Source organism: Oncorhynchus mykiss, chromosome 17 (genome assembly GCF_013265735.2).
Source record: "Oncorhynchus mykiss isolate Arlee chromosome 17, USDA_OmykA_1.1, whole genome shotgun sequence".
NCBI classification, from domain to species: domain Eukaryota; kingdom Metazoa; phylum Chordata; class Actinopteri; order Salmoniformes; family Salmonidae; genus Oncorhynchus; species Oncorhynchus mykiss.
Window position 1 is genome coordinate 6,349,157 of NC_048581.1, and position 128,740 is coordinate 6,477,896.

General features: G+C 42.5%; 5 protein-coding genes and 2 pseudogenes across 5 annotated transcripts in view; 5 read left to right on the top strand and 2 right to left on the bottom strand.

Moving 5' to 3' along the window:
- The window catches only part of LOC118940065 (zinc finger protein 239-like), a 10,309-nt gene extending 4,167 nt beyond the window's left edge, over positions 1-6,142 (top strand). Inside the window, exon 3 of the mRNA XM_036948291.1 lies at positions 4,749-6,142. Within this exon, the coding sequence (XP_036804186.1) occupies positions 4,749-5,488 (740 nt within the window). The 3' untranslated portion in view covers positions 5,489-6,142. The remainder of the gene's footprint in view (positions 1-4,748) is intronic.
- Positions 6,143-23,196: 17,054 nt separating this feature from the next.
- On the bottom strand, positions 23,197-27,746 carry LOC110515089 (zinc finger protein 436-like). Its single transcript, XM_036947960.1, has 4 exons — positions 27,239-27,746; positions 26,729-26,826; positions 26,416-26,593; positions 23,197-24,309 (listed from the first exon to the last, which is right to left on the bottom strand). Exons 1-4 carry the CDS (start codon positions 27,480-27,482, stop codon positions 23,843-23,845), a joined length of 987 nt encoding a protein of 328 aa, XP_036803855.1. The 5' UTR covers positions 27,483-27,746; the 3' UTR covers positions 23,197-23,842.
- A 6,500-nt stretch (positions 27,747-34,246) lies between these two features.
- On the bottom strand, positions 34,247-38,303 carry LOC118940007 (piggyBac transposable element-derived protein 4-like). Its single transcript, XM_036947928.1, has 2 exons — positions 38,060-38,303; positions 34,247-36,438 (listed from the first exon to the last, which is right to left on the bottom strand). Exons 1-2 carry the CDS (start codon positions 38,092-38,094, stop codon positions 34,683-34,685), a joined length of 1,791 nt encoding a protein of 596 aa, XP_036803823.1. The 5' UTR covers positions 38,095-38,303; the 3' UTR covers positions 34,247-34,682.
- A 7,710-nt stretch (positions 38,304-46,013) lies between these two features.
- Positions 46,014-50,914, top strand: LOC110515087 (zinc finger protein 883). The gene is made up of 4 exons (XM_036947926.1): positions 46,014-46,529; positions 47,455-47,552; positions 47,686-47,860; positions 48,735-50,914. The coding sequence occupies exons 1-4, from the start codon at positions 46,271-46,273 to the stop codon at positions 50,234-50,236; spliced, it is 2,034 nt and encodes a 677-aa protein (XP_036803821.1). The 5' UTR covers positions 46,014-46,270; the 3' UTR covers positions 50,237-50,914.
- A 3,388-nt stretch (positions 50,915-54,302) lies between these two features.
- Positions 54,303-70,101, top strand: LOC118940008 (zinc finger protein 501-like). Its single transcript, XM_036947936.1, has 2 exons — positions 54,303-54,860; positions 68,206-70,101. Exons 1-2 carry the CDS (start codon positions 54,575-54,577, stop codon positions 69,441-69,443), a joined length of 1,524 nt encoding a protein of 507 aa, XP_036803831.1. The 5' UTR covers positions 54,303-54,574; the 3' UTR covers positions 69,444-70,101.
- A 10,860-nt stretch (positions 70,102-80,961) lies between these two features.
- LOC118940066 lies at positions 80,962-90,613 on the top strand (annotated as a pseudogene).
- A 9,232-nt stretch (positions 90,614-99,845) lies between these two features.
- On the top strand, positions 99,846-119,407 carry LOC118940067 (annotated as a pseudogene).
- Positions 119,408-128,740: the final 9,333 nt, after the last annotated feature.

The window sequence follows — 128,740 nt, forward strand, 5'->3', positions numbered from 1 at the left end:
GGTTTAATATATATATTATGGTTTAATATATATATTATATAGACCTTAAAGAACATGGTTTAATATATATATATATATATATATATATATATATATATACTATATAGACCTTAAAGAACGTGGTTTAATATATATATATATATATATATATACTATATAGACCTTAAAGAACATGGTTTAATATATATACTATATAGACCTTAAAGAACATGGTTTAATTTGGAAATTACTAACTATTTGTTCATGTGTAAATGACGTCAGTGTGGTGCTAACAGTTTAGCTTCCTCGAGTGTCCCTGGATCTCTCCATCTGTGACTTTTCAAGCTAACATTCTCAGTTTCACGGAAACATGGCTCACTCGGGATACGTTATCAGAGTCGGTACAACCACCTGGTTTCTTCACGCATCGCGCCGACAGTAACAAACATCTCTCTGGTAAGAAGAAGGGCGGGGGTGTATGCCTTATGATTAACGAGACGTGGTGTCATCATAACGACATACAGGAAGTCAAGTCCTTTTGTTCACCTGATCTACAATTCCGTACAATCAAATGCCGATCGCGTTATCTACCAAGAGAATTCTCTTCAATTATAATCACAGCCATGTATATCCCCCCAAGCAGACACCAAGCAGACACCTCGACGGCCCTGAACGAACTTCATTGGACTCTATGTAAACTGGAAACCACATCCCGAGGCTCCATTTATTGTAGCTGAGGATTTTAACAAGGCTAATCTGAAAACAGCATATCGAATTCGTGACCTGGGCTGGCAAAATCCTGGATCATTGTTACTCTAACTTCCACGACGCATACTAAGCCCCATCCTCCTTTCGGCAAATCTGACCACGACTCCATTTTGTTGCTCCCAGCCTATAGACAGAAACTAAAAACAGGATACGCCCGTGCTCATGTCTGTTCAACGCTGGTCCAACCAATCTGATTCCACGCTTCAAGATTCTTCGATCACGTGTTCCGGATAGCGTCAAACAGTAACATTGATGTATATGCTGATTCGGCAAGTGAGTTTATTAGCAAGTGCATTGGTGATGTTTTACCCACGGCGATTATTAAAACCTTCCCCAACCAGAAACCGTGGATTGATGGCAGAATTCATGCAAAACTGAAAGCGCAAACCACCGGAAACAAACAGTGTAGCTATTCCCTCCGCAACACAATCAAACAAGCTAAGCGTCAGTTTAGAGACAAATTAGAGTCGCAATTCAACGGCTCAGACACAAGACTTATGTGGCAGGGTCTACAGTGAATCACGGACTACAGGAAGAAATCCAGCCCCGTTGCGGACCCCGATGTCTTGATCCCAGACAAACGAAACAACTTCTTTGTTCGCTTTGAGGACAATACAGTGCCACCGACAAGGCCTGCTACCAAAACCTGCGGGCTCTCCTTCACCGCAGGCAACGTGAGTAAAACATTTAAACGTGTTAACCCTCGCAAGGCTGCCGGCCCAGACGGCATCCCTAGCCGCGTCCTCAGAGCATGCGCAGACCAGCTGGTGTGTTTACGGACATATTCAATCAATCCCTATTCCAGTCTGCTGTTCCTACATGCTTCAAGAGGGCCACCATTGCTCCTGTTCCCAAGAAAGCTAAGGTAATTGAGCTAAATGACTACCGCTCTGTAGCACTCACTTCCGTCATCATGAAGTGCTTTGAGAGCCTAGTCAAGGATCGTATCACCTCCACCCTACCTGACACCCTAGACCCACTCCAATTTGCTTAAAGCCCCAATAGATCCACAGACGACGCAATCGCCACCATACTGCACTATGCCATCTGGACAAGAGGAATACCTATGTGAGAATGCTGTTAATCGACTACAGCTCAGCATTTAACACCATAGTACCCTCCAAACTCGTCATTAAGCCTGAGACCCTGCGTCTCGACCCCGCCCTGTGCAACTGGGTCCTGGACTTTCTGACGGGACGCCCCAAGTGGTGAGGGTAGGAACCAACATCTCCACTCCGCTGATCCTCAACACTGGGGCCCCACAAGAGTACCCGAGCCACTGCCTGTTCACCCCGCTATCATCCAGAAGGCGAGGTCAGTACAGGTGCATCAAAGCTGGGACCGAGAGACTGAAAAAGAGAAACTGAAAAACAGCTTCTATCTCAAGGCCATCAGACTGTTAAACAGCCATCACTAGCATTGAGTGGCTGCTGCCAATATACTGACTCAAATCTCTAGTCACTTTAATAATAAAAAAATGTTGATGTAATAAATGTATCACTAGTCACTTCAAACAATGCCACTTTATATAATGTTTACATACCCTACATTACTCATCTCATATGTATATACTGTAGAGGGAATAGCTACTGTAGAGGGAATAGCTACTGCATCTTGCTATCTTGTTGATTCCAGTTCTATGGACATTACATGTTGTACCTGTGGCGTGGTTAGAGCGTTGGACTAGTAACCGGAAGGTTGCGAGTTCAAACCCCCGAGCTGACAAGGTACAAATCTGTCGTTCTGCCCCTGAACAGGCAGTTAACCCACTGTTCCCAGGCCGTCATTGAAAATAAGAATGTGTTCTTAACTGACTTGCCTAGTTAAATAAATAAAAAATGCATCTTGCCTGTGCCGTTCGGCCATCGCTCATCCATATATTTATATGTACATATTCATCCATATATTTATATGTACATATTCATCCATATATTTATTTATATGTACATATTCTTATTCATCCATATATTTATATGTACATATTCTTATTCATCCATATATTTATATGTACATATTCTTATTCATCCATATATTTATATGTACATATTCTTATCCATCCATATATTTATATGTACATATTCTAATTCATTCCTTTACACTGTGTAAACGGTAGTTGTTGTGAAATTGTTAGATGACTTGTTAGATATTACTGCTGTTATTACTGATATTACTGCTGTTATTACTGATATTACTGCTGTTATTACTGTTATTACTGCTGTTATTACTGTTATTACTGCTGATATTACTGCTGTTATTACTGCTATTACTGCTGTTATTACTGATATTACTGCTGTTACTACTGATATTACTGCTGTTATTACTGATATTACTGCTGTTATTACTGATATTACTGCTGTTATTACTGTTATTACTGCTGTTATTACTGTTATTACTACTGATGACTTGTTAGATATTACTGCTGTTATTACTACTGGTCGAAACTAGAAGCACAAGCATTTCGCTACACTCACATTAACATCTGCTAACCATGTGTATGTTAACAATAAAATGTGATTTGATTTAATAGCTGGTACCATGTGGACAGCTCCATCTGTGACGTTTCAAGCTAGCTGTGAAGTGAATTTACGGCACGCTCTAACCTCCGTTACACATGTTCAGGTTGACTTTCCCACGGAATCGGCCATATACACTACCAGTCAAAAGTTAGGACACACAACTACTCATTCCAGGGTTTTTCTTTATTTGTACTATTTTCTACATTGTAGAATAGTAGTGAAGACATCAAAACTATGAAATAACACTTATGGAATCATACAGTAACCAAAAGTGTTAAACAAATTATTCAAAGTAGCCACCCTTTGCCTTGCACACTCTTGGCCTTCTCTCAACCAGCTTCATGAGGAAGTCACCTGGAATGCATTTCAATTAACAGATGTGCCTTGGTAATTTGTGGAATTTCTTTCCTTCTTAATGCGTTTGAGCCAATCAGTTGTGTTGTGACAAGACATCAAAGCTATGAAATATCACATATGAAATCATGTAGTAGCCAAAAAAGGGTTAAGTGAATCTTCAAAGTAGTCACCGTTTGCCGACAGATTCTGGTTTGATACCCAGCTGTGTCGCAGCCGGCCACAACCGGGAGAGCCAATTGGCCCGGCGTCGTCCGGGTTGGGGGAGGGTTTGGCCGGTCAGGATGTCCTTGTCCCATCGTGCTCTCCTGTGGCGGGCCGGGCTAATGCACGCTAAAACGGTCGCCAGGTGTAGGGTATTTCCTCCGACACATAAGTGCGGCTGGCTTCTGGGTTAATTGTGCATCGTGTCAAGATGCATTGCGGTTGTGTTTCGGAGGACGCATGACGTTCGCCTCTCCCGAGTCCGTACGGGAGTTGTAGCGATGAGACAATTGACGAAAATTGGGGCAAAAAAGGGGGTAAAAAATATAAATATAATAATCCTTTTTAAAAAGTCTGCCCCAAATATTTCATTATTTTTATTTTACCCAAAATACCATTCCATTAGTGATTAGTCAAAATGATCTAATATAAATAAAAAAAATTGCCATTTCAACATCATGTGTCAAACCATTGAGACAACGGGGAGATGTTACAGAGGTGCTTTGTCTCCAATGGGAAAAAAAAAATGTTTTTTGACAAAATTACTTATTTTAGGTTTAAGGAAGTGTGTAGGTCGCAATCTGTATCATACAGCTATGAAGGTTATATATTTATAACCACCTGTTCAATTGGAATCCAGAGATGTCTGTGTCGTAGAACTGTTTAGTTGTTTGTGTTCTGACTTGTAAAACAGAAAGAAAAATAAGAATATGAATAAGTAAGTTCCTGGTAAACATATTAACAGGAAGCTCTACAACATTTGTTTTAAAATCACACCAAGATTGTTTTAAATGATGAAATGTTTGAAAACTGACCTCAGGTTATTGAGGGATCTGATTTGGATTAAACTGGATTAAACTGCAAGGCAGTTTTATCATGTGGAGATTTAATTCTGTTCTCTCTTTAAATAAACACTGTCTTTGGCAGGAGGAAAACCAAACTTGGAGGAACCAGAGACGTCCAAACCAGCAAGACGACACCTCTGCTCCCAGATTGGAAAGAGTTTTGCCAAGTTAGGAAGCCTGAAAAGACATGAGAAGAGTCACACAGGGGAAAAGCCTTACCACTGCTCCCAGTGTGGAAAGTGTTTTAGACAGCAAGGAAGCCTGAAAGCTCATGGCCGAATACACACAGGGGAGAAACCTTACCACTGCTCCCATTGTGGAAAGGGTTTTAGACAGCAAGGAAGCCTGAAAGTTCATGGCCGAATACACACAGGGGAGAAGCCTTACCACTGCTCCCATTGTGGAAAGAGTTTTAACAGGTTAGGAGGCCTAATAACTCATGAGCGAATACACACAGGGGAGAAGCCATACCGTTGTGCCCAGTGTGGAAAGAGTTTTGGCTCGTTAGGAAACCTGCAATCTCATGCACGATTACACACAGGGGAGAAGCCATACCATTGCACCCATTGTGGAAAGAGTTTTCGCATGTTAGGAAACCTGCAGTCTCATCTGCGAATACACACTGGGGAGAAGCCATACCATTGCGCCCAGTGTGGAAAGAGTTTTAGCATGTTAGGAAACATGAAAGCTCATGAGCAAATACACACAGGGGATAAGCCTTACCACTGCTCTCAGTGTGGATCTAGGTTTACCAGGTTAGGAAGCCTGAAAAGACATGTGGACACACACCAAAGTCTTTCCATTGCGCCCTGTGTGGAATGAGTTTTAACCATTTAGGGAGCCTGAAAAGACATGAGAGAATACACACAGGGGAGAAGCCTTTCCATTGCGCCCTGTGTGGAATATGTTTTAACCATTTAGGGGGCCTGAAAAGACATGAGAGAATACACACAGGGGAGAAGCCTTTCCTTTGCGCCTGGTGTGGAATGAGTTTTAGCTTGATAGGAAACATGAAATATCATGATCTAAATACACCCATGGGAGAAGCCTTGCAAATGTCACTTATAAGGCAGGTGAGGATCCACACAGAGAAAAATAACTTATCCTACTGTGTAAACTGATATTTCACATCACATTGACTTAAAATTCATCAGAGAACATACACAGTGCTCCCATTGTCTTATTTTATTGACTGTGTTTAATTGTTTATGAAATTGAATTGTACAAAGTATACTTAAACATATAGTTGTTTGTTTCTATTAGAAAACATGAAGTGAATATGGAGTCTGTCAGTTTGAATACAGAGTAGATCAGATTCCATGTGTTTAAATGGTCCTTTTTTAAAGTCTGACATTGTGTGTTTATCTGAGTGTGTCATTCCTCCAGCACCATTGATAATCAGAATAAGACCTTCAAATATGTCACCATAACAACAGGCATTTTACAAGCCTCCCACTGGTTGAATAAACGTTGTTACCCGAATGATGAGATTATTATTTTATTTGTCAAATGTCACCAGAATAAGACCCTCAAAATGTATTGGAAAGGAGCATTTTTATTTAAGGTCAGTTAAGAACAAATTCACATTTTCAATGACGGCCTGGGAACACTGGTCTAGGAACAGTGGGTTAACTGGTCTAGGAACAGTGGGTTAACTGGTCTAGGAACAGTGGGTTAACTGGTCTAGGAACAGTGGGTTAACTGGTCTAGGAACAGTGGGTTAACTGGTCTAGGAACAGTGGGTTAACTGCAGAACGACAGATTTGTACCTTGTCAGCTCGGGGATATGAACTTGCAACCTTTCGGTTACTAGTCCAACGCTCTAACCACTAGGCTACCCTGCCAGCCCAAGCTCATCACGTGCACTTTCACCACCCTGTGAAGTTCATAACTTATTTCATCTGTAGCCTAATAAACTGCATGGGTTCCCAAATCGTAGTGGGAGGAACAATCAACATTTCATCACGTGACTCCAAGTTAACTAAGATGTGATGGTTATTATATAAATATTTGCACATAAAGGAGTTTCCATCGCCATTTCTCCCTTATACATTTTTACTGACACAAAAAGAACCCACCATGTCAAACGAACTAACAAATTGTCTGTTGGCATTGAAAAATAAATAAATTGTAGGGAAAATCAGTAGGTCACACAAATGACTATTTCTAAACAAAGATAATAGACAAGTAGAATGGGGCAGGTTTCTTATACTATCTATACTTACTCGGTTAAGAGACTCCAGGGACGGAGATGAAGGCTGTAGGAATGAAGATCAGTCAGTGAAGAGACTCCAGGGATGGTGATGAAGGCTGTAGGAATGAAGATCAGTCAGTGAAGAGACTCCAGGGACGGAGATGAAGGCTGTAGGAATGAAGATCAGTCAGTGAAGAGACTCCAGGGATGGTGATGAAGGCTGTAGGAATGAAGATCAGTCAGTGAAGAGACTCCAGGGGCGGTGATGAAGGCTGTAGGAATGAAGATCAGTCAGTGAAGAGACTCCAGGGGCGGTGATGAAGGCTGTAGGAATGAAGATCAGTCAGTGAAGAGACTCCAGGGACGGAGATGAAGGCTGTAGGAATGAAGATCAGTCAGTGAAGAGACTCCAGGGATGGTGATGAAGGCTGTAGGAATGAAGATCAGTCGGTGAAGAGACTCCAGGGACGGAGATGAAGGCTGTAGGAATGAAGTCAGGTGGGGGTGTGGTTGAGGCAGCCAATGATTGTGAGGAAGCATGCAGGGAACAGGCTCCTTTCTACTACCATTCTGGAGTCTGGATACATGCCAACAAAGACCACAACTGCTTCAAACAATGGGAGTGGCTACCATTGACCATCACACTTTCTTTCATAACCAGGAAGCCCATGTTGAGCTAGCAGTGTTCCCACTATGGAAGATTGAGCAGGCAGCCGTCATCCAGTCTCTCAGAAAACCATGTTGAGCCATCAGTGTTCTCACTATGGAAGAGGGAGCAGGAAGCCGTCATCCAGGGACAAGGACAAAGGTACAGCACTGGTGTTAGTAGCTGATGACAGAAGTGACAGCCTGGACACAGCAAAGTTTGTTGTGAGCAGAGAATCAACCAGATTGATTCTCAGTCAGTGTTGTTGAGCAGAGAATATGGAATGAATATGTCATCCCTCAGAAAACCATATTGAGCCATCAGTGTTCTCATATTGTCCATGTTGAAGTTATTCAGATTAACTCTGTACTGGTATCTCCTGTATATAGCCTCCACATTGACTCTGTACTGGTACCCCCTGTATATAGCCTCCACATTGACTCTGTACTGGTACCTCCTATATATAGCCTCCACATTGACTCTGTACTGGTACCTCCTGTATATAGCCTCCACATTCACTATGTACAAGTACCTCCTGTATATAGCCTCCACATTGACTCTGTACTGGTACCCCCTGTATATAGCCTCCACATTAACTCTGTACTGGTACCCCCTGTATATAGCCTCCACATTGACTCTGTGCTGGTACCCCCTGTATAAAGCCTCCACATTGACTCTGTACCGGTACCTCCTGTATATAGCCTCCACATTAACTCTGTACCGGTACCTCCTGTATATAGCCTCCACATTGACTCTGTACTGGTACCCCCTGTATATAGCCTCCACATTGACTCTGTACTGGTACCCCCTGTATATAGCCTCCACATTGACTCTGTACTGGTACCCCCTGTATATAGCCTCCACATTGACTCTGTACTGGTACCCCCTGTATATAGCCTCCACACTGACTCTGTACTGGTACCCCCTGTATATAGCCTCCACATTGACTCTGTACTGGTACCCCCTGTATATAGCCTCCACATTGACTCTGTACTGGTACCTCCTGTATATAGCCTCCACATTGACTCTGTACTGGTACCCCCTGTATATAGCCTCCACATTGACTCTATACTGGTACCCCCTGTATATAGCCTCCACATTGACTCTGTACTGGTACCTCCTGTATATAGTCTCCACATTGACTCTGTACTGGTACCCCCTGTATATAGCCTCCACATTGACTCTGTACTGGTACCTCCTGTATATAGCCTCCACATTGACTCTGTACTGGTACCTCCTGTATATAGTCTCCACATTGACTGTGTACTGGTACCCCCTGTATATAGCCTCCACATTGACTAGGTACTGGTACCTCCTGTATATAGCCTCCACATTGACGCAGTACTGGTACCTCCTGTATATAGCCTCCACATTGACTCTGTGCTGGTACCTCCTGTATATAGTCTCCACATTGACTCTGTACTGGTACCCCCTGTATATAGTCTCCACATTGACTCTGTACTGGTACCCCCTGTATATAGCCTCCACATTGACTCTGTACTGGTACCCCCTGTATATAGCCTCCACATTGACTCTGTACTGGTACCTCCTGTATATAGTCTCCACATTGACTCTGTACTGGTACCCCCTGTATATAGCCTCCACATTGACTCTGTACTGGTACCTCCTGTATATAGCCTCCACATTGACTCTGTACTGGTACCTCCTGTATATAGCCTCCACATTGACTCTGTACTGGTACCTCCTGTATATAGTCTCCACATTGACTCTGTACTGGTACCCCCTGTATATAGTCTCCACATTGACTCTGTACTGGTACCCCCTGTATATAGCCTCCACATTGACTCTGTACTGGTACCCCCTGTATATAGCCTCCACATTGACTCTGTACTGGTACCTCCTGTATATAGTCTCCACATTGACTCTGTACTGGTACCCCCTGTATATAGCCTCCACATTGACTCTGTACTGGTACCTCCTGTATATAGCCTCCACATTGTCTCTGTACTGGTACCTCCTGTATATAGCCTCCATATTGACTCTGTACTGGTACCTCCTGTATATAGTCTCCACATTGACTCTGTACTGGTACCCCCTGTATATAGTCTCCACATTGACTCTGTACTGGTACCCCCTGTATATAACCTCCACATTGACTCTGTACCGGTACCCCCTGTATATAGCCTCCACATTGACTCTGTACTGGTACCCCCTGTATATAGCCTCCACATTGACTCTGTACTGGTACCCCCTGTATATAGCCTCCACATTGACTCTGTACTGGTACCCCCTGTATATAGCCTCCACATTGACTCTGTACTGGTACTCCCTGAATATAGCCTCCACATTGACTCTGTACTGGTATCTCCTGTATATAGCCTCCACATTAACTCTGTACTGGTACCCCCTGTATATAGCCTCCACATTGACTCTGTACTGGTACCTCCTGTATATAGCGTCCACATTGACTCTGTACTGGTACCTCCTGTATATAGCCTCCACATTGACTCTGTACTGGTACCTCCTGTATATAACCTCCACATTGACTCTGTACTGGTACCCCCTGTATATAGCCTCCACATTGACTCTGTACTGGTACCCCCTGTATACAGCCTCCACATTGACTCTGTACTGGTACCCCCTGTATATAGCCTCCACATTGACTCTGTACTGGTACCCCCTGTATATAGCCTCCACATTGACTCTGTACTGGTACCCCCTGTATATAGCCTCCACATTGACTCTGTACTGGTACCCCCTGTATATAGCCTCCACATTGACTCTGTACTGGTACCCCCTGTATATAGCCTCCACATTGACTCTGTACTGGTACCCCCTGTATATAGCCTCCACATTGACTCTGTACTGGTACCCCCTGTATATAGCCTCCACATTGACTCTGTACTGGTACCTCCTGTATATAGCCTCCACATTGACTCTGTACTGGTACCCCCTGTATATAGCCTCCACATTGACTCTGTACTGGTACCCCCTGTATATAGCCTCCACATTGACTCTGTACTGGTACCCCCTGTATATAGCCTCCACATTGACTCTGTACTGGTACCTCCTGTATATAGTCTCCACATTGACTCTGTACTGGTACCCCCTGTATATAGCCTCCACATTGACTCTATACTGGTACCCCCTGTATATAGCCTCCACATTGACTCTGTACTGGTACCCCCTGTATATAGCCTCCACATTGACTCTGTACTGGTACCTCCTGTATATAGCCTCCACATTGACTCTGTACTGGTACCTCCTGTAAATAGCCTCCACATTGACTCTGTACTGGTACCTCCTGTATATAGTCTCCACATTGACTCTGTACTGGTACCCCCTGTATATAGTCTCCACATTGACTCTGTACTGGTACCCCCTGTATATAACCTCCACATTGACTCTGTACCGGTACCCCCTGTATATAGCCTCCACATTGACTCTGTACTGGTACCCCCTGTATATAGCCTCCACATTGACTCTGTACCGGTACCCCCTGTATATAGCCTCCACATTGACTCTGTACTGGTACCCCCTGTATATAGCCTCCACATTGACTCTGTACTGGTACCCCCTGTATATAGCCTCCACATTGACTCTGTACTGGTACCCCCTGCATATAGCCTCCACACTGACTCTGTACTGGTACCCCCTGTATATAGCCTCCACATTGACTCTGTACTGGTACCCCCTGTATATAGCCTCCACATTGACTCTGTACTGGTACCTCCTGTATATAGCCTCCACATTGACTCTGTACTGGTACCCCCTGTATATAGCCTCCACATTGACTCTATACTGGTACCCCCTGTATATAGCCTCCACATTGACTCTGTACTGGTACCCCCTGTATATAGCCTCCACATTGACTCTGTACTGGTACCTCCTGTATATAGTCTCCACATTGACTCTGTACTGGTACCCCCTGTATATAGCCTCCACATTGACTCTGTACTGGTACCTCCTGTATATAGCCTCCACATTGACTCTGTACTGGTACCTCCTGTATATAGTCTCCACATTGACTCTGTACTGGTACCCCCTGTATATAGCCTCCACATTGACTCTGTACTGGTACCTCCTGTATATAGCCTCCACATTGACTCTGTACTGGTACCTCCTGTATATAGCCTCCACATTGACTCTGTACTGGTACCTCCTGTATATAGTCTCCACATTGACTCTGTACTGGTACCCCCTGTATATAGTCTCCACATTGACTCTGTACTGGTACCCCCTGTATATAGCCTCCACATTGACTCTGTACTGGTACCCCCTGTATATAGCCTCCACATTGACTCTGTACTGGTACCTCCTGTATATAGTCTCCACATTGACTCTGTACTGGTACCCCCTGTATATAGCCTCCACATTGACTCTGTACTGGTACCCCCTGTATATAACCTCCACATTGACTCTGTACCGGTACCCCCTGTATATAGCCTCCACATTGACTCTGTACTGGTACCCCCTGTATATAGCCTCCACATTGACTCTGTACTGGTACCCCCTGTATATAGCCTCCACATTGACTCTGTACTGGTACCCCCTGTATATAGCCTCCACATTGACTCTGTACTGGTACCCCCTGTATATAGCCTCCACATTGACTCTGTACTGGTACCCCCTGTATATAGCCTCCACATTGACTCTGTACTGGTACCCCCTGTATATAGCCTCCACATTGACTCTGTACTGGTACCCCCTGTATATAGCCTCCACATTGACTCTGTACTGGTACCTCCTGTATATAGCCTCCACATTGACTCTGTACTGGTACTCCCTGAATATAGCCTCCACATTGACTCTGTACTGGTATCTCCTGTATATAGCCTCCACATTAACTCTGTACTGGTACCCCCTGTATATAGCCTCCACATTGACTCTGTACTGGTACCTCCTGTATATAGCCTCCACATTGACTCTGTACTGGTACCTCCTGTATATAGCCTCCACATTGACTCTGTACTGGTACCTCCTGTATATAACCTCCACATTGACTCTGTACTGGTACCCCCTGTATATAGCCTCCACATTGACTCTGTACTGGTACCCCCTGTATACAGCCTCCACATTGACTCTGTACTGGTACCCCCTGTATATAGCCTCCACATTGACTCTGTACTGGTACCCCCTGTATATAGCCTCCACATTGACTCTGTACTGGTACCCCCTGTATATAGCCTCCACATTGACTCTGTACTGGTACCCCCTGTATATAGCCTCCACATTGACTCTGTACTGGTACCTCCTGTATATAGCCTCCACATTGACTCTGTACTGGTACCTCCTGTATATAGCCTCCACATTGACTCTGTACTGGTACCTCCTGTATATAGCCTCCACATTGACTCTGTACTGGTACCCCCTGTATATAGCCTCCACATTGACTCTGTACTGGTACCCCCTGTATATAGCCTCCACATTGACTCTGTACTGGTACCTCCTGTATATAGCCTCCACATTGACTCTGTACTGGTACCTCCTGCATATAGCCTCCACATTGACTCTGTACTGGTACCTCCTGTATATAGCCTCCACATTGACTCTGTACTGGTACCTCCTGTATATAGCCTCCACATTGACTCTGTACTGGTACCTCCTGTATATAGCCTCCACATTGACTCTGTACTGGTACCCCCTGTATATAGCCTCCACATTGACTCTGTACTGGTACCTCCTGTATATAACTTCCACATTGACTCTGTACTGGTACCCCCTGTATATAGCCTCCACATTGACTCTGTACTGGTACCTCCTGTATATAACCTCCACATTGACTCTGTACTGGTACCCCCTGTATACAGCCTCCACATTGACTCTGTACTGGTACCCCCTGTATATAGCCTCCACATTGACTCTGTACTGGTACCTCCTGTATATAGCCTCCACATTGACTCTGTACTGGTACCCCCTGTATATAGCCTCCACATTGACTCTGTACCGGTACCCCCTGTATACAGCCTCCACATTGACTCTGTACTGGTACCTCCTGTATATAGTCTCCACATTGACTCTGTACTGGTACCTCCTGTATATAGCCTCCACATTGACTCTGTACTGGTACCTCCTGTATATAGCCTCCACATTGACTCTGTACTGGTACCTCCTGTATATAGCCTCCACATTGACTCTGTACTGGTACCTCCTGTATATAGCCTCCACATTGACTCTGTACTGGTACCTCCTGTATATAGCCTCCACATTGACTCTGTACTGGTACCCCCTGTATATAGCCTCCACATTGACTCTGTACTGGTACCCCCTGTATATAGCCTCCACATTGACTCTGTACTGGTACCTCCTGTATATAGCCTCCACATTGACTCTGTACTGGTACCTCCTGTATATAGCCTCCACATTGACACTGTACCGGTACCCCTTGTATATAGTCTCCACATTGACACTGTAGCGGTACCCCCTGTATATAGTCTCCACATTGACACTGTACCGGTACCCCCTGTATATAGTCTCCACATTGACTCGGTACTGGTACCCCCTGCATATAGTCTCCACATTGACTCTGTACTGGTATCTCCTGTATATTGCCTCCACATTGACTCTGTACTGGTACCTCCTGTATATTGTCTCCACATTGACTCTGTACTGGTATCTCCTGTATATAGCCTCCACATTGACTCTGTACTGGTACCCCCTGTATATAGCCTCCACATTGACTCTGTACTGGTATCTCCTGTATATAGCCTCCACATTGACTCTGTACTGGTACCCCCTGTATATAGCCTCCACATTGACTCTGTACTGGTACCCCCTGTATATAGCCTCCACATTGACTCTGTACTGGTACCCCCTGTATATAGCCTCCACATTGACTCTGTACTGGTACCCCCTGTATATAGCCTCCACATTGACTCTGTACTGGTACCTCCTGTATATAGCCTCCACATTGACTCTGTACTGGTACCCCCTGTATATAGCCTCCACATTGACTCTGTACTGGTACCCCCTGTATATAGCCTCCACATTGACTCTGTACTGGTACCCCCTGTATATAGCCTCCACATTGACTCTGTACTGGTACCTCCTGTATATAGCCTCCACATTGACTCTGTACTGGTACCCCCTGTATATAGCCTCCACATTGACTCTGTACTGGTACCCCCTGTATATAGCCTCCACATTGACTCTGTACTGGTACCTCCTGTATATAGTCTCCACATTGACTCTGTACTGGTACCTCCTGTATATAGCCTCCACATTGACTCTGTACTGGTACCCCCTGTATATAGCCTCCACATTGACTCTGTACTGGTACCTCCTGTATATAGCCTCCACATTGACTCTGTACCGGTACCCCCTGTATATAGCCTCCACATTGACTCTGTACTGGTACCTCCTGTATATAGCCTCCACATTGACTCTGTATTTTGCCTCTTTATTGTTATTTTATTGTGTTACTTTTTTTTCTTTTGTTTATTTAGTAAATATTTTCTTCTCTTATTTTTCTTAACTACATTGTTGGTTAAGTGCTTGTCAGTAAGAATTTCACAGTGAAGTCCACCTGCTGTATTCAGCATTTCACAGTGAAGTCCACCTGCTGTATTCAGCATTTCACAGTGAAGTCCACCTGCTGTATTCAGCATTTCACAGTGAAGTCCACCTGTTGTATTCAGCATTTCACAGTGAAGTCCACCTGTTGTATTCAGCATTTCACAGTGAGGTCTACTACACCTGTTGTATTCAGCATTTCACAGTGAAGTCCACCTGCTGTATTCAGCATTTCACAGTGAGGTCTACTACACCTGTTGTATTCAGCATTTCACAGTGAGGTCTACTACACCTGTTGTATTCAGCATTTCACAGTGAAGTCCACCTGCTGTATTCAGCATTTCACAGTGAGGTCTACTACACCTGTTGTATTCAGCATTTCACAGTGAGGTCTACTACACCTGTTGTATTCAGCATTTCACAGTGAGGTCTACTACACCTGTTGTATTCAGCATTTCACAGTGAGGTCTACTACACCTGTTGTATTCAGCATTTCACAGTGAGGTCTACTACACCTGCTGTATTCAGCATTTCACAGTGAGGTCTACTACACCTGTTGTATTCAGCATTTCACAGTGAGGTCTACTACACCTGTTGTATTCAGCATTTCACAGTGAGGTCTACTACACCTGCTGTATTCAGCATTTCACAGTGAGGTCTACTACAGCTGTTGTATTCATGTGACAAATAGCATTTATTTGAACTAAATATGGAGTATGTCAGTTTCAATGTTACGTCTTTGATTAAATTAGATTTTTCAAACTCAGGCTGTGTGTGTTTATCTGCGTCATTCCTTGATCATTCCTTGTGGTCCTGTAGCTCAGTTGGTAGAGTATGGTGCTATTCAAACCAGGGTAGTGGGTTTGATTCCTGGGACCACCCATATGTAAAGTGTTTGCACACATGACTGCAAATCACTTTGGATAAAAGTGTCTGCTAAATGGCATATATTCTAGTCTGGAACAGCTGATGCCCTCATGCATGCCTCAGTGTTGCTTGCATAGAAGTGATTTAGCTCGTGTAACTGGGCAGCTCGTGGCTGTGCTTCCCTTTGTAGTCTGTAATAGTTTGCAAACCCTGCCACATCCGAAGGGCTTCGGAGCCGGTGTAGTACGATTCAATCTTAGCCCTGTATTGACTTGTTTGATGGTTCGTCGGAAGGCATAGCAGGATTTCTTAGAAGCTTCCGGTTAAAGAGTCCCGCACCTTGAAAGCGGCAGCTCCTACCCTTTAGCTTAGTGCGAATGTTTTCTGTAGTCCATGGCTTCTGGTTGGGGTATGTACGTACAGTCACTGTGGGGACGACGTCCTCAATGCACTAATTTCTAAAGCCAGTGACTGATGTGGTGTACTCCTCAATGCAAAACAGTCCTGGTATTACACACCTGGCTAAAAGACAATTGTAGCTCTGCTGGAGTCACTTTTATTGATAACTTTGACACTTTCTGGAAACAGACGATACTCTACAGGAATGACGGAGTCCATCCAAATCTTCTTGGCTCCTGGACTGTGTCCACGCTTTTCAAGGCTGTGTTGAAACAATGACTGGTAAATGATCCTAATCATCTTGGCTCTCTTGATCCAAGATCAGCTCAGTTTTTTTTAGTTTTTTTTTATTTTTATTTTTTTATTTCACCTTTATTTAACCAGGTCTAGTTGAGAACAAGTTCTCATTTGCAACTGCGACCTAATCCCTTCTATTGTGACAATGAGTCATCATAATGCTGCATCAAATGTACATGATTTTAGGTGTATTGGAAAACACAATATAAGTCATTTAATTTATGTACCCCTAATTGCACCGAATACATCTGTTTGTCCTACAGCTATTGTAAGCAGTAATCATGAGTAATCATAAACCATTGTTACACTGTTAGCACTGAGGCAGTGTGCAATAGCAGTAAGACCACTTCATGCAGCTCACCCTATACTATCAGCTCCAATGTAAATAACAGGAGTAAGTCTAGCTCTGATAAGCATTAAAAACCTTTGGTGATACAGTGGCAGCAACACATGGTTATAACATCTACCGAAAAGACAGAAATGCCAACGGAGGCGGTTTATATTCAGAACCACATTCCTGTAAAGCTTAGAGACGATCTAATGTGAAATACTGTTGAAGTAATATGGCTACAGGTTCATCTGCCTCACCTAAAGCCCATTCTGGTGGGAAGTTGCTATAGATCACCAAGTGCTAACAGTCAGTATCTGGATAATATGTGTGAAATGCTTGATAATGTATATGATATCAACAAGAGAAGTATATTTTTCTGGGTGATTTAAATATTGACTGGCTCTCATCAAGCTGCCTACTCAGGAATAAACTTCCAACTGTTCCCAGTGCCGGCAACCTGGTTCAGGTTATCAATCAACCTACCAGGGTAGTTACAAACAGTAGAGGAATGAAATCATCAACATGTTTTGATCATATCTTTTACTAATGCTGCAGAAATGGGTTTTAAAAGCAGCATCCAGATCCATCAGATGTAGTGATCACAATATAGTAGCCATGAGTAGCCGCTAACTCGTCCAGTTTGTTATTTAATGACCCGCACTTTTTGACAGGGTGATCACCCGGAGCGGGTGAGTTCTTCCCCGCCTCCGTAATCTGTTCCTGATAACACCTCTTGAGCCTCGCTTCTTCTTAGTTAACCTTTTTTTGTTTGTTGATTTTGAAGAACAACCGTCTGGCCATGCTGCCATGCTGCCATGCTGTTTTGGAGAGTGTGCGCTTTATCTGGGAAAGAGAGCAGAAACCCAGGGGAGTAGGTGATAGTGGTTGATTTACTCACTGAATCGTGGTTGTGACATTTCCGCATATTACAGCGATTAGGTGTCACGCCCTGACCTTAGAGAGCTTTTCTATTTCTCTATTTGGTTAGGGTGTGATTTAGTTTTCCTGTTTCTTTTGTTTGGCCTGTTCCCAATCAGAGGCAGCTGTCTATTGTTGTCTCTGATTGGGGATCATACTTAGGCAGCCCTTTTTTCCCACCTTAGGTTGTGGGATCGTGATTTTGTATAGGTGCTGTGAAGCAGAACTTTAACAGGTTCTATCTCATACAACAGGTTCTATCTCGTAGTATTGTGATCCTAGCGAGGCAACACAAACATTCTAAATTCTAAATGGTCTTTATGAGTAGTAATATGACCCTGGGGTGGCAACACAAACATTCTAAATGTTCTTTATGAGTAGTATTCTGACCCTGGGGTGGCAACACAAACATTCTAAATGTTATTTATGAGTAGTATTGTGATCCTAGCGAGGCAACACAAACATTCTAAATTCTAAATGTTATTTATGAGTAGTATTGTGACCCTGTATTTATGAGTAGTATTGTGACTCTGGGGTGGCAACACAAACATTCTAAATGTTCTTTATGAGTAGTATTGTGACCCTGGGGTGGCAACACAAACATTCTAAATTCTAAATGTTCTTTATGAGTAGTAATGTGACCCTGGGGTGGCAACACAAACATTCTAAATTCTAAATGTTCTTTATGAGTAGTATTGTGACCCTGGGGTGGCCACACAAACATTCTAAATGTTCTTTATGAGTAGTATTCTGACCCTGGGGTGGCAACACAAACATTCTAAATGTTCTTTATGAGTAGTATTCTGACCCTGGGGTGGCAACACAAACATTCTAAATTCTAAATGTTCTTTATGAGTAGTATTCTGACCCTGGGGTGGCAACACAAACATTCTAAATTCTAAATGTTCTTTATGAGCAGTATTCTGACCCTGGGGTGACAACACAAACATTCTAAATGTTCTTTATGAGTAGTAATGTGACCCTGGGGTGACAACACAAACATTCTAAATGTTCTTTATGAGTATTATTGTGACCCTGGGGTGGCAACACAAACATTCTAAATGTTCTTTATGAGTAGTAATGTGACCCTGGGGTGACAACACAAACATTCTAAATGTTCTTTATGAGTAGTATTCTGACCCTGGGGTGACAACACAAACATTCTAAATGTTATTTATGAGTAGTAATGTGACCCTGGGGTGACAACACAAACATTCTAAATGTTATTTATGAGTAGTAATGTGACCCTGGGGTGACAACACAAACATTCTAAATGTTATTTATGAGTAGTAATGTGACCCTGGGGTGACAACACAAACATTCTAAATGTTCTTTATGAGTAGTATTGTGACCCTGGGGTGACAACACAAACATTCTAAATGTTCTTTATGAGTAGTATTGTGACCCTGGGGTGGCAACACAAACATTCTAAATGTTCTTTATGAGTAGTATTCTGACCCTGGGGTGACAACACAAACATTCTAAGGGATTTGAATGGGTCTTTCAATTCAGCCCAAAATAAATGTTCTGCATTTTGATCACTTTATGCATTTCCTGCATTAATTTGAGATAATTTCCATACGGCCACGTAGGGCTGCACGATATGGGCAAACAATATAGGCCTTAATTTTTTACCAAATGTTGCAATTGCGATTTAACTTGTGATTTAGAGCAAAAACACTTGGGTGAACTATTGGAATCATGGAAATAAAATGATTATTCTAATTCACGATCGTTAGAAAAGAAAATGACGGACTACTCTTTGAATCTGCGTATTTCTCCAAAACTCAGTTGTCCTGAGTCTGCACGAAACTGACCTCAGATCAATGGGAACACTAGATTTTTTTAAATCTTGTATCTCTTGACACATTCCATTAAAATAGTAATGGCCTCTAAACCTTCAAGCTGCATACTGGACTCTATTCCAACTAAACTAGTGAAAAGAGCTACTTCCTGTGCTTGGCCCTCCTACATATACCAAACTCACTAAAAGTGAGTAAGTAATAAAGCAGATCTTCAAAACAACAGAAGACATGTCAGATATAGAGTTCAAATGTATTACATTTTGAGTTTGCATCCCAGTATTACAGTTTCTATACAGGACCAGTCAACAGTTTGGACACACCTACTCATTCAAATCTAAATCAAATCACATTTATTTATATACATCAGCTGATATATCAAAGTGCTGTACAGAAACCCAGCCTAAAACCCCAAACAGCAAGCAATGCAGGTGTAGAAGCACGGTGGCTAGGAAAAACTCCCTAGACAGGCCAAAACCTAGGAAGAAACCTAGAGAGGAACCAGGCTATATGGGGTGGCCAGTCCTCTTCTGGCTGTGCCGGGTGGAGATTATAACAGAACATGGCCAAGATGTTCAAATGTTCATAAATGACCAGCATGGTCCAATAATAATAAGGCAGAACAGTTGAAACTGGAGCAGCAGCACGGCCAGGTGGACTGGGGACAGCAAGGAGTCATCATGTCAGGTAGTCCTGAGGCATGGTCCTAGGGCTCAGATCCTCCGAGAGAGAGAAAGAAAGAGAGAAAGAGAGAATTAGAGAGAGCACACTTAAATTCACACAGGACACCGAATAGGACAGGAGAAGTATTCCAGATATAACAAACTGACCCTAGCCCCCTGACACATAAACTACTGCAGCATAAATACTGGAGGCTAAGACAGGAGGGGTCAGGAGACACTGTGGCCCCATCCGAGGACACCCCCGGACAGGGCCAAACAGGAAGGATATAACCCCACCCACTTTGCCTAAGCACAGCCAAGGACGACACCCAGACAGGACGACCACATCAGTGACTCAACCCACTCAGGTGACGCACCCCTCCCAGGGACGGTATGAGAGAGCCCCAGTAAGCCAGTGACTCAGCCCCTGTAATAGGGTTAGAGGCAGAGAATCCCAGTGGGGACAGGGGAACCGGCCAGGCAGAGACAGCAAGGGCGGTGCGTTGCTCCAGAGCCTTTTCGTTCACCTTCACACTCCTGGGCCAGACTACACTTAATCATATGACCCACTGAAGAGATGAGTCTTCAGTAAAGACTTAAAGGTTGAGACCGAGTCTGCGTCTCTCACATGGGTAGGCAGACCATTCCATAGAAATGGAGCTCTATTGTAGAAAGCCCTGCCTCCAGGTGTTTGCTTAGAAATTCTAGGGACAAATAGGAGGCCTGCGTCTTGTGACCGAAGCGTACGTGTAGGTATGTACAGCAGGACCAAATCAGAAAGAAAGATAGGAGCAAGCCCATGTAATGCTTTGTAGGTTAGCAGTAAAACTTTGAAATCAGCCCTTGACAGGAAGCCAGTGTAGAGAGGCTAGCACTGGAGTAATATGATCAAATTCTTTGGTTCTAGTCAGGATTCTAGCAGCCGTATTTAGCACTAACTGAAGTTTATTTAGTGCTTTATCCGGGTAGCCGGAAAGTAGAGCATTGCAGTAGTCTAACCTAGAAGTAACAAAAGCATGGATTAATTTTTCTGCATCAGGTTTGGACAGAAAGTTTCGGATTTTTGCAATGTTACGTAGATGGAAAAAAGCTGTCCTTGAAACAGTCTTGATATGTTCGTCAAAAGAGAGATCAGGGTCCAGAGTAACGCCGAGGTCCTTCACAGTTTTATTTGAGACGACTGTACAACCATCAAGATTAATTGTCAGATTCAACAGAAGATCTCTTTGCTTTTTCGCACCTAGAACAAGCATCTCTGTTTTGTCCGAGTTTAAAAGTAGAAAGTTTGCAGCCATCCACTTCCTTATGTCTGAAACACAGACTTCTTGCGAGGGCAATTTTGGGGCTTCACCATGTTTCATTGAAATGTACAGCTGTGTGTCATCCGCATAGCAGTGAAAGTTAACATTATGTTTTCGAATGACATCTCCAAGAGGTAAAATATATAGTGAAAACAATAGTTGTCCTAAAACGGAACCTTGACGAACACCAACATTTACAGTTGATTTGTCAGAGGACAAACCATTCACAGAGACAAACTGATATCTTTCCGACAGATAAGATCTAAACCAGGCCAGAACTTGTCCGTGCAGACCAATTTGGGTTTCCAATCTCTCCAAAAGAATGTGGTGATCGATGGTATCAAAAGCAGCACTAAGGTCTCGGAGCACGAGGACAGATGCAGAGCCTCGGTCTGACGCCATTAAAAGGTCATTTACCACCTTCACAAGTGCAGTCTCAGTGCTATGATGGGGTCTAAAACCAGACTAAAACCATAATAACCATCTTATCTGAGTTAACTTGGAGTCACATGATGATATGTTGTGTGGTCCTCCCACTATGACTTGGGAACCCATGCAGTTTATTAGGCTACAGATTAAATAAGTTATGAACTTCACAGGGTGGTGAAACTGCATGTGATGAGCTTGATGCTCCTTACCAATACATTTTGATGGTCTTATTCGGATGACATGATGATTGATGCTTGGTTGCCATTTGACAAATAATATCTCTCTCATCAATAATAATCTCATCATGTAGGTAGCCTACCAACACTGTATCTGTGAGCTGCTGACTACAGTGCTGACTACTGTAGACAAGAGCACGTTTTCTATATAACGCAGCAGTTTTATAAAACCATCAGTAGAGTTGAAAATGTGATGGAAACCAATTTAACTTGTATTTTTCATTCAGTACATTCGGGAATTTAACAGCAAACGTTATTTTTTTGTGCACTACGTACCAATAATAATAATAATAATAATCTCATCATGTAATCATGTACCTGCACTGTATCTGTGAGCTGTTGGCTACAGAGCACGTTTTCTATATAATGAGAAGAGTTGAAAATGCGATAGAATTTAACAGCAAAAGTTATTTATTTGTCACGCAAAGCCTTTAATCCACAATAAATCTGTTTGATAGAAACATTTCTGGTGGGAAAATGTATATATTGTTTTATGCAGATTTGAGAATATTCACATGAAAATCTGTCTCAAATGACATGGAAACTTAGCTACTAAGGTGGATATCGATCCAACACCTGCTGCTTATTCAAACCAGCCCACTGGGCACAGACGTCAGTTCAACATCTAGTTTCTATTTACATTTCTTTGAGTCCTCAACTAAAGTGAATTCAACATGAAATCAACACAAAATGTTACCTGTCATTGGATTTAGGTTCCCAGTTGGGTGAAACACAAAATGTCACCAGTCATTGGATATCGGTTGCTGGTTGGGTGACACTGATCTGACACCATCACATGGATTTGTTTTGTTGAAATGACGTGGAAACAATGTTTATTCAACCAGTGGGAGGCTTGTAAATGTAAATGCCCCCAGGAAAGTCGAAAGAGAAACTCTTCATTGAGACAATAATACACAGCAATCTGTGGGAGAGTTGTGGTGGATATTATAAACTAAGGATCTGCTGTAGTCCAAGTCAAACCAAGATTCTTTATTTCTGAGCTCAGAGAGAATAACAGAGTTACACAGCGCAGTGTAGACAGTCTGAATTCCTGAAGCATTGGGTGATGAGCACATATCTTTATAGTTTCCTGTTCCTGGGCGGGACTTTATTCATACAAGGATGCAGGTGCAGCTGGTTTGCAACACAGAATGATACTCCCAAGAACAGGAGATTATAATAGGACAGTTTCACAAGGTTAGTCACATACTCAGTTATGTGGACACACAAACAATTAACATTTTCCATTACAGAGTCTGAACATTTTCATTTCATTAAATCATCAGTGGGCCAACAATGCAAATGTCAACAATGGAACTAATGCATCACATCCAAATATCACTTGATTATCTGTAGTGCTGGAGGAATGACACACCCAGATAAACACACACAAAGAGTTTAAAAAATAATATACAACTCTCTATTCAAACTTACATACTCAATTCATGTTTTCTAATAAAAACACACAAATATATGTTTAAGTATACTTTGTACAATTCAATTTCATCTGGTATAAACAGGTAAACACATTCTCAGTCAACAATATAAGACAACGGGACCACTGTGTATGTTCTCTGATGAATTTTAAGTCAACGTGATGTGAAAAACCTAAGAGAAGTAATTATTCTCCCGTGTGGATTCTCACATGACGTTTAAGTGACCATGATGAGTAATATGTCTTCCCACAGTCTGAGCATTTGTAAGGGTTCTCCTCTTTGTGCAGTCTCATGTGTTCTTTCAGCTTTCCTGAATGGTTAAAACGCTTTCCGCAGTGGGAGCAGTGGTAAGGCTTCTCCCCTGTGTGCATTCGCTCGTGAGCATTCAGGTTTCCTGACTCTCCAAAACTCTTTCCACACTGGGAGCAATGGAAAGGCTTCTCCCCTGTGTGTATTCGTTCGTGAGATTTCATGTTTCCTAACTGGTTAAAACTCTTTCCACACTGTGTGCAATGGTGTGGCTTCTCCCCTGTGTGTATTCTCTCATGTCTTCTCATGCTAACGAACTGGTTAAAACTCTTTCCACAGTGGGAGCAGAGGTGTTGTCTTGCTGGTTTGGACGTTTCTGGTTTCTCCAAGTTTGGTTTTCCTCCTGCAATAAACAGTGTTAATTTAAAGAGAGACCTGAATGAAATCTCTACATGATAAAAACTGCCTTGCTATGAGGTTTAATCCAAATCAGATCCCTCAATGTCCTGAGGTCAGCTTTCAAACATTTCATAATTCAAAAACAATCTTGGTGTTATTTTTAAATCAAATTATGCCCTAACCCTAAAGCGTCCTGGTAATTACTGATATGTTTACATTATCTATTATTATTATTATTATCTCTGTTTTAGAAGTCAGAACACAAACAACTAGACAGTTCTATGACACTCAAGACAGACATCGCTGGATTCCTATCGAGCAGGTGGTTATAAATATATAACCTTCATAGCTGTATGATAATGAATGTGACCTACACACTTCCTTAAACTGAAAATTAGTAAAGTCCAAAACTTGGAGACAGGCACAAAGCGCATCAGTAACATCTCCCGTTGTCAATAGGGTCGACACAATGGCTTTTAATTTTTTTTATTCACACATATTTAATATTTTGACTACCATTAATGTCACGATAATTTGGGTAGATGTTCCAAAAAATATAAATATTTAAGTGAAAAGATTATTTCTCTCAAATTTGGTGCACAAATTTGTTTACATCCCTGTTAGTGAACATTTCTCCTTTGCCAAGAAAATCTATCCACCTGACAGGTGTGGCATATCAAGAAACTGATTAAACAGCATTATCATTACTCAGGTGCACCTTGTGCTGGGGACAATAAAAAGCCACTAAATGTGTTTTGTCACACAACACAATGCCACAGATGTCTCAAGTTTTAAGGGAGTGTGCAATTGGCAATGCTGACTGCAGGAATATCCACTGGAGCTGTTCACTTAGGGGTGTACTCACTTTTGTTGCCAGTGGTTTAGACATTAATGGCTGTGTGTGGAGTTATTTTGAGGGGACAGCAAATTTACACTGTTATACAAGCTGTACACTTTACATTGTAGCAAAGTGTCATTTCTTCAGTGTTGTCACATGAAAAGATATACTCAAATATTTACAAAAATGTGAGGGGTGTACTCACTTTTGTGATATACTGTATATATATAGCACCAGTCACAAGTTTAGACTCACCTACTCATTCAAGGGTTTTTATTTTTTACAATTTTCTACATTGTAGAATAATAGTGAAGACATCAAAACTATGAAATAACACAAATGGAATCATGTAGTAACCAAAAAAAAGTGATAAACAAATCAAAATATATTTTACATTTGAGATTCTTCAAAGTAGCCACCCTTTGCCTTGATGACAGCTTTGCACACTCTTGGCATTCTCTCAACCAGCTTCATTAATTATGTAATGGTGGAGACGCAGGGCAGCGTTCATATATGGTCGATTCCGTGGGAAAGTCAGCCTGAACATGCTCACTCCACAGCTAGCTTGAAACGTCACAGATGGAGCTGTCCAACTGGTACCTTTTCTATAGCTCCATCGGTTCATTGTCAAGGAGAGCGGTCACATGTGATGAGATGAGAAGCAGAGTATCACTAGTTTGAGCACAGTATGGGGACAGTGACAATGGAGGCTAAACTGGCACACTAACGTTAGTTACACATGAACAAATGAATGAATTTTGTCCATTACAGAGACGGAGGCCAAGTCTCACAAAAAATGCTTTTCATTCAATCATATTTCATGGCTTTTAGAAAAGGTTTACAGAGCTTGTTTTAAAAAATATATATATTTGACATTTTTAACAAGTTCTGTATATCAGATGTTAATGAAGCAGACCACATTGAAGTGTCTTGAATTGTTCTTGCCTGTCCTACAGTCTTGTAAAGATAGGGGGGTTGACTGGGACAGGCAATGTAACATCCATAATGTTTTGAGAAAATGTTTTTGTAAAACAAGCACCTTACATTGGATCATCTTGAAACGTTCTCTCTAAAGCTAACTTTCATCAAGGTTTTATATGGTCAATTGGTTTCTCTCTGTTCATTGGCAGAATCCTTTTTCAGTGTTATGATATTCATAACATCCATATCCACCAGTCTATCTTCCAGTCAACTAACAGAACTCTGCTGGTTGTCCTGGTAACAGATACCAGTGGGCAGATCGATTGTATTTGTTCAAACTAAACTACTTACTTTGATGTGTCAAATCTGATCTTTTCTTCTCTTCTCCTCCTCTCACAGTTCCACTCAGCCCCGTTGTTTTCCTGCAGTCCACCAGCAGCACAGACAACCTCTTCATACCCAGCAGTAAGGTGCTAACAGGAGAGGCACGACACGGGGACTCCAGGAGGGAGGAAGGGCTAGCATTGTCCTGGTAACCATAAAGAGGGGACACAGACACATATCATTATGGATGCTGTCGTCACTGTTGTCATAAAGTGTTGTACAGAAACCCAGCCCAGACCCCGATAGAGCAAGCTGTATGCTAGACCAGACCAAGCTGTACCATCTGGTGTTCTGATCTGGAGAGACTCTTCTCTGCCTCGTCAGCATCAGGATGTTGTTGAGGCTCCCCAGGGGATCCATAATAGTAATGTATCTCTCCTGCGTGAATGAGAACAGCAACAGAGTCTTACAAAAAGGCATGAATATGTCTAACATCATGATTTTATAAAATATTGTTTGTGATACAAATGTTAAAGGGTTGTTCCATGAAATGGGTGCCTGTTGCATCCCTTTGATATTTAAGTAGAAAATATGCACCAATATTGAATTTTAAAAGCCTGTTATATTAGATGAGGTGCACTTTAATATAGACCACATTAAATAAATCTAATTTAAAAGTCCCAAAAATATATGTACCAATGGCGGATTGCACCTTTAACAATTCCTACAGTACTGAACAACATATTCAAGTGTAGAACGTCAGTAGAATGCCCCTTAAAAACCCCACGGTGGTTCAACAAATGCCTACTTTGTGCCCGTTATTAATTATTGTTTGTAAGTCAGTACTCACTGGTCTTAATCTGATATTCAGTCTCCTCCTTTTTCACTCCCAAAACGTCTTCCTTCTTCTCTTTTATTGAGATAGCCTCCTCTTCCTCTTTTACTCTAAAATGTTCTTCCAATGTTATGGCATCTTCCTCCTTTTTGACAACCTCTTTCACTGTAATATCATCCTCTTCCTCCTTTTTCATTCTGAAAGCTTCTTCCTCTCCTTTCATCACAGCTTCTTTCTCCGTCGAGGTTAGTGACCTCATGATCCGGACGATTAGCTTAGTGCAGTATCAATTTAACACATTTGCAAATTTAACAAGCAAATTACGTTTAAATTAACTAGTAAAAACGTAAACACATTTTTGTTCTAAACACTAAGAGTAATATACACAAGATTGGTCTAAAAAGCTTCAATGTTTCGGTTTTATGTTAACTAGCAAGCTACCGCGTGGTTAAATCAGCATGTTGTTGCTGGTGAAGAAGCTGCCCATCTCGTCCACTAGATTATACGTCACACAAGAAGCATTATCCTGAAAGACGCACATCGCCATCTGCTGACTGGAGTGGGTAACGCAGACTGGAGAAAAATCTCCCTTACGATGTTTATTCTGGCAAGCAATGTCATAAGAAGTAATTTAAAAAGAACAAGATGTTATGTTTTCTCATACTTCTTACTGCCAATACTTTAATACAGTTCATCCTCCATGGAGTTAGACAGACCCTGGTGGAAAGCGGTGACCAGAGCCTCAGTAGTCCACCCACTCTCTGTGGTGACGCCTGTAGCAATATATACAGTTCATCCTCTATGGAGTTAGACAGACCCTGGTGGAAAGCGGTGACCAGTTCCTCAGTAGTCCACCCACTCTCTGTGGCGACGCCTGTAGCACTGGGTGATGAGACTTTGGCATGGGCTCCTCCTGGGTTGGAGTTGCCAATACAGGGCTAAAATTAAATTGTACTACACCAGCTCTGACACTTGTCTTATGTGGCAGGGCTTGCATACTATTACAGACTACAAAAGGGAAGCACAGCCGCGAGCTGCCCAGTGACACGAGCCTACCAGACGAGCTAAATCACTTCTATGCTCACTTCGAGGCAAGCAACACGTCGGTTCTCCATAGCATGAGTAACACCTTAAACAGGTCAACATTCACAAGGCCGTGGGGCCAGACAGATTACCAGGACCATTGAGTAACACCTTAAACAGGTCAACATTCACAAGGCCGTGGGGCCAGATGGATTACCAGGACCATTGAGTTTGCTGATAAGAATGCGGTGATTGACAGAGTCAAAAGCCTTGGCCAGGTCGATGAAGACTGCTGCACAGTACTGTCTCTTATCGATTGCTGTTATGGCGGTTATGATATCGTTTAGGACCTTGAGTGTACGGCTAAAGGCTATAAGAACTGGTCGTCTAGTGCCTTATGTAACAGTATAATTTAAACCGTCCCCTCGCCCATACCCGGGCGCGAACCAGGGACCTTCTGCACACATCAACAGTCACCCTCGAAGCATCGTTACCCATCGCTCCACAAAAGCCGCGGCCCTTGCAGAGCAAGGGGAACTACTACTTCAAGGTCTCAGAGCAAGTGACGTCACTGATTGAAACGCTATTTAGCGCCCACGCTAACTAAGCTAGCCGTTTCACATCCGTTACACTTAGGAACAGAGAATAAAAGGAGCAGGTTTCTGGGCGTGGTAGAATAGATTCAGGGCATAATGTACAGACAAGGGTATGGTAGGATGTGAGTACAGTGGAGGTAAACCTAGGCATTGAGTGACGATGAGAGAGGTTGTGTCTCTGGAGGCACCAGTTAACCCAGGTGAGGTCTCCCCATGTGTGGGGTGGGACAAAATAGCTATCTAAGGCATGTTGAGCGGGACTGGGGGCTCTACAGTGAAATAAAACAATAAGAACTAACCGAAACAGTAGTAGACAAAGCATATTGATATTAGAGAGAGGCCTAAAGCAATCAAAGGTGTTGATCAGCTAAAACATCAACGGGTAAATGGCGATGAATGGGCAGAGGGGGTCAGTTAGGTACACGCAGGACCTGAGTTCGAGGCTGGGGCCGAGAGGTAAACTAAATGAGGTACAGTGTTAATGAACAGTCCAGCAGGCATCAGCTGTGTAGCCGAGTGATCATAGGGTCCAATGAGCAGCAATAGGTGAGTCAGGGAGCCGTTCAGTAGTCGCTACTACGCTAGGCAAGCGGGAGACACGGCGTTCAGAAAGCTAGCGGGCCGGGGCTAGCAGATGGGTCTTCGGCGATATCACAACGGAAAAGCCTGTTGAAACCACATAGGACGATTGCGTCGGCAGAACAGTCGTGATGGATCGGCGGGGCTCCGTGTTGACAATAAAGGGTCCAGACCAATTGGAAAAAGAGGTAGTCTAGCCCAAGAATTAGCTGTTATTACTTCGTCGGCTAGCCGGGAGATGCGCCTAGCTCAAGGCTAACTGGTGCAGGCTTCGGGACAGAGGCGTTAGCCACAATAGCCACTCGGTTGCAGCAAGCTAGCAGCAATGATCTGGTGTAATGGTCCAGAGCATGCGTCAGGAATCCCGGTGATGTGGTAGAGAAAAGCAGTCCGATATCCTCTGGTTTGATATCGCGCTGTGCAGACTGGCAGGTGTCTGAGCTAAAGGTGAAGACCGCTAGCAGTGGCTAACAATGACTAGTAGCTAGTTTGCTGGCTAGCGTCTGATGGAGGTTCCAGTTATAAGGTATATTTAAAAAATGATGAACCAACTCCTTTTCCATATTTCTATAAGAGCCCCCGTGACCCAATTCACATCGGACTAAGCAAACCCCAGCATGAGCTGTGGTTGCGGATAGTTAATTATCTACATAACGAAAAGTCACTTACGTTCCAAATAACGGGAGGACTTGTTCTCAACCATACAGGCCAGGAAACGTGGGAGCTTTTGCTCTACACGTGAAATGTTTTGAACTCTGAAATATTGATCACTCAAGAAGAAGTGAGTCCTCGGTGACAGCCTAACAGACAGCAGCTGGAAAGGTAGCAAATCTAGTACGACAACACTGACCGACGTGGACCAATCTCCAGAGAGAGAGAGATGGACCTTTCAGACCACGTGACCACACCACAAGAGTTAGATTCAGGAAAATTATAACTTTGTAATCTGAACATTTTCCGTGGTGCCCCGACTTCCTAGTTAGTTAAATGTACATGATTTGTTTAATCACGTAATAATAACTACAGAGAATTGATTTGATAAAATAACAGTCTTCCCCTTTAATGATACTAAAGACAAGACAATATAGTTTATTGTACAGTCGTGGCCAAAAGTTTTGAGAATGACACAAATATTAGTTTTCAAAGTCTGCTGCCTCAGTTTGTATGACGGCAATTTGCATATACTCCAGAATGTTATGAAGAGTGATCAGATGAATTGCAATTAATTGCAAAGTCCCTCTTTGCCATGGAAATGAACAGAATCCCCCAAAAAGATTTCCCCTGCATTTCAGCCCTGCCATAAAAGGACCAGCTTACATCATGTCAGTGATTCTCTCGTTAACTTCTTTGGGACTGGTGGGCAGTATTGAGTAGCTTGGATGAATAAGGTGCCCAGAGTAAACTGCCTGCTACTCTGGCCTAGTTGCTAATATTTGCATATTATTAGTAGATTTGGATAGAAAACACTCTGAAGTTTCTAAAACTGTTTGAATGATGTCTGTGAGCATAACAGTTCTCAGGCAAAAACCTGAGAAAAAATTCAACCAGGAAGTGGGAAATCTGAGGTTTGAAGTTTTTCAACTCATTCCCTGTCGAAGACACAGTGTCTATGGGGTCATCTTGCACTTCCTAAGCTTCCACTAGATGTCAACAGTCTTTAGAACCTTGTTTGATGCTTCTACTGTGAAGTGGGGGCTCTTAAGGGCTGTTTGAGCCAGGTGTCTGGCAGAGTGCCAAGAGCTTGTGACGCGCGTTCACGTGAGTGTTAGCTTGCGTTCCATTGCATTTCTACAGACAAAGGAATTCTCCGGTTGGAACATTATTGAAGATTTATGATAAAAACATCCTAAAGATTCTATACTTCATTTGACATGTTTCTACGAACTGTAATGGAACTTTTCGTCTGAACTTTCACATGGACTTGCTGTCGCGATTTTGGATTGTGTACTAAACGTTCGACCAAATAGGAGGTATTTGGACATAAATGAGGGACTTTATCGAACAAATCAAACATTTATTGTGGAACTGGGATTCCTGGGAGTGCATTCTGATGAAGATCATCAAACGTAAGTGAATATTTCTAATGCTATTTCTGACTTCTGTTGACTGCACAACATGGCGGATATCTGTTTGGCTGTTTTGTTGTCTGAGGGCCGTACTCAGATTATTGCATGGTGTAAAGCTTTTTTGAAATCTGACACAGTGGTTGCAATTGAGAAGTTTATCTAAAGTTCCATGTATAACACTTGTATTTTCATCAACATTTATGATGAGTATTTCTGTAAATTGATGTGGCTCTGCAAAATCACCGGATGTTTTGGAACTACTGAACATAACGCGCCAATGTAAACTCAGATTTTTTTATATAAATATGAACTTTATCAAACAAAACATATATGTATTGTGTAACATGAAGTCCTATGAGTGTCATCTGATGAAGATCATCAAAGGTTAGTGATTCATTTGATCTCTATTTCGGCTTTTTGTGACTACTCTCTTTGGCTGGAAAAATGGCTAAGTTTTTCTGTGACTTGGCTCTGACCTAACATAATCGTTTGTGATGCTTTCGCCATAAAGCCTTTTTGAAATGAGACACTGTGGCTGGATTAGCGAGAAGTTTATCTTTAAAATGGTGTAAAATACTTGTATGCTTGGGGAATCTTAATTATGAGATTTCTGTTGTTTTGAATTTGGTGCCCTGCACTTTCGCTGGCTGTTGATGAGGTGGGACGCTACCGTCCCGAATATCCCAGAGAGGTTAACACAGATGTGAGTGTTGACGAGGACAAGGCTGGCAATCACTCGGTCATACTGATTGAGTTCGAATAACAGACTGGAAGCTTCAAAAGGAGGGTGGTGCTTGGAATCATTGTTCTTCCTCTGTCCAACCATGGTTACCTGCAAGGAAACACGTGCCGTCATCATTGCTTTGCACAACAAAGGCTTCACGGGCAAGGATATTGCTGCCAGTAAGATTGCACCTAAATCAACCTTTTATCAGATCTTCAAGAACTTCAAGGAGAGCGGTTCAATTGTTGTGAAGAAGGCTTCAGGGTGCCCAAGAAAGTCCAGCAAGCACCAGGACCGTCTCCTAAAGTTGATTCAGCTGCGGGATCGGGGCACCACCAGTACAGAGCTTGCTTACGAATGGCAGCAGGCAGGTGTGAGGGCAGCAGGCAGGTGTGAGTGCATCTGCATGCACAGTGAGGCAAAGACTTTTGGTGGATGGCCTGGTGTCAAGAAGGGCAGCAAAGAAGCCACTTCTCTCCAGGAAAAACATCAGGGACAGACTGATATTTTGCAAAAGGTACAGGGATTGGACTGCTGAGGACTGGGGTTAAATCATTTTCTTTGATGTATCCCCTTTCCGGTTGTTTGGGGCATCGGGGAAAAAAGCTTGTCCGGAGAAGACCAGGTGAGCGCTACCATCAGTCCTGTGTCATGCCAACAGTAAAGCATCCTGAGACCATTCATGTGTGGGGTTGCTTCTCAGCCAAGGGAGTGGGCTCACTCACAATTTTGCCTCAGGACACAGCCATGAATAAAGAATGGTACCAACACATCCTCCGCGACCATCTTCTCCCAACCATCCAGGAACAGTTTGGTGACGAACAATGCCTTTTCCAGCATGGTGGAGCACCTTGCCATAAGGCAAAAGTGATAACAAGTGGTTTGGGTAACAAAACATCAATATTTTGGGTCCATGGCCAGGAAACTCCCCAGACCTTAATCCCATTGAGAACTTGTGGTCAATCCTCAAGAGGCTGGTTTTTGTACAAACAAAAACCCAAATTCTGACAAACTCCAAACATTGAGTATGCAAAAATGGGCTGCCATCAGTCAGGATGTGGCCCAGAAGTTAATTGACAGCATGCCAGGGTTAGGGTTAGGGTTAGGGTTAAAAATGGGCTGCCATCAGTCAGGATGTGGCCCAGAAGTTAATTGACAGCATGCCAGGGTTAGGGTTAGGGTTAGGGTTAAAAATGGGCTGCCATCAGTCAGGATGTGGCCCAGAAGTTAATTGACAGCCATCAGTGGATTGCAGAGGTCTTGAAAAAGAAGAGTCAACACTGCAAATATCGACTCTTTGCATCAACTTCATGTAATTGTCACTGAAAGCCTTTGACACTTATGTAATGCTTGTAATTATTCTTCAGAATTCCATAGTAACATCTGACAAAAATATCTAAAGACACTGACGCAGCAAACTTTGCGGAAATTAATATTTGTGTCATTCTCAAAACTTTTGGCCACGACTGTAGGATACATGATAGTGACAACACATGGAGTAGGGTTGGATATAGTCATGGTAGGATACATGATAGTGGCAACACATGGAGTAGGGTTGGATAACATCCTCTTTGAAAGGTTCATTGTACTCTTTAACTATGCTTCCTTTACTGATGACCTGAACAGATCATTTTTACCCTTTTAAAAATAGTTGTCAGCTATCCAGATATAATGGTCAAGAGGTTGTGAAGGGGCCCTTGAACACATGTTGTGTTTAGGTACATATGTTTTCTGTTTATGAAGGAATAAAGGATTGACAGGATATAGACCACAAAAAATAATATATAATTGTATTCTTTAACGATGTGCCCTTTACTAATGACTTAAACAGATCATTTTACCCTTTTACTGCAGGGGGCAAATTCAGGGCCCTTCACTGCTGTAGAAATGTTTTGGTACCCTTCCCCAGATCTGTGCCTCAACACAATCCTGTCTCGGAGCTCTATGGACAATTCTTTCGACCTCACGGCTTGGTTTTTGCTCTGACATGCACTGTCAACTGTGAGACCTAAAATCGACAGGTGTGTTCTTTCCAAATCATGTCCAATCAATTGAATTTACCCCAATCAAGTTGTAGAAACATCTCAAGGATGATCAAAAAAATCATTTTTTTTTGTAACATCATCTTTGAAACGCAAGAGAAAGGCCATACTGTATTATTCCAGCACAGGCGCTATTTCGATTTTGGCCACTAGATGGCATCAGTGTGTGTGTGTGTAAAGTTTTAGACTGGTAACGTCAGGAATGAGCGAGCGACATGACATTTAGAATGAAGTCACCCGGGTGTCCCACACCAGTTGCCCAAATGTACCCAAGTGGCCAAATTGGTAAAGTGATACATTTTCAAGCAAATAACTATATACAACATACAAAAATGCTATGCTAACACCCCCCCCCCCAAAAAAAAATGAAAAAATAATAATCCAAATGACACACTTTAGAATGACAGTATTTGGAAGATCCTCAGTCCTCTACACAATATCCTGCTGCTGATGCCAAGGCCCATAACAGTCTCTTTCTGGTGTAAAGCAGAGGGTAACAGAACAAGCGGTGCAGGCGACAGCGCATTTCCTGTGACACAGAACACAACGACGCCTCCCCACTGTGCCCTTTTTACCCCGAGGCACATTCATGCCTGCAGATAAGAATTTGGGAATGTGAACACCACTGGCGGCATGAGTAGAAGGGACATAATGTGATGCAGTGGACATGTTGTAGCCAGCAAGCTCCTGGATGAGCAGCTCTCTGAAGGCTAGCGGTTTCATGGAGGTCTGTCCACAGCTCTGAGCCATTTCCTTATGAAGGACGAATGCATTCATCACAGCAATGTCAATGAAGTGATAGAACAATGTCCTGTACCATTTCATTGTCTTGTGAAGACCATTGTTGTAGCCTATCAGAGCGTCTGACTTGTCCACACCTCCCATGCTCTTGTTGTAGTCCTTTACAGCAGCAGGAATGGGGACCCTTTTTGTGGCCCATGCACCATTGGCATCCTTCACACGCCTGTTGACGTGATCGCCACTGAAGGATTTGTGGATACTGGAGCACATGACCACCTCTCTGGTGTCCATCCACTTAACAAAGAGCAGGTCGTGTTTACGAATCCATCGCATGGTCCCCCTTTCTGCCCTCTTAGGCATGTCGTTCACCTTGGTTTTCGGAAAGCCCTCTCTGTTGGTACGGATGGTGCCACAAGCCCACACATCCTGCTTCCTCAGGTCTGTGAACAGGGTAGGGCTTGTGTAGAAGTTGTCCATAAACAGTTTGTAGCCCGTCCCCAGCAGCTGAAAATCCAACAACTCCATAACGGAATCATAACTGAGTCCCTTACCGGTCGCAAAACTGCTTTCCCCCTCACAAACAAACACATTCCAAGTGTAGGCACACACAGAATCGGCCAAAACAAAGAGTTTGTACCCACACAGCTTGTTAGGCATATGTTGTTTGAGGCCAATTCTAGCCTTTGAGGCTACCGTCCTCTCATCTATGGACAGGTTCTGGTTGGGCTGAAAATGGGTCTTGCAGGCCTCAACCATGCTGGAGTAGAGAGGTTTGATTTTGCAGAGCCTATCAAAGCTTGCTGTGCCTCTCTTCTTGTCATTGACCTTGTCAACTTGTGGGTCACTGATATGAAGCGCCCGTGAGATAGTCAGAAACCTTTTACAGGATATGACAGTGGTGGGGAAAGGCAGTTGGTAGAGAGGTGACGTTTTCCAGTAGTCCTTCAGGGTTTTCAACTTCACCAACCCCATGTAAATAACCATTGAGATGTAACAGTACAGGTCTTGGATGGAAATGGGCTTCCATGCCTCTGTCTTGCCTGCTTGTTTCTTAGCCCCATACTTGTTGGTGTTAGAAACCAGCGAATCAAGAACGGACAAGGAGAAAAACATCTGGAAAAGATGACGGGGGCTGTACTCTGCAGTCATGTCCAGCTGAGGTCCTGGCTGCCTTTTCGGTCTAAATGTTGGTGGAAGTGGCTCCACATCATCTTCTAGCACAGTGTGCCAACGGTCCTCTGCCTCGGTGGTAGTTGTCGCCGGTTCACTAGCCCTCCTCCGCTTCTGGGCTGGCCTCTTCACACCTCTAGATGGCCGGGCGGGGGAAGGTGTGGAGCCGGAGGCAGCAGGGGTCCGGCTGGATGAACCAGCTTCAGCGTCTGAATTAGTGGTGGATGGACACCTTGACATTGGGGGTTCCCATTGTTCATCCGAGTCCCTGGCACTGTGTAAGAAAAAACAATCAGTAAGAATACTTTTACAGATGAGCCCGGTATCAACACGTCAATTAAACAGATATCTATTATATAGAGTAGAGGGAACACAATCACTATGGTGAAGTGATTATATAGAGTAGAGGGAACACAATCACTATGGTGAAGTGATTATATAGAGTAGAGGGAACACGGTCACTGTGGTGAGGTGATTATATAGAGTAGAGGGAACACAATCACTATGGTGAAGTGATTATATAGAGTAGAGGGAACACAATCACTATGGTGAAGTGATTATATAGAGTAGAGGGAACACAATCACTATGGTGAAGTGATTATATAGAGTAGAGGGAACACAATCACTATGGTGAAGTGATTATATAGAGTAGAGGGAACACAATCACTATGGTGAAGTGATTATATAGAGTAGAGGGAACAATCACTATGGTGAGGTGATTATATAGAGTAGAGGGAACACAATCACTATGGTGAAGTGATTATATAGAGTAGAGGGAACACAATCACTATGGTGAGGTGATTATATAGAGTAGAGGGAACACAATCACTATGGTGAACTGATTATATAGAGTAGAGGGAACACAATCACTATGGTGAAGTGATTATATAGAGTAGAGGGAACACAATCACTATGGTGAAGTGATTATATAGAGTAGAGGGAACACAATCACTATGGTGAAGTGATTATATAGAGTAGAGGGAACACAATCACTATGGTGAAGAGCTGTTCCCTTCCACTCCGGCCATTGTTGTGGGCCGCCCTCCCCTCACCAGCCCCCAATGGATATTTATATAACAATGGAATGGAGTAGAATGGAACAGCAAACTCAGCTCACCACAGTGACCGTATACTGTATGGAGTAGAGGGAACATGGTCACTGTGGTGAGGTGATTGTGTGGAGTAGAGGGAACACGGTCACTGTGGTGAGGTGATTGTGTGGAGTAGAGGGAACACTGTCACTGTGGTGAGGTGATTGTATGGAGTAGAGGGAACACGGTCACTGTGGTGAGGTGACTGTATGGAGTAGAGGGAACACGGTCACTGTGGTGAGGTGATTGTGTGGAGTAGAGGGAACACGGTCACTGTGGTGAGGTGACTGTGTGGAGTAGAGGGAACACGGTCACTGTGGTGAGGTGACTGTGTGCTGTTCCATTCTACTACATTCCATTGATATAAAACCTATTGATATTGATTATATTCTACTACATTCCATTGATATAAAACCTATTGATATTGATTATATTCTACTACATTCCATTGATATAAAACCTATTGATATTGATTATATTCTACTACATTCCATTGATATAAAACCTATTGATATTGATTATATTCTACTACATTCCATTGATATAAAACCTATTGATATTGATTATATTCTACTACATTCCATTGATATAAAACCTATTGATATTGATTATATAAATAATATATTGATTATATAATATAGATATATTCACACACACACAATGTATAGCCAAGCGTACTTTACACATTTCATTACTGATTATATTTTTTTAATATTGCAAATAAAATTGAATGGATCCATCTCTAATGGATAATATTTGATATTATTAATTTCAAATCCCAGCATTATCATGAGAAGAACGTACCAGTCCAAAACCATGTCCTCGCCATGTAGAAACATATCTTCCGTCTGGGAGTCAAAGCTGTGTTCGCTCAGTGACTCGTCTTCGTCCTGTAGTAATTCTGTGTCACTTTCCCCATCTCCAGTGTGGGTCCCCTCATGTCTGTTCAGGCTTCCTAACTTGGTAAAACTCTTTCCAATCTGGGAGCAGAGGTGTCGTCTTGCTGGTTCGGACGTCTCTGGTTCCTCCAAGTTCGGTTTTCCTCCTGCCAAAGACAGTGTTCATTTTAAGAGGGAACAGAATTAAATCTCCACATGATAAAACTGCCTTGCTATGAGGTTTAATCCAAATCAGATCCCCTCAACCTGGGGCCAGTTTTCAAACATTTAATCATTTAAAACAATCTTGGTGTGATTTTACAACAAATGTTGTAGAGCTTCCTGGTAATATGTTCACTTACTAATTAATTCTGTATTAGAAGTCAGAATACAAACAACTAGACAGTTGTGGGACACAGACGTCGATGGATTCCTATCCATCAGGTGGTTCTAAACATATACAACCTTCATAGTTGTAAGATACATAAGTTCACTTTTTCCATAAAAAGCTTATTTCAATCATTTTGTGCTTAAATTTTTTTGTAGCCCTTTGCCAAGATAATCCATCCGCCTGACAGGTGTGGCATGTCAAGAAGCCGATTAAACAGCATGATCATTACACAGGTGCACCTTGTGCTGGGGACAATATAAGGCCACTAAAATGTGCAGTTTTGTTACACAATGCCACAGATGGCTCAAAGGAGTGTGCCATTGCTGTGCATGAATATCCACTGGATCTGTTACCAGAGATTTAAATCGTACTCTACTATAAGCCACCTCCAATGTCGTGTTTGAGAATTCGGCAGTATATCCAACTGACCACGTATAACCACGCCAGTCCAGGTCCTCCACATTGTCTTAGACCAGCCACCCAGACAGCTTCGTTTCCTGGGCCTGGCTCCCCAGTGGGTGGGACTAGCTCCCCAGTGGGTGGATGGCTGCGCCCCTGCCCAGTACTGTGAAGTCCATAGATTAGGGCCTATTTAATTCATTTACATTGACTGATTTCCTTAACTTTCTATGGCTGCAAGGGGCAGTATTGAGTAGCTTGAATGAAATGGTGTCCATTGTCAATGGCCAGCTCCTCCGTCTCAGTTGCTATTATATGCATATTATTATTAGTATTGGATAGAAAATACTCTAACGTTTCCAAAACTGTGAAAATATTGTCTGTGAGTATAACAGAACTGATATTGCAGAAGAAACCCTGGGGAAAATCAAAACAGGAAGTGGCTTCTATTTTGAAAACTCCATGTTCCATAGCCTGCCTTTGCCTGATTTAAAGGGATGTGAACCAGATTCCTTTTCCTATCACGTCCCCCAGGTGTCAACAGTCTTCAGACATAGTTTCAGGCTTTTATTTGGGAAAATGAGCCAGAACGATAACATCGCGTCAAGTGGTCACATGAGTTTTGCTCGCCCAACAGAATCCGACAGCCATTGTTTTCCCCTCCTGTGAAAGACATTTGCGGGGGATATATTATCAATTATATATTTTTTAAAAACCTGAGGATTGATTATAAAAAAAACGTTTGACATGTTTCTGTGGACATTATGGAAACTATTTAGAATTTTTGTCTGCGTTGTCTTGACCGCTCTTTCCTGTGGATTTCTGAACATAACGCGACAAACAAGCGGAGGTATTTTGGATATAAAAATCATCTTTATGGAACAAACAGAACATTTGCTGTCTAACTGGGAGTCTCGTGAGTGAAAACATCCGAAGATCAAAGGTAAACTATTAATTTGATTGCTTTTCTGATTTGTGACCGAGCTTCCTGATGCTAAGTGTACTTAATGTATTATCGTGCGATCGATAAACTTACACAAACGCTTGGATTGCTTTCGCTGTAAAGCATAATTTCAAAATCTGACACAACAGGTGGATTAACAAAAGGCTAAACTGTGTTTTCCTATATTGCACTTGTGATTTCATGAATATAAATATTTATAGTAATATTTATTGTATGTAGCGCTTTGCTATTCAGCGGTTGTTGATGACACTTATCCCGATATCAGGATTGCAGCCAAAACAAGTTAAATTAAATGTAAATAATTGACATTGTTGCAGGATGCTCTCGATGGTGCAGCTGTAGAACATTTTGAGGATCTGAGGACCCATGACATATCTTTTCAGTCTCCTGAGGGGGAATAGGTTTTGTCTGTGCCCTCTTCATGCCTGTCTTGGTGTGCTTGGACCATGTTAGTTTGTTGGTGATGTGTAGTGCAGCTCTCAACCTGCTGCACTACAGCCCCGTGGATGAGGGGGGGGGGGGGTGAGAGAAAGTGAGATAGATGTGGGGTTACATCTGGCCAGAGAGAGTAGGGGTTTGTAGGGGTGTTACTTGGTATATAGGCTGTCTCGCCGTTGTTCACTTTAATATAGACCACATGGAGAATTCAATACGTCTAATTAAAAAGTCCCACAAAGATATGTACCAATGGCAGATTGCCCCTTCAACAATTCCTACAGTACTGAACAACATAGTCAAGTGTAGAACTTCAGTAGAATGCCCCTTTAAAAACACACATTAGTTCAACAACGGCATCGTTTGTGCCCCTGTTTTTAAGACAGTACTCACGGATGGAAATCGGATGTTCAGTCTCCTCCTCCTCCCTTTTCACTCCCAAAACGTCTTTCTTCTCCTCTTTTACTGAGATAGCCTCCTCTTTCACTCCAAAATGATGTTCTTCCTCTTTCACTCCAAAATGTTCTTCCTCCTCTTTCTTCACTACATTCTCTTCTTTCAATGTTATGGCATCTTTCTCCTTTTTCATTCTGAAAGCTTCTTTCTCCGTCTTGCTTAGTGAGTTTATGCTCCGGGAGATTAGCCAAATGCTGTATCAATGTTGCTAATTTCACAAGCAAATTACGTTGAAATTAGCTAGTAGATAAGTAAACACAAGTATGTTCAAAACACTAAGAGTAATATACAACAAATTGGTCTAAAACGCTTCAATGAATCGGTTTTATGTTTGCTAGCACACCACCACGTTGGTCAAATCAGTAGCCTTTTGTCGCTGTTGAAGAAGCCTCCAGTTCCGTCCACTCGATTATACGTCACACAAGAAGCATCACCCGAAAGACGCTCATCGCCATCTCCTGGCTGGAGTGGGTAACGCAAATTGGAATCACCATGACTACGTTTATTCTGGCAAACAATGTCATAAGAAGTCATCTAAAAACAACCAGATGTTATGTTTTCTCATACTTCTTACGGCCAATACTTTAATCCGGGGCTGGCCTGCCCATTAGACAGGATTAGGTGACAGATTGACGAGGGTGGCATATTCCTAGCTAAATTGACCAAGGCTCATCGCTAACAACAAATATTAACACCTCACATAATGATGCCCAAAAACAATGAAAACTTCTCTCACCCAGCGGCATGTGGGCTATTTATGTGAGTGTTGGTGTTTCCACATAAAGCAGTGCCCATTTTGTAAAAGGCAACATGGACAGATATGTCTCTACCTGTGTAGAGAAAGATGCCCCTTTACCCTTCCAGTCTCTAAAGTATCATTTTGGGTGGTGGAATAGTTTGTATTCATTTTTTCTCATCAGTTATTCTGAACCCACTGCCTGCAAGTTGTCGTTAAATTAGCCTCAGTTATTTGTAGTTTCCTTCACGTTCTGAAGAGGAAACTGCCAGGAAATGCCCGCCTGAGTGCATTTGTCTACCACTATGTGTAGCTGTTAGCGATGATGCTAATGATCCACTATGTGTAGCTGTTAGCGATGATGCTAATGATCCACCATGTGTAGCTGTTAGCGATGATGCTAATGATCCACTATGTGTAGCTGTTAGCGATGATGCTAATGACAACCATCTTCTAGTTGATGGAAAAGCTTTCCCAAAAACGTTGTCAATTAAACGTCAACTACAAAGTAGTCTATGCCTCCCTGGCAGAATGATGAGCAAGGCTCTTGCTGGTGCCACTTAAATTAAAGGGTATCTACACCCAAAAATCAAATTTTCAGATTTTCCTCAGACTTCAAAAATGGTCTCCTGATGTGGTTTAAGTATGGTTGTGGACTTACATCCAATTGTGTAGTTTCTCTATTAACAGTGTGATTTAGAGAGAGAAGAACAGGGACCACTCGGAAACCAAGGGGGAAACACTTGTGGAACGTACAATAAATATGTGTATGAGACCAATAACATTTCATTTGATCTGATCTGTGGTCAGAGGTGTGCAGACAACAGATGGTGTTTATGGTGGAGAGGACTGTGGACTCAGTGGAGGACATCTCAGCCACTTGGCAGTGTTGACACTGCTACTTCCTACCTGACTGGTAATAGGACTTCACTGCTACTTCCTATCTGACTGGTAATAGGACTTCACTGCTACTTCCTATCTGACTGGTAATAGGACTTCACTGTCACTATCATGTATCCTGCCCTTGACAATGCCCAACTCCATGTGTTGCCACTATCATGTATCCTACTTGGCTGAAGCTTGATCCAGTGGAAGAAGTATTGAGTAATAGGGAGGTTAAAGGTCAATTCAGGATACAGCTGTTACTCTACACTATCCCTAGATAATCCAGTAATGAGAGAAAATGTTGGGCCCTATCAAATCCATTTTATATTTTTAACCTAATGCCGTTTGTTTTTTTCTCAAATTCCATTTTCTCTGTTTTGTTTTTCCAGATTTCTGATTTGTCCATGTTCTGTTTTTCTTTCAAAATAACACTGTTAATAGAGAAACTACACAATTGGATGTAAGTCCACAACAATACTTAAACCACATCAGCTGACCGTTTTTTTTTTCCTGAGAAAAATCGAAGAAAATGTTACTTTGGGGTGTAGATACCCTTTAATTAAAGTGGCACCAGTAAGAGCCTTACTCGGTTTGTGGTTGGTTCTCTGGAACACAAATCAAATCAAACTTTATTTGCCACATGCGCCGAATACAACAAGGGTAGACTTTACCGTGAAATGCTGAATACAACAAGTGTAGACTTTACCGTGAAATGCTGAATACAACAAGTGTAGACTTTACCGTGAAATGCTGAATACAACAAGGGTAGACTTTACCGTGAAATGCTGAATACAACAAGTGTAGACTTCACCGTGAAATGCTGAATACAACAAGGGTAGACTTTACCGTGAAATGCTGAATACAACAAGTGTAGACTTTACCGTGAAATGCTGAATACAACAAGGGTAGACTTTACCGTGAAATGCTGAATACAACAAGTGTAGACCTTACCGTGAAATGCTGAATACAACAAGTGTAGACTTTACCGTGAAATGCTGAATACAACAAGGGTAGACTTTACCGTGAAATGCTGAATACAACAAGTGTAGACTTTACCGTGAAATGCTGAATACAACAAGGGTAGACTTTACCGTGAAATGCTGAATACAACAAGTGTAGACCTTACCGTGAAATGCTGAATACAACAAGTGTAGACTTTACCGTGAAATGCTGAATACAACAAGGGTAGACTTTACAGTGAAATGCTGAATACAACAAGTGTAGACTTTACCGTGAAATGCTGAATACAACAAGTGTAGACTTTACCGTGAAATGCTGAATACAACAAGGGTAGACTTTACCGTGAAATGCTGAATACAACAAGGGTAGACTTTAACCGTGAAATGCTGAATACAACAAGGGTAGACTTTGCCGTGAAATGTTGAATACAACAAGGGTAGACTTTACAGTGAAATGCTGAATACAACAAGGGTAGACTTTACCGTGAAATGCTGAATACAACAAGTGTTGACTTTACCGTGAAATGCTGAATACAACAAGTGTAGACTTTACCGTGAAATGCTTACTTACAAGCCCTCAACCAACAGTGCAGTTCAAGAAGAAGAAAATATTTACCAAGTAGACTAAAATAAAAAGTAGCACAATAAGAACAACAATAACGAGGCTACATACAGGGGTACCCGAGTCAGTGTGCAGGGGTACAGGCTACTTGAGGTAATCTGTACATGGTGGTGGGGGGGGTGAAGTGACTATGCATAGGTGACTATGATATCATGTAAATTGTCCGGTGGTGATTTTTTATGAAATGATCAGCAGTCTAATGGCTTGGCGGGTAGAAGCTGTTGAGGAGCCTTTTGGTCCTAGACTTGGTGCTCTGGTACCGCCTGCCGTGCTGTCGAGGAGCCTTTTGGTCCTAGACTTGGTGCTCTGGTACCGCCTGCCGTGCTGTCGAGGAGCCTTTTGGTCCTAGACTTGGTGCTCTGGTACCGCCTGCCGTGCGCTACCAGAGAAAACAGTCTATAACTTGGGGGACTGGAGTCTCTGATTATTTTATGGGCCTTCCTCTGACACCGCCTGGTATAGAGGTCCTGGATGGCAGAACAAATCACAACTGGATTGATGCAAATAATCATGATATCATTCTGCCAGGTAGGCCAGGGAGGCATAGACTACTAATAATCATGATATCATTCTGCCAGGTAGGCCAGGGAGGCATAGACTACTAATAATCATGAAATCATTCTGCCAGGTAGGCCAGGGAGGCATAGACTACTAATAATCATGATATCATTCTGCCAGGTAGGCCAGGGAGGCATAGACTACTTTGTAGTTCACATTTAATTGACAAGGTTTTTTTGGATTAAGCTTTTCCATCAACCAGAAGATGGTTGTCATTAGCATCATCGCTAACAGCTACACATAGTGGATCATTAGCATCATCGCTAACAGCTATACGTAGTGGATCATTAGCATCATCGCTAACAGCTATACGTAGTGGTAGACAAACTCACTCAGACAGGGGCATTTCCTGGCTGTTTCCTCTTCAGAAAGTTGAAGGAAAATACAAATCACTGAGGAGAATTTAACAACGACTTGCAGGCAGTGGGTTCAGAATAACTGATGAGAAAAAATGAATACAAATTATACCACCACCCAAAAGGGCACTTCAGAGACTGGAAGGGCAAAGGGGCATGTGCTCTACCAAGGTAGAGTCCTATCTGTCCATGTTGCCTTTTACAAAATGGGCACTGCTTCATGTGGCAACAGCAACACTCACATAAATATCCCACATGCCGCTGGGTGAGAGAAGTTAGCATTGTTTTTGGGCATCATTATGTGAGGTGTTAATATGTGTTGCTGATCAATTTAGCTCGGGGATATACCTCCCTTGTCTATCTGTCACCTAATCCTGTCTAATGGGGAGTGGCGTGCCGTGGGCTTGGGGCCTAATGGGCAGTGGCGTGCCGTGGGCTTGGGGCCTAATGGGCAGTGGCGTGCCGTGGGCTTGGGGCCTAACGGGCAGTGGCGTGCCGTGGGCTTGGGGCCTAATGGGCAGTGGCGTGCCGTGGGCTTGGGGCCTAATGGGCAGTGGCGTGCCATGGGCTTGGGGCCTAATGGGCAGTGGCGTGCCATGGGCTTGGGGCCTAAAGGGCAGTGGCGTGCCCTGGGCTTGGGGCCTAACGGGCAGTGGCATGCCGTGGGCTTGGGGCCTAACGGGCAGTGGCGTGCCATGGGCTTGGGGCCTAATGGGCAGTGGCGTGCCGTGGGCTTGGGGCCTAATGGGCAGTGGCGTGCCGTGGGCTTGGGGCCTAATGGGCAGTGGCGTGCCATGGCTTGGGGCCTAATGGGCAGGTCAGCCCTGGAGGAAAGGATTGTCTGTAAGAGAAAACATAACATCTGGTTGTTTTTAAATTACTTCTCATGACATTGCTTGCCAGAATTAACATTGTAATGGAGATTTTTATTCCAATCTGCGTTTCCCACTCCAGTCAGCAGATGACGATGTGAGTATTTCAGGTGATGCTTCTTGCGTGACGTATAATCTAGTGGACGGAACAGGAGGCTTCTTCGACAGACAAAAGGCTACAGATACAACCGACGCGGTGATTTGCTATCGAACATAAAACTGAAATATTGAAGCTTTTTAGACCAATCTAGTGTAATAATAATAATAAGTAATCAAAGTAAAGTAAGTAAGAAAGTAATAGTGTAATAAGTAATCTTGTGTATATTACTCTTAGTGTTTAGAACACAACTATGTTTCCGTTTCTACTAGTTCATTTAAACGTAATTTGCTTGTTAAATTAGCACATGTTACATTGATACTGCACGAGGCTAATCGCCCGGAGCATGAGGTCACTAAACTAGACGTAGAAAGAAACTGGTGAAAGGAGAGGAAGAAGTTTTCAGGATGATAAAGGAGGAAGAGGAGGCTATCACATTGAAAGAAGAAGAGGATGATATTACAGGGAAAGAGGAAGATGGGAAAGAGGTTGTCAGAGTGGAAAAGGAGGAAGTAGAAGCTTTCAGAATCAAAAAGGAAGAAGGTGCCGTAACATTGAAAGAAGAGAATGTAGTGAAAGAAGAGGAAGAACATTTTGGTGTAAAAGAGGAAGAGGAGGCTATCTCAATAAAAGAGGAGGAGGAGACGGAAGTTCCGATTACCACCAGTGAGTACTGTCTTATAAACAGGGCCTCAAACTATGTTGTTGTTGAATTAATGGGGTTGGTTTAATTTGTTGTCCCAACGGGAATCTATTCCAAAAACTTCGTAAAGTACAAGGTTGCCAACAAACGCGGCATTCAAAGTAGCATGATCAATTCACCGAGCTAACTAACTAGCTGCCGAATAGGCATCAACTCACCACGTAGTTTATTCTTAATGATTGTCCGTAGGCTACCAGAGTGGATTAACGTGGTGAGTGTAAAACGTCTTAAAATAGCCCACTCCCTACCCGGTATCTCATTCTACTGTTATACGACTCTGTATGCGTTGCTTGTTGGCAGCCTTGTTATTTACGAAGTTTTTGGAGCAGATTCCTGTTGGAACGTTCCACAAATTATACCCACCTGAGCTAATGTGAGTACTGTCTTAAACAGGGACACAAACTATGCCGTTGTTGAGCTAATGTGAGTACTGTCTTAAACAGGGACACAAACTAGGCCGTTGTTGAGCTAATGTGTGGTTTTAAAGGGGCATTCTACTGAAGTTCTACACTTGAATATGTTCTTAGGTACTGTAGGAATTGTTAAAGGGTCAATCTGCCATTGGTACATATATTTTTGGGAGACTTTTAAATTAGATGTATTTAATTCTCCATGTGGTCTATATTAAAGTGCACTTAATTTGGTATAACAGGCTTTTAAAATTCACTGTTGGAGCTTCATTTCTACTTAAAATATCAAAGGGGTGAAAAAAAGGCATGCATTTCGTGGAACAACCCTTTTGCATTTGCATCACAAACAATATATATATAAAAAAACATAATTGAGTGGCCAATTTAGGTCCTTTTTAGACATATTAATGGCTCTTGTAAGACCCTATGATTGCAATAAAAAAATCATAAGTTGACTTTGATGTTCTCAATCACACAGGAGAGAGACATGACTATTGTGGATCCTCTAGGGAGCCTCGACAACATCCTGATGCTGACGAGGAAGAGAAGAGTCTCTCCAGATCAGAACACCAGATGGTACAGCTTGATCTGGTCTAGCATACAGCTTGCTCTATCTGAGTCTGGGTCTGGGCTGGGTTTCTGTAAAGCACTTTGTCAACAGTGATATCAGCATCCATAATGATCTGTGTCCCCTCTTTATGGTTACCAGGACAACGCTAGCCCTTCCTCCCTCCTGGAGTCCATGTGTTGTGCCTCTCCTAGTTGCTCCTTACTGCTGGGTATGAAGAGGTTGTCTGTGCTGCTGGTGGACTGCAGGAAAACAACAGGGCTGAGTGGAACTGTGAGAGGAGGAGAAAAGAAAGGATCAGATTTGACACATCAAAGTAAGTGCTGTAGTTTAGTTTGAACAAATACAATAGATCTGCCCACTGGTAGCTGTTCCCAATAGGGCTGTCCCCGACTAATACAAATACAGCTTTGCACACTCTTGGCATTCTCTCAACCATCTTCACCTGGAATGATTTTCCAACCGTCTTGAAGGAGTTCCCACATATGCTGAGCACTTGTTGGCTGCTTTTCCTTCACTCTGCGGTACAACTCATTCCAAACCATCTCAATTGGGTTGAGGTCGGTTGATTGTGGAGGCCAGGTCATCTGATGCAGCACTCCATCACTCTCCTTCTTGGTCCAATAACCCTTACACAGCCTGTAGGTGTGATGGGTCATTGTCCTGTTGAAAAACAAATGATAGTGACTACTAAGCTCAAACCAGATGTGATGGCGTATTGCTGCAGAACATTGTGGTAACCATGCTGATTAATTTCCCCCGGCACAAGGTGCACCTGTGTAATGACCATGCTGCTTAATCAGCTTCTTGATATGCCTGTCAGGTGTGTGGAATATCTTGGCAAAGCGACGTAAACAAATTTGTGCACAAAATCGGAGAGAAATAAAGCTTTCATGCGTATCGAAAAAGTCACATTCTGTATCGTACAGCAAAGGTTATATATACAATCACCTGCATGAAAGGAATCCAGTGATGTCTGTGTCTTGAGTGTCGTAGAACTGTCTAGTTCTTTGTGTTCTAAAACAGAATGAGTAAAATAAGTAATGTAAACATATCATTAATTACCAGGAAGCTGTACCACATTTTGTTTTAAATTTTGAAATGTTTGAGAACTTAAATCTCATAACAAGGCAGTTTTATCATGTTAAGGTTTCATTCAGGTCTCTCTTTAAATAAACACTCTTTGGCAGGAGAAAAAAACAACTCGGAGGAACCAGAGCCAGAGATAGAGATGTCCAAACCAGCAAGACGACACCTCTGCTCCCAGATTGGAAAGAGTTTCATCAAGTTAGGAAACCTGAAAGTTCATGAGCGAATGTACACAGGGGAGCAGCCATACCATTGCGCCCACTGTGGAAAGAGTTTTAAACGGTTAGACACCCTGAAATCTCATGAGCGAACACATACAGGGGAGAAGCCTTTCCATTGCTCCCAGTGTGGAAAGAGTTTTAGCCAGGTAGGAAACCTGAAAACTCATGAGAGAATACACACAGGGGAGAAGCCTTTCCATTGCTTCCAGTGTGGAAAGAGTTTTAGCCACTTAAGAAATCTGAAATCTCATGAGCGAACACACACAGGGGAGAAGCCTTTCCATTGCACCCATTGTGGAAAGAGTTTTAGCCAGTTAGTTAACATGAAAAGACATCAGCGGATACACACGGGAGCAAAGCCACACCATTGCTCCCAGTGTGGAAAGAGGTTTAGCCAGCCAGGAAAGCTGAAAGCTCATGAGCGAATACACACAGGGGAGAAGCCTTTCCATTGCTCCCAGTGTGGAAAGAATTTTATGCGGTTAGACACCCTCAAAACTCATGAGCGAATACACACGGAGGAGAAGCCATACCATTGTGCCCAGTGTGGTGAGAGTTTTAGCCAGTCAGGAATCCTGAAAGATCATGAGCGAACACACACAGGGGAGAAGCCTTTCCATTGCACCCATTGTGGAAAGAGTTTTAGCCAGTTAGTTAACATGAAAAGACATCAGCGGATACACACGGGAGCAAAGCCACACCATTGCTCCCAGTGTGGAAAGAGTTTTAGCCAGGTAGGAAACCTGAAAACTCATGAGCGAACACACACAGGTGAGAAGCCTTTCCATTGCTCCCAGTGTGGAAAGAGTTTTAGCCACTTAAGAAATCTGAAATCTCATGAGCGAACACACACAGGGGAGAAGCCATACCATTGTGCCCAGTGTGGTGAGAGTTTTAGCCAGTCAGGAATCCTGAAAGCTCATGAGCGAACACACACAGGGGAGAAGCCTTTCCATTGCACCCATTGTGGAAAGAGTTTTAGCCAGTTAGTTAACATGAAAAGACATAAGCGGATACACACGGGAGCAAAGCCACACCATTGCTCCCAGTGTGGAAAGAGTTTTAGCCAGGTAGGAAACCTGAAAACTCATGAGCGAACACACACAGGTGAGAAGCCTTTCCATTGCTCCCAGTGTGGAAAGAGTTTTAGCCACTTAAGAAATCTGAAAGCTCATGAGCGAACACATACAGGGGAGAAGCCTTTCAATTGCTCCCAGTGTGCAAAGCGTTTTACCCATTTAGGAAATCTGAAAGAACATGTGAGACTGCACACAGGGGAGAAATCTTACAAGTGCTCAGACTGTGGGAAAACATATTGCTCATCACAGTCACTTAAACGTCATGTGAGAATCCACACAGGAGAAAATAATTACTTATCCTAGTGTGTAAATTGATATTTCACATCACATTGACTTAAAATTCATCAGAGAACATACACAGTGCTCCCATTGTCTTATATTGTTGACTGAGAATGGGTTTACTTGTTTATACCATATGAAATTAAATTAATAATTGTACCAAGTATACTCAAACATATATTTGTATGTTTTTATTAGAAAACATTAATTGAATATGGAGTTGTCAGTTTCAATGTAGGATAGATCAGGTTCCATGTGTTTAAATTGTCATTTTTTAAACTCTGTGTGTGTTTATCTGGGTGTCATTCCTCCAGCACCACAGATTAATTAACAAGTGATATTTGGATGTGATGCATTTGTTCCATTGTTGACATTTGCATTATTGGCCCACTGATGATTTAATGAAATGAAAATGTTCAGACTCTGTAATGGAAAATGTTAATTGTTTGTGTGTCCACATAACTGAGTATGTGACTAACCTTGTGAAACTGTCCAATTATAATCTCCTGTTCTTGGGAGTATCATTCTGTGTTGCAAACCAATTTGCACCTGTGTCCTTGTATGAACAAGGTCCCGCCCAGGAACAGGAAACTATAAAGATATGTGCTCATCACCCAATGCTTCAGGAATTCAGACTGTCTACACTGCGCTGTGTAACTCTGTTATTCTCTCTGAGCTCAGAAATAAAGAATCTTGGTTTGACTTGGACTCCAGCAGATCCTTATTTTATAATATCCATCACAACTCTCCCACGGATTGCTGTTCCATTATTGTCAAAATGAAGAGTTCCTCTTTTGACTTTCCTGGGGGCATTTACATTTACTCCCACTGGTTGAATAAACATTGTTTCCACGTCATTTCAACAAAACAAATCCACGTGATGATGTCAGATCAGTGTCGACAACTGATTGGATTAAAAACGCATCAACATCAGGTATTTTTATTAATTTTTCTAAATCTAACGACAGGTGACATTTTGTGTTTCATCCAACTGGGAACCTAAATCTAACGACAGCTGACATTTTGTGTTTCATCCAACTGGGAACCTAAATCTAACGACAGCTGACATTTTGTGTTTCATCCAACTGGGAACCTAAATCTAACGACAGGTGACATTTTGTGTTTCATCCAACTGGGAACCTAAATCTAACGACAGCTGACATTTTGTGTTTCATCCAACTGGGAACCTAAATCTAACGACAGCTGACATTTTGTGTTTCATCCAACTGGGAACCTAAATCTAACGACAGGTGACATTTTGTGTTGAATGTAACTAGAAACTAGATGTTGAACTGACGTCTGAGCCCAGTGGGCTGGTTTGAATAAGCAGCTAAGTTTCAGTGCAACTTAAAGTATGTCCGTGTTTCTATCAAACACACTGTTAAAGTATGTCAGTGTTTCTATCAAGTAGATAAGCTAAGCTATGTATTTTTTTGCTGTTACATTCTGCATGACTAAATAAGAAATACAAGTTAAATGGGTTTCCATCGCATTTTCAACTCTACTGATGGTTTTAAAAAACTGTTGCGTTATATAGAAAACGCGCTCTTGTCCCCGTGCACTGTAGCCAGCAGCGGGTGATTACAGTGATTATTATGGATAAGAGAGATATTATTTCATTTGTCAAATGGCAGCCAAGCATCGATCATCATGTCACCAGAATAAGACCATCAAAATGTATTGGAAAGGAGCATCAAGCTCATCACGTGCACTTTCACCACCCTGTGAAGTTCATAACTTATTTCATCTGTAGCCTAATAAACGACATGGGTTCCCAAGTCGTAGTGGGAGGACCACACAACATATCATCATGTGACTCCAAGTTAACTAAGATGTGATGGTTATTATATAAATATTTGCTCATAAAGGAGTTTCCACCTCCATTTCTTGCTTATAAATGTTTACTGACACAAAATGATCCCACCATGTCAAACAAACTGACAAATCGTCTGTCAGCATTTATAAAAGTGTACAGGCATATCCTGTTTCCATCAGCCCGGTCATTACTTTTGAAATGGTTGGATCAATATCCACCTTCATGATGTGGATGAAGCCTGATTTGAAATGTCTGAGTAGTTCTATCTGATGTCATAATACACCCCTCTGATAATATTGTTAGGTTCTTATTTTTCAGAGTAATTAACCCAAGGACACTAGAGAAGCTTTAACCAAGTTTAATTCTTCCCAAAGGGTCTGTACAGCTGTATTCAGACAGCAAAACATTTCTCTCCATCACAGTTACACAGAACACATATAACACACAGAACATATAACACACAGAACACATATAACACACAGAACACACAGAACACATATAACACACAGAGCATATAGAACACATTTTTCCCCCACCTTTATTTAACCAGGTAGGCTAGTTGAGAACTAGTTCTCATTTGCAACTGCGACCTGGCCAAGATAAAGCAAAGCAGTGTGACACAGACAACAACACAGAGTTACACATGGATTAATCAATAAACAAGCCAATGACACAAACAAGTCAATGACACAGTAGAGAAAATAAAGTCTGTATACAGTGTGCGCAAAAGGCATGAGGAGGTAGGCAATAAATAGGCCATAGGAGCGAATAATTACAATTTAGCAGATTAACACTGGCGTGATAAATGAGCAGATGATGATGTGCAAGTAGAGATACTGGTCTGCAAATGAGCAGAAAAGTAAATCAAATAAAAAACAGTATGGTAGATTGGGTGGGCTATTTACAGATGGACTGTGTACAGCTGCAGCGATCGGTTAGCTGCTCAGATAGTTGATGTTTAAAGTTGGTGAGGGAAATAAAAGTCTCCAACTTCAGAGATGTTTGCAATTCGTTCCAGTCAGAGGCAGCAGAGAACTGGAAGGAACGGCGGCCAAACGAGGTGTTGGCTTTGGGGATGATCAGTGAGATACACCTGCTGGAACGTGTGCTACGGGTGGGTGTGGTTATCGTGACCAGTGAACTGAGATAAGGCGGAGCTTTACCTAGCATAGACTTATAAATTACCTGGAGCCAGTGGGTCTGGCGACGAATATGTAGCGAGGACCAGCCAACTAGAGCATATACAGTGGGGCAAAAAAGTATTTAGTCAGCCACCGATTGTGCAAGTTTTCACACTTAAAAAGACGAGAGAGGCCTGTAATTTTCATCATAGGTACACTTCAACTACGTCAGACAAAATGAGACAAAGAAAATCCAGAAAATCACATTGTAGGATTTTGAATGAATTTATTTGCAAATTATGGTGGAAAAGTAGTATTATTTTAATAAGTATTATACAGAGTCCCAAAACTTTCTGGAGTTACAGGATGCAAATTTCTATTTGAAAAAGCTAGCCTTTGCTTTCCTGACTGACTGCGTGTATTGGTTCCTAACTTCCCTGAAAAGTTGCATATCGCGGGGACTATTCAATGCTACAGGATGTTTTTGTGCGGGTCGAGGGCAGTCAGGTCTGAAGTGAAAAAGTGAACCAAGGGCTATATCTGTTCTTATTTCTACATGTTTTTGAAAGGTGCACGCTTATTTAAAGAACGACCAGGCACCCTCGACTGACGGGATTTGGTCAATATCCTTCCAGGATACCCGGGCCAGGTCGATTAGAAAGGCCTGCTCGCAGAAGTGTTTTAGGGAGCGTTTGACAGTGATGAGGGGTGGTCGTTTGAGGCAGTGATCCCTGAGATCCTGATTGAAAACACACATTAACACACTACCTATTCAGATAAGTATTTATTCATCGTCCACATATTCATATTGTAATGAAACAGCGGGGAGCAGGTCTTGAACCCTCGACCTTCGAGCCCGAGGACCGTCGCGCTATCGACTGTGCCGCAAAAGCTCGTGCGGCAGGGTCGATTTCCGCGCTTATAAACCCAGGGTCGTTACAATATTAAGCTTCTACGTCTGTGTACAGGGACGTATTAGTTGTAAGACGAAAGAGAAAATATATCAGCTTATTGTTATTAAATTATTATGACGTTCTTTCCAACACAAAAAGTGTCGTGACTATTGTTTCCAAACTGCGTTACCACTCCAGCCAGCAGATGGCGATGAGCATCTTTCAGGTGATGCTTCTTGCGTGACGTATAATGGACTGGACGGGACGCTTCTTCAGGAACAACAACACGGCTACTCTTTCAACCACCTCGGTAGCTTGCTAGCCAACATAAAACTTACAGATTGATGTTTTAGACCATGTTTGTGTACATTCGGCAAACCCAGTGTTTAAAACACATGTCAGCTGACGTATCAACTGGTTAACTTTAATCTAATTTGCCTTTTCAATTTGCAAACGAGTTAAATATTGATACTGAGCCTAGCACTCGGCTAGTCGCTAATGCTAACTAGCTAGTTAACTAACATCCCCGACCATGAGTTCACTAAACTACTATTCCCCTGCTAAAGAAGAGGATGTCTGCTGTACGAAGAAAGAAGCTCTAGAGATGAACATTGTCGTGAAAGAAGAAGAAGAGGTGGATATTACAGTGAAAGGAGAGAAAGAACATTTTAGAATTAAAAAGGAAGCAGAGGAGGCTGTTACAGTGAAAGAAGAGAAAGAACCTTTTATAGAGGAAGAGGATTCTATCTCAATAAAGGTGAAGGAGGAAGAAGTTTTGGGAGTGAAAGAGGAGGAGACAGAAGATCAGATTAACACCAGTGAGTACTGTCTTAAACAGGGGCACAAACTATGCAGTTGTTGAACTAATGTGTGGTTTTAAAGTGGCATTCTACTGAAGTTCTACACTTGAATATGTTGTTCAGTACTGTAGGAATTGTTAAAGGGTCAATCTGCCATTGGTGCATATATTTTAGGGACTTTTCAATTAGATGTATTGAATTCTCCATGTTGTCTATATTAAAGTTCCCCTCATCTAATATAACATACTTTTACAATTCAATATTGGTGCATGATGTCTACTTAAATATCAAAGGGATGCAACAGGCACCCATTTCGTGGAACAACCCTTTAACATTTGCATTTTAGGCCCCGTTTAGAGATATCAATGCCTCTTGTAAGACTCTATGTGATTGTAATAGTAGATCATAAGTTTACCACCTGTTTGATGTTCTCGTTCACACAGGAGAGAGACATGACTATGGTGGATCCTCTGGGGAGCCTCAACAACATCCTGATGCTGACGAGGCAGAGAAGAGTCTCTCCAGATCAGAACACCAGATGGTACAGCTTGGTCTGGTCTAGCATACAGCTTGGTCTGGTCTAGCATACAGCTTGGTCTGGTCTAGCATACAGCTTGATCTGGTCTAGCATACAGCTTGCTCTATCTGGGTCAGGGCTGAGTTTCTGTAAAGGCACTTCATGACAACAGTGACATCAGCATCCATAATGATATGTGTCTGTCTCCCCTCTTTATGGTTACCAGGACAACGCTAGCCCTTCCTCCCTCCCGGAGTCCCCGTGTCGTGCCTCTCCCGGTAGCACCTTACTGCTGGGTATGAAGAGGTTGTCTGTGCTGCTGGTGGACTGCAGGAAAACAACGGGGCTGAGTGGAACTGTGAGAGGAGGAGAAGAGAAGAAAGGATCAGATTTGACACATCAAAGTAAGTGCTGTAGTTTAGTTTGAACAAATTAAATAGATCTGCCATCTAGTATGTTACCAGGACAACCAGCAGAGTTCTGTTAGTTGACATGAAGATGGACTGGTATCTGTTACCAGGTATATTTCCACCACAGTAGACAGAGTTCTGTTAGTTGTGTTAGGTTCTTAAATAAACAAACAGAGTAAATAAACTCAGGGACGGTTGGTAAAGCTTAAACCAAGTTTAAATCACCCATTGGGTCTTACAGCTGCATGAGACAAGCAACCTATTCACACCAGCGCTGGTATTTAACCCTTCCAAGGCTGAGTCTCCTCCTCACATATGGTCAGACCAATACCTCTCTGTTGCTAGGCAGAACTGTAGTGATGACTATTCTTTCTCACGTCATCTGACCTCATCCTCAAATTCCTTCATCCTCCCTTACGCAGAGCTGTCCTGTTGACTCGTACCGGTATGTGACCCCACCCCTCCTTTCCATGTAATCCCTGATGTCTAACAATAACATGTTCTTTCTCACTTCATCTGACCTCATCCTTGAATTCCTTAATCCTCCCTAACTCAGAGCTGTCCTGTTGACTCGTACCGGTCTGTGACCCCACCCCTGCTTTTCATATGAGCCCTGATGTCAATAACATGTTCTGACAGTATTTACATGTCCGACACCTTCTCTCTCTCTCTCTCTCTCTCCCTGATGTCAACAACATGTTCTGACAGTATTTACATGTCCGGCACCTTCTCTCTCTCTCTCCCTGATGTCAACAACATGTTCTGACAGTATTTACACGTTCGGCACCTTCTCTCTCTCTCCCTGATGTCAATAACATGTTCTGACAGTATTTACATGTCCGGTACCTTCTCTCTCTCTCTCCCTGATGTCAACAACATGTTCTGACAGTATTTACATGTCCGGCACCTTCTCTCTCTCTCTCTCTCTCTCCCTGATGTCAACAACATGTTCTGACAGTATTTACACGTCCGGCACCTTCTCTCTCTCTCCCTGGTGTCAACAACATGTTCTGACAGTATTTACGCGTCCGGCACCTTCTCTCTCTCTCCCTGATGTCAACAACATGTTCTGACAGTATTTACACGTCCGGTACCTTCTCTCTCTCTCCCTGATGTCAACAACATGTTCTGACAGTATTTACACGTCCGGTACCTTCTCTCTCTCTCCCTGATGTCAACAACATGTTCTGACAGTATTTACACGTCCGGTACCTTCTCTCTCTCTCTCTCTCCCTGATGTCAACAACATGTTCTGACAGTATTTACATGTCCGGCACCTTCTCTCTCTCTCCCTGATGTCAACAACATGTTCTGACAGTATTTACACGTCCGGTACCTTCTCTCTCTCTCTCTCTCTCCCTGATGTCAACAACATGTTCTGACAGTATTTACACGTCCGGCACCTTCTCTCTCTCTCTCTCCCTGATGTCAACAACATGTTCTGACAGTATTTACATGTCCGGCACCTTCTCTCTCTCTCCCTGATGTCAACAACATGTTCTGACAGTATTTACATGTCCGGCACCTTCTCTCTCTCTCCCTGATGTCAACAACATGTTCTGACAGTATTTACATGTCCGGCACCTTCTCTCTCTCTCTCTCCCGCCGTGACATCATCAAGGATGTTTGAAGTTTATAGGTCAAAACCCATCAGTTGACATGAAGATAGACTGCAAAAATATTTCCTTAAAATCATGATGGGTGTTACATTGCCTGTCCCATTTCCTTAAAAACATGATGGATGTTACATTGCCTGTCCCATTTCCTTATAATCATGATGGGTGTTACATCACCTGTCCCATTTCCTTAAAATCATGATGGGTGTTACATTGCCTGTCCCATTTCCTTAAAAACATGATGGATGTTACATTGCCTGTCCCATTTCCTTAAAATCATGATGGATGTTACATTGCCTGTCCCATTTCCTTTAAATCATGATGGATGTTACATCGCCTGTCCCATTTCCTTAAAATCATGATGGATGTTACATTGCCTGTCCCATTTCCTTAAAAACATGATGGATGTTACATTGCCTGTCCCATTTCCTTATAATCATGATGGATGTTACATTGCCTGTCCCATTTCCTTTAAATCATGATGGATGTTACATCGCCTGTCCCATTTCCTTAAAATCATGATGGATGTTACATTGCCTGTCCCATTTCCTTAAAATCATGATGGATGTTACATTGCCTGTCCCATTTCCTTAAAATCATGATGGATGTTACATTGCCTGTCCCATTTCCTTAAAAACATGATGGATGTTACATTGCCTGTCCCATTTCCTTATAATCATGATGGATGTTACATTGCCTGTCCCATTTCCTTTAAATCATGATGGATGTTACATCGCCTGTCCCATTTCCTTAAAATCATGATGGATGTTACATTGCCTGTCCCATTTCCTTAAAATCATGATGGATGTTACAATGCCTGTCCCATTTCCTTAAAATCATGATGGATGTTACATTGCCTGTCCCATTTCCTTAAAATTTCCTTAAAATTTCCTTAAAATTTCCTTCCTCATGATGGATGTTACATTGCCTGTCCCATTTCCTTAAAATCATGATGGATGTTACATTGCCTGTCCCATTTCCTTAAAATCATGATGGGTGTTACATTGCCTGTCCCATTTCCTTAAAAACATGATAGGTGTTACATTGCCTGTCCCATTTCCTTATAATCATGATGGATGTTACATTGCCTGTCCCATTTACTTAAAATCATGATGGGTGTTACATTGCCTGTCCCATTTCCTTTAAAACATGATGGATGTTACATTGCCTGTCCCATTTCCTTATAATCATGATGGATGTTACATTGCCTGTCCCATTTCCTTATAATCATGATGGATGTTACATTGCCTGTCCCATTTCCTTATAATCATGATGGATGTTACATTGCCTGTCCCATTTCCTTATAATCATGATGGATGTTACATTGCCTGTCCCATTTCCTTATAATCATGATGGATGTTACATTGCCTGTCCCATTTCCTTAAAATCATGATGGATGTTACATTGCCTGTCCCATTTCCTTAAAATCATGATGGATGTTACATTGCCTGTCCCATTTCCTTAAAATCATGATGGGTGTTACATTGCCTGTCCCATTTCCTTAAAATCATGATGATGTTACATTGCCTGTCCCATTTCCTTAAAATCATGATGGATGTTACATTGCCTGTCCCATTTCCTTAAAATCATGATGGATGTTACATTGCCTGTCCCATTTCCTTAAAATCATGATGGGTGTTACATTGCCTGTCCCATTTCCTTAAAATCATGATGGATGTTACATTGCCTGTCCCATTTCCTTATAATCATGATGGATGTTACATTGCCTGTCCCATTTCCTTAAAATCATGATGGATGTTACATTGCCTGTCCCATTTCCTTAAAATCATGATGGATGTTACATTGCCTGTCCCATTTCCTTAAAATCATGATGGATGTTACATTGCCTGTCCCATTTCCTTAAAATCATGATGGATGTTACATTGCCTGTCCCATTTCCTTAAAATCATGATGGGTGTTACATTGCCTGTCCCATTTCCTTAAAATCATGATGGGTGTTACATTGCCTGTCCCATTTCCTTAAAATCATGATGGGTGTTACATTGCCTGTCCCATTTCCTTATAATCATGATGGATGTTACATTGCCTGTCCCATTTCCTTAAAATCATGATGGGTGTTACATTGCCTGTCCCATTTCCTTATAATCATGATGGATGTTACATTGCCTGTCCCATTTCCTTAAAATCATGATGGATGTTACATTGCCTGTCCCATTTCCTTATAATCATGATGGGTGTTACATTGCCTGTCCCATTTCCTTAAAATCATGATGGGTGTTACATTGCCTGTCCCATTTCCTTAAAATCATGATGGGTGTTACATTGCCTGTCCCATTTCCTTATAATCATGATGGATGTTACATTGCCTGTCCCATTTCCTTAAAATCATGATGGGTGTTACATTGCCTGTCCCATTTCCTTATAATCATGATGGATGTTACATTGCCTGTCCCATTTCCTTAAAATCATGATGGATGTTACATTGCCTGTCCCATTTCCTTATAATCATGATGGATGTTACATTGCCTGTCCCAGTCAACCCCCGTATCTTTACCAGACTGTAGAACAGACAAACTAAACTCCAGACCCCTCAATGTGGTCTGTATTGCTTCATTAACATCTGATCTACAGAACTTGTTAAAAAATGGCAATAAAACAAGCGCCGTAAAACAAGCTCTTTAAAAGCCATGAAATAGGCTTATGGTTAGGGGTTAGGGGTTATGGTTAGGGTTAGGGGTTATGGTTATGGTTAGGGGTTAGGGGTTATGGTTAGGGGTTAGGGGTTATGGTTAGGGGTTATGGTTAGGGGTTATGGTTAGGGGTTATGGTTAGGGGTTATGGTTAGGGGTTATGGTTAGGGGTTAGGGGTTAGGGGTTAGGGTTATGGTTAGGGGTTAGGGGTTAGGGTTATGGTTATGGTTAGGGTTATGGTTAGGGGTTAGGGGTTAGGGTTATGGTTAGGGGTTATGGTTAGGGGTTATGGTTAGGGGTTATGGTTAGGGGTTATGGTTAGGGGTTAGGGGTTAGGGTTATGGTTATGGGTTAGGGGTTATGGGTTAGGGGTTATGGTTAGGGTTATGGTTATGGGTTAGGGGTTATGGTTAGGGTTATGGTTAGGGTTATGGTTAGGGGTTATGGTTAGGGGTTATGGTTAGGGTTATGGTTATGGTTATGGGTTAGGGTTAGGGTTATGGTTATGGTTAGGGGTTATGGTTAGGGTTATGGTTAGGGTTAGGGGTTAGGGTTATGGTTAGGGGTTATGGTTAGGGGTTATGGGTTAGGGGTTAGGGGTTATGGTTAGGGGTTATGGTTAGGGGTTATGGTTAGGGGTTATGGTTAGGGGTTAGGGTTAGGGTTAGGGTTATGGTTAGGGGTTATGGTTAGGGGTTATGGGTTAGGGGTTAGGGGTTATGGTTAGGGGTTAGGGGTTATGGTTAGGGTTATGGTTAGGGGTTATGGTTAGGGGTTATGGTTAGGGGTTAGGGGTTAGGGTTATGGTTATGGTTAGGGGTTAGGGGTTAGGGTTATGGTTATGGTTAGGGGTTAGGGGTTATGGTTATGGGTTAGGGGTTATGGTTAGGGTTATGGTTAGGGGTTATGGTTAGGGTTATGGTTAGGGGTTAGGGGTTAGGGTTATGGTTAGGGTTATGGTTATGGGTTAGGGGTTATGGTTATGGTTATGGTTAGGGTTATGGTTAGGGGTTAGGGGTTATGGTTAGGGGTTATGGTTATGGTTATGGTTAGGGGTTATGGTTAGGGGTTATGGGTTAGGGGTTAGGGGTTATGGTTAGGGGTTATGGTTAGGGGTTATGGTTATGGTTAGGGGTTATGGTTAGGGTTATGGGTTAGGGTTATGGTTAGGGGTTATGGTTAGGGGTTAGGGGTTATGGTTAGGGGTTATGGTTAGGGTTATGGTTAGGGGTTATGGTTAGGGGTTATGGTTAGGGGTTAGGGTTAGGGTTATGGTTATGGTTAGGGGTTAGGGGTTAGGGTTATGGTTAGGGGTTAGGGTTATGGTTAGGGGTTATGGTTAGGGGTTAGGGGTTATGGTTAGGGTTATGGTTAGGGGTTATGGTTAGGGGTTATGGTTAGGGGTTATGGTTAGGGGTTAGGGTTATGGTTAGGGTTTAGGGTTAGGGTTAGGGGTTATGGTTATGGTTATGGTTAGGGGTTATGGTTAGGGGTTAGGGGTTAGGGGTTATGGTTATGGTTAGGGGTTATGGTTAGGGGTTATGGTTAGGGTTATGGTTAGGGGTTATGGTTAGGGGTTATGGTTAGGGGTTAGGGGTTAGGGTTATGGTTAGGGGTTAGGGGTTAGGGGTTATGGTTATGGTTAGGGGTTATGGTTATGGTTATGGTTAGGGGTTATTGTTAGGGGTTATGGTTAGGGGTTAGGGTTATGGTTAGGGGTTAGGGGTTATGGTTAGGGGTTATGGTTAGGGGTTAGGGTTAGGGTTATGGTTAGGGGTTATGGTTAGGGGTTATGGTTAGGGGTTAGGGTTATGGTTAGGGGTTAGGGGTTATGGTTAGGGGTTAGGGGTTATGGTTAGGGGTTATGGTTAGGGTTAGGGGTTATGGTTATGGTTAGGGGTTATGGTTAGGGGTTATGGTTAGGGGTTAGGGTTATGGTTAGGGGTTAGGGGTTAGGGGTTATGGTTATGGTTAGGGGTTATGGTTAGGGTCATGGTTAGGGTTAGGGGTTATGGTTATGGTTAGGGGTTATGGTTAGGGGTTATGGTTAGGGGTTATGGTTAGGGGTTATGGTTATGGTTATGGGTTAGGGGTTATGGTTATGGTTAGGGGTTAGGGGTTAGGGTTATGGTTATGGGTTAGGGGTTATGGTTAGGGTCATGGTTATGGTTATGGGTTAGGGGTTATGGTTATGGTTATGGGTTAGGGGTTATGGTTATGGTTAGGGGTTAGGGGTTAGGGTTATGGTTATGGGTTAGGGGTTATGGTTAGGGTCATGGTTATGGTTATGGGTTAGGGGTTATGGTTAGGGTCATGGTTAGGGTTATGGTTATGGTTATGGTTAGGGGTTATGGTTAGGGTTAGGGTTATGGGTTAGGGTTAGGGTTAGGGTTATGGTTAGGGTTAGGGTTAGGGTTATGGTTAGGGGTTAGGGTTATGGTTAGGGGTTAGGGTTATGGTTAGGGGTTAGGGTTATGGTTAGGGTTAGTGGTTAGGGTTAGGGTTATGGTTAGGGGTTATGGTTAGGGGTTAGGGTTAGGGTTATGGTTAGGGGTTATGGTTAGGGGTTAGGGGTTATGGGTTAGGGGTTAGGGGTTATGGTTAGGGTTAGGGTTATGGTTAGGGGTTAGGGTTATGGTTAGGGGTTAGGGTTATGGTTAGGGTTAGTGGTTAGGGTTAGGGTTATGGTTAGGGGTTATGGTTAGGGGTTAGGGGTTATGGTTAGGGTTAGGGTTAGGGTTATGGTTAGGGGTTAGGGGTTAGGGTTATGGTTAGGGGTTAGGGGTTATGGTTAGGGGTTAGGGGTTATGGTTAGGGTTATGGTTAGGGGTTATGGTTAGGGGTTATGGTTAGGGGTTATGGTTAGGGGTTAGGGGTTATGGTTAGGGTTAGGGGTTAGGGGTTATGGGTTATGGTTAGGGGTTAGGGGTTATGGTTAGGGGTTATGGTTTGGGTTATGGTTAGGGGTTATGGTTAGGGGTTAGGGGTTATGGTTAGGGGTTAGGGTTAGGGGTTAGGGGTTATGGGTTATGGTTAGGGGTTATGGTTAGGGTTATGGTTATGGGTTAGGGGTTATGGTTAGGGTTATGGTTAGGGTTATGGTTATGGTTATGGTTAGGGGTTAGGGTTATGGTTAGGGGTTATGGTTAGGGTTATGGTTAGGGTTAGGGGTTAGGGTTAGGGTTATGGTTATGGTTAGGGGTTAGGGTTATGGTTATGGTTATGGTTAGGGGTTAGGGTTAGGGTTAGGGGTTATGGTTATGGTTAGGGTTAGGGGTTAGGGTTATGGTTAGGGTTAGGGTTATGGTTAGGGTTAGGGTTATGAAATAGGACTGAATGAAAAGCTTTTCTTGTGAGACTTGGCCTCCGTCTCTAATGGACAAAATGTATTACATTTCCTACTCTAACAGGTCAAATGAACTCCAACATACATATACTATATAGACCTTAACAGAACATGGTTTAATATATATATACTATATAGACCTTAAAGAACATGGTTTAATATATATATACTATATAGACCTTAAAGAACATGGTTTAATATATATACTATATAGACCTTAAAGAACATGGTTTAATATATATATACTATATAGACCTTAAAGAACATGGTTTAATATATATATACTATATAGACCTTAAAGAACATGGTTTAATATATATATACTATATAGACCTTAAAGAACATGGTTTAATATATATATATACTATATAGACCTTAAAGAACATGGTTTCATATATATATACTATATAGACCTTAACAGAACATGGTTTCATATATATATACTATATAGACCTTAAAGAACATGGTTTAATATATATACTATATAGACCTTAAAAAACATGGTTTAATATATATATACTATATAGACCTTAAAGAACATTGTTTCATTTGGAAATGACTCACTTTATTGTTCATGTTTCTGACATCAGTGTGCTGCTTACAGTTTAGCTTCCTCCTCTATCCCCATAATGGACTCAAACTAGTGATCCTCTGCTTCTCATCACATGTGACCGCTCTCCTTGACAATGAACCGATGGAGCTATAGAAAAGGTACCAGTTGGACAGCTCCATCTGTGACATTTCAAGCTGTGGAGTGAGTTTAAAAAGGTACCAGTTGGACAGCTCCATCTGTGACGTTTCAAGCTGTGGAGTGAGTTTAAAAAGGTACCAGTTGGACAGCTCCATCTGTGACGTTTCAAGCTGTGGAGTGAGTTTAAAAAGGTACCAGTTGGACAGCTCCATCTGTGACGTTTCAAGCTGTGGAGTGAGTTTATGGCACGTTCTCACCTCCGTTACACATGTTCAGGTTGACTTTCCCACAGAATCGACCATATATACAGTACCAGTCAACAGTTAGGACACAACTACTCATTCAAGGGGTTTTCTTCGTTTTTACTATTTTATAAATTGTAGAATAGTAGTGAAGACATCAAAACTATGAAATAACACTTATGGAATCATACAGTAACCAAAAGTGTTAAACAAATTATTCAAAGTAGCCACCCTTTGCCTTGCACACTCTTGGCCTTCTCTCAACCAGCTTCATGAGGAAGTCACCTGGAATGCATTTCAATTAATTAACAGATGTGCCTTGGTAATTTGTGGAATTTCTTTCCTTCTTAATGCGTTTGAGCCAATCAGTTGTGTTGTGACAAGGTAGGGTGGTGTATAGAAGACCAAGTCCATATTATGGCAAGAACAGTTCAAATAAGCAAAGAGAAACGACAGTCCATCATTACTTTTAAGACATGAAGGTCAATCAAGAAAATTACGAACTTCGAAAGTTTCTTCAAGTGCAGTCGCAAAAACAATCAGGCGCTATGATGAAACTGGCTCTCATGAGGACCTCCACAGGAAAGGAAGACCCAGAGTTACCTCTGCTATGAGGAAACTGGCTCTCATGAGGACCTCCACAGGAAAGGAAGACCCAGAGTTACCTCTGCTATGAGGAAACTGGCTCTCATGAGGACCTCCACAGGAAAGGAAGACCCAGAGTTACCTCTGCTATGATGAAACTGGCTCTCATGAGGACCTCCACAGGAAAGGAAGACCCAGAGTTACCTCTGCTGCAAAGGATCATTTTGTTAGAGTTACCAGCCTCAGAAATTGCAGCCCAAATAAAAGCTTCAGAGTTCAAGTAACAGACACATTCTCAACAACATCTGTTCAGAGGAGACTGCGTGAATCAGGCCTTCGTGGTCGAATTGCTGCAAAGAAACTACTACTAAAGGACACCAATAATAAGAAGAGACTTGCTTGGGCCAAGAAACACGAGCAATAAACCTTAGACCTATGTAAATCTGTCCTTTGGTCTGATGAATCCAAATTTGAGATTGGGTTCAAACCGCCACGTCTTTGTGAGACGCAGAGTAGAATGATCTCTGCATGCGTGGTTCCCACCGTGAAGCATGGAGGAGGGGGTGTGATGGTGTGGGGGTGCTTTGCTGATGACACTGTCAATGATTTTTTAGAATTCATTGCACACTTAACCAGGTTGGCTACCACAGCGATACACCACCCCGTCTGGTTTTGGCTTAGTGGGACTATCATTTGTTTTTCAATGGGACAATGACCCAAAACACACCTCCAGGCTGTGTAAGGGCAATTTGACCAACGAGAGTGATTGAATGCTGCATCAGATGTCTTGGCCTCCACAATCACCCAACCTCAACCCATTTGAGATGAAGTGAAGGAAAGCAACCAATAAGTGCTTAACATATGTGGGAACTCCTTCAAGACGTTTGTAAAAAAGCATTTCAGGTGAAGCTGGTTGAGAGAATGCCAAGAGCGTGCAAAGCTGTCATCAAGGCAAAGGGGGGCTACTTTGAATAATCTCAAATATACTTTGATTTGTTTAACACTTTTTTGGTTTCTACATGATTCTGTATGTGTTACTTCGTAGTTTTGATGTCTTCACCATTATTCTACAATGTGGAAAATAGCAAAAAAGAAAAACCCTTGAATGAGGAGGTGTGTCCAACCTTTTGACTGGTACTATATACAGTGGAGGTCAGAAGTTTACATACAATTTAGCCAATCTTACCTGCCTAACCACTACTTACCTAATTTAGCACCACCTAGTGCCCTAACCAAAATACAGGGGGGGGGGGGGGGGCAACAACCTCACACAGAACCTACCTAGTTGCTCCCATCTACAACTAACATAATACATACCAACTGCCTGAGAAACAACCAACATATGCTATAACCATCAGCCTCCTCTCTCAGCAATCATCTTTCTTCAATGATCTCTCAGCAATCATCTTTCTTCAATGAGCTCTCAGCAATAATCTTTCTTCAATGAGCTCTCAGCAATCATCTTTCTTCAATGAGCTCTCAGCAATCATCTTTCTTCAATGAGCTCTCAGCAATCATCTTTCTTCAATGATCTCTCTTCCAAACAGAACAATGGCTTTCATATAGCTTCTGAAGGAATGGGTAATTGGAGACAGCTGCATCTTGACAAGGGGGCGGGGTCAGTTCCAATTAGCCATGGAGTCGACCAATCAGCTGCTTAGAGGATTTCAGGAAGCCGTCCTGAAACACACATAACAAACCACAACCCAGAAACTGGGGAACGTAACAATCACCACTTTATTTTAAGAATGTGAAATGTCAGAATAATAGTCACATTCCCAGTGGGTCAGAAGTTTACATGCACTCAATTAGTATTTGGTAGCATTGCCTTTAAATAGTTTTTCTTGGGTCACATGTTTCAGGTAGCCTTCCACAAGCTTCCCACAATAAGTTGAGTGAATTTTGGCCCATTCCTCCTGCCAGAGCGGGTGTAACAGAGACAGGTTTGTAGGCCTCCTTGCTCGCACACACTTTTTCAGTTCTGCCCACAAATGTTCTATAGGATTGAGGTCAGGGCTTTGTGATGGCCACTCCAATACCTTGAATTTGTTGTCCTTAAGCCATTTTGCCACACCTTTGGAAGTATGTTTGGGGTCGTCGTCCATTTTGGAAGATCCGTTTGCCACCAAGCTTTAACATCCTGATTGATGTCTTGAGATGCTACTTCAATATATCCACATAATTGTCCTGCCTCATGATGCCATCTATTTTGTGAAGTTCACCAGTCCCTCCTGCAGCGAAGCACCCCCACAACATGATGCTGCCACCCCCCGCGCTTCACAGTTGGGATGGTGTTGTTCGGCTTGCAAGCCCCCCCCTTTTTTCCTCCAAACGCAACGATGGTCATTATGGCCAAACGGTTCTACTTTTGTTTCATCAGACCAGAGGACATTTCTCCAAAATGTACGACCTGTTTCGCAGCCGGCCATGACCGGGAGAGCCATGAGGTGACGCACAATTGGCCAACAACCAGCGTCGTCCTGGTTGGGGGAGGGTTTGCCCAGTTGGGGTGTCCTTGTCCCATCACGCTCTAGCGACTCCTGTGGCGGCTGGGCACATGCACGCTGTCACGGTCGCCAGGTGTACAGTGTTTCCTCCAACACGTTGGTGTGGCTGGCTTCCGGGTTGGCTCTTGACGTTCGCCTCTCCCGAGATATTACAGGAGTTGCAGCGAGGAGACAAGACTGTAAACTAGCAATTTACAAAAAAGTTGTTTATAATAATACATATTTTAATCTGCCCCAAATATTTCATTATTTTTACTTTACCCGAAATATCATGACATTAGTGATTAGTCAAAATGTTAAAGATTTGTGAACAGCAATGTGTCGAACCCTTGAGACAACGGGGAGATGTTACTGATGTGCTTTGTGTCTGTCTCCAATGTAAAACATATTTTGGACTTCCAAACCAAATTACTTCTCTACTTATTTTAGGTTTAAGGAAGTGTGTAGGTCACATTCTGTATCATACAGCTATGAGGGTTATATATTTAGAACCACCTGTTCAATAGGAATCCAGCGACGTCTGTGTCTTCAGTGTCCTAGAACTGTCTAGTTTTTTGTTTTCTGACTTCTAAAACAGAATGAATAAGTAATGTAAACTAAACAAATTACTAGGAAGCTCTACAACATAATCTGCTTTAAAATCACACCAAGATTGTTTTAAATTATGAAATGTTTGAAAAATGGCCTAGCTTCAGGTTATTGAGGGATCTGATTTGGATTAAACCTCATTGCAAGGCGGTTTTATCATGTGGAGGTTTCATTCAGGGCTCTCTTTAAATAAACACTGTCTTTGGCAGGAGAAAAACCAAACTCGGGGGAACAAGAGACATCCAAACCAGCAAGACGACACCTCTGCTCCCAGATTGGAAAGAGTTTTACCAAGTTAGGAAGCCTGAAAGCTCATGAGCGAATACACTCAGGGGAGAAGCCTTACCACTGCTACCATTGTGGAACTAGGTTTACCAAGTTAGGAAGCCTGAAAAGACATGAGAGGATACACACCGAAGCGAAGCCTTTCCATTGCACCCTGTGTGGAACGAGTTTTAACCTTTTAGGAAATCTGAAAAGACACGAGAGAATACATACAGGGGAGAAGCCTTTCCATTGTGCCCAGTGTGGAAAGCGTTTTAGCTTGTTAGGGAACCTGCAATCTCATGAGCGAATACACACAGGGGAGAAGCCATACCATTGCGCCCAGTGTGGAAATAGTTTTAGCGAATTAGGACACCTGAAAGTGCATGAGCGAATCCACACAGGTGAGAAGCCTTACAAATGCTCCCAGTGTGTAAAGAGATTTAGCCACTTAGGAAACCTGAATGAACACATGAGACTGCACACAGGAGAGAAGCCTTACCACTGCATCCAGTGTGGAAAGGGATTTAGCCACTTAGGAAGCCTGAAAGCTCATGAGCGAATACACACAGGGGAGAAGCCTTTCCATTGCACCCATTGTGGAAAGAGTTTTAGCCAGTTAGTTAACATGAAAAGACATCAGCGGATACACACGGGAGCAAAGCCACACCATTGCTCCCAGTGTGGAAAGAGGTTTAGCCAGCCAGGAAAGCTGAAAGCTCATGAGCGAATACACACAGGGGAGAAGCCTTTCCATTGCTCCCAGTGTGGAAAGAGTTTTATGCGGTTAGACACCCTCAAAACTCATGAGCGAATACACACGGGGGAGAAGCCATACCATTGTGCCCAGTGTGGTGAGAGTTTTAGCCAGTCAGGAATCCTGAAAGCTCATGAGCGAACACACACAGGTGAGAAGCCTTTCCATTGCTCCCAGTGTGGAAAGAGTTTTAGCCACTTAAGAAATCTGAAAGCTCATGAGCGAACACATACAGGGGAGAAGCCTTTCAATTGCTCCCAGTGTGCAAAGCGTTTTACCCATTTAGGAAATCTGAAAGAACATGTGAGACTGCACACAGGGGAGAAATCTTACAAGTGCTCAGACTGTGGGAAAACATATTGCTCATCACAGTCACTTAAACGTCATGTGAGAATCCACACAGGAGAAAATAATTACTTATCCTAGTGTGTAAATTGATATTTCACATCACATTGACTTAAAATTCATCAGAGAACATACACAGTGCTCCCATTGTCTTATATTGTTGACTGAGAATGGGTTTACTTGTTTATACCATATGAAATTAAATTAATAATTGTACCAAGTATACTCAAACATATATTTGTATGTTTTTATTAGAAAACATTAATTGAATATGGAGTTGTCAGTTTCAATGTAGGATAGATCAGGTTCCATGTGTTTAAATTTTAAGTTAAGTTTATCTGGGTGTCATTCCTCCAGCACCACAGATTAATTAACAAGTGATATCTGGATGTGATGCATTTGTTCCATTGTTGACATTTGCATTGTAGCCCACTGATGATTTAATGAAATGAAAATGTTCAGACTCTGTAATGGAAAATGTTAGTTGTTTGTGTGTCCACATAACTGAGTATGTGACTAACCTTGTGAAACTGTCCTATTATAATCTCCTGTTCTTGGGAGTATCATCCTGTGTTGCAAACCAATTTGCACCTGTGTCCTTGTATGAATAAAGTCCCGCCCAGGAACAGGAAACTATAAAGATATGTGCTAATCACTCAATGCTTCAGGAATTCAGGCTGTCTACACTGCGCTGTGTAACTGTTATTCTCTCTGAGCTCAGAAATAAAGAATCTTGGTTTGACTTGGACTCCAGCAGATCATTATTTTATAATATCTAACACAACTCTCCCAAGGATTGCTGTTAAGTAATGTAAACATTGCAGTAATTACAAGGAAGCTCTACATTGGTTTTAAAATCACACTAAGATTGTTAAAACCGGCCTCAGGTTATTGAGAGATCTGATTTAGGATTTACCCTCGCAGCAAGGTTGTTTTATCATGTGGTTTCATTCTGGTCTCTATTTAAAAATAACACTGTCTTTGGCAGGAGAAAGACCAGACACAGAGGATCCAGAGCCAGGGACGTCCAAACCAGCAAGAAGACACCAGTACTCCCACTGTAGAAAGGGTTGTAACCGGTTATGGGCTTTGAAACAACTTGAGAAAATACACACAGGGGAGAAGCCTTACCACTGCTCCCAATGTGGAAAGAATTTTAACGATTTAGGGAACTTGAAACAACATGAGAGAATACACACAGGGGAGAAGCCTTACCACTGCTCCCATTGTGGAAAGTGTTTCAACCAGTCAGGGCAGCTGAATCGACATGAGAGAATACACACAGGAGAGAAGCCGTACTACTGCTCCAAGTGTGGAAAGAGTTTCAAACGACCTTGTCATCTGAAACGGCATGAGAGTATACACACAGGGGAGAAGCCTTACCACTGCTCCCAATGTTTAAATAGTTTCAAAGGTCCTTGTCATCTGAAACGGCATGAGAGAATACACACAGGGGAAGAGCCTTACCACTGCTCCCAGTGTGGAAAGAGTTTCAAACGGCCTTGTCATCTGAAACGCCATGAGAGAATACACACAGGGGAGAAGCCTTATCACTGCTCACAGGGTGCAAAGCGTTTGCCCATTTACGAAGCCTGAAGGAACAGATGAGACCTCACACAGGGCGGAGAATGCTTACAAAAGCCCAGACTGTGGGAAAACATATTACTCATCACAGTCACTTAAATGTCATGAGATAATCCACACAGAAGAGAATAATTACTTGTATATTGATATTTCACATCTCATTGACTTAAAATTCATCAGAGAACATAGAACAGAGAACCCGTTGTCTTATATTGTTGACTGACAATGTGTTTACCTGTCTTTACCAGATGAAATTAAATGGTACAGGGTATACTCAAACATATATTTGTTTGTTTCTATTAGAAGACATGAAGTGAATATGGAGGCTGTCAGTTTGAATATAAAGAAGATCAGGTTCCTTCTTTTAAACTGTCCTTTTTTAAACTCTTTGTGTTTATCTGGGTGTGTCATTCCTCCAGCACTACAGATAATCAAGTGATATTTGGATGTGATGCATTAGTTCCATTGTTGACATTTGCATTGTTGGCCCACTGATGATTTAATGAAATGAAAATGTTCAGACTCTGTAATGGAAAATGTTAGTTGTTTGTGTGTCCACATAACTGAGTATGTGACTAACCTTGTGAAATGTATTATAATCTCCTGTTCTTGGGAGTATCATTCTGTGTTGCAAAACAGCTGCACCTGCATCCTTGTATGAATAAAGTCCCGCCCAGGAACAGGAAACTATAAAGATATGTGCTCATCACCCAATGCTTCAGGAATTCAGACTGTCTACACTGCGCTGTGTAACTCTGTTATTCTCTCTGAGCTCAGAAATAAAGAATCTTGGTTTGACTTGGACTCCAGCAGATCCTTATTTTATAATATCCACCACAACTCTCCCACAGATTGCTGTGTATTATTGTCTCAATGAAGAGTTCCTCGTTCCACTTTCCTGGGGGCATTTACAAACCTCCCACTGGTTGAATAAACATTACCCGATAGATGAGATTATTATTTTATTTGTTAAATGGCAACCAAGCTTCGATCATCATGTCACCAGAATAAGAACCTCAAAATGTATTGGAATGGAGCATCAAGCTCATCACGTGCACTTTCACAACCCTGTGAAGTTCATAACTTATTTCATCTGTAGCCTAATAAACTACGTGGTTTCTCAAGTCATAGTGGGAGGACCACACAACATATCATGTGACTCCAAGTTAACTAAGATGTGATTGTTATCATTAAGGAGTTTCCACAGCCATTTCTCACTTAGACATTTTTACTGACACAAATATACAAACAAATTGTCAAACGAAGTAACAAATCGTCTGTCACCATTTATAAAAGTGTACAGGCATATCCTGTTTCCATCAGCCCGGTCATTACTTTTGAGATGGTTGGATCAATATCCACCTTCATGATGTGGATGAAGCCTGATTTGGAATGTCTGAGTAGTTCTATATGATGTCATAATTCACCCCTCTGATAATCAAGTGATATTTGGAATGTCTGAGTAGTTCTATATGATGTCATAATAGACCCCTCTGATAGTGATACATTTGCTCCATTGTTTCCATGTCAGTTGGTTTCCCACTCTGATGGTTTATATCTGACAGAGGGGCTTTAAATGAATAGTATGGTGACATCTTAGTGTGTCTTGAAATAGGATTATTAATCATAAACTCCTATAGCAACAATACACTGCAGCTTTGACATCAAGAAGAGAATGGGCTGATGGGTGGTGGTGCTACTCTATAGGTAAGGCTGTCCAATATGAATGTTCAAATAGTCACTTCTAGCCGGCCTCCGCCCAGTATCCTGCCCTGAACTTAGTCACTGTTACTAGCCGTCTACCACCCAGTACTCCACCCTGTATTCTAGTCAAGGCTCATCCTATATAACTACTGCTGTACACACCTTTTATATTCATATACGGTCCATAATGTCTAGACACACCATCATATACATTTTAAACAAATTGTATATATTTATATTCCAGACTCTGACATTCCTCGTTCTACCATTTCTATATTTCTAAATCCTTAAAATGAATTGTAGGGAAAATCAGTAGGTCACACAAATGACTATTTCTAAACAAAGATAATAGACAAGTAGAATGGGAGAGGTTTCTTATACTATCTATACTTACTCAGTGAAGAGACTCCAGGGACGGTGATGAAGGCTGTAGGAATGAAGATCAGACAGTGAAGAGACTCCAGGGACGGAGATGAAGGCTGTAGGAATGAAGATCAGACAGTGAAGAGACTCCAGGGACGGTGATGAAGGCTGTAGGAATGAAGATCAGTCAGTGAAGAGACTCTAGGGGCGGTGATGAAGGCTGTAGGAATGAAGATCAGACAGTGAAGAGACTCCAGGGACGGAGATGAAGGCTGTAGGAATGAAGATCAGACAGTGAAGAGACTCCAGGGATGGAGATGAAGGCTGTAGGAATGAAGATCAGACAGTGAAGAGACTCCAGGGACGGTGATGAAGGCTGTAGGAATGAAGATCAGACAGTGAAGAGACTCCAGGGATGGTGATGAAGGCTGTAGGAATGAAGATCAGACAGTGAAGAGACTCCAGGGATGGTGATGAAGGCTGTAGGAATGAAGATCAGACAGTGAAGAGACTCCAGGGGCGGTGATGAAGGCTGTAGGAATGAAGATCAGTCAGCAATACTGGTCCTGTGGTCAGGTGGGGGAGTGGTCGATCCAGACAATGATTGTGAGGAAGCATGCGGGGAACAGGCTCCTTTCTACTACCATTCTGGGGTCTGGATATTCTGGCCTGGTTTAGATCTTATCTGTCGGAAAGATATCAGTTTGTCTCTGTCAATGGTCTGTCCTCTGACAAATCAACTGTAAATTTCGGTGTTCCTCAAGGTTCCGTTTTAGGACCACTTTTGTTTTCACTATATATTTTACCTCTTGGGGATGTTATTCGAAAACATAATGTTAACTTTCACTGCTATGCAGATGACACACAGCTGTACATTTCAATTAAACATGGTGAAGCCCCAAAATTGCCCTTGCTAGAAGAATGTGTTTCAGACATAAGGAAGTGGATGGCTGCAAACTTTCTACTTTTAAACTCGGACAAAACAGAGATGCTTGTTCTAGGTCCCAAGAAACAAAGAGATCTTCTGTTGAATCTGACAATTAATCTTAATGGTTGTACAGTCGTCTCAAATAAAACTGTGAAGGACCTCGGCGTTACTCTGGACCCTGATCTCTCTTTTGAAGAACATATCAAGACCATTTCAAGGACAGCTTTTTTCCATCTACGAAACATTGCAAAAATCAGGAACTTTCTGTCCAAAAATGATGCAGAAAAATTAATCCATGCTTTTGTCACTTCCAGGTTAGACTACTGCAATGCTCTACTTTCCGGCTACCCGGATAAAGCACTAAATAAACTTCAGTTAGTGCTAAATACGGCTGCTAGAATCCTGACTAGAACCAAAAAATTTGATCATATTACTCCAGTGCTAGCCTCTCTACACTGGCTTCCTGTCAAAGCAAGGGCTGATTTCAAGGTTTTACTGCTAACCTACAAAGCATTACATGGGCTTGCTCCTATCTATCTCTCTGATTTGGTCCTGCCGTACATACCTACACGTACGCTACGGTCACAAGACGCAGGCCTCCTAATTGTCCCTAGAATTTTTAAGCAAACAGCTGGAGGCAGGGCTTTCTCCTATAGAGCTCCATTTTTATGGAACGGTCTGCCTACCCATGTCAGAGACGCAAACTCGGTCTCAACCTTTAAGTCTCTACTGAAGACTCATCTCTTCAGTGGGTCATATGATTGAGTGTAGTCTGGCCCAGGAGTGGGAGGTTGAACGGAAAGGCTCTGGAGCAACGAACCACCCTTGCTGTCTCTGCCTGGCCGGTTCCCCTCTTTCCACTGGGATTCTCTGCCTCTAACCCTATTACAGGGGCTGAGTCACTGGCTTTACTGGGGCTCTCTCATGCCGTCCCTGGAGGAGGTGCGTCACCTGAGTGGGTTGAGTCACTGATGTGGTCATCCTGTCTGGGTTGGCGCTCCCCCCCCCCCTTAAGTTGTGCCGTGGCGGAGGTCTTTGTGGGCTATACTCAGCCTTGTCTCAGGATGGTAAGTTGGTGGTTGAAGATATCCCTCTAGTGGTGTGGGGGCTGTGCTTTGGCAAAGTGGGTGGGGTTATATCCTTCCTGTTTGGCCCTGTCCGGGGGTGTCCTCGGAGTGGGCCACAGTGTCTCCTGACCCCTCCTGTCTCAGCCTCCAGTATTTATGCTGCAGTAGTTTATGTGTCGGGGGGCTAGGGTCAGTTTGTTATATCTGGAGTACTTCTCCTGTCCTATTCGGTGTCCTGTGTGAATCTAAGTGTGCGTTCTCTAATTCTCTCCTTCTCTCTTTCTCTCTCTCGGAGGACCTGAGCCCTAGGACCATGCCCCAGGACTACCTGACATGATGACTCCTTGCTGTCCCCAGTCCACCTGGCTGTGCTGCTGCTCCAGTTTCAACTGTTCTGCCTTATTATTATTCGACCATGCTGATCATTTATGAACATTTGAACATCTTGGCCATGTTCTGTTATAATCTCCACCCGGCACAGCCAGAAGAGGACTGGCCATCCCACATATGCTCTCTCTAATTCTCTCTTTCTTTCTCTCTCTCGGAGGACCTGAGCCCTAGGACCATGCCCCAGGACTACCTGACATGATGACTCCTTGCTGTCCCCAGTCCACCTGACTGTGCTGCTGCTCCAGTTTCAACTATTCTGCCTTATTATTATTCGACCATGCTGGTCATTTATGAACATTTGAACATCTTGACCATGTTTTGTTATAATCTCCACCCGGCACAGCCAGAAGAGGACTGGCCACCCCACATAGCCTGGTTCCTCTCTAGGTTTCTTCCTAGGTTTTGGCCTTTCTAGGGAGTTTTTCCTAGCCACCGTGCTTCTTCACCTGCATTGCTTGCTGTTTGGGGTTTTAGGCTGGGTTTCTGTACAGCACTTTGAGATATCAGCTGATGTACGAAGGGCTATATAAAATAAATTTGATTTGATTTTGATTTGATTTGGATACATGCCAACAAAGACTACAACTGCTTCAAACAATGGGAGAGGCTACCATTGACCATCACACTTTCTTTCATAACCAGGAAGCCCATGTTGAGCCAGCAGTGTTCCCACTATGGAAGAGGGAGCAGAATGCCTTCATCCAGTCTCTCAGAAAACCATGTTGAGCCATCAGTGTTCTCACTATGGAAGAGGGAGCAGGAAGACGTCATCCAGGGACAAGGACAAAGGTGCAGCACTGGTGTTAGTAGCTGATGACAGAAGTGACAGCCTGGACACACAGCAAAGTTTGACGCGATCAGTGTTGTTGAGCAGAGAATCAACCAGAGAATCAACCAGATTGATTCACAGTCAGTGTTGTTGAGCAGAGAGTGCTTTGTTGAAGCACTTTTGGCAGTGATTATAGCCTCAAGCCGCCTTGGGTATAACACTACAATCTTGGCACCCCTGTATTTGTGGTGTTTTCTCCCATTCTTCTCTGCAGATCCTCTCAAGATCTGTCAGGTTGGATGGAGAGCGTCAATGCGCAGCTATTTTCAGGATTTCTTCAGAGTTGTTTGATCAGATTCAAATCCGGGCTCTGGCTGGGCCACTCAAGGACATTCAGAGACTTGTCCCAAAGCCACTTCTATGTTGTCTTTGCTGTGTGCTTAGGGTCGTTGTCCTGTGGAAAGGTGAACCTTTGCCCCAGTCTGAGGTCCTGAGTGCTCTTGAGCAGGTTTTCATCAATTATCTCTCTGTACTTTGCTCCGTACATCTTTCCCTCGATCCTGACTAGTCTCCCAGTCCCTGCCACTGAAAAATATCCCCAATAACACCATGATATTGCCATCATCACGATTCACCGTAGGGATGGTGCCAGGTTTCCTCCAGACCTGACGCTTGGCATTCAGGTCAAAGAGTTCAATCTTGGTTTCACCAGATCAGAGAATCTTGTTTCTCATGGTCTGAGAGTCCTTTAGGTGCCTTTTGGCAAACTCCAAACAGACTTTCATGTGCCTTTTACTGAGAAGTGGCTTCCGTCTGGCCACTCTACCAAAAAGGCCAAATTGGTGGAGTGCTGCAGAGATGGTTGTCCTTCTGGAAGGTTCTCCCATCTCCACAGAGGAACTCTGGAGCTCTGTCAGAGTGACCATCGGGTTCTCAGTAACGTCCCTGACCAAGGCCCTTCTCCCCCAATTGTTCAGTTTGGCTGGGCGGCCAGCACTAGGAAGTCTTGGTGGTTCCAAACTTCCAAACTTTCCATTTAAGAATGATGGCGGCCACTGTGTTCTTTAGGACCTTCAAAGCTGCAGAAATGCTTTGGTCCACTTCCCCAGATCCGTGACACAATCCTGTCTCGAAAGGATTATATCACAACAAATAAAGGCTACTTAAAGTTCATGAGACACGCATCTCCTCGTACACTTGTCTCATGTTTACAAAATAGAATTGTGCTTTTGGTCATTAAGCCTCATTAAATCAAACTGTATAAAGCTGTATGTATTTTATTTCAACACCTGCTCCTGATATGTAACTCTGTACTGGTACCTCCTGTATATAGCCTCCACATTGTCTCTGTACTGGTACCTCCTGTATATAGCCTCCACATTGACTCTGTACTGGTACCCCCTGTATATAGCCTCCACATTGACTCTGTACTGGTACCTCCTGTATATAGCCTCCACATTGACTCTGTACTGGTACCCCCTGTATATAGCCTCCACATTGTCTCTGTACTGGTACCTCCTGTATATAGCCTCCACATTGTCTCTGTACTGGTACCTCCTGTATATAGCCTCCACATTGTCTCTGTACTGGTACCTCGAGTATATAGCCTCCACATTGTCTCTGTACTGGTACCCCCTGTATATAGCCTCCACATTGACTCTGTACTGGTACCCCCTGTATATAGCCTCCACATTGTCTCTGTACTGGTACCTCCTGTATATAGCCTCCACATTGTCTCTGTACTGGTACCTCCTGTATATAGCCTCCACATTGACTCTGTACTGGTACCCCCTGAAAATAGCCTCCACATTGACTCTGTACTGGTACCTCCTGTATATAGCCTCCACATTGACTCTGTACTGGTACCTCCTGTATATAGCCTCCACATTAACTCTGTACTGGTACCTCCTGTATATAGCCTCCACATTGACTCTGTACTGGTACCCCCTGTATATAGCCTCCACATTGTCTCTGTACTGGTACCCCCTGTATATAGCCTCCACATTGACTCTGTACTGGTACCCCCTGTATATAGCCTCCACATTGTCTCTGTTCTAGTACCCCCTGTATATAGCCTCCACATTGACTCCGTACAGGTACCTCCTGTATATAGCCTCCACATTGACTCTGTACTGGTACCTCCTGTATATAGCCTCCACATTGACTCTGTACTGGTACCTCCTGTATACAGCCTCCACATTGACTCTGTACTGGTACCTCCTGTATATAGCCTCCACATTGACTCTGTACTGGTACCTCCTGTATATAGCCTCCACATTGACTCTGTACCAGTACCTCCTGTATATAGCCTCCACATTGACTCTGTACTGGTACCTCCTGTATACAGCCTCCACATTGACTCTGTACTGGTACCTCCTGTATATAGCCTCCACATTGACTCTGTACTGGTACCTCCTGTATATAGCCTCCACATTGACTCTGTACCAGTACCCCCTGTATATAGCCTCCACATTGACTCTGTACTGGTACCTCCTGTATATAGTCTCCACATTGACTCTGTACTGGTACCTCCTGTATATAGCCTCCACATTGACTCTGTACCGGTACCCCCTGTATATAGCCTCCACATTGACTCTGTACTGGTACCTCCTGTATATAGCCTCCACATTGACTCTGTACCGGTACCCCCTGTATATAGCCTCCACATTGACTCTGTACCGGTACCTCCTGTATATAGCCTCCACATTGACTCGGTACTGGTACCCCCTGTATATAGCCTCCACATTGACTCTGTACTGGTACCCCCTGTATATAGCCTCCACATTGACTCTGTACTGGTACCCCCTGTATATAGCCTCCACATTGACTCTGTACTGGTACCCCCTGTATACAGCCTCCACATTAACTCTGTAAACACTGTATATTTTTTTATTGTGTAACTTTTTTTCTTACCTCTTATTTTTCTTAACTACATTGTTGGTTAAGGGCTTGTCAGTAAGAATTTCATGGTAATGTCTACACCTCAGGCCTGAGCTATAAAACTATACTAAATATAATCATCCTAATATGGAGTTGGACCCTCCCCTTTCTCCCTCAGAACAGCCTCAATTCGTCGGGGCATGGACTCTACAAGGTGTCGAAAGCATTCCACAGGGATGCTGGCCCATGTTCACTCCAATGCTTCCCACAATTGTGTCAAGTTGGCTGGGTGTCCTTTGGGTGCAGTGGGGTCTCCTCAGAGGAGGAAGGGGAGGACCATATATTAAAATATTTAAAAGTGGTCCTTTTTAGATAAAACTATACTAAATATAATCACGTCACCAAATAATTTATTAAAACATACTATTTTGCATCCTCCTCTAGGTACATTGACTTCAATACAAAACCTTGGAGGATTATGGTTCTCAAGGCTTCCATAGACTTACACTGTTATTATGACAACTTCCGGAGGACATCCTCCAACCCATCAGAGCTCTTGCTGCATGAACTGACATGATGTCCAACCAATGAAAGGATCAGAGAATGAATCTAGTACTGAAAGTATAAGCTACAGCTAGCTAGCACTGCAGTGCATAACATGTGGTGAGTAGTTGACTAAAAGAGAGAAAAATACAATAGTTGAACAGTTTTGAACAAATTATTTTATTCCAAAATGAAGGAGAAGCGAGAGAGAGATATTTTGTCATTTATTTTCCACTTTCAGTTTCACTTACTTAGCTAGCAAATGCAGCTATCTAGTTTAGTCTACTCAAACACTTGGCTCAAACAGAGGGATGCTATGTTAGCTAGCTGGCTATGACTATCCAACACAACACTGGAACTTTTCCAAGTCAAGGCAAGCTTTTGGTTTTACTAATTTATTGCCACTGGGACCCGCCAAGGTAAGTGCTAAACTGCTTACTGACTGTACACTGTAATGTTACTGCATGATTGTAGCAGGTTTACTAACGAGTTAGTTCTATTAGCTCTGTTGACTATGATGTTACTTTAGCTAATATGGTGACAACAATGTAAGCTGTGTGTTTCAGTTATGAAATGGTTTGGCTTGGAAAGGTTTTTTTGCCTGGTCACATACAGCTGATGTGTTGTGCATTGAAGTACAGAAACAAAGGGAGAAGGTGATAAGAGGAGAGCACATAGATGCAAGAAGGAATACAACGTGTCTGTAATGAAAGTGAACTGTGTTTTTGCATGATCAGGGGTGTATTCATTCCGCCGATTCTGTTGACAAACGTTTAAATGGAACAAAACGGGGATAAACATACCTGAATAAACATACCTGAATTTGTCCAGTGATATCTCTATTTCAGCTAGATGCAGGCGAGAGTGTGCAAGGCAGTATTGAATGTGTCACTGTCTGTTAACCTGTCTCCTCCCTTCATCTACACGGATTGAAGTGGATTTAACTAGTGACATCAGTAAGGGATCATAGCTTTAGCCTGGATTCACCTGGTCTGTCTAAGTCATGGAAGGAGCAGCTGTTCTTAATGTTTTGTCTACCCAGTGTAAAGCACTACAGATAATCAAGTGCCATTTGCATGTGATGCATTTGTTCTGTTGTTTACAGGAGGATTTGTATCTTATAGAGCGTGGCTTTAAGGGAATACTATGGTCACATGTAGATAAAAAAGAATGTGAAAAATTAACAGAGAAAATGTATATCAACACACTACCTATTCATAGAAGTATTTATTAATCATCTACATATTAATATTGAGCTTCTACGTCAGTGTACAGGAACATATTATTTGGAAGAGAAAATGTATCAGCTTATTGTTAAATAATTATGACGTTCTTTCCAATACAAAAAGTGTTGTAACTATTGTTTCCAAACTGCGTTACCCACTCCAGACAGCAGATGGCGATGAGCGTCTTTCAGGTGATGATTCTTCCGTGACGTATAATGGACTGGCCGGGACCCTTCTTCAGGAACAACAAGGCGCCAACTCTTCCAACCACGTCGGTAGCTTGCTAGCCAACATAAAAGTGAAAGATTGACGCTTTAGACCATGTTAATGTACATTATCTAATCTCAGTGTTTTAAACACAGTTCTGTTGACGTATTAACTGGTTAACTGTAACCTAATTTGCAAACTTGTTAAAGATTGATGCTGAGCCTAGCACTAGGCTAGTCGCTAATGCTAACTAGCTAGCTAACATCCCTGACCATGAGCTCATTAAAGTACTCATCCCCTGCTAAAGAAGAGGAGGTCTGCTGTTTGGAGAAAGAAGTTCTGGCGCTGAACATTGAAGAAGAGGATGAGGTTACAGTGAAAGAAGAGAAAGAAGCTTTTAGAATGAAAAAGGAGGAAGATGAGGCTGTTATAGTGAAGGAAGAAGATGCTGTTATAGTGGAAGAACATTTCAGAATGAAAAAGGAGGAAGAGGAGACTGTTATAGTGAAGGAAGAAGATGCTGTTATAGTGGAAGAACATTTCAGAATGAAAAAGGAGGAAGAGGAGGCTGTTATAGTGATAGAAGAGAAAGAACCGTTTAGAGAGGAACAGGATGATATCTCAATAAAGGTGAAGGAGGAAGACGTTTTTGGAGTGAAAGAGGAAGAGACAGAATATCAGATTAACACCAGTGAGTACTGTCTTCAACAGGGACACAAACTATGCCGCTGTTGAACTAATGTGTGGTTTTAAAGTGGCATTCTACTGAAGTTCTACACTTGAATATGTTGTTCAGTACTGTAGGAATTGTTAAAGGGTCAATCTGCCATTGGTTCATATATTTTAGGGACTTTTCAATTAGATGTATTGAATTCTCCATGTTGTCTATATTAAAGTTCCCCTCATCTAGTATAACAGGCTTTTAAAATTCAATATTGAAGCATATGTTCTACTTAAAATATCAAAGGGAGTTTACTACTCATTTTGATGTTCTCGTTCACACAGGAGAGAGACATGACTATGGTGGATCCTCTGGGGAGCCTCAACAACATCCTGATGCTGACGAGGCAGAGAAGAGTCTCTCCAGATCAGAACACCAGATGGTACAGCTTGGTCTGGACGAGCAAACAGCTTTCTCTCGCTTGTGGGCTGGGTTTCTGTAAAGCACTTTATGACAACAGTGACATCAGCATCCATAATGATGTGCGTCTGTGTCCCCTCTTTATGGTTAGCAGGACAACACTTGCCCTTCCTCCCTCCCGGAGTCCCTGTATCGTGCCTCTCCCGGTAGCACCTTACTGCTGGGTATGAAGAGGTTGTCTGTGCTGCTGGTGGACTGCAGGAAAACAACAGGGCTGAGTGGAACTGTGAGAGGAGGAGAAGAGAAGAAAGGATCAGATTTGACACATCAAAGTAAGTGCTGTAGTTTAGTTTGAACAAATACAATAGATCTGCCCACTGGTATCTGTTACCAGGATAACCAGCAGAGTTATGTTAGTTGACAGGAAGTTAGAGTAGTGTATATGGATGTAATGAATATCATAACACTGAAAAAGGATTCTGCCAATGAAAAGAGAGAAACCAATAGACCATATAAAACCTTGATGAAAGTCAGCTTTGGAGAGAAAGTTTCTAGATGATCCAATGTAAGGTGCTTGTTTTACAAAAACTTTTCCTTAAAACATTCTGGATATTACATTGCCTGTCCCAGTCAACGCCCCTATCTTTACAAGACTGTAGAACAGGCAAACTAAACTCAAGACTTTGGTCATTAATTAACTAGTACTGAAGAAAAACTGTGATCAGGCTGCCCACTCAAGCAAAAGCTTCAAACTGTAACCAGTGCCGGCAACCTGGTTCAGGTTATCAATCAACCTACCAGGGTAGTGACAAACAGTAGAGGAATGAAATCATCAACATGTTTTGATCATGTCTTTACTAATGCTGCAGAAATGGGTTTTAAAGCAGTATCCAGATCCACCAGATGTAGTGATCACAATATAGGAGCCATGTCTAGGAAAACCACCGTTCCAAAGGCTGGGACTAATATTGTGTATAAGAGGTCATACATTTTTTTGTAGTGATTCCTATGTTGTTGATGTAAATAATATTTGTTGGTCCGTGGTGTGTAATGATGAGCAACCAGACACTGCCCTTGACACATTTGAAACTGCTTATCCCAGTTACTAATAAGCATGCACCCATTAAGAAAATGACTGTAAAAACGGTTGAATCCACATGAATTGATGAGGAATTTAAAAAATGGTATGATGAAGAGGGAGGCAAAAGAGATGGCATATAGGTCTGGCTGAATAACTGATTGGCAAACCTATTGCAAATTGAGACATCATTTGACTAAACTGAGTAAAAAGAAGAAAGTACACAATGAAACAAAGATAAAATACATGAAGAATGATTGTAAAAAATCTTTGGAGAATCTTCAATGAAATGTTGTGCAAATAAAATCAACAATGACAAGTCACTGGTGTCTGACAACGAGGATGGAAAATTGAGGATAATAGCGGCCGATATTGCCATTCTTATTTGCCTTGTCTTTAATTTAAGCCTACTAGAAAGTGTGTGCCCTCAGGCCTGGAGGGAAGCTAAAGTCATTCCACTACCCAAGAATAGTAAAGCTCCCTTTACTGGCTTAAATAGCCAACCAATCAGCCTGTTACCGACCCTTACAATTTTGGAAAAAAAGTATTTGACCAGATACAATGCTATTTTACAGTAAACAAATATAGACTTTTAGCTTATAGGGAAGTTCATTCAACAAGCACAGCACTTGCAAATGACTGATTGGCTGAGCGAAATTGATGATAAAAATGGCTTTACACCCCCTGCTATATTGTGGATAAAGAGTTTTTCTTTTAAAATGTAACCTTTATTTAACTAGGCAAGTCAGTTAAGAACAAATTAATTTTTTTCAATGATGGCCTAGGACTGCCTTGTTCAGGGGCAGAACGACAGAGTTTTACCTTGTCAACTCGGGGATTCAATCCAGCAATCTCTCGGTTACTGGCCTACCGCTCTAACCACTAGGCTACCTGCCGCCCCAGAGCTACCTGTCTAACGGAACACAAAGAGTGTTCTTTAATGGAAGCCTGTACAACAAAATCCAGGTAGAATCAGGAATTCCCCAGGGCAGCTGTTTGGCATTCACTTTTTTTCAATCTTTACCAACAACATGCCAGTGACATTTGAGTAAAGCCAGTGTGTCTATATATGCGGATGACTCAACATTGTACACGTCAGCTACTACAGCGACTGAAATGACTGCAACATTTAACATAGAGCTGCAGTTAGTTTCAGAATGGGTGGCAAGGAATAAGTTAGTCCTAAATATTTCTGATTACCTTAAGTTACATGGCCTACTACGCTAATTCTGTAGCGGTATTGTTAGAGGGGGGTAAATATGAAGATTTTGTTGGGGCGCCAGGCAGGTATTAACCCTAGTTATTAAAGTTAGTTATTACCTATTATAACATTATTATTATTATTATTATTAAATATTATTAAAACCGAAAGGATGAGAGTAGAATAGATAGAGTAGCGCTTCCAGACACATTCTAAACATGATGGAGACTTAAAGGAGGACTGTAGCATCTAATGATGAAACATTATGGAGTCTTAAAGGAGGACTGTAGCATCTAATGATGAAACATTATGGAGACTTAAAGGAGGACTGTAGCATCTAATGATGAAACATTATGGAGTCTTAAAGGAGGACTGTAGCATCTAATGATGAAACATTATGGAGTCTTAAAGGAGGACTGTAGCATCTAATGATGAAACATTATGGAGTCTTAAAGGAGGACTGTAGCATCATGAGGTAGTCACCGGGAATGAATTTCAATTAATTGCCTTTTTAGAAGTTAAGTTGTGGAATTTCTTTCCCTATAACCTGTTTGGGATAGGGGGCAGTATTTTCACGTCCGGATGAAAAGCGTTCCCAAAGTAAACTACCTGCTACTCAGGCCCAGAAGCTAGGATATGCATATAATTGGTAGGTTTGGATAGAAAACACTCTAAAGTTTCTATAACTGTAAAAATAATGTCTGTGAGTTTAACATAACTTATTTGGCAGGTGAAACCCCGTGGACAAACCATCCAGGAGGAACTTTTTGTTGTTGAGGTGACTCTGTTTTCAAATGGTTTTGTGTGGCACTTGGTTGCAGTTCCTATTGCTTCCACTAGATGTCAACAGTCTTTAGAAATTGGTTGATGTTTTTCTTTAGAGAAATGAAGAAGTTCGGCTATTCAGAACGAGGGTCCAGCCTAGTGCTCTCTAATGTTTTGATGCGCACTCCAGGTCACGCGCTTCACGTTGTTTTTATCCGGTATTGAACACAGTTTATCCCATCTTAAATTTTCTCGATTATTTATGTTTTAAAATACCTAAAGTTAGATTAGGAAAGTTGTTTGAAATGTTTGGACAGCGTTTACAGGTAACTTATTAGATATTTTGTAGTCATGCTGGGTGAGTTGGAACCAGTGTTTTTTTTAATCAAATGCAACAAATAAATGGACATTTTGGAGATATAACGACGGAATTAATCGAACAAAAGGACCATTTGTGATGTTTATGGGACATATTGGAGTGCCAATAGAAGAAGCTCTTCAAAGGTAAGGCACAAATTATATTGTTATTTCTGAGGTTTGTGTCGCGCCTGGCGGGTTGAAATATGATTGTTGTGTGTTTGTTTGATGGGGTGCTGTCCTCAGATAATTGCATGGTTTGCTTTTGCCGCAAAGCCTTTCTGAAATCTGACACGGTGGCTAGATTAACAAGAAGTTAAGCTTTGCAGTTGTGAATGTATGAAAGTTAAAGTTCAAATAAATAAATATTTTTCACTCTGCAATTTCACCGGATGTTGTCAACGTTCCACTAGCAGGTTTTAATGTGTTTTAACCTTTTGGAACTACTCCTCCCGTTTCCGGGAGAATTGTCATCAACTACACTAATTAGCATAACGCAACAGACAAACATTCTTACTAGAAAATATTCATATTCATGAAATCACAAGTGAAATATAGTGAAACACAGCTTAGCCTTTTGTTAATCACCCTGTCATCTCAGATTTTGAAATTATGCTTTACAGCCAAAGCAAGACAAGCATTTGTGTAAGTTTATCGATAGCCTAGCATAGCATTATGTCCAGCTAGCAGCAGGGAGCTTGGTCACGAAAATCAGAAAAGCAATCCAATTAAATCGTTTACCTTTGAGCTTCGGATGTTTTCACTCGCGAGACTCCCAGTTAGACAGCAAATGTTAATTTTGTTCCATAAAGATTATTTTTTATAGCCAAAATACCTCCGTTTATTCTTCACGTTTTGTTGAGAAATCCACCGGAAGTTGTGATCACGACAACGCCGAAAAAAAACTCCAAATTAGATCCATAATATCGACAGAAACATGGCAAATGTTTTTTATAATCAATCCTCAAGGTGTTTTTCAAATATCTATTCGATAATATATCAATGGCCGCCTTTGTCTATTACGCACAAATCACTCTGAGAGCCACCACCTGACCACTGACGCAATGTTGTCGTTCACGCTCATTTTTCAAAATAAAAGCCTGAAACTATGTCTAGTGACTGAAGACACATTAGGGAAGCCATATAAAAAGGAATCTGGTTGATATCCCTTTCAATGGTAAATAGGGATGCATAGGAATGCAGAGGCTTCAAAATAAGAGTCACTTCCTGATTGGATTTTTCTCAGGCTTTCGCCTGCAATATCAGTTCTGTTATATTCACAGACAATATTGAGTGTTTTCTATCCTAAGCTGTCAATTATATGCATATTCTTGTACCTGGTCCTGAGAAATAGCCTGTTTACTTTGGGAACGTTATTTTTCCATAAATTAAAATAGTGCCCCCTAGTTTCAAGAGTTAATGTGCCATAACAGGTTTTAATGTGTTTGAGCCAATCAGTTGTGTTGTGACAAGGTATGGGGGTATACAGAAGATAGCCCTATTGGGTAAAAGGTGAAGTCCATATTATGTCAAGAACAGCTCAAATAAGCAAAGAGAAGCAACAGTCCATCATTACTTTAAGGACCACCACAAGAATGGAAGACCCAGAGTTACTTCTGATGCATAAGTTCATTAGAGTTACCAGACTTAGAAATTGCAACCCAAATAAATGCTTCACAAAGTTCAAGCAAGAGACACATCTCAACATCATCGGTTCAGAGGAGACTGCGTGAATCAGGCCTTCATGGTCGAATTGCTGCAAGGAAACCACTACTAAAGGACACCAATAAGAAGAAGAGACTTGCTTGGGCCAAGAAACACGAACAATGGACATTAGACCGGTGGATATCTGTCCTTGGGTCTGATGAGTCCAAATTTGAGATTTTTGGATCCGAGCGTCATGTCTTTGTGAGACGAGGATAGATGAACAGTTTATCTCCGCATGTGTGGTTCCCACCGTGAAGCATGGAGGAGGAGATGTGATGGTGTGCGGGTGCTTTGCTATTGACAATGTCAGTGATTTATTTATTCAAGTCACACTTAACCAGCATGGCTTCCACAGCATTCTACAGCTATATGCCATCCCATCTGGTTTGGGCTTAGTCCCACTGTCATTTGTTTTTCAACAGGACAATGACCCAACACACTTCCAGGTTGTGTAAGAGCTATTTGATTAAGTAGAAGAGTGATGGAGTGCTGCATCAGATGACCTGGCCTACACAATCCCCCGACCTCAACCAAATCAAGATGGTTTGGGATGAGTTGGATCGCAGAGGTGAAGGGAAAGCGGCCTACAAGTTCTCAACATATGTGGGAATGCCTACAAGACTGTTGGAAAAGGATTCCAGGTGAAGCTGGTTGAGAGAAAGCAAGGGTGGCAACTTTTGAAGAATAAAATATATATTTTGATTTAACACTTGTGGTTACTACATGATTCCATGTGTTTTTTAATCATTTTGATGTCTTTATTATTCTACAATGTAGAAAATAGTAAAAATAAAGAAAAACCCTTGAATGAGTAGGTAAGTCCAACCTTTTGACTGGTACTGTACATTACATTTCCTAACAGCTCCAGTGGACATTCCTGCAATCAGCATGCCAATTGCCCGCTCCCTCAGAGACCTGTGGCATTGTTGTGTGAACAAACTGCACATTTTCGAGTAGCCTTTTATTATCCCCAGCACAAGGTGCACCTGTGTAATAAGCAAGCTGTTCAATCAGCTTCTTGATATGCCACACCTGTCAGGTGGATGGATTATCTTGGCAAAGAATAAATGTTGACTAACAGTGATGCTCATGAAACATCCAACACTTTACATGTTGCGTTTATATTTTTGTTTTTTGTTGTTACTATCAGTTTTAGGAACATTTACCCAAAATATGACATCAGCGATAATCAAAATGTTATACAAATCTGTGAATGTATAAATAAGAAATTGGTCGAGCAATGTGTCGAACCCTTTCAACAACGGGGAGATGTTACTGATGTTCTTTGTATCTTCGACGTAAAAACAAGTTTTGGACTTCCACACAAAATGACTTCTTTAGTTATTTTATGTTTAAGGAAGTGTGTAGGTCACATTCTGTATCATACAGCTATGCATGTTATATATTTAGAACCACCTGTTCAATTGGAATCCAGCGACGTCTGTGTCTTCGGTGTCCTAGAACTGTCCAGGTTTTTGTGTTCTGACTTGTAAAACAGGATGAATAAAATAAGTAATGTAAACATATCAGTAATTACCAGGAAGCTCTACATTTGTTTTAAAATCACACTAAGATTTTTAAAACTGGCCTCGGGTTATTGAGAGATCTGATTTAGGATTTACCCTCGTAGCAAGGTTGTTTTATCATGTGGTTTCATTCGGGTCTCTATTTAAAAATAACACTGTCTTTGGCAGGAGAAAGGCCAGACTCGGAGGAACCAGAGCCAGGGACGTCCAAACTAGCAAGACGACACCACTGCTCCCAGTGTGGAAAGAGTTTTCACCAGAAAGCACACCTGAAAGCTCATGAGAGAATACACACAGGAGAGAAGCCTTACCACTGCTCCCAATGTGGAAAGTGTTTCAACCAGTCGGGGGAGCTGAAACAACATGAGAGAATACACACAGGAGAGAAGCCTTACCACTGCTCCCAATGTGGAAAGTGTTTCAACCAGAGAGTAAACCTGAAACAACATGAGAGAATACACACAGGAGAGAAGCCTTACCACTGCTCCCAGTGTGGAAAGAGTTTCAACCGGAAAGCAAACCTGAAAGCTCATGAGAGAATACACACAGGAGAGAAGCCTTACCACTGCTCCCAATGTGGAAAGTGTTTCAACCAGTCGGGGGAGCTGAAACTACATGAGAGAATACACACAGGAGAGAAGCCTTACCACTGCTCCCATTGTGGAAAGTGTTTCGTCCATTTGGAGGTGCTGAAACAGCATGAGAGAATACACACAGGGGAGAAGCCTTACCACTGCTACCAGTGTGGAAAGGGTTTCAACCAGAGAGGACACCTGAAACTACATGAGAGAATACACACAGGAGAGAAGCCTTACCACTGCTCCCATTGTGGAAAGTGTTTCGTCCGTTCGGTGGAGCTGAAACAACACGAGAGAATACACACAGGAGAGAAGCCTTACCACTGCTCCCAATGTGGAAAGAGTTTCAGCCGGAAAGCATTCCTGAACCAACACGAGAGAATACACACGGGGGAGAAGCCTTACCACTGCTCCCAGTGTGGAAAGCGTTTCAACCATTCAGGGAAGCTGAAACGGCATGAGAGAATACACACAGGAGAGAAGCCTTACCACTGCTCCCAATGTGGAAAGTGTTTCAACCAGCCGGGGGACCTGAAACAACACGAGAGAATACACACGGGAGAGAAGCCTTACCACTGCTCCCAGTGTGGAAAGCGTTTCAGCCATTCAGGAAAGCTGAAACGGCATGAGAGAATACACACAGGAGAGAAGCCTTACCACTGCTCCCAATGTGGAAAGTTTTTCAGCCAGATAGGATACCTGAAACAACATGAGAGAATACACACGGGGGAAAAGCCTTACCACTGCTCCCAGTGTGGAAAGTGTTTCAACAATTCAGGGACGCTGAAACGACATGAGAGAATACACACAGGGCAGAAGCCTTACCTCTCCTCCCAGGGTGCAAAGCTTTTGCCCATTTAGGAAGCCTGAAAGAACACATTAGACTGCACACAGAGGAGAAGGCTTAGAAAAGCTCAGACTGTGGGAAAACATAGTACTCATAACAGTCATTTAAACGTCATTAGAGAATCCACACAGGAGAGAGAAATTACTTCTCTTAGCGTGTATATTGATATTTCACATCACATTGGCTTAAAATTCATCAGAGAACATACACAGTGCTCCCATTGTCTTATATTGTTGACCGACAATGTGTTTACCTGTCTTTACCATATGAAATTAAATGGTACAGGGTATACTCAAACATATATTTGACCTACAAAACTAAGGACATGATTGTGGACTTCAGGAAACAGCAGGGGGAACACCCCCCTATCCACATCGATGGAACAGTATTGGAGAGGGTAGTAAGTTTTATGTTCCTCGGCATACACATCACAGACAAACTGAATTGGTCCACCCAGCAGCGCCTCTTCAACCTCAGGAGGCTGAAGAAGTTCGGCCTGTCACCAAAAGCACTCACAAACTTCTACAGATGCACAATCGAGAGCATCCTGTCGGGCTGTATCACCGCCTGGTACGGCAACTGCTCCGCCCACAACCGTAAGGCTCTCCAGAGGGTAGTGAGGTCTGCACAACGCATCACCGGGGGCAAACTACCTGCCCTCCAAGACACCTACACCACCCGATGTCACAGGAAGGCCATAAAGATCATCAAGGACAACAACCACCCGAGCCACTGCCTGTTCACCCCGCTATCATCCAGAAGGCGAGGTCAGTACAGGTGCATCAAAGCTGGGACCGAGAGACTGAAAAACAGCTTCTATCTCAAGGCCATCAGACTGTTAAACAGCCACCACTAACATTGAGTGGCTGCTGCCAACACACTGACTCAACTCCAGCCACTTTAATAATGGGAATTGATGGGAAATGATGTAAAATATATCACTAGCCACTTTAAACAAGGCTACCTAATATAAGGTTTACATACCCTACATTATTCATCTCATATGCATACGTATATACTGTACGTATCATCTACTGCATCTTTATGTAATACATGTATCACTAGCCACTAACTATGCCACTTTGTTTACATACTCATCTCATATGTATATACTGCACTCAATACCATCTACTGTATCTTGCCTATGCCGCTCTGTACCATCACTCATTCATATATCTTTATGTACATATCCCCTTACACTTGTGTCTATAAGGTAGTAGTTTTGGAATTGTTAGCTAGATTACTTGTTGGTTATTACTGCATTGTCGGAACTAGAAGCACAAGCATTTCGCTACACTCGCACTAACATCTGCTAACCATGTGTATGTGACAAATAAAATGTCATTTGATTTTACCTCAGAAATAAAGAATCTTGGTTTGACTTGGACTCCAGCAGATCCTTATTTTATAATATCCACCACAACTCTCCCACAGATTGCTGTTTATCATTGTCTCAATGAAGAGTTCCTCTTTCGACTTTCCTGGGGGCAATTACAAACCTCCCACTGGTTGAATAAACGTTGTTACCCGATTGATGAGATTATTATGGGTGAGAGCAATTATTTTATTTGTCAAATGGCAACCAAGCATCGGTCATCATGTCACCAGATTAAGACCCTCAAAATGTATTGGAATTGAGCATCAAGCTCATCACATGTAGTTTCACCACCCTGTGAAGTTCATAACTTATTTCATCTGTAGCCTAATAAACGACATGGTTTTCCAAGTTTTAGAGGGAGGACCACACAACATATCATCACGTGACTCCAAGTTAACTCAGATATGATGGTTATTTGTTGAAGGAATTAAATTGCTCTCTGTTTTAATACCCAATTAAAATGAAACACTCTGTCAATTCATAAGGAATTGTAATTCCCTTATTCTATAATGATAGACAGAGCCCAGTCTTAAAATCAGACTGCAGAGTTTATTCAAGAGAGTACTGAGTACACATTTTACCACAGGTTATAAACGGAAAATGACGTCAGCGTTTTCTAAATGTTCCGTCTCTTCTTGACACTGGTAGAAAGGCTCTATAGTTCTCAAGCCTTCCCTCCTCGCCTTGAGCCAAGGCCTTGAGCCAAGGTCAGCTAGTGTAGATAAGCATTCTAGTCAGTTTGGAGATATAGTTCATTCATTTGTACCAAGGAACAGACCGTCATTGTTCTAAACTCTTGACCACATTCACACACACATTATTTTCAGTACTGGGATCAAGAAAGAAAACTCATACATATACAGAATAGTATTCTGATTAGTACATATACAGTAACATAATAGTATTTGGGTTAGTACATATACAGTAACACGCTAGTATTCTGATTAGTCAGTCCTGATTGAAATGTATACATAATTAGTCATCATTGATATATAAATATTTGTACATAAAGGAGTTTCCATCGCCATTTCTCACTAAAACGTTTATACTGGCACAAAAAGACCCAACCATGTCAGACAAACTAACATATCGTCTGTCAGCATTTATAAAAATATTCAGGCATAACCTGTTTCCGTCAGCCCGGTCATTACTTTTGAAATGGTTGGATCAATATCCACCTTCATGATGTGGATGAAGCCTGATTTGGAATGTCTGAGTAGTTCTATATGATGTCATAATTCACCCCTCTGATAATCAAGTGATATTTGGAATGTCTGAGTAGTTCTATCTGATGTCATATAACACCCCTCTGATAGTGATACATTTACTCCATTGTTTCCATGTCAGTTGGTTTCCCACTCTGATGATGTATATCTGACAGAGGGGCTTTAAATGAATAGTATGGTGACATCTTAGTGGGGCTTGAAGTAAATCGGATTATTAATCATAAAATCCTATAGCAGCAATACAATGCAGCTTTGACATCAAGAAGAGAATGGGCTGATGGGTGGTGGTGCTACTCTATAGGTAAGGCTGTCCAATATGAATGTTCAATACACACAATAGGTTGGTTATGGAGGGTGATGTATCACAGTCAAAGTCCTGCAAAAAGAGCTAAGAGACTCATATTTGTGTAAACTATACATAGTTGTGTTCTGTGGTTGTCACTGAGTTGGCTGATATCCCATTTTATGGGGTCACTCCACAGTTAAGGCTGTACAGTGCCTATACAAAGTCTACACTTTGCTCCTTTCATATTTATTTTGATCCTGATAAACTCCCTGCCAGTGACAAGCATACCCATAACATGATGCTGCCACCACAATACTTAATGTGTGGTCTATCTCCAGGTCATCAGACTGTTAAATAGTCACCTCTAGCCGGCCTCCGCCCAGTATCATCCTATATAACTACTGCTGTACACACCTTTTATATTAGTTTCCGGTTCTACCATTTCTATATTTCTAAATCTTTAAAATAAATTGTAGGGAAAATCAGTAGGTCACACAAATGACTATTTCTAAACAAAGATAGTAGAATGGGAGAGGTTTCTTATACTATCTTCACTTACTCGGTGCAGAGACTCCAGGGGTGGTGATGAAGGCTGTAGGAATGAAGATCAGACAGTGAAGAGACTTCAGGGGTGGTGATGAAGGCGGTAGGAATGAAGATCAGTCAGCAATACTGGCCCTGTGGTCAGGTGGGGGAGTGGTCGAGGCAGCCAATGATTGTGAGGAAGCAATGTGGGGAACAGGCTCCTTTCTACTACCATTCTGGGGTCTGGATACATGCCAACAAAGACTACAACTGCTTCAAACAATGAGAGTGGCTACCATTGACCATCACACTTTCTTTCATAACCAGGAAGCCCATGTTGAGCCAGCAGTGTTCCCACTATGGAAGAGGGAGCAGGATGCCTTCATCCAGTCTCTCAGAAAACCATGTTGAGCCATCAGTGTTCTCACTATGGAAGAGGGAGCAGGAAGACGTCATCCAGGGACAAGGACAAAGGTGCAGCACTGGTGTTAGTAGCTGATGACAGAAGTGACAGCCTGGACACACAGCAAAGTTTGACGCGATCAGTGTTGTTGAGCAGAGAATCAACCAGATTGATTCACAGTCAGTGTTGTTGAGCAGAGAATCAACCAGAGAATCAACCAGAGAATCAACCAGATTGATTCACAGTCAGTGTTGTTGAGCAGAGAATCAACCAGAGAATCAACCAGAGAATCAACCAGAGAATCAACCAGATTGATTCACAGTCAGTGTTGTTGAGCAGAGAATCAACCAGAGAATCAACCAGGTTGTTGAAGTTATTCAGGTACATAATACATTTGATTTGTTTAATTCTGTTTTATTCAATTAGAATAATTTACTCTGAATGAGAACGATCACATCTGTGAGCTTTATGCATTATAACATCGATTGACTAAATGATGACGTTGACAGATTTGTAGTAAAACCAGGGTTGGAGTCAAATCCATTTCATTTCCAGTCAATTCAGAAAGTAAACCAAATTCCACATTTTCCTCATTGAAAACCATAGAAGAGAATTGGGAATTTTCAGTTTACTTCCTGAATTTACTGGAATATTCTAAAATTGATTAAATTGGGAGGTTTTCCTCAAGAATGTCACGTTCTGACCTTTATTTCCTTTATTTCCTTCGGTGGTTCTCAATCAGGTGTCATTAGTTGTCTCTGATTGAGAATCATACTTAGGTAGCCTGGGTTTCACTGTGCGTTTGTGGGTGTTTGTTTCCGTGTCTGTGTTTTTCACCACACGGTACTGTTTTGGGTTTCGTTCATTCCACGTTTATTGTTTTTTGTATTCAGTTGTTCATGTGTACTATTTCTTATTAAAAGAACCATGGACACTTACCACGCCGCATATTGGTCCTCCGATCCTTCTTGCCTCTCCTCTTCGGAAGAAGAGGAGGAAATCCCTTACAATGAATCTGCACAACAACGCCCTATAATGACGAAGCAAAAACAGGATTTTAGAAATGTATGCAAATGCATTTTAAAATTAAAACTGAAATATCACATTTAAATAAGTATTCAGAACCTTAACTCAGTGCTTTGTTGAAGCACTTTTGGCAGTGATTATAGCCTCAAGCCGCCTTGAGTATAACACTACAATCTTGGCACCACTGTATTTGTGGTGTTTTCTCCCATTCTTCTCTGCAGATCCTCTCAAGATCTGTCAGGTTGGATGGAGAGCGTCACTGCGCAGCTATTTTCAGGATTTCTTCACAGTTGTTCGATCAGGTTCAAATCCGGGCTCTGGCTGGGCCACTCAAGGACATTCAGAGACTTGTCCCAAAGCCACTTACTTCTATGTTGTCTTCGCTGTGTGCTTAGGGTCGTTGTCCTGTTGGAAGGTGAACCTTTGCCCCAGTCTGAGGTCCTGAGTGCTCTTGAGCAGGTTTTCATCAATTATCTCTCTGTACTTTGCTCCGTACATCTTTCCCTTGATCCTGACTAGTCTCCCAGTCCCTGCCGCTGAAAAAATATCTCAACACCATGATATTGCCACCACCACGATTCACTGTAGGGATGATGCCAGGTTTCCTCCAGACCTGACACTTGGCATTCAGGCCAAAGAGTTCAATCTTGGTTTCATCAGATCAGAGAATCTTGTATCTGATGGTCTGAGTCCTTTAGGTGCCTTTTGGCAAACTCCAAACAGACTTTCATGTGCCTTTTACTGAGAAGTGGCTTCCGTCTGGCCACTCTACCAAAAAGGCCAAATTGGTGGAGTGCTGCAGAGATGGTTGTCCTTCTGGAAGGTTCTCCCATCTCCACAGAGGAAGTCTTGAGCTCTGTCAGAGTGACCATCGGGTTCTCAGTAACGTCCCTGACCAAGGCCCTTCTCCCCCAATTGTTCAGTTTGGCTGGGCGGCCAGCACTAGGAAGTCTTGGTGGTTCCAAACTTTCCATTTAAGAATGATGGCGGCCACTGTGTTCTTTAAGACCTTCAATGCTGCATATTTTCTTAACACTTATTTTTCTTATCTACGTTGTTGGTTAAGGGCTTGTCAGTAAGCATTTCACGTTAAGATCTACACCTGTTGTATTCAGCGCATGTGACAAATAATATTTGATTGTAACTAAATATGGAGTTTCAATGTTACGGTCTTTGATACAATTATATTTTTGAAACTCAGGCTGTGTGTTTATCTGCGTCATTCCTTGATCATTCCTTGTGGTCCTGTAGCTCAGTTGGTGGAGTATAGTGCTTGTTAAACCAGGGTAGTGGGTTTGATTCCTGGGACCACCCATATGTAATGTGTTTGCACACATGACTGCAAATCCCTTTGGATAAAAGTGTCTGCTAAATTGCAGATGTATCCACTGATTATACCAAACATCTGGAACACCTTCCTAATATGGAGATGGACCCTCCCCTTTCTCCCTCAGAACAGCCTCAATTCGTCGGGGCATGGACTCTACAAGGTGTCGAAAGCATTCCACAGGGATGCTGGCCCATGTTGACTCCAATGCTTCCCACAATTGTGTCAAGTTGGCTGGGTGTCCTTTGGGTGCAGTGGGGTCTCCTCAGAGGAGGAAGGGGAGAACCATCGTCCTCAGTTATTTTCAGAAAAATTAAAATGGTAAAATATTTAAAAGTGTTCCTTTTTAGATAAAACTATACTAAATATAATCACGTCACCAAATAATTTATTAAAACATACTATTTTGCATCCTCCTCTAGGTACATTGACTTCAATACAAAACCTTGGAGGCTCATGGTTCTCAAGCCCTTCCATAGACTTACACAGTAATTATGACAACTTCCGGAGGACGTCCTCCAACCTATCAGAGCTCTTGCAGCATGAACTGACATGATGTCCAACCAATGAAAGGATCAAAGAATGTATCTAGTACTGAAAGCATAAGCTACAGCTAGCTAGCACTGCAGTGCATAACATGTGGTGAGTAGTTGACTAAAAGAGAGAAAAATACAATAGTTGAACAGTTTTGAACAAATTATTTTATTCCAAAATGAAGGAGAAGCGAGAGAGAGATATTTTGTCATTTATTTTCCACTTTCAGTTTCACTTACTTAGCAAATGCAGCTATCTAGTTTAGTCTACTCAAACACTTGGCTCAAACAGAGGGATGCTATGTTAGCTAGCTGGCTATGACTATCCAACACAACACTGGAACTCTTCCAAGTCAAGGCAAGCTTTTGGTTTTACTAATTTATTGCCACTGGGACCCGCCAAGGTAAGTGCTAAACTGCTTACTGACTGTACACTAACGTTACTGCATGATTGTAGCAGGTTTACTAGCAAGTTAGTTCTATTAGCTCTGTTGACTATGATGTTACTTTAGCTAATATGGTGACAACAATGTAAGCTGTGTGTTTCAGTTATGAAATGGTTTGGCTTGGAAAGGTTTTTTCTCCTGGTCACATACAGCTGATGTGTTGTGCATTGAAGTACAGAAACAAAGGGAGAAGGTGATAAGAGGAGAGCACATAGATGCAAGAAGGAATACAACGTGTCTGTAATGAAAGTGAACTGTGTTTATGCATGATCAGGGGTGTTTTCATTCCGCCGATTCTGTTGACAAACGTTTCTTAAATGGAACAAAACGGGGATAAACATACCTGAATTTGTCCAGTGATATCTCTATTTCAGCTAGATGCAGGCGAGAGTGTGCAAGGCAGTATTGAATGTGTCACTGTCTGTCTATGTGTCACTGTCTGTCATCGCAAAATGTTCTCTCGACCTGTGTGAACCTACATTCTAAACTTTCATTCATAGGCTAGGTTGCTACCTCATGATGGGTATAGGGACAATTAGAGTATCATGTAGTAGCCTAAACCTATTGCTGTTACATTGAACAGGGTGAGTGAAATATGAATGACAGTCGTCCAATATGCTGTAATAGAATTAAGGCCATGCTCATGAAAAAACAAATCGTCCTGCCTCATCTTAAACGGCACTAACCTCCACTGTTTGGGTGGTGGACCACTCTTGGTACACATGGGAAACTGTTGAGCTGAAAAACCCAGCAGCGTTGCAGTTCTTGACACAATCCGGTGCGCCTGGCACCTACTACCATACCCCGTGCAAAGTAACTTAAATATTTTGTCTTCCCCATTAACTCTCTAAATGGCACACATGCACAATCCATGTCTCATGTCTCAAGGCTTAAAAATCCTTATTTAACCTGTCTCCCCCCTTCATCTACACGGATTGAAGTGGATTTAACTAGTGACATCAGTAAGGGATCATAGCTTTAGCCTGGATTCACCTGGTCTTTCTAAGTCATGGAAGGAGAAGCTGTTCTTAATGTTTTGTCTACCCAGTGTAAAGCACTACAGATAATCAAGTGCTATTTGCATGTGATGCATTTGTTCTGTTGTTTACAGGATGATTTGTATCTTATAGAGCGTGGCTTTAAGGGAATACTATGGTCACATGTAGATAAAAAAGAATGTGAAAAATGAACAGAGAAAATGTATATCAACACACTACCTATTCATAGATGTATTTATTAATCATCTACATATTCATATTGAGCTTCTACGTCTGTGTACAGGAACGTATTATTTGGAAGAGAAAATGCATCAGCTTATTGTTAAATAATTATGACGTTCTTTCCAATACAAAAAGTGTAGTAACTATTGTTTTCAAACTGCGTTACCCACTCCAGCCAGCAGATGGCGATGAGCGTCTTTCAATTGACTCTTCTTTCGTGACGTATAATGGACTGGACGGACGCTTCTTCAGGAACAACAAGGCGCCAACTCTTTCAACCTCGTCGGTAGCTTGCTAGCCAACATAAAACTGAAAGATTGACGTTTTAGACCATATTAATGTACATTAGCTAATCTCAGTGTTTTAAACAAGTTTCGGTTGACGTATCAACTGGTTCAATTTGCAAACGTGTTAAAGATTGATACTGAGCCTAGCACTAGGCTAGACGCTAATGCTAGCTAGCTAGATAACATCCCTGACCATGAGCTCACTAAACTACTCCTCCCTTACTAATGAAGAGGGGGTCTGCTGTATGGAGAAAGAATCTTTCAGAATGAAAAAGGAGGAAGAGGCTGTTATAGTGAAAGAAGAGAAAGAACCGTTTAGAGAGGAAGATGATGCTATCTCAATAAAGGTGAAGGAGGAAGACGTTTTGGGGGTGAAAGAGGAAGAGACAGAATATGAGATTAACACCAGTGAGTACTGTCTTTAACAGGGACACAAACTATGCCGTTGTTGAACTAATGTGTGGTTTTCAAGTGGCATTCTACTGAAGTTCTACACTTGAATATGTTGTTCAGTACTGTAGGATTTGTTAAAGGTTCGATCTGCAATTGGTTCATATATTTTAGGGACTTTTCAATTAGATGTATTGAATTCTCCATGTGGTCTATATTGAAGTTCCCCTCATCTAATATAACAGGCTTTTAAAATTCTATATTGGTGCATATTTTCTACTTAAAATAACAAAGGGATGCAAAAGCCACCCATTTTGTGGAACGACCCTTTTACATTTGCATCACAAACAATATTTTAGGAAATCATGATGAAAGTGGCCATTTTAGACATATGCATGCCTCTTGTAACTCTATGATTGCAATAGATGGTCATAAGTTTACCATCTGTTTGATGTCCTCGTTCACACAGGAGAGAGACATGACTATGGTGGATCCTCTGGGGAGCCTCAACATCCTGATGCTGACGAGGAAGAGAAGAGTCTCTCCAGATCAGAACACCAGATGGTACAGCTTTGTCTGGTCTAGCATACAGCTTGGTCTGGTCTAGCATACAGTTTGCTCTCTCTGGGTCTGGGATGGGTTTCTGTAAAACACTTCATGTCAACAGTGGCATCAGCAGGTCTAGCATACAGCTTGGTCTGGTCTAGCATACAGCTTGGTCTGGTCTAGCATCCAGCTTGGTCTGGTCTAGCATACAGCTTGATCTGGTCTAGTATACAGCATGGTCTGGTCTAGCATACAGCTTGATCTGGTCTAGCATACAGCTTGGTCTGGTCTAGCATACAGCTTGATCTGGTCTAGCATACAGCTTGGTCTGGTCTAGCATACAGCTTGGTCTGGTCTAGCATACAGCTTGATCTCTCTGGGTCTGGGCTGGGTTTCTGTAAATCACTTCATGACAACAGTGACATCAGCATCCATAATGATGTGCGTCCGTGTCCCCTCTTTATGTTTACCAGGACAACGCTAGCCCTTCCTCCCTCCCGGAGTCCCTGTATCGTGCCTCTCCTGGTAGCACCTTACTGCTGGGTATGAAGAGGTTGTCTGTGCTGCTGGTGGACTGCAGGAAAACAATGGGGCTGAGTGGAACTGTGAGAGGAGGAGCAGAGAAGAAAGGAGCAGATTTGACACATCAAAGTAAGTGCTGTAGTTTAGTTTGAACAAATACAATAGATCTGTTACCAGGAAGATAGACTGGTATCTGCTACCAGGATAACCAGCAGAGTTCTGTTAGTTGACAGGTATATGGATGTTATGAATATAACACTGAGAAAGGATTCTGCCAATGAAAAGAGAGAAACCAATAGACCATATAAAACCTTGATGAAAGGTAGCTTTGGAGAGAAAGTTTCAAGATGATCCAATGTAAGGTGCTTGTTTTACAAAAACTTTTCCTTAAAACATTATGGATGTTACATTGCCTGTCCCAGTCAACGCGGCTATCTTTACAAGACTGTTGAACAGGCAAACTAAACTCAAGACTTTGGTCATTAATTAACTAGTACTGAAGAAAAGCTGTGATCAGGCTGCCTACTCAAGCAAAAGCTTCGAACTGTAACCAGTGCCTGCAACCTGGTTCAGGTTATCAATCAACCTACCAGGGTAGTTACAAACAGTAGAGGATTGAAATCATCAACATGGTTTGATCATATCTTTACTAATGCTGCAGAAATGGGGTTTAAAGCAGCTATGAAAGTTATATACAGTATATCACAAAAGTGAGTACACCCCTCACATTTTTGTAAATATTTAGGTATATCTTTTCATGTGACAACACTGAAGAAATGACACTTTTCTACAATGTAAAGTAGTGAGTGTACAGCTTGTATAACAGTGTACATTTGCTGTCCCCTCAAAATAACTCCACGCACAGCCATTAATGTCTAAACCGCTGGCAACAAAAGTGAGTACACCCCTAAGTGAAAATGTCCAAAATGGGCCCAATTAGCCATTTTCCCTCCCCGGTGTCATGTGACTCGTTAGTGTTACAAGGGCTCAGGTGTGACTGGGGAGCAGGTGTGTTAAATTTGGTGTCATCGCTCTCACACTCCCTCATACTGACTGGTCACTGGAAGTTCAACATGGCACCTCATGGCAGAGGTCTCTCTGAGGATCTGAGAAAAATAATTGTTGCTCTACATAAAGATGGCCTGGGCTATAAGAAGATTGCCAAGACCCTGACCATACAGCGGTTTAACTGGACAGGTTCCACTCAGAACAGGCCTCGCCATGGTCGACCAAAGAAGTTGAGTTCACGTGCTCAGCGTCATATCCAGAGGTTGTGTTTGGGAAATAGACATATGAGTGCTGCCAGCATTGCTGCAGAGGTTGAAGGGGTGGTGGGTCAGCCTGTCAGTGCTGACCATACGCCGTACACTGCATCAAATTGGTCTGCATGGCTGTCGTGCCAGAAGGAAGCCTCTTCTAAAGATGATGCACAAGAAAGCCCGCAAACAGTTTGCTGAAGACAAGCAGACTAAGGACATGGATTACTGAACCATGTCCTCTGGTCTGATGAGACCAAGAAACTTATTTGGTTCAGATGGTGTCAAGCGTGTGTGGCGGCAACCAGGTGAGGAGTACAAAGACAAGTGTGTCTTGCCTACAGTCAAGCGTGGTGGTGGGAGTGTCATGGTCTGGTGCTGCATGAGTGCTGCCGGTACTGGGGAGCTACAGTTCATTGAGGGAAGCATGAATGCCAAGATGTACTGTGACATACATACAACATGATAACGACCCCAAACACACCTCCAAGACGACCACTGCCTTGCTAAAGAAGCTGAGGGTAAAGGTGATGGACTGGCCAAACATGTCTCTAGACCTAAACCCTATTGAGCATCTGTGGGGCATCCTCAAATGGAAGGTGGAGGAGTGCAAGGTCTCTAACATCCACCAGCTCCGTGATGTCGTCATGGAGGAGTGGAAGAGGACTCCAGTGGCAACCTGTGAAGCTCTGGTGAACTCCATGCCCAAGAGGGTTAAGGCAGTGATGCAGAAAATGATGGTGGGTGGCCACACAAAATATTGACACTTTGGGCCCAATTTGGACATTCTCACTTTTGTTGCCAGCAGTTTAGACATTAATGTGTGTTAAGTTATTTTGAGGGGACAGCAAATTTACACTGTTAAACAAGCTGTACACTCACTAATTTACATTGTTGCAAAGTGTCATTTCTTCAGTGTTGTCACATGAAAAGATATACTCAAATATTTACAAAAATGTGAGGGGTGTACTCACTTTTGTGATATACTGTATTTAGAACCACCTGCTTGATAGGAATCCAGCAACGTCTGTGTCTTGAGTGTCATAGAATTGTCTGTTTTTTGTGTTCTGACTTGTAAAACAGGATGAATAAAATAAGTAATGTAAACATAGCAGTAATTACCAGGAAGCTCTACATTTGTTTTAAAATCACACTAAGATTGTTAAAACTGGCCTCAGGTTATTGAGAGATCTGATTAGGATTTACTCTCGTAGCAAGGTTGTTTTATCATGTGGTTTCATTCAGGTCCCTATTTTTTTTAAACACTTGTCTTTGGCAGGAGAAAGACCAGACTCAGAGGAACCAGAGCCAGGGACGTCCAAACCAGCAAGACGACACCAGTGCTCCCACTGTGGAAAGGGTTGTAACCGGTTATGGGACGTGAAACAACATGAGAAAATACACACAGGGGAGAAGACTTACCACTGCTCCCAGTGTGGAAAGAGTTTTAACCAGAAAGCACACCTGAAAGCTCATGAGAGAATACACACAGGGGAGAAGCCTTACCACTGCTCCCAGTGTGGAAAGTGTTTCAACCGGCCAGGGCATCTGAAACTGCACGAGAGAATACACACAGGGGAGAAGCCTTATCACTGCTCCCGGTGTGGAAATAGTTTTAACGATTTAGGGAAACTGAAACGACATGAGAGAATACACACAGGGAAGAAGCCTTATCACTGCTCCCAGTGTGGAAAGAGTTTTATCGGTTTAGGGAAACTGAAACGACATGAGAGAATACACACAGGGGAGAAGCCTTACCACTGCTCCCAGTGTGGAAAGGGTTTTAATGAGAAATCAAACCTGAAAGTTCACGAGAGAATACACACAGGGGAGAAGCCTTGCCACTGCTCCCAGTGTGGAAAGAGTTTTAACAATTTAGGGAACCTAAAACAACACGAGAGAATACACACAGGGGAGAGGCCTTACCACTGCTCCCAGTGTGGAAAGTGTTTCAACCGGCCAGGGCATCTGAAATTGCACGAGAGAATACACACAGGGGAGAAGCCTTATCACTGCTCCCGGTGTGGAAATAGTTTTAACGATTTAGGGAAACTGAAACGACATGAGAGAATACACACAGGGAAGAAGCCTTATCACTGCTCCCAGTGTGGAAAGAGTTTTATCGGTTTAGGGAAACTGAAACGACATGAGAGAATACACACAGGGGAGAAGCCTTACCACTGCTCCCAGTGTGGAAAGGGTTTTAATGAGAAATCAAACCTGAAAGTTCACGAGAGAATACACACAGGGGAGAAGCCTTATCACTGCTCCCAGTGTGGAAAGAGTTTTAACAATTTAGGGACCCTGAAACAACATGAGAGAATACACACAGGGGAGAAGCCTTATCACTGCTCCCAGTGTGGAAAGAGTTTTAACAATTTAGGGAACCTGAAACATCATGAGAAAATACACACAGGTGAGAAGCCTTTCCACTCCTCCCAGCGTGCAAAGCTTTTGCCCATTTAGGAAGCCTGAGAGAACACATGAGACTGCACACAGAGGAGAATGCTTACAAAAGGCCAGACTGTGAGAAAACATATTACTCATAACAGTCACTTAAACGTCTTTAGAGAATCCACACAGGAGAGAGAAATGACTTCTCTTAGCGTGTATATTGATATTTCACATCACATTGACTTAAAATTCATCAGAGAACACACACAGTGCTCCCGTTGTCTTATATTGTACACTGACAATGTGTTTACCTGTTTTTACCATATTAAATTGTTTCTTCCAATTATTGATAAACATGTACCTGTTAAGAAACTGACTGTTAGAACTGTTAAGGCTCCATGGATTGATGAGGAATTTAAAAACTGTATGGTCATTGGTAAAAATAGGAAAGAGTTTTAACCGGAAAGGACACCTGAACCAACAGGGGAAAATACACACAGGGGAGAAGCCTTAACACTGCTTAACACTGCGATTTGGTTGGGTTGTGTATCGGAGGACGCATGACTTTGACCTTCGTCTCTCCCGAGCCCGTACGGGAGTTGTAGCGATGAGACAAGATTGTAGCTACTAACAATTAGATACCACGATGTTGGGGAGAAAAAGGGAGGTAAAATTAAACATTTTAAAAATTAAAACACATGAGACTGCACACAGGGGAGAAGCTTTACCACTGCTCCCAGTGTGCAAAGCGTTTGCCCATTTAGGAAGCCTGAAAGAATACATGAGAAGGCTTACAAAATACTCAGACTGTGGGAAAACATATTACTCATCACAGTCACTTCAACGTCATAAGAGAATCCACACAAAAGAGAAGAATTACTTGTAATATTGATATTTCACATCACATTGACTTAAAATGAATCAGAGAACATACACAGTGCTCCTGTTGTCTTATATTGTTGACTAAGAATGTGTTTACTTGTTTTTACCAGATGAAAGTGAATTGTACAAAGTATACTTAAACATATAGTTGTTTGTTTCTATTAGAAAACATGAATTGAATATGGAGTCTGTCAGTTTGAATATAGAGTAGATCAGATTCCATGTGTTTAAATGGTCCTTTTTTAAACTCTGACTGTGTGTTTATCTGGGTGTGTCATTCCTCCAGCACTACAGATAATCAAGTGATATTTGGATGTGATGCATTAGTTCCATTGTTGACATTTGTATTGTAGCCCACTGATGATTTAATGAAATGAAAATGTTCAGACTCTGTAATGGAAAATGTTAGTTGTTTGTGTGTCCACATAACTGAGTATGTGACTAACCTTGTGAAACTGTCCTATTATAATCTCCTGTTCTTGGGACTATCATTCTGTGTTGCAAACCAATTTGCACCTGTGTCCTTGTATGAATAAAGTCCCGCCCAGGAATAGGAAACTATAAAGATATGTGCTCATCAACCAATGCTTCAGGAATTCAGACTGTCTACACTGCGCTGTGTAACTCTGTTATTCTCTCTGAGCTCAGAAATAAAGAGTCTTGGTTTGACTTGGACTCCAGCAGATCCTTATTTTATAATATCCACTACAACTCTCCCACAGATTGCTGTTTATCATTGTCTCAATGAAGAGTTCCTCTTTCGACTTTCCTGGGGGCATTTACAAACCTCCCACTGGTTCAATAAACGTTGTTACCCGATTGATGAGATTATCATGGGTGAGAGCAATTATTTTATTTGTCAAATGGCAACCAAGCATCGGTCATCATGTCACCAGAATAAGACCCTCAAAGTGTATTGGAATGGAGCATCAAGCTCATCACATGTAGTTTCACCACCCTGTGAAGTTCATAACTTATTTCATCTGTAGCCTAATAAACTACATGGGTTCCCGAATCGTAGTGGGAGGACCACACAAGATATCATCACGTGACTCCAAGTTAACTAAGATGTGATGGTTGTTATATAAATATTTGCGCATCAAAGAGTTTCCACTGCCATTTCTCGCTTAAACATTTTTACTGACACAAAAAGACAAACAAATTGTCAAACGAAGTAACAAAATGTCACCATTTATAAAAGTGTACAGGCATATCCTGTTTCCATCAGCCCGGTCATTACTTTTGAAATGGTTGGATCAATATCCACCTTCATGATGTGGATGAAGCCTGATTTGGAATGTCTGAGTAGTTCTATCTGATGTCATAATACACCCCTCTGATAGTGATACATTTGCTCCATTGTTTCCATGTCAGTTGGTTTCCATTCTGATGATTTATATCTGACAGAGGGGCTTTAAATGAATAGTACGATGACATCTTAGTGGGGCTTGAAATAAATAGGATTATTCATCATAAACTCCTATAGCAACAATACACTGCAGCTTTGACATCAAGAAGAGAATGGTCTGATGGGTGGTGGTGCTACTCTATAGGTAAGGCTGTTCAATATGAATGTTCAAATAGTCACTTCTAGCCGGCCTCCGCCCAGTATCCTGCCCTGAACTTAGTCACTGTTACTAGCCGTCTACCACCCAGTACTCCACCCTGTATTCTAGTCAAGGCTTATCCTATATAACTACTACTGTACACACCTTTTATATTCATATACGGTCCATAATGTCTAGACACACCATCATATACATTTTAAACAAATTGTATATATTTATATTCCAGACTCTGACATTCCTCGTTCTACCATTTCTATATTTCTAAATCCTTAAAATGAATTGTAGGGAAAATCAGTAGGTCACACAAATGACTATTTCTAAACAAAGATAATAGACAAGTAGAATGGGAGAGGTTTCTTATACTATCTATACTTACTCAGTGAAGAGACTCCAGGGACGGTGATGAAGGCTGTAGGAATGAAGATCAGACAGTGAAGAGACTCCAGGGGCAGTGATGAAGGCTGTAGGAATGAAGATCAGACAGTGAAGAGACTCCAGGGACGGAGATGAAGGCTGTAGGAATGAAGATCAGACAGTGAAGAGACTCCAGGGACGGTGATGAAGGCTGTAGGAATGAAGATCAGTCAGTGAAGAGACTCTAGGGGCGGTGATGAAGGCTGTAGGAATGAAGATCAGACAGTGAAGAGACTCCAGGGACGGAGATGAAGGCTGTAGGAATGAAGATCAGACAGTGAAGAGACTCCAGGGATGGAGATGAAGGCTGTAGGAATGAAGATCAGACAGTGAAGAGACTCCAGGGACGGTGATGAAGGCTGTAGGAATGAAGATCAGACAGTGAAGAGACTCCAGGGATGGTGATGAAGGCTGTAGGAATGAAGATCAGACAGTGAAGAGACTCCAGGGATGGTGATGAAGGCTGTAGGAATGAAGATCAGACAGTGAAGAGACTCCAGGGGCGGTGATGAAGGCTGTAGGAATGAAGATCAGTCAGCAATACTGGTCCTGTGGTCAGGTGGGGGAGTGGTCGATCCAGACAATGATTGTGAGGAAGCATGCGGGGAACAGGCTCCTTTCTACTACCATTCTGGGGTCTGGATACATGCCAACAAAGACTACAACTGCTTCAAACAATGGGAGAGGCTACCATTGACCATCACACTTTCTTTCATAACCAGGAAGCCCATGTTGAGCCAGCAGTGTTCCCACTATGGAAGAGGGAGCAGAATGCCTTCATCCAGTCTCTCAGAAAACCATGTTGAGCCATCAGTGTTCTCACTATGGAAGAGGGAGCAGGAAGACGTCATCCAGGGACAAGGACAAAGGTGCAGCACTGGTGTTAGTAGCTGATGACAGAAGTGACAGCCTGGACACACAGCAAAGTTTGACGCGATCAGTGTTGTTGAGCAGAGAATCAACCAGAGAATCAACCAGATTGATTCACAGTCAGTGTTGTTGAGCAGAGAGTGCTTTGTTGAAGCACTTTTGGCAGTGATTATAGCCTCAAGCCGCCTTGGGTATAACACTACAATCTTGGCACCCCTGTATTTGTGGTGTTTTCTCCCATTCTTCTCTGCAGATCCTCTCAAGATCTGTCAGGTTGGATGGAGAGCGTCAATGCGCAGCTATTTTCAGGATTTCTTCAGAGTTGTTTGATCAGATTCAAATCCGGGCTCTGGCTGGGCCACTCAAGGACATTCAGAGACTTGTCCCAAAGCCACTTCTATGTTGTCTTTGCTGTGTGCTTAGGGTCGTTGTCCTGTGGAAAGGTGAACCTTTGCCCCAGTCTGAGGTCCTGAGTGCTCTTGAGCAGGTTTTCATCAATTATCTCTCTGTACTTTGCTCCGTACATCTTTCCCTCGATCCTGACTAGTCTCCCAGTCCCTGCCACTGAAAAATATCCCCAATAACACCATGATATTGCCATCATCACGATTCACCGTAGGGATGGTGCCAGGTTTCCTCCAGACCTGACGCTTGGCATTCAGGTCAAAGAGTTCAATCTTGGTTTCACCAGATCAGAGAATCTTGTTTCTCATGGTCTGAGAGTCCTTTAGGTGCCTTTTGGCAAACTCCAAACAGACTTTCATGTGCCTTTTACTGAGAAGTGGCTTCCGTCTGGCCACTCTACCAAAAAGGCCAAATTGGTGGAGTGCTGCAGAGATGGTTGTCCTTCTGGAAGGTTCTCCCATCTCCACAGAGGAACTCTGGAGCTCTGTCAGAGTGACCATCGGGTTCTCAGTAACGTCCCTGACCAAGGCCCTTCTCCCCCAATTGTTCAGTTTGGCTGGGCGGCCAGCACTAGGAAGTCTTGGTGGTTCCAAACTTCCAAACTTTCCATTTAAGAATGATGGCGGCCACTGTGTTCTTTAGGACCTTCAATGCTGCAGAAATGCTTTGGTCCACTTCCCCAGATCCGTGACACAATCCTGTCTCGAAAGGATTATATCACAACAAATAAAGGCTACTTAAAGTTCATGAGACACGCATCTCCTCGTACACTTGTCTCATGTTTACAAAATAGAATTGTGCTTTTGGTCATTAAGCCTCATTAAATCAAACTGTATAAAGCTGTATGTATTTTATTTCAACACCTGCTCCTGATATGTAACTCTGTACTGGTACCTCCTGTATATAGCCTCCACATTGTCTCTGTACTGGTACCTCCTGTATATAGCCTCCACATTGACTCTGTACTGGTACCCCCTGTATATAGCCTCCACATTGACTCTGTACTGGTACCTCCTGTATATAGCCTCCACATTGACTCTGTACTGGTACCCCCTGTATATAGCCTCCACATTGTCTCTGTACTGGTACCTCCTGTATATAGCCTCCACATTGTCTCTGTACTGGAACCTCCTGTATATAGCCTCCACATTGTCTCTGTACTGGTACCTCGAGTATATAGCCTCCACATTGTCTCTGTACTGGTACCCCCTGTATATAGCCTCCACATTGACTCTGTACTGGTACCCCCTGTATATAGCCTCCACATTGTCTCTGTACTGGTACCTCCTGTATATAGCCTCCACATTGTCTCTGTACTGGTACCTCCTGTATATAGCCTCCACATTGACTCTGTACTGGTACCCCCTGAAAATAGCCTCCACATTGACTCTGTACTGGTACCTCCTGTATATAGCCTCCACATTGACTCTGTACTGGTACCTCCTGTATATAGCCTCCACATTAACTCTGTACTGGTACCTCCTGTATATAGCCTCCACATTGACTCTGTACTGGTACCCCCTGTATATAGCCTCCACATTGTCTCTGTACTGGTACCCCCTGTATATAGCCTCCACATTGACTCTGTACTGGTACCCCCTGTATATAGCCTCCACATTGTCTCTGTTCTAGTACCCCCTGTATATAGCCTCCACATTGACTCTGTACAGGTACCTCCTGTATATAGCCTCCACATTGACTCTGTACTGGTACCTCCTGTATATAGCCTCCACATTGACTCTGTACTGGTACCTCCTGTATACAGCCTCCACATTGACTCTGTACTGGTACCTCCTGTATATAGCCTCCACATTGACTCTGTACTGGTACCTCCTGTATATAGCCTCCACATTGACTCTGTACCAGTACCTCCTGTATATAGCCTCCACATTGACTCTGTACTGGTACCTCCTGTATACAGCCTCCACATTGACTCTGTACTGGTACCTCCTGTATATAGCCTCCACATTGACTCTGTACTGGTACCTCCTGTATATAGCCTCCACATTGACTCTGTACCGGTACCCCCTGTATATAGCCTCCACATTGACTCTGTACTGGTACCTCCTGTATATAGTCTCCACATTGACTCTGTACTGGTACCTCCTGTATATAGCCTCCACATTGACTCTGTACCGGTACCCCCTGTATATAGCCTCCACATTGACTCTGTACTGGTACCTCCTGTATATAGCCTCCACATTGACTCTGTACCGGTACCCCCTGTATATAGCCTCCACATTGACTCTGTACCGGTACCTCCTGTATATAGCCTCCACATTGACTCGGTACTGGTACCCCCTGTATATAGCCTCCACATTGACTCTGTACTGGTACCCCCTGTATATAGCCTCCACATTGACTCTGTACTGGTACCCCCTGTATATAGCCTCCACATTGACTCTGTACTGGTACCCCCTGTATACAGCCTCCACATTAACTCTGTAAACACTGTATATTTTTTTATTGTGTAACTTTTTTTCTTACCTCTTATTTTTCTTAACTACATTGTTGGTTAAGGGCTTGTCAGTAAGAATTTCATGGTAATGTCTACACCTCAGGCCTGAGCTATAAAACTATACTAAATATAATCATCCTAATATGGAGTTGGACCCTCCCCTTTCTCCCTCAGAACAGCCTCAATTCGTCGGGGCATGGACTCTACAAGGTGTCGAAAGCATTCCACAGGGATGCTGGCCCATGTTGACTCCAATGCTTCCCACAATTGTGTCAAGTTGGCTGGGTGTCCTTTGGGTGCAGTGGGGTCTCCTCAGAGGAGGAAGGGGAGGACCATATATTAAAATATTTAAAAGTGGTCCTTTTTAGATAAAACTATACTAAATATAATCACGTCACCAAATAATTTATTAAAACATACTATTTTGCATCCTCCTCTAGGTACATTGACTTCAATACAAAACCTTGGAGGATTATGGTTCTCAAGGCTTCCATAGACTTACACTGTTATTATGACAACTTCCGGAGGACATCCTCCAACCCATCAGAGCTCTTGCTGCATGAACTGACATGATGTCCAACCAATGAAAGGATCAGAGAATGAATCTAGTACTGAAAGCATAAGCTACAGCTAGCTAGCACTGCAGTGCATAACATGTGGTGAGTAGTTGACTAAAAGAGAGAAAAATACAATAGTTGAACAGTTTTGAACAAATTATTTTATTCCAAAATGAAGGAGAAGCGAGAGAGAGATATTTTGTCATTTATTTTCCACTTTCAGTTTCACTTACTTAGCTAGCAAATGCAGCTATCTAGTTTAGTCTACTCAAACACTTGGCTCAAACAGAGGGATGCTATGTTAGCTAGCTGGCTATGACTATCCAACACAACACTGGAACTTTTCCAAGTCAAGGCAAGCTTTTGGTTTTACTAATTTATTGCCACTGGGACCCGCCAAGGTAAGTGCTAAACTGCTTACTGACTGTACACTGTAATGTTACTGCATGATTGTAGCAGGTTTACTAACGAGTTAGTTCTATTAGCTCTGTTGACTATGATGTTACTTTAGCTAATATGGTGACAACAATGTAAGCTGTGTGTTTCAGTTATGAAATGGTTTGGCTTGGAAAGGTTTTTTTGCCTGGTCACATACAGCTGATGTGTTGTGCATTGAAGTACAGAAACAAAGGGAGAAGGTGATAAGAGGAGAGCACATAGATGCAAGAAGGAATACAACGTGTCTGTAATGAAAGTGAACTGTGTTTTTGCATGATCAGGGGTGTATTCATTCCGCCGATTCTGTTGACAAACGTTTAAATGGAACAAAACGGGGATAAACATACCTGAATAAACATACCTGAATTTGTCCAGTGATATCTCTATTTCAGCTAGATGCAGGCGAGAGTGTGCAAGGCAGTATTGAATGTGTCACTGTCTGTTAACCTGTCTCCTCCCTTCATCTACACGGATTGAAGTGGATTTAACTAGTGACATCAGTAAGGGATCATAGCTTTAGCCTGGATTCACCTGGTCTGTCTAAGTCATGGAAGGAGCAGCTGTTCTTAATGTTTTGTCTACCCAGTGTAAAGCACTACAGATAATCAAGTGCTATTTGCATGTGATGCATTTGTTCTGTTGTTTACAGGAGGATTTGTATCTTATAGAGCGTGGCTTTAAGGGAATACTATGGTCACATGTAGATAAAAAAGAATGTGAAAAATTAACAGAGAAAATGTATATCAACACACTACCTATTCATAGAAGTATTTATTAATCATCTACATATTAATATTGAGCTTCTACGTCAGTGTACAGGAACGTATTATTTGGAAGAGAAAATGTATCAGCTTATTGTTAAATAATTATGACGTTCTTTCCAATACAAAAAGTGTTGTAACTATTGTTTCCAAACTGCGTTACCCACTCCAGACAGCAGATGGCGATGAGCGTCTTTCAGGTGATGATTCTTCCGTGACGTATAATGGACTGGCCGGGACCCTTCTTCAGGAACAACAAGGCGCCAACTCTTCCAACCACGTCGGTAGCTTGCTAGCCAACATAAAAGTGAAAGATTGACGCTTTAGACCATGTTAATGTACATTATATAATCTCAGTGTTTTAAACACAGTTCTGTTGACGTATTAACTGGTTAACTGTAACCTAATTTGCAAACTTGTTAAAGATTGATGCTGAGCCTAGCACTAGGCTAGTCGCTAATGCTAACTAGCTAGCTAACATCCCTGACCATGAGCTCATTAAAGTACTCATCCCCTGCTAAAGAAGAGGAGGTCTGCTGTTTGGAGAAAGAAGTTCTGGCGCTGAACATTGAAGAAGAGGATGAGGTTACAGTGAAAGAAGAGAAAGAAGCTTTTAGAATGAAAAAGGAGGAAGATGAGGCTGTTATAGTGAAGGAAGAAGATGCTGTTATAGTGGAAGAACATTTCAGAATGAAAAAGGAGGAAGAGGAGACTGTTATAGTGAAGGAAGAAGATGCTGTTATAGTGGAAGAAGATTTCAGAATGAAAAAGGAGGAAGAGGAGGCTGTTATAGTGATAGAAGAGAAAGAACCGTTTAGAGAGGAACAGGATGATATCTCAATAAAGGTGAAGGAGGAAGACGTTTTTGGAGTGAAAGAGGAAGAGACAGAATATCAGATTAACACCAGTGAGTACTGTCCTTCAACAGGGACACAAACTATGCCGTTGTTGAACTAATGTGTGGTTTTAAAGTGGCATTCTACTGAAGTTCTACACTTGAATATGTTGTTCAGTACTGTAGGAATTGTTAAAGGGTCAATCTGCCATTGGTTCATATATTTTAGGGACTTTTCAATTAGATGTATTGAATTCTCCATGTTGTCTATATTAAAGTTCCCCTCATCTAGTATAACAGGCTTTTAAAATTCAATATTGAAGCATATGTTCTACTTAAAATATCAAAGGGAGTTTACTACTCATTTTGATGTTCTCGTTCACACAGGAGAGAGACATGACTATGGTGGATCCTCTGGGGAGCCTCAACAACATCCTGATGCTGACGAGGCAGAGAAGAGTCTCTCCGGATCAGAACACCAGATGGTACAGCTTGGTCTGGACGAGCAAACAGCTTTCTCTCGCTTGTGGGCTGGGTTTCTGTAAAGCACTTTATGACAACAGTGACATCAGCATCCATAATGATGTGCGTCTGTGTCCCCTCTTTATGGTTAGCAGGACAACACTTGCCCTTCCTCCCTCCCGGAGTCCCTGTATCGTGCCTCTCCCGGTAGCACCTTACTGCTGGGTATGAAGAGGTTGTCTGTGCTGCTGGTGGACTGCAGGAAAACAACAGGGCTGAGTGGAACTGTGAGAGGAGGAGAAGAGATGAAAGGATCAGATTTGACACATCAAAGTAAGTAGTTTAGTTTGAACAAATACAATCGATCTGCCCACTGGTATCTGTTACCAGGACAACCAGCAGAGTTCTGTTAGTTGACAGGAAGTTAGAGTAGTGTATATGGATGTTATGAATATCATAACACTGAAAAAGGATTCTGCCAATGAAAAGAGAGAAACCAATAGACCATATAAAACCTTGATTAAAGTCAGCTTTAGAGAGAAAGTTTCAAGATGATCCAATGTAAGGTGCTTGTTTTACAAAAACTTTTCCTTAAAACATTATGGATGTTACATTGCCTGTCCCAGTCAACGCCCCTATCTTTACTAGACTGTAGAACAGGCAAACTAAACTCAAGACTTTGGTCATTATTTAACTAGTACTGAAGAAAAGCTGTGATCAGGCTGCCCACTCAAGCAAAAGCTTCAAACTGTAACCAGTGCCGGCAACCTGGTTCAGGTTATCAATCAACCTACCAGGGTAGTTACAAACAGTAGAGGAATGAAATCATCAACATGTTTTGATCATATCTTTACTAATGCTGCAGAAATGGGTTTTAAAGCAGTATCCAGATCCACCAGATGTAGTGATCACAATATAGGAGCCATGTCTAGGAAAACCACCGTTCCAAAGGCTGGGACTAATATTGTGTATAAGAGGTCATACATTTTTTTGTAGTGATTCCTATGTTGTTGATGTAAATAATATTTGTTGGTCCGTGGTGTGTAATGATGAGCAACCAGACACTGCCCTTGACACGTTTGAAACTGCTTATCCCAGTTACTAATAAGCATGCACCCATTAAGAAAATGACTGTAAAAACGGTTGAATCCACATGAATTGATGAGGAATTTAAAAATGTTATGATGAAGAGGGAGGCAAAAGAGATGGCATATAGGTCTGGCTGAATAACTGATTGGCAAACCTATTGCAAATTGAGACATCATTTGACTAAACTGAGTAAAAGAAGATAGTACACAATGAAACAAAGATAAAATACATGAAGAATGATTGTAAAAAATCTTTGGAGAATCTTCAATGAAATTTTGTGCAAATAAAATCAACAATGACAAGTCACTGGTGTCTGACAACGTGGATGGAAAATTGAGGATAATAGCGGCCGATATTGCCATTCTTATTTGCCTTGTCTTTAATTTAAGCCTACTAGAAAGTGTGTGCCCTCAGGCTTGGAGGGAAGCTAAAGTCATTCCACTACCCAAGAATAGTAAAGCTGCCTTTACTGGCTTAAATAGCTGACCAATCAGACTGTTACCAACCCTTACAATTTTGGGGAAAAAAATATTTGACCAGATACACTGCTATTTTACAGTAAACAAATATAGACTTTTAGCTTATAGGGAAGTTCATTCAACAAGCACAGCACTTGCAAATGACTGATTGGCTGAGCGAAATTGATGATAAAAATGGCTTTACACCCCCTGCTATATTGTGGATAAAGAGTTTTTCTTTTAAAATGTAACCTTTATTTAACTAGGCAAGTCAGTTAAGAACAAATTAATTTTTTTCAATGACGTCCTAGGACTGCCTTGTTCAGGGGCAGAACGACAGAGTTTTACCTTGTCAACTCGGGGATTCAATCCAGCAATCTCTCGGTTACTGGCCTACCGCTCTAACTAGTCCTCCCGTTTCCGGGAGAATTGTCATCAACTACACTAATTAGCATAACGCAACAGACAAACATTCTTACTAGAAAATATTCATATTCATGAAATCACAAGTGAAATATAGTGAAACACAGCTTAGCCTTTTGTTAATCTCCCTGTCATCTCAGATTTTGAAATTATGCTTTACAGCCAAAGCAAGACAAGCATTTGTGTAAGTTTATCGATAGCCTAGCATAGCATTATGTCCAGCTAGCAGCAGGGAGCTTGGTCACGAAAATCAGAAAAGCAATCCAATTAAATCGTTTACCTTTGAGCTTCGGATGTTTTCACTCGCGAGACTCCCAGTTAGACAGCAAATGTTAATTTTGTTCCATAAAGATTATTTTTTATAGCCAAAATACCTCCGTTTATTCTTCACGTTTTGTTGAGAAATCCACCGGAAGTTGTGATCACGACAACGCCGAAAAAAAACTCCAAATTAGATCCATAATATCGACAGAAACATGGCAAATGTTTTTTATAATCAATCCTCAAGGTGTTTTTCAAATATCTATTCGATAATATATCAATGGCCGCCTTTGTCTATTACGCACAAATCACTCTGAGAGCCACCACCTGACCACTGACGCAATGTTGTCGTTCACGCTCATTTTTCAAAATAAAAACCTGAAACTATGTCTAGTGACTGTAGACACATTAGGGAAGCCATATAAAAAGGAATCTGGTTGATATCCCTTTCAATGGTAAATAGGGATGCATAGGAACGCAGAGGTTTCAAAATGAGAGTCACTTCCTCATTGGATTTTTCTCAGGCTTTCGCCTCCAATATCAGTTCTGTTATATTCACAGACAATATTGAGTGTTTTCTATCCTAAGCTGTCAATTATATGCATATTCTAGCACCTGGTCCTGAGAAATAGCCCGTTTACTTTGGGAACGTTATTTTTCCATAAATTAAAATAGTGCCCCCTAGTTTCAAGAGTTAATGTGCCATAACAGGTTTTAATGTGTTTGAGCCAATCAGTTGTGTTGTGACAAGGTAGGGGGGTATACAGAAGATAGCCCTATTGGGTAAAAGGTGAAGTCCATATTATGTCAAGAACAGCTCAAATAAGCAAAGAGAAGCAACAGTCCATCATTACTTTAAGGACCACCACAAGAATGGAATACCCAGAGTTACTTCTGATGCATAAGTTCATTAGAGTTACCAGACTTAGAAATTGCAACCCAAATAAATGCTTCACAAAGTTCAAGCAAGAGACACATCTCAACATCATCGGTTTCAGAGGAGACTGCGTGAAACAGGCCTTCATGGTCGAATTTCTGCAAGGAAACCACTACTAAAGGACACCAATAAGAAGAAGAGACTTGCTTGGGCCAAGAAACACGAGCAATGGACATTAGACCGGTGGATATCTGTCCTTGGGTCTGATGAGTCCAAATTGAGATTTTTGGATCCGAGCGTCATGTCTTTGTGAGACGAGGAGTAGATGAACAGATTATCTCCGCATGTGTGGTTCCCACCGTGAAGCATGGAGGAGGAGATGTGATGGTGTGCGGGTGCTTTGCTATTGACAATGTCAGTGATTTATTTATTCAAGTCACACTTAACCATTCCACCAGCATTCTGCTGTGGTATCAGCGATAATCAAAATGTTGAAAATCTGTGAATGTCTAAATAAGAAATTGGTCCATTTAAACAGCAATGTGTCGAACCCTTTCAACAACGGGGAGATGTTACTGATGTGCTTTGTATCTTCGATGTAAAAACAAGTTTGGATTTCCACACAAAATGACTTCTTTAGTTATTTGATGTTTAAGGAAGTGTGTAGGTCACATTCTGTATCATACAGCTATGAAAGTTATATATTTAGAACCACCTGTTCAATTGGAATCCAGCGACGTCTGTGTCTTCAGTGTCCTAGAACTGTCTAGGTTTTTGTGTTCTGACTTGTAAAACAGGATGAATAAAATAAGTAATGTAAACATAGCAGTAATTACCAGGAAGCTCTACATTTGTTTTAAAATCACACTAAGATTGTTAAAACAGGTTGTTTTATCATGTGGTTTCATTCGGGTCTCTATTTAAAAATAACACTGTCTTTGGCAGGAGAAAGACCAGACTCAGAGGAACCAGAGCCAGGGACGTCCAAACTAGCAAGACGACACCACTGCTCCCACTGTGGAAAAAATTGTAACCGGTTATGGGACCTGAAACAACATGAGAAAATGCACACAGGGGAGAAGCCTTACCACTGTTCCCAATGTGGAAAGTGTTTCGTCTGTTCGGGGGAGCTGAAACAACATGAGAGAATACACACAGGAGAGAAGCCTTACCACTGCTCCCAATGTGGAAAGAGTTTCAACCAGAACGCAAACCTGAAAGCTCATGAGAGAATACACACAGGAGAGAAGCCTTACCACTGCTCCCAATGTGGAAAGTGTTTCAACCAGAAAGCAAACCTGAAAGCTCACGAGAGAATACACACAGGAGAGAAGCCTTACCACTGCTCCCAATGTGGAAAGTGTTTCAACCAGTCGAGGGAGCTGAAACAACATGAGAGAATACACACAGGGGAGGAGCCTTACCACTGCTCCCAGTGTGGAAAGAGTTTCAACCAGTCGAGGGAGCTGAAACAACATGAGAGAATACACACAGGAGAGAAGCCTTACCACTGCTCCCAATGTGGAATGTGTTTCAACCATAAAGCAAACCTGAAAGCTCACGAGAGAATACACACAGGAGAGAAGCCTTACCACTGCTCCCAATGTGGAAGGTGTTTCAACCAGTCGTGGGCGCTGAAACAACACGAGAGAATACACACAGGAGAGAAGCCTTACCACTGCTCCCAATGTGGAAAGTGTTTCAACCAGAAAGCAAACCTGAAAGCTCACGAGAGAATGCACACAGGAGAGAAGCCTTACCACTGCTCCCAATGTGGAAGGTGTTTCAACCAGTTGTGGGCGCTGAAACAACACGAGAGAATACACACGGGAGAGAAGCCTTACCACTGCTCCCAATGTGGAAAGTGTTTCATCCATTCAGGGGATCTGAAACGACATGAGAGAATACACACACGAGAGAAGCCTTACCACTGCTCCCAATGTGGAATGTGTTTCAACCAGAGAGTAAACCTGGAAGCTCATGAGAGAATACACACAGGAGAGAAGCCTTACCACTGCTCCCAGTGTGGAAAGAGTTTCAACCGGAAAGCAAACCTGAAAGCTCATGAGAGAAGACACACAGGAGAGAAGCCTTACCACTGCTCCCAATGTGGAAAGTGTTCAACCGGTCGGAGGAGCTGAAACGACATAAGAGAATACACACAGGAGAGAAGCATTACCACTGCTCCCAATGTGGAAAGTGTTTCAACCAGTCGGGGGAGCTGAAACAACATGAGAGAATACACACAGGAGAGAAGCCTTACCACTGCTCCCAATGTGGAAAGTGTTTCATCCATTCAGGGGATCTGAAACGACATGAGAGAATACACACAGGAGAGAAGCCTTACCACTGCTCCCAATGTGGAAAGTGTTTCAACCAGAGAGGAAACCTGAAAAAGCATGAGAATACACACAGGGCAGAAGCCTTACCACTCCGCCCAGGTTGCAAAGCTTTTGCCCATTAAGGAAGCCTGAAAGAACACATTAGACTGCACACAGCGGAGAAGGCTTAGAAAAGCTCAGACTGTGGGAAAACATATTACTCATAAGTCACTTAAACGTCATTAGAGAATAGAGAAATTACTTCTCTTAGCGTGTATATTGATATTTCACATCACATTGACTTCAAATTCATCAGAGAACATACACAGTGCTCCCGTTGTCTTATATTGTTGACTGACAATATGTTTACCTGTCTTTACCATATGAAATTAAATGGTACAGGGTATACTCAAACATATATTTGTTTGTTTTCTATTAGAAGACATGAAGTGAATATGGAGTCTGTCAGTTTGAATATAAAGAAGATCAGGTTCCTTCTTTTAAACGGTCCTTTTTTAAACTCTTTGTGTGTTTATCTGGGTGTGTCATTCCTCCAGCACTACAGATAATCAAGTGATATTTGGATGTGATGCATTAGTTCCATTGTTGACATTTGCATTGTAGCCCACTGATGATTTAATGAAATGAAAATGTTCAGGACTCTGTAATGGAAAATGTTAATTGTTTGTGTGTCCACATAACTGAGTATGTGACTAACCTTGTGAAACTGTCCTATTATAAGCTCCTGTTCTTGGGAGTATCATCCTGTGTTGCAAACCAATTTGTACATGTGTCCTTGTATGAATAAAGTCCCTCCCAAGAACAGGAAACTATAAAGATATGTGCTAATCACTCAATGCTTCAGGAATTCAGACTGTCTACACTGCGCTGTGTAACTCTGTTATTCTCTCTGAGCTCAGAAATAAAGAATCTTGGTTTGACTTGGACTCCAGCAGATCCTTATTTTATAATATCCACCACAACTCTCCCAAGGATTGCTGTTTATCATTGTCTCAAAGAAGAGTTCCTCGTTCCACTTTCCTGGGGGAATTTACAAGCCTCCCACTGATTGAATAAACATTGTTTCCACAGGTAACATTTTGTGTTTCAACCAACTTGCAACCTAAATCCAATGACTGGTAACATTTTGTGTTTCACCCAATTTGCGACCTAAATCCAATGACGGGTAACATTTTGTGTTTCACCCAATTTGCGACCTAAATCCAATGACAGGTAACATTTTGTGTTTCACCCAACTTGCAACCTAAATCCAATGACTGGTAACATTTTGTGTTTCACCCAACTTGCGACCTAAATCCAATGACGGGTAACATTTTGTGTTTCACCCAACTTGCGACCTAAATCCAATGACGGGTAACATTTTGTGTATCACCCAACTTGCAACCAATATCCAATGACTGGTGACATTTTGTGTTGATTTCATGTTAAATTCACATTAGTTGACGAATCAAAGAAATGTAAATAGAAACTAGATGTTGAACTGACGTCTGTGCCCAGTGGGCTGGTTTGAATAAGCAGCAGGTGTTGGATTCGTGACAAGTTAACCCACTTTCATAGGCTGTCATTGTAAATAAGAATTTGTTCTGACTTACCTAGATAAAAAAAATAACAAAGGTTGAGAATGCTATTCATTGACTACAGCTCCGCTTTCAACACCCATAGTGCCCTCAAAGCTCATCTCTAAGCTTAGGAACCTGGTAACTGGATCCTGGACTTCCTGACAGGCCACCCCCAGGTGGTAGGAGTAAGTAACAACACATCTGCCACGCTGATCCTCATCACAGGGGGCCCCTCAGGGGTGCATGCTCAGCCCCCTCCTGTACTCCCTGTTCACTCATGAATGCATGGCCAGGACACGACTCCCACACCATCATTAAGTTCGCTGATGACACAACAGTGTCATCAGGCCTGATCACTGACAACAACAACAAGAAAGCCTACAGGGATAAGGTCAGAGACCTGGTTGTGTGGTGCCAGGACAGCAACATTCCCTCAATGTGATCAAGATAAAGAAGATGATTGTGGACTAAAGGAAAAGGAGGCCCAAGCACGCCCCATTCTCATCGACGGAGCTGTAGGGGAGCAGGTTGAGGAGTTTCAAGTTCCTTGGTGTCCGCATCACAACAAACTATCATGGTCCAACCCCCACCCTTTACGCTGCTGCTACTCTCTGTTTATTATCTATGCGTAGTCACTTTAACTCTACCTACATGTGCATATTGCCTCATTTACCTTGACTAACCGTGCCCCGGCACATTGACTCTGTACTGGTACCTCCTGTATATAGCCTCCACATTGACACTGTACTGGTACCCCCTGTATATAGTCTCCACATTGACTCTGTACTGGTACCCCCTGTATATAGCCTCCACATTGACTCTGTACCGGTACCTCCTGTATATAGCCTCCACATTGACTCTGTACTGGTACCCCTGTATATATCCTCCACATTGACTCTGTACCGGTACCCCCTATATATAGCCTCCACATCGACTCTGTACTGGTACCTCCTGTATATAGCCTCCACATTGACTCTATACTGGTACCTCCTGTATACAGCCTCCACATCGAATCTGTACTGGTACCTCCTGTATATAGCCTCCACATTGACTCTGTACCGGTACCCCCTGTATACAGCCTCCACATTGACTCTGTACTGGTACCCCCTATATATAGCCTCCACATCGACTCTGTACTGGTACCTCCTGTATATAGCCTCCACATTGACTCTGTACTGGTACCTCCTGTATATAGCCTCCACATTGACTCTGTACCAGTACCCCCTGTATATAGCCTCCATATTGACTCTGTACTGGTACCTCCTGTATACAGCCTCCACATTGACTCTGTACCGGTACCCCCTGTATACAGCCTCCACATTGACTCTGTACCGTACCCCCTGTATACAGCCTCCACATTGACTCTGTACTGGTACCTCCTGTATATAGCCTCCACATTGACTCTGTACCAGTACCCCCTGTATATAGCCTCCATATTGACTCTGTACTGGTACCTCCTGTATACAGCCTCCACATTGACTCTGTACCGGTACCCCCTGTATACAGCCTCCACATTGACTCTGTACCGGTACCCCCTGTATACAGCCTCCACATTGACTCTGTACCGGTACCCCCTGTATACAGCCTCCACATTGACTCTGTACTGGTACCCCCTGTATATAGCCTCCACATTGACTCTGTACTGGTACCCCCTGTATACAGCCTCCACATTGACTCTGTACTGGTACATCCTGTATAAACACGGTATATTTTTTTATTGTGTAACTTATTTTCTTACCTCTTATTTTTCTTAACTACATTGTTGGTTAAGGGCTTGTCAGTAAGAATTTCACGGTAATGTCTACTACACCTGTAGCTTTCTATTGTAGCTTTAAGGGAATAGTATGGTCACATCTAGAGAAAAAATTAACAGAGTAAATGTGTATAAACACACTACCTATTCATGGAAGTATTTATTCATCATCTACATATTCATATTACGCTTCTACGTCTGTGTACAGGAAAGTATTAGTTGTAAGACGAAAGAGAAAATATATCAGCTCATTGTTAAATAATTATGACGTTCTTTCCAATACAAAAAGTGTACTAACTGTTTCCAAACTGCGTTACCCACTCCAGCCAGCAGATGCTTCTAGCGTGACGTATAATGGACTGGACCGGACGCTTCTTCATGAACAACAACACTGCTACTCTTTCAACCACCTCCGTAGCTTGGTAGACAGGTAAAACTGAAAGATTGACGTTTTAGGCCATGTTAACGTACATTAGCTAATCGCATTGTTTAAAAACACATTTCAGTTGACGTTAACTTGAACCTAATTTGCTTGTTCAAGTTGCAAATTGGTTAAGATTGATACTGAGCCTAGCACTAGGCTATTCGCTAATGCTAACTAGCTAGCTAACATCCCTGACCATGAGCTCATTTAACTACTCATCCCCTGCTGAAGAAGAGGATGTCTGCTGTACGGAGAAAGAAGCTCTGGCGCTGAACATTGTCGTGAAAGACGAAGAGGAGGATATTACAGTGAAAGGAGAGAAAGATGCTCTGCCGCTGAACATTGTCGTGAAAGACGAAGAGGAGGATATTACAGTGAAAGGAGAGAAAGAACATTTCAGAATGGAAGAGGAGGCTGTTATAGGGAAAGAAGAGAAAGCATCCTCTTCCTCTCTAAAAGGTTATATCTCAGTAAAGGTGAAGGAGGAAGACGTTTTGGGAGTGAAAGAGGAGGAGACAGAATATCTCATTAACACCAGTGAGTATTGTCTTAAAAACAGGGGCACAAACTATGCAGTTGTTGAACTAATGTGTGTTTTTTAGGGGCATTCTACTTAAGTTCTTCACTTCAATGTGATGTTCAGTACTATATAAATTGTTAAAGGGTCAATCTGCCATTGCTACATATATTTTTGGGACTTTTAAATGAGATTTAATTATATATAACAGGCTTTTAAAATGTAATAATGGAGCATAATTTATACTTAAAATATCAAAGGGACACAAAGGCACCCAATTAATTTAGAGATATTAATGCATCTGTTTGATGTTCTCGTTCAAACAGGAGAGAGACATTACTATCGTGGATCTCTGGGGAGCCTCAACAACATCCTAATGCTGACGAGACAGAGAAGAGTCTCTCCAGATCAGAACACCAGATGGTACAGCTTGTCTGGTCTAGCATACAGCTTGCTCTATCTGGGTCTGGGTTTCTGTAAGGCACTTTATGACAACAGTGACATCAGCATCCATAATGATATGTGTCTGTGTCCCCTCTTTATGGTTACCAGGACAATGCTAGCCCTTCCGCCCTCCCGGAGTCCCTCTATCGTGCCTCTCCCGGTAGCACCTTACTACTGGGTATGAAGAGGTTGTCTGTGCTGCTGGTGGACTGCAGGAAAACAACAGGGCTGAGTGGAACTGTGAGAGGAGGAGAAGAGAAGAAAGGATCAGATTTGACACATCAAAGTAAGTGCTGTAGTTTAGTTTGAACAAATAAAATAGATCTGCCCATTGTATCTGTTCCAATAGGGCTGTCCCTGACTAAAACAAAACAACTTTGCACACGCTTGGTATTCTCTCAACCAGCTTAACCTGGAATGCTTTTCCAACAGTCTTGAAGGAGTTCCCACATGCTGGGCACATGTTGCTACTTTTCCGTCACTCTGCGGTCCAACTCATCCCAAACCATCTCAATTCATCTCAATTTGGGTTGAGGTCAGGTGATTGTGAAGGCCAGGTCATCTGATGCAGCACTCCATCACTCTCCTTCTTGGTCAAATAGAACTTACACAGCCTGGTTGTGGTTGGGTCATTGTCCTGTTGAAAAACAAATGATAGTCCCACTAAGCACAAACCAGATGGGATGGTGTATCGCTGCAGAATGCTGTGATAGCGATGCTGGTTAAGTGTGACTTGAATTCTAAATAAATCACAAACAGTGTCACCAGCAAAGCACCATCACTCATGAATGCTCATCAATGCTTCACGGTGGGAAACACACGTGGAGATCATCCGTTCACCTACTCTGCGTCTCACAGACATGTCGGTTGGAACCGGAAATCTCAAATTTGGACTCATCAGACCAAAGGACAGATTTCCACCGGTCCATTGCTCATGCTTCTTGATTCACACAGTCTCCTCTGAACAGTTGATGTTGAGTTGTGTCTCTTAATTGAACTCTGTAAATCATTTATTTGGGCTGCAATTTCTGAGGCTGGTAAGTAATGAAGTAACTGGGTCTTCCTTTCTGTGGAGGTCCTCATGAGAGCCAGTTTCATCATAGCAGAGGTAACTCTGGGTCTTCCTTTCCTGTGGAGGTCCTCATGAGAGCCAGTTTCATCGTAGCAGAGGTAACTCTGGTCTTCCTTTCCTGTGGAGGTCCTCATGAGAGCCAGTTTTCATCGTAGCAGAGGTAACTCTGGGTCTTCCTTTCCTGTGGAGGTCCTCATGAGAGCCAGTTTCATCGTAGCAGAGGTAACTCTGGGTCTTCCTTTCCTGTGGAGGTCCTCATGAGAGCCAGTTTCATCGTAGCAGAGGTAACTCTGGGTCTTCCTTTCTGTGGAGGTCCTCATGAGAGCCAGTTTCATCGTAGCAGAGGTAACTCTGGGTCTTCCTTTCCTGTGGAGGTCCTCATGAGAGCCAGTTTCATCGTAGCAGAGGTAACTCTGGGTCTTCCTTTCCTGTGGAGGTCCTCATGAGAAGCCAGTTTCATCGTAGCAGAGGTAACTCTGGGTCTTCCTTTCCTGTGGAGGTCCTCATGAGAGCCAGTTTCATCGTAGCAGAGGTAACTCTGGGTCTTCCTTTCCTGTGGAGGTCCTCATGAGAGCAGTTTCATCGTAGCAGAGGTAACTCTGGGTCTTCCTTTCCTGTGGAGGTCCTCATGAGAGCCAGTTTCATCGTAGCAGAGGTAACTCTGGGTCTTCCTTTCCTGTGGAGGTCCTCATGAGAGCCAGTTTCATCGTAGCAGAGGTAACTCTGGGTCTTCCTTTCCTGTGGAGGTCCTCATGAGAGCCAGTTTCATCATAGCAGAGGTAACTCTGGGTCTTCCCTTCCTGTGGAGGTCCTCATGAGAGCCAGTTTCATCATAGCAGAGGTAACTCTGGGTCTTCCTTTCTGTGGATGTCCTCATGAGAGCCAGTTTCATCGTAGCAGAGGTAACTCTGGGTCTTCCTTTCCTGTGGAGGTCCTCATGAGAGCCAGTTTCATCGTAGCAGAGGTAACTCTGGGTCTTCCTTTCCTGTGGAGGTCCTCATGAGAGCCAGTTCATCATAGCAGAGGTAACTCTGGGTCTTCCTTTCCTGTGGAGGTCCTCATGAGAGCCAGTTTCATCATAGCAGAGGTAACTCTGGGTCTTCCTTTCCTGTGGCGGTCCTCATGAGAGCCAGTTTCATCATAGCAGAGGTAACTCTGGGTCTTCCTTTCCTGTGGCGGTCCTCATGAGAGCCAGTTTCATCATAGCAGAGGTAACTCTGGGTCTTCCTTCCTGTGGAGGTCCTCATGAGAGCCAGTTTCATCATAGCAGAGGTAACTCTGGTCTTCCTTTCCTGTGGAGGTCCTCATGAGAGCCAGTTTCATCATAGCAGAGGTAACTCTGGGTCTTCCTTTCCTGGGAGGTCCTCATGAGAGCCAGTTTCATCATAGCAGAGTAACTCTGGGTCTTCCTTTCCTGTGGATGTCCTCATGAGAGCCGTTTTCATCGTAGCAGAGGTAACTCTGGGTCTTCCTTTCCTGTGGAGGTCCTCATGAGAGCCAGTTTCATCGTAGCAGAGGTAACTCTGGGTCTTCCTTTCCTGTGGAGGTCCTCATGAGAGCCAGTTTCATCATAGCAGAGGTAACTCTGGGTCTTCCTTTCCTGTGGAGGTCCTCATGAGAGCCATTTTCATCGTAGCAGAGTAACTCTGGGTCTTCCTTTCCTGTGGAGGTCCTCATGAGAGCCAGTTTCATCATAGCAGAGGTAACTCTGGGTCTTCCTTTCTGTGGAGGTCCTCATGAGAGCCAGTTTCATCATAGCAGAGGTAACTCTGGGTCTTCCTTTCCTGTGGAGGTCCTCATGAGAGCCAGTTTCATCATAGCAGAGGTAACTCTGGGTCTTCCTTTCCTGTGGCGGTCCTCATGAGAGCCAGTTTCATCATAGCAGAGGTAACTCTGGGTCTTCCTTTCCTGTGGAGGTCCTCATGAGAGCCAGTTTCATCGTATAGCAGAGGTAACTCTGGGTCTTCCTTTCCTGTGGAGGTCCTCATGAGAGCCAGTTTCATCATAGCAGAGGTAACTCTGGGTCTTCTTTCCTGTGGAGGTCCTCATGAGAGCCAGTCATCATAGCAGAGGTAACTCTGGGTCTTCCTTTCCTGTGGAGGTCCTCATGAGAGCCAGTTTCATCATAGCAGAGGTAACTCTGGGTCTCCTCCTGTGGAGGTCCTCATGAGAGCCAGTTTCATCATAGCAGAGGAACTCTGGGTCTTCCTTTCCTGTGGAGGTCCTCATGAGAGCCAGTTTCTCGTAGCAGAGGTAACTCTGGGTCTTCCTTTCCTGTGGAGGTCCTCATGAGAGCCAGTTTCATCGTAGCAGAGGTAACTCTGGGTCTTCCTTTCCTGTTGAGGTCCTCATGAGAGCCAGTTTCATCATAGCAGAGGTAACTCTGGTCTTCTTTCCTGTGGAGGTCCTCATGAGAGCCAGTTTCATCAATAGCAGAGGTAACTCTGGGTCTTCCTTTCCTGTGGAGGTCCTCATGAGAGCCAGTTTCATCGTAGCAGAGGTAACTCTGGGTCTTCCTTTCCTGTGGAGGTCCTCATGAGAGCCAGTTTCATCATAGCAGAGGTAACTCTGGGTCTTCCTTTCCTGTGGAGGTCCTCATGAGAGCCAGTTTCATCATAGCAGAGGTAACTCTGGGTCTTCCTTTCTGTGGAGGTCCTCATGAGAGCCAGTTTCATCATAGCAGAGGTAACTCTGGGTCTTCCTCCTGTGGAGGTCCTCATGAGAGCCAGTTTCATCATAGCAGAGGTAACTCTGGGTCTTCCTTCCTGTGGAGGTCCTCATGAAGCCAGTTTCATCGTAGCAGAGGTAACTCTGGGTCTCCTTTCCTGTGGAGGTCCTCATGAGAGCCAGTTTCATCGTAGCAGAGGTAACTCTGGTCTTCCTTTCCTGTGGAGAGTCCTCATGAGAGCCAGTTTCATCATAGCAGAGGTAACTCTGGGTCTTCCTTTCTGTGGAGGTCCTCATGAGAGCCAGTTTCATCGTAGCAGAGGTAACTCTGGTTCTTCCTTTCCTGTGGAGGTCCTCATGAGAGCCAGTTTCATCATAGCAGAGGTAACTCTGGGTCTCCTTTCCTGTGGAGGTCCTCATGAGAGCCAGTTTCATCATAGCAGAGGTAACTCTGGGTCTTCCTTTCCTGTGGAGGTCCTCATGAGAGCCAGTTTCATCATAGCAGAGGTAACTCTGGGTCTTCTTTCCTGTGGAGGTCCTCATGAGAGCCAGTTTCATCATAGCAGAGGTAACTCTGGGTCTTCCTTTCCTGTGGAGGTCCTCATGAGAGCCAGTTTCATCATAGCAGAGGTAACTCTGGGTCTTCCTTTCCTGTGGAGGTCCTCATGAGAGCCAGTTCATCATAGCAGAGGTAAACTCTGGTCTTCCTTTCCTGTGGAGGTCCTCTGAGAGCCAGTTTCCATCGTAGCAGAGGTAACTCTGGGTCTCCTTTCCTGTGGAGGTCCTCATGAGAGCCAGTTTCATCGTAGCAGAGGTAACTCTGGGTCTTCTTTCCTGTGGAGGTCCTCATGAGAGCCAGTTTCATCGTAGCAGAGGTAACTCTGGTCTTCCTTTCCTGTGGAGGTCCTCATGAGAGCCAGTTCATCATAGCAGAGGTAACTCTGGGTCTTCCTTTCCTGTGGAGGTCCTCATGAGAGCCAGTTTCATCATAGCAGAGGTAACTCTGGGTCTTCCTTTCCTGTGGAGGTCCTCATGAGAGCCAGTTTCATCATAGCAGAGGTAACTCTGGTCTTCCTCCTGTGGAGGTCCTCATGAGAGCCAGTTTCATCGTAGCAGAGGTAACTCTGGGTCTTCCTTTCCTGTGGAGGTCCTCATGAGAGCCAGTTTCATCATAGCAGAGGTAACTCTGGGTCTTCCTTTCCTGTGGAGGTCCTCATGAGAGCCAGTTTCATCATAGCAGAGGTACCTCTGGGTCTTCCTTTCCTGTGGAGGTCCT

Coding starts and splice junctions, on each gene's coding strand:
- LOC110515089 (XM_036947960.1), bottom strand. CDS start 27,482: ATGAGGTCACTAACCTCGACGGAGAAAGAAGCTGTGATGAAAGGAGAG. Junction 26,827..27,238: donor TGAATATCAGATTAAGACCA/GTGAGTACTGAC, acceptor TCATTCACGCAG/GAGAGATACATTACTATTAT. Junction 26,594..26,728: donor CCAGATCAGAACACCAGATG/GTACAGCTTGGT, acceptor TATGGTTACCAG/GACAATGCTAGCCCTTCCTC.
- LOC118940007 (XM_036947928.1), bottom strand. CDS start 38,094: ATGTTTCTACATGGCGAGGACATGGTTTTGGACTG. Junction 36,439..38,059: donor GAGGACATGGTTTTGGACTG/GTACGTTCTTCT, acceptor TTTCTTACACAG/TGCCAGGGACTCGGATGAAC.
- LOC110515087 (XM_036947926.1), top strand. CDS start 46,271: ATGATAAAGGAGGAAGAGGAGGCTATCACATTGAAAGAAGAAGAGGAT. Junction 47,553..47,685: donor CCAGATCAGAACACCAGATG/GTACAGCTTGAT, acceptor TATGGTTACCAG/GACAACGCTAGCCCTTCCTC. Junction 47,861..48,734: donor ATCAGATTTGACACATCAAA/GTAAGTGCTGTA, acceptor ACTCTTTGGCAG/GAGAAAAAAACAACTCGGAG.
- LOC118940008 (XM_036947936.1), top strand. CDS start 54,575: ATGAGTTCACTAAACTACTATTCCCCTGCTAAAGAAGAGGATGTCTGC. Junction 54,861..68,205: donor AGAAGATCAGATTAACACCA/GTGAGTACTGTC, acceptor TGTCTTTGGCAG/GAGAAAAACCAAACTCGGGG.